The following is a 121,896-nucleotide window of genomic DNA, read 5'->3' as shown; positions in this document are numbered from 1 at the left end:
GATTTACCAAATATATTTAAATGAGTCCCAAGTATTTATCAACCACTGTAAAAGTAAAGCAGATCAGTCAACGAAACTGAAGAAAAGCATACTTTCTCTGTGCATTGCTTTAGTTCAAGGAAAAGCCTTCGCGCTTTTTTCTAGCTCAAATGGAACTTCTTTCATTTACTTGTACCTGCCTTACTGGTTTCCCCTCCCACACCTCTATGTGAGAAATCTCTGCAATTCATTATCCCAGTCCACGGTCCTAGTGGTGGTGTATCAGACCTTCCAGAAAGTGATCTTCCTCTTGGAGTTTATATAGATACAGCTACGCCTGTCTCCGGTCAACAACATCCAGCCTTCAAGTACCCTTGGGAAGGGGATAAAATTTGACATGCTGTTGGCTCTGTTGACACATTCACCCATTTTTAATCTACCCAAGAGTAGCACTTCCTCATACCTCTGTCAGGCTTTCTAGATGAACAAAAATTACTTGCAGTAAAACAGAGGTAAAATCTGCATTAGAACTGCTCATCTTCAATTATATATAAAAATATTCCAGGATCCTTTTATGAAGTAAAAAGTTACAGTATTAAAATAAATTACTTTGACATCAGTTTCCACCACTGCCACACGTGCTCTTAATTTGCATTACTGAAAGAGGAAAAAGATTGGGGGGGGGGAAGAGTAAGTTCATAAACATTGTTAGTTCTTTAAAAAGAATCACTAAGCACTGATGTTTAACACTAGAAGCTGGAGGGTAGGTTACATGACAGACAGTTGATTTAGTTAACTTTCTCTTATTTCCTTCTGCACAGAAAAGGAGTCAGGCACAGAGGTGCAGGGAATTTTCCACGGATATGCAGAAAATCATTGTCTAATCAGGAGTGTTAAAGGCTTTCCTGCCTCCCAGCTCTGTCTCCTCCTGAGGAAAGGCTGTAGGTCCCCAAGCCTAGGCTCCTGCGAACGCCACATGACACACACATTAGAGGAGAAGCTGTGATTTGTTCATAAACAATTTATTTTATTTCAAATATGTGCCCTTGTTGATTCAACAATGATGTCTGGAGAATCATGTCCTCCACCAACCAAAGAGAGAACTGATTTGGAAATCTTCCACCTGACTTATTTGCTGATGATACCTTGACACCGCCTCCTTCCTCCTCCTTGGCAGCTGAAAGTATGGCTCAGAGCGAGCATAAACTTGCACCTTATTCCGAAATGGCTAGAAATACAGTGAACAAAGAATTAGTAAATCAAGCAGTCAAGGAGGCAGAGGGCTATGAATATATAGACAAATATAAAACATCTTATTGGGATTTTTACCATTTTTTTTTCCTGCAAGTATGATTAAAAAACATTTTGACTTTAGTGTCCTGCTGTTCCCTCCTCCTCATTTCCTCCTCATCCCCCAACAGAAATAAACAATTCCAAAAATGCTTGATGTTTTTTATAAACATTTAAAATCCTGTCCCTCTCCTTCCAAAAAAGCAGGTAATGTGGTATGGAGTGAACAAGGCTGGACAAAGCATGAGTTTCACACGGATGAATTGCTGATTATCTCTTACTATTTGGTACGGGTGTGTGCTTTGCGTTTCCATTGCCTTAGATTATAAGACATGAAGCAAGTTATTTTGGATGCTGATGCCAATCTGAGCATTAAGGAAAAACTAACAGTGCCTGGGTCCTGATACAGGTGGTCATGGACTCATGGAAGTTTCTTGGTTTAATATTTACATGGATGTTTTAAAATTATGGTCTGTGAAATATACTTTCCAAAGATGCTCCTATATTTGAGGAAAAAAAAAAAAGAACCCTCAATCCAAATCCCATCTCTTTTAAAAAGTCTTGTTAAAAATTTTGATTCATCAATTTATCTTAGCACACTTAAAAGCAGAATAGAGAGTAATGACATTTTTAAAAAAGGAGAAAGATGCTGATCTCTAAGGAGACCGTCGCTCTTTTTTCATAAGTAAATGACACTGGATGGTGCGGATTCGATTCTTTGCTGGGGCAAACTCCGGCTGAAGTTTTAGTGTTGACTCATACCATTTCATCGCCTTTTCAAACTCTTCCTGTAAAGAAAAAAAGAAGATTGCAAAGAGTTAGATTCTAAATACACTAAACACATTTTCTATGCCTTTCCTGTCCTAAGTAGTTGAGTAGTATGGTATGCACAAACGTAACTGAACCAATTGCTTGTGGTTTAGGATTTTTTTTTTTCCCCCCTATCCTCCAAATAACTCTGATATTTTCTTGGGCTAATGACCCAATTCTGCATAATCCATGGAAGGGAGTCAAATCACTGCTAGGCATTACTGACCACTGTTCTCGCCTTTTAATAGTAGATCTTAGCATTCTTGCCGTAAAAGTAACTTTAAAAAACAGATTTCACTCAGAATTTAAATAGATCAAAGCTTTACATCTTGGACAATGCAAAGACATCAACTTTGCTGAAAAAAAAAAAGGGCAACTTACTGAAAAGTTTTGCAAATAAAGGAAAGTTGGCCTCTATAATGCTATACTATTAATTAGCATGACATCTTCTACAACCTGTTGGTCAGAGTCAGCTCTCAAATACAGCAGGTTAACTGCGATGTAAATAAACTAATTGTCTTTATGTTCGTATAATTTGATCCAAAAGATAAATTTTGTCCTGTTGCTACAATTGTTTCTTATAATGAATATGGGGCTTCATTGAGAAATCTCTCAGATCCAGGGAGAATGAAGTTATCCTTAGGCACTGTGCTAACTTTAAAAAGACAATGGCAACTCAAACATCAGACTTCTACTTCATTTCTTTCAAACAACTGTCAGAAGTAATACCTTAATAGAACAAAGTCATGCCTTTCTTCGGTTTGTTTCCATTGCGTGTTTGACAGCACTGCACATTTCAACTCTTCTCAACCCTGATAGCCATAATACATGATTACCTGCTCAACCTGCCCTGTTATCTCCATGATCCCCCCCAACCACAGGAGCAAAACATTAAGGACAAATCTATGATAAGTGATGAAAACTGGCAGGGATACATAGTAACATGTGTAATCGAAAATACTTTTGACACAGACATATATATCAACTATGTCTCAGTTTAACAGTGCCTCTTTTACCCTTCAGATGTAGTGGCCCTGTTAAAGATAAGGATGAAACACACAAGAACAAATCCAGCATTAATAAAAGGAATGAACATTTTGTGTTCAGAGTAAGCACTCAAAGCTAAATTGCAGATTAGAGTATATAGATAGTATGAAGAAATTTGAGTTCAGTCTGTAAATTATTTTGGGTGTTGATAATCCAGATACTGAAATTAAACTTTCCTTGTGTTTGTTCACCACAACTGTGAACTGGGTTTTATTTATTATGTTAAGCTCAGCTCTTCAGGATAGAGACCCAATTTATCATTAATTTACCAGTATTATGAAAATACCCAGTGTTTAGACGGGCAGCCAACCCAAATTATCAATTGTTTGCTACTGTCTTAACAAAGCTTTGCAGACAGCGTTCTGAAGTCGGCTTATAAAAATGTTGGCCTTCAAGTACTACATGAGTAATAAGAGTAAAATGAGTAATAAGAGTTTTGGCATTCAAAAAATATTCCTTCTTGTTGATCCTACCCCAATTTCTTGAATGCTGCTCCTTCAAAATTATTTGTGAGAATAAGATTTTTATATACATACTGTATATGTGCCAAAGACAGACATAACTGGGTGACAGCATACTCACCATTGCTACGTAGACATTTGCCAGTGTGAAATGATTAACCACAAAGTGTGGTGCTATTTCCACTGCCATGGTGGCCACAATGATGGCATCATTCCAGAGTTTTGCGTTGTGGAAGATGTTTGCTAGGCTTATTAGTGGTACATCCTGGAAGAGAAAAGCAAGCAATAAACAGTGAGGTTCTTTCCATTGAAACTGTCTCAGGATCAGCAAGACAAACAGAAGACTCCACCACCTGGCCACTCTCACTTGGTTACTACCCACTTCACTATCTGGTGACTTTGAAAGTGATAAGCCAGACCTATTTTACTATAAAAGGGCATTTGGACCTGAGTTATAAACAAAAACCCCTCACATACACACATCTGCTCACAATAGTGACAAACACAGTGTTGCATAGACAAACAACTCAAAAATTAACTCACTTAAGTGTCCTAGTATGTACATTTGTTTTTCAGATGCTCTTGCACTAGTTTTCTCCCCAAAGATGAGATGCATTCTCAGAGACAAGAGAAGCTGTTTTGTTTGACCATCCTCCTTCAGCTCTTGCATAAAAGGGGAAGAAATATGAACAAAAGGGGACAGCAGGGAAGTGAAAAAAGGGTCTAACCATTACTACAACTGATGTACCATTTTTATCCTGCCTCTGCCACAGAATTCCTATACGATGCTGGATAACAGCTATAAATACAATTTCCTCAGCTAGTCACTGATGGTACATTTTTTATTTCCTGTATTTCCAGACTGTGACCTTGTTTGACTGACAAAACTGTTGAGCCCTGACAACCATAACAGACTCTCCGGGAGCTGAGCTTTACACCTTCAAAGGACAAAATACTGCTTGGTATTAAGTCTTAGGTGCCCTCAACAGGACAATAAAAAATTCTGGATGTATTTGATCCCTGCATCCTTGACCTCCACAAGGCAAGGAATACCTTTGGTGGATAAGTCATTCATGTTTGCAAAGCAGATATTATGGAAGTCAGAATCACAAAAGCAGCCCACAGGAAAATTAATTACCTTTTATTTACATGAGAAAAGGCAAGAGAAAATAGCCAGAGTGCATAAAGCCAAAGAGGAGGATAAAAAACAAAACCCACTAAGTAGCTGTTAATTCAGTGCCAACTCTCACTTAATTCAAGTTGCAGCTGTATCTTTACAACAGCTTTCTCCGGAGGTAGCTTCAGTACGGAGGACAAAAACAAGGCACAAATTTGGACAGTCAGCCAGTCTCAAGCAACTTTATATCACATATCTAGAAAACAGCATTACTACCCCATAATCTTGCCAAATTGTAGTTTCCAATCCATACTCTGACCCTTACAAGTCACACAGCTAAAGGCTCCATTTCTGAAGAACCATTCCCAGTTAGATAGAAAGACAGGAAAATAAACAAGAGCTTGTTATGTTAGATCTTGGTTCCAACCTTGTTTTAAAATGACAAATGCAAAGAGACAGAATTATAGGGGACATAGATATATAGGATGTGCAGTGGGGATGTGCATTTCTACTGATAATGGCTAAATCCTACTAATAATATCCCGAGAGTGTAAATTACTTTGTCTCACGATTTTCAGAGAAGGATTTAAGACCAAGATTCAAAAAGTAGTACACACAGCACAATGCTGCACAATTTGTTGCTCACGTCCCAAAGTGAAATCTGCAATGTTGAGTGAGGAGCCTATATTGCATTATGAGTTTGCAAGGGGGAGTTTGGTGTTTAAGAATAGACACTATAATGCTCAGCACACCATGTGGCAAGGTGAAGGGTATAAGGCACTTTAGTCAACTAAAACACAAAACAGAAGATTATGTCCAAAGTACTGCCTTTTTTTTTGAGAACTGCTGCACATAGTCAGGCACTAGTGTCCAGCTGAGATTCACAGCCCATACGCTTAAAATGTAAGCATTTAAATTATTCCTTTAGATATCACCTCCTCAGCTCTTTAAAAGCACAACCAGAAGATAAACTCCCCCTTTAAAAGCATAATCAGAAGATATACTCCCCACATCTTAGGTTAGAAGGCTTGTCCAGACAAAGGCTGATGAAGATTCAAAGTCCTATGTAACGGGAAAGTTCAAGCCTGCATTGCCCACAGAGGTGTCAAACACACTGAACTGCAGGAAATTCCACTCAATCTCTTTTGCAGTTGTCTTTTTTAAAAAAAAAAAAAATTTTTTTAAAAAGAGACAGTCCACACTAAACAGGTGGCCAAAGTCTTGAAGTTTCACCACAACTAGCTAATATCTAATACATTATAGACACTTGATACACTTGATGTTGGCCTTAATAGTCTGTGAAAGCTGTATTGTGACAAGCAAGACATTATTTCATCTGAGTAGCGGGCACATGAGTACACACCTTCATGTGATGGGGTGCATAATGCAATGCTTGCCGTAAGCAATCAATTGCCTTCTTTCCTTGGCCTTTCACTCGCCAGTAAAGAGCTGCCATGCTAGAGAGGACCCATGAAGTCTGATTCTGGCAAAAGAACAACATAAAAACCAGTCATGTAAACACCTGTAGTGAACAGTCTTCCTGTCTTTAACTCTTTAAATTTAATTTGATATATTGAGGTAGAGGGTGTTACTTACCCAGGTAAATGAGATTGCCAAATGAAACATGAATTCCAAATGCAACATAATTTTCTTAAGGAAGGAACAGCAGCTAAATAGCTTTAAACAGCAGAACCAGTTTCAGCAGCAGCAACAGCTTCTAACCTGCTGTCTGATGCTGAGACACATCTAGATGTATACACACATTACTCAACATAAAGCAAAAAAAATAGCGAAGTTAGCTGACTGGACTTGTAGGCGCTCTGTAGTCACTGGAAAGAGAAAGGATGCTCTGGGATGCAACTCAGAAGCCTGACAAGTCTAGCTAATTAAGTTTGGTGCCTCTAGCTGGCTGACTCACATGTCACGTGTTAGAAAGGAAAATACTATGTGCTTGAATTCTGTGGACTCAGATACAGTAAATGAATGTTTATGCTCACATATGCAATTAGATAAGTAGCCATCTTGATTTGTTTGATTAGCTCTTGTGAATACTGAATGAGACTGGTAGACAGAAGAACTGCATTTTATTTCCAATGCAGCTAGCTTTACTGAGATTTCTGTTTCTGGTCTCAGCACTAATTTTTGAGCTTATTTGGATAAAGCTTGCTGTCTGCAGGGGGAACTGCAACATGTAAGAGAAAAAGTTAGTATACATCTAAAGTGAAAAAAACCCCCAAGTCTTGTAAAATGAGCATAAGAGTAACATCTTTACTTTCTGGAAATGACAAAGCTATATTGGCTTTAGTTTCAAAGCACAGTAAGTTCCTCAGATGGCTAGGGGCACCAAACTGTTTTGGCTAGGCCCTCTTTTCTGTAGTAGTTTGGGATGTCCTCCCCATAAAACAACAATCCCTGCATCCTTACCTACCTTGCAAATCCTGGGAAAATTATGTCCCTAATCACCACCTGGTAAGACCCTCTGCTGAGGTCCTTAGCAGCCTTAATTTAGTTAGGAAGCTCGTTTTTCTCTGAGAACAGGGACTGCAGCCTTGCACATAGTGCTACGCCTCTGCCTGAACACATGTGACACTTCAGCCCAACACTGCGTAAGGTAAAAGGAAGTAGACAGAGAAGAGAGGAAGCCCCTGTCTGTCAGCTGTCTGACCGCTGCGTGCCAGGAATGCAACTGGAGACTTGAGCCATGGCTTAACTTTCCATAAGCTCCAAGTCAACGTAGCACAAAAATAAAGAGGAGTGCTGAGAACTGTTGAAATAATTTAATATATATCAACAACCAACAATACTGCTCACTACAGGGCTGGAAACATTGGGAAATTTGACAAGCTTAAGTTTCAGTAGAGAGATGTGCAAGAAGACTTGACAGCGTAAGCACAGGATATAGCTCAACAAAATACCTGTGAGGGCATTACAGATGCTGAATAGACACAAATCCCTAGTCCAAGTACTAATATGTTCCTTGACTGGGACTTCAGACAAACGGTTCGAGACCGGATTGACCACTATGTCAGTCATAAGTGGTAAGCCTAGGCTTCTCTTTTTTCTCATTTACACATACCTTTTCCAAAGCTTTGGCTATTCGAGTACCAACTTGTTCTAATGACTGTGGTGAGTACTGGTCTTTGCCAAGATTCTGTAGCACCTGTGGAAGAGGAAGAACAAGTGCTTAGATGCCGGAACCTGTTAAGAGATGTCCCTCAATTGTTGGTTGCTTTTTTCCCCAGCCTTTTACAAACACTGTAACCTGTTCCAATTCAAACATCACTGTCTATCTTGAGTTAATACTATCTGTATTGTCACAGTGTTATAACTTCATGGCTCTGAATACTAAGAATGCTACAAGTTTATGTATGGTCATTTGAACTTTTCTTTTACTAATTCATTCATCAAAAGCTATAAATACAAAGACACTAACGGTGTTTTAAGATTTGCCTCAGGCCAGATTGTAGATGGCTGGGAAAACATTCTGGTAAAATATCACTTTCAGCTTGCACTGTTCTTACAGTTTTATCCAGGCATTCACTCACTGAAGGCCATTGAGCTAAATGCACCTTGAATCTGCCATGGTATGGCCATTTTTGTGTGACAGCCTTCAACTCTGGCATACCTCTTTCAGTTGACTTTCCCCAGTGTAATGCAAGCTGGCTCGACTAGAGACACCTTGCAGGTGGTCCAAAGTATGCATACTGGCTGGTAGATTTGGGTTACAAAGGGGCTCCATGGCTGGTTCTTGCAGCTGCGTGGCAAAATCAATGTGTTCTGTAATGCTACAAAGGTTGGAAAACAAGTTGAATCAGTCAGGAGAAGAAAACAGAAGAGTTATTACAAAGTTCTCTAGTGAGTGTGAACTGCCCAGAACCTGTCAGAATCTCATCTGAGTAGCCCAAAAAGCAAGAGAAACTGGATCTTCCATCTGCACTTGCACTTTTCTTTGCAAGTCTATTGATGAAATACCACAAAATGCTTTCAAACTTCTGTGAAATCCTGGCGGTTCTTTAAGAATACTAAAATCTTCAGTTTATGCACACTGAAGGCAATGTAACTGTCGTCTTTTGTGCGAGTAACTTATTGAAGGTTCACATACAAAATACTTACTCAATGCTTTTAGCAGAAACAGCAAGCCATGTGCTGGCTACAGTTGTAAGCTCTACCCTACGGAGTTTCAGGCATTCATCAGGACTTGGCCAGCCAAGGCTACGATAGTCACGTCTTTTTCCTTGAGAAAGGAGGAAAAAAAAAATAGAAGAAACTCGAAGCAGAAAGATATCCTACTTCAGTACAATGATTTACAAAATACTTTATACCAGTGAACCTAAATGGACTGAATGGAACTTGTGGGATCCAAAGACAGAACTGGATCCTACACAGGACAGATTAGGAGGTGGAGTTTTAAAACCTGTTTCATTACACTTTCTCAATAGCTACAGATTAAGAACAATCGCCACTCTTGTGTACAGGCAATGTCTCTACTTAAATGTCCTTAAAGAAAGTTCATAAGTGAGTCACCATTTATGTTCTACAGCTACAGTAAAACCTAATAAAAGTTGATTGCTCCATCTTCTGACAATCCCAAGTGAAAAATACTGCTGTTTCTTTTCAATGAATATTGTTTAAGATAGACAGTGACTTTTACTGCATTCTCACACTCAAGATAGCAACATTTCTGAAACTATTAAGCAATTACACTTCATCCCTCCCATTTTGCAGAGAAGTTAACGGAGGCAGGGAAAGGTTAAATAACTTGCTTTATGTTAACAAAGGGATCACTGGGAAAAACAAGAACCCGATCTTCAAGTTTGAACCAAAGCCTACTGAAATCTTTCCCTTGCATTTCATGGATATTGTACCAAGTCCTAGGAACCCAGCTTGTGTTAACTGTTAGGAAACATTTTCCTCTCATATCATAAACATCTGAACTGTTTGGAACATAAGAAAAAAAATCATTGTAGCCGTAAATTTGCACAGTGGGAAGCCAAGTTTAACAATGTGCCAGTCTATTGCACCAGCTATGTTGGCAGTATTTCAGTATTTATCTCTAGTTACCTGAAATTTTGCCCATTTGGATGCAAATCCTATTTCCCATCCAAGGTATAGTAAACCACTTCACCACAATTTTGCAAAATAATGATGAAGTCTGCGATACCATGTCTTTTGTAAAGTATTCTGATTAAAGGAAAGTTAATTTCAAGAAACACTAGGAAACTGCAGAGGGGAATGATCAGTTCTCATCACCACCACTGTGAACTACCTGCTTGAGAGTTCTTATTTGCATGAATGGTGAAAGATAGCGAGAGGTATGGAAACACTACACAGAGTTCAGTAGTCAGAGAACGAGTCAAACACAGGACAGCTAGTGTCATTTCCCTGTTCTACCAGGAACTCCTCAGGTGACCTCCAATACGCTACTGAAACTTTTGATGATTTAGTCCTTGCAAAGAGGATGTCAGCAGACCCTGCCTCACAGAGTGTTAGGAATATAACTGCTTTACAATCAAAGGATGCTATGTAATAAAGCCACAAAAGTAGCTCAGGGGAGAGAAGATAAATCGAGAAAAGGACAGGTGTGTGCTGTCTGTTAGAACGATAGTCTGTTTTCATGTAATCCCTCCCTGCTATTTAAATATTTAATTCACTAACTTATATTGATCAGTTGCTAAAAAAGGATCTTGTTAAAGATTTAATGTAAAAGCCTTCAAAATATGAAATCACTTGCCAGGTCATCACATCGTCAAGGACTAAAACGCATTGGAGAACACATCTTTGCTTACGTATCAGCCCTACAACAAAGATTTTTAGCTCCGTTGAAATCAAGATAAGACCAAAAGTATGGAGGCCAATTACTTTGGTTCTCTTCTTAGTCATCATTACGTTCCAGCAGCTCTAAACTTCATCCCAAGCAATCACAGGCTCATCAGTTCTGTATAGCTGAATGCACCAGTGGAACTAGCTTGCACCATTTTAACAGACCACTCTCCAATTCATGTTAGTTAATGAGCAAAAACTCCACCTCTCTCTCCAAGCCTCCTCATCTATGTTGGTGCAAAACTCTACTCTTCTGTAGCTCCAGTCTTCCGGAAGACAGTCTCTAAGTTCTCTCTTACAATATCGCCAAACCAAATACAGCAGAACACTTAATTTTTTAAAAAAATTATTTCATTTTTATTAGACCATGCTTTCTGCTTTTTGTTTTTGAGTTGTGTGTCCTATGTTTAATCAGTAATCAATTCAAGCTCTCATCCTGTATTTGTCCCAGAAGGGGTGTGTCTCATCTGATTAACTTCTCTGCCCAGTTTTAAAGAAAAAGATCATTAAAACTCCCTCCCTCTTTTACTCACCGTATCTACCTCTTTCATTCTCTACTCTTACTACCTCATCCCCAAAAGTTCTGGGAATTAACTAGAAAGTTTTCATTCAGCAGAAAAAGTTATGCTGCAATTCATGAAGAAGGTGCAGATGGAAGAGATTTCCAATTTTTCCATGTACTCATCTAGAAGGTATATTTCACTACGTAGTCTTTGTGGTGCATAGTTATGGTAATAAACCAGTGTAATATAAAAGCTGCAAAGGAAATAAACCGTAGTAATACAAAAAGTTGCAAACGACTTGCTTTCTCTAGAAGCAGGTTACCTATTGGTCCAGGAGAAGGTATCTTTGGTCCACTGATCTCCAGGGCAGTTTGGTAAAAGTTTTCATTTTCTACATTAGTCCCTTCTTCTCCGTTTCTCCCAACTGGCTCCTGGAGATCCAAGCTTTCAGCTTTTGGTTTCTTTAAACGTTTGACCTGAAAAGTGATCTACCAAAAGAACAGTATTAGCAAGGTTAACAGTAAGAAACGCCATGAACTTTATCAGCTCTGATACACTATTTTAGCCCAAATATTCGATTTCAAAGGTGTTACAGATGAGATCTTTCCCTCTCTCTCTCTCCCCCTCCACATCTCAGTCCATTCTCTGAGCCTGCTCACTTTCACTGCATCACACCATGCAAACAATGTACACAACTTCAATTTCCAACACAGGAGAAAACCACTTTAAGTGCTGGGGAACTAAAAGGCATTTGTCATTATATATTTTGTTTGTAACATGATGACAACAGATATTTCATTGTTTTCACGCTAACAGGAACTTTTGGTCAGAAACTTTTCTCCTTTGTAACTGTGAGCAAGAAGTTTGAAGGCACTTGGCATCATTCAACACCTAAGCTCTTGCTGCTGCTAACTGACACATATCAGTTTTAGTGATGCAGAGGCCTTTCCTTTAGAAGATGGATTGAAACTACTTCAATTGTGTTCATTTCACAGAAGCCATGAATCAGCTCTTTTAGGCCCACAGGGGAAGTTCCTAGGTGTATTCCAGCGTTAAACCCCTGAACTGTTCTCATCTTTCCCTCCTCCACAATAGTAAGTTGGTACAAGACTGAAGTAAACTCATCCCAACTTACCCATTCAGCCTCATCATCATCACCGCAGTCCCCAAAACAGGAGCTAGCCAGTCCATCCTGAGATCCCTTCTTTAGGACCCGGATTCCCTGCAAGTCCATCCGACGACCTTTTACCTCCAGTGCCCCTTCAAAAGCTTCCTGAGGCCAAGAGTTTTCAAACTCATCCACCAAAGCCAGCATCTCTTCAGACATCTGTTCATCTTCTAAACCCTCCATTCCTTCTGAACCATTACTTTCTGCAGTGACTGTGTCTAAGAGGGAATACCATAAAAACTTCAAAGATTCTTTTCCTGGTGCTTCCACAAATCATACAAAAATGATCTTTTTCTGTGACCTGACTTTTCTACTTACACAAACCAAATATCACTGACTAGTCACTGCATGCTGCAAATGGAGAGGGGACTGGAGAATGCAGACTTCCCTGCTGCAAATAAGCATCAACTGTTGCTTCAAAAATCAACGCTTCTAGACCACTTTCATCAGTTTCCTTTCCAAACCAGAACTCTGCCTGTTGAGGGAGTAAGCAAGTGGTGTCTTTTCTCTACATACGTGCATTAAACACTGAATAAAGCTCTCTGTTCCTTAACCATAGACACTGTTTTTCTTCCCTTCTGTCTAGCACAGCTGATACAGAATTCACTGAGGTACAACGAACATGTGTTTGTAGACTCTTGCAAGAAACTACATCCTTTAGCTTGGAAAATGCCGAAACCTTGATCTCTTTTTTTTTTTTTATTGAACGCATTTTGATGTTATGCTTGGAGAAGAACAACAGTGAACAGAATGAAACCATTTTTAATGGTTACCTGTCACTTTACAGATAGAGGGAGAGGGAAACATAGCTTCTTGGAGGAAGACAGCTCTTCTGAAAAATCTAGAAACCAATTCGTTTGCCAGCATTAATTTTGTAAGGATTACTTACTTTCCAGCCTCAAGAAGGAGGGATCCCTTGCTGAACTCTGAGTAAGGACTTCTGCATGTTCTGTACCTCCCTCAGAGTCTCCTTCTGCCACAGCTGTAACTGACTCATGGTGGTCATCAAAGTATTTCTCCTTGTCGTGACTGCCGTCTGGATTTTTCTCATGACAGTGGCCTGAAAGAGAGAAATTTACTGCTACACCATGTAGGACCGCTCCTCCTGGATACACGTGCAGAACCTGTACTGCAGAAGCTACAGTCTTCTAGTTTTCTACCTACAGATTAACAGAATAATTCTACAAGGTACCAAAGACTTCATTAAGTGATTAAAAAGCTGATCTGCCTCTGGACAAGGCAGATCACCTAAAACAGTTACAGGAAACTATGTTATTAGGTATACATGGTGAACTACTAATGAAAGAAAAATCAGTTATCTTTTGAGGGAAGGTTGCACAGTAGGTAAGAAATGACTGTATGCTGGTAGCCACTCCAATGAGCATTCCCAAGACATATTTTTAGTGACAGTGCACCATATGTGGGGGTTGCCTGCCATATGAACTTCACTTAGACACCATAATGCTCACCGTGCTTATATGCAAGAGAAAAAGGGCCAAGGCAGACTGATATGGAATTGCTAGGCTCTGACCTTCTGTGCCAGCAACAGACAGCACATAGGTAAGACTAGCTCATTAAACAGACAGACAAAAGCTGCAAGTATTAGTCTGTGCCAAAAATCAGAAGTTTATTCAGCTGAAAATTTAGCATCTATAATTACGTGGTCAGGTTACAGACTCACATTCCACCAAATGCAAAGATCTAGAAATAACATTAGAAAAATCCAAATGTAGAGCCAGTAATTAGTAATGAACAGATTAAAAAAAGTGCAAACTTGCAACACTAGCCTTTGAGCATCCTTCAGCGAGACACTGTTAAGCTTTTAAAGGGTAGCCACCTGCAACTTTACAGCAATATTTTGGATCTCAAACACATTTTAACTGAAGATCCCAGATTTTCTAACAATAATTACTTGCTAGTCTTCCAGGGCATGAAGTGTTTAGAGAGCTGCTCCCTGGGCCAACCCCCCAGAGCCACACAGGTAGAGGCAGGATTCTTCATGTGTGTGAGAGGCTGGGAGCTGCCCCGAATCCAACTGCACGGCTACAGGACCGAGACACGGACCAGGGCACCTGCCTCTCGTCACCTGGGAAGCCTGTCACTACGGAGAAAAACATACTCCATGTACAAAGCTGCAGCTCTCAAACCCCTCCTTCCTTTATTTCAATCACTTGTGAGTGAAAATGGCATACATATACAAATGAATTAAGAAGCACATAGTGAATCAAAGGAAGCTTAAATGAAATGCAAGATTCTAAAGTACATTCCCAATTCTACCCTCATGAATGCGAATTGTATTGCTCTGTGCATATGGAAAGCATAATTTTTTTCAACTGGCTGCATAATATCAAGAATGTGAATAAAGTAGATCAGTGACCCCTTCTCCATGCAACGATCCTGTACTACAAAAGAATATTTTTAGGTCTCACTCTTATCAAGCCAGCAGGACAAGAGGATGGTTGTAACTCTCCTGTAAGAGGAACCTGTTCCACCACTTCTCAGCAAAGTGAAACTACAGCGTTTTGCTGTATGCTCTCAACTTTTGCATCTGTGAACACTCAGGTGGCATTTTTGGAGAAGAAACAGACCAGTATTTTCTGGAGGTGGTGTGTGTCACCAAAATCAAACAAATAACACTGTATTCATAAACCCTCTGTGAAAACTATTTCTTGCCCTACCTTTTCTGCTGTATATAAAACCAATGTTATTTTATGAATAAATATATACAACTTAAGCAGTTAACTTCATAAACTCTTCTAACATCTGCCATACAGTTATACTCTGCCTTTCCTGCTCTATCATTGATGCCTTCTTTAATCCCCTCCCCATGCTGTCAATAAAAAATTAATTGGCTTCATTAAAAAAATAAAAATTGAATCACTTCAATATATGGAGATCCTTGTGTTTAATTTATGAGAAATGGTGTGCACAGAACCTCCAAGCTGAAACTAGTCCCCTTGCCTGACACCAAACCAGCCTGATTTTGATGCAAGTCAGGTGCTTCTCAGTAATATGATGACCACAATTCACTTTGCTGAAGGTCAACTCATCATTAGTATAAAGGAAAGCAAAGAGGCAGAAAAACAGACAACTGTTTTTAATTGAAATAACAATGCAAAAAGAGAAAAAAGCTGGAAACAGCAAGCAGAAGAAAAAAAAATCATGAAGGCACTTAATTCTACTTAAGACCAACTCTGTTAATATTAATTTATACTGACAGCTAAAAACAGACTAGATGAGAGTACTGGCTTTATTGGGATCTGAGAGCTACTATATATAGAAACCTGAGTGGCCTAGTTTTTTTCAAATCGCTGCTTTCAGTTGTCTGACGTCACAGGAGAAAAAAAATGCCAGTTAAAAAACCAATGGAAGTTCAAGATCTCTGATGAGTGTGCCATGAAGCTGGTGGTACTGAAGGACTGCAAGTCAGAACTTTACAGCTTGTATCAGCTGGATGCCTAAAGACCAAGGAGGAAGACCACCAGGCAAGAGTGTGAAACTAGCAAGGGAACAACGTAGCCCCAAACGCCAGGCAAATTCACTGGCTGCAGAACATGAGTTGTATCATTGCAATACTTCCAGCACCTTAGCTGTGTGAAACACAGCAGCAACTGCCACCCTACAAATGCTCAGCTATGTATTATTTATTAACATTTCACATATATTCCAGTTGTCTAAAATACACACCTGTGAATTTTAGGTGTGAAGTCCTGACATAGCTACAAAACTTGGAAGTCTAAAACAACTTCATAGTACCTGATTAATTCAGCTTACTCCATCCTGAAAACTTACTAGAGAAGGATCACTTTCTTGCTCATTTATTTTCTGAGAGCAGTTGTTGCTACTTTCCCTACTGATTCTGCAGAGCTAAAAAGACACAGAGAAAAGTGGATCAGAGTCTGTCCTCCCTTGTGTATTATGAGACCTGGTTACTATGTTCCAGGCAGTGAAACAAAAATGCTATAGAGATGACACAAAATAAGCTTCTGGGCCTTTATTTAAGAGATGGAAATAATACAAATAAATAGTCTGATTGTGCCAGATTAATGTAGAAATTGGGAGGGGACAAAAAAAAGATAATAGTTCCTGAATTATAAAACAAATCCATTGGATAGAAAAAGCAAACACAAACTCTAAACTGAAGCATGGAGACCTTGGAGACTAAAAGCAGAACACATTATTATATATTAAAGCTCTCTTTCTCATATTGTTCTAGTTTGTAATTTTTTGGGGCCAATGTGAATGCACTTGTACAGCACTAGCACAATACACATTTTAAATATAGAAAAGATCTGCTCTATCATCCATCCTACCTAATGTTAATCTCCTTCTTGATTTTCAGGACCTCTCTTGAATGCCCACTGAAGCTGTGCTACCTACAACAGTCAGCAAGGCTAAAAACCCCAAAGTCAGACTCAAGTTCTTGTTTAGGAATTGTATGATACCAAACTCTTCAGTTGAAAACCACTTAGCATAAAGAGAGAAACACTCATCATGTTGACATCTGTAGCAAGAAAGGAGAAATAGTAGGATGGAGAAGTGATACAGTAACTGACATTGAAGACTTGTCCCACCTATAAAAGGATAATAAATATTTATTCTGAACCATAATTCATATCACCACATTTCTCAGAAAAGTCACACCTGGAAACAATTATGAACTTCCCTTATTACATATAAATTTTTGTGGTACTACCTGGGTTTTTTGTTTAAGAGCAAACTTCTGTCAATTTAGGTGACTCCAGACCCTCAGACTGAAAGCCTAAAGAGCAAAAAGAAAAACAACCCAAAACCAACCTAAAGAGTAAGGAAAGAAGTGTGAAAAGTATGGAAAAGAGGAAAGAAGAACAAATGGTGCCCTGGGGCCTATCACATGGAAGTGCTGCACCCTGAGGAAGGTCTTGAAAGTAATTAAAATTTACCATTAAAGAGGACACTGATTGTTTTAAAAATCTAAATTAACTGCCACTGGAGCTGTTTGCGTCTTGTGGTATATTTGGCAGAGAGAACAAGGCCTCACTAAATATTTTCACTGTATGATTCCTATATACCAATTTAAGATAGACTATGGGTGTCATCAACAGCTTTGGAAATGAAAAGTAAAATTATCTTTGGTCAGTACAGAGATTTACTGATTGTTTACTCTTTGTTTGATTGTCACTGTAGAGCTTGCAAAATATGGTGTTCCTAAACTCCACCATCTATGATTCAACAGACTAGGTTTAAAAAAATTATTGGCTCCTAACTTCATGTGATGAGACAAACTAATTTCCTTAGTTTTCTCGTACATATTTAGAAGTTACAATGGCAGAATAATGCTTCAAAACTAAAAGTAATTTAAAATTTTAGGTACTGATTTTTTTCCTACCACTTGGAATAAGCAGAGCTGGATTATCTCTTGAATGATTACAAGAGTCAAGTGACTACTGCTGCAGTCAGTGACTTGCATTAGGTTACACAAAAATGCAATTTATCTGGAGATAAGTCTCACTTAAATGATGTGCCTCTTTATGGTTAAACAGCGCAAAGAGAGAACTGTACTTAACACAGATGTAAGTCAGCCCAATACCTGAGTTGCCAGAGTACAGACCAAACTGAAAACAAGCTGCTAACAGGAATTATTAACTCCGTACTTACTTTTTGATGCATGCTCAAAACTAGCATTCCTCGCAGTGAAATTTAGTACAGGTAGTTCTCTTTTTTTATAGCAGGAATGACATAACATTGAGCTTAGTGGAAACTGGTTTTAATCCCTGCATGCGGATTAGCAGTCTCATCTACAGACATTTCAGGAACAGTGCATCAATAAGCAGCCACCTTTTTACTTTTGCTAGTCACTGCTTACACAGATGCAGAGACACAAGTCAAAGGGCATGGTGTGTTACCACTTTACACATGAAAATGTGTAACAATTAATGCTGATTTTAGGTCACGTGAAAACTTGTGGGGTGCTCACTGCTTGGGTGACACTGCATATTTAGACTAAAATATATCCATTATAGAAATTAAATGGAAAACCAGCATATTGCCATCCATCGCTTTTATAGAATAAGTCCCATTCAGTGCTTCATGTCGCAAGCAATAGAATTTACCGGAGTTCACAAAAATAATCTGGAATGAATGAACTCACCTACCAGAACCCTTCCATGCATCTAAAACTACTGAGATCTCAGACATCAAAATTTGGGCCAAACTAGCACCTAAAGAACTGTCTTTCTTTCTGCAGCATGGTGACTTCACCACAATATGAGATTAATAAGTCAGGGTAGTGTTACGGGAAGCGCTGTTTGAGAGACCATCCTTCAGACAACATATAAAACATGAGCTCTGACTTTCACAGCAATGTTAACACTGATGATTAACACACTGCATACCCAAATTACCTTGATGTTTCAAGGTGGACACGACCATTTCCTAAAGATCCATGCAACCATGTTATTCCAATCACATACAAACAGGTATTTGACTGCAAAACATTTGTTAAGAGAAAAAATCCATGCCAGTTATTGTGAGATGAGTTTTAAAAGCAATAGGATGAGCAGTAACTAGAGAAGAGACCTATCTTTAGCAGCTATTGCTGCTCTGCTCACCTTAATTATAAATTAACATGGTTCTATTGAGATTTTGCTCTAAAATTCATGCATTCCTTTTCTTACTGTTTTCCTGAAAAAAAATACATATTTACACTTCAAAACAAATCCCATGATTGAGCTTTGAAAGCAGAAACTGCAAACCACTTATGACTGAACAGGATTGTCATCAAAAACATTACAGAAAGGTCACAAGCCATAATTACTGAACTGCAAGACAGCACTGTGCTCCAGAAGCAATACCAAAGAAAATTTGGTGCTCTCCACACATACAAGTGTAAAAAACCAAAAAGGAAAAAAGGGGGAGAGGGGCGCAAAAAAAAAAAAAAAAGCAGAGAGTTCTCAGTTTACTTTTAGTGAAAAATGATCAAAGTGACAAATGGAACAGGGAAATAAAGGGAGAAGAAAAGTAGTTGTTCTTAATTATAATTACCTGGCTATGCAATACTGCCCTGTGAATGTCCGACAGGTCTATATTTAACTGAAGAGAAATACGCAAGTCCTACTACATACTCACTGGGCACTATTAGGACCCAGGAAAGATACAAAGCAGACGGGTAACCTTCCTCTGCAGAACCACACAATCGTTCAAAGCCTTGTTGCAGACTTAAAGAGCCAAACAGCCCTCCCAGCCGCCCGTCTTGCTCTCTCTGAACCCCACAGTATCACTGCTAGTTTCAAGAGTAATGAAATTATGTCTAGGCTCTGTAACAGTAACACAAGCATACCTCCAGTACCTTTTACAGTTGTGACATACTGTATACTTTGGTTTTAGGAATTTATCTACTACCCACATATCATCATAGGTACTATTCTGGAATAACGAAGGACAGATTGTAATCAGTTCCCTCTCTGGTGAAGTTTTTCAAGTTAAGTATCAATATGGGTACCAGCAGGGAATGATGTGTCCAAAATATAGACTACGCTTTTGGTGTGTTTTCTCCCCACACAGAAGCACTGTTCATTTTTAGCTTTTTCCTTTAATATAAACCCTCCTTTGCAAAACTGGAAGTTAGAGAACAAAAAAAACCCCAACATTTTCAAAGGACAGGACAGACTGCTAATTGAAAAATAAAAGCTAGTTCTAGAGGACAAGTAATGAAAAGCAGTATGAAGTTATTTTAAGATTCAATATTCATAAATTCCTACCTCTTCTCTAAATTCCTCCCATAGATAAGCGGTCAGTGGCCCTTTTTCAAAGATGATAAGAGGCACGCTCAAAATTGAGTAGTCAGAAGAGTGCCCTATATAACAAGCTTTGGTTTGATGCATAGCAAACAACAGGACGATGATTTACGTGGTCAAAATTTAGACTCAAGCACACAAAATGAAGCATACAAAAGTTCTTTTTCTTTTATTATTTATTCCAACAACAGGTTTTCAATTAAGAGGATTATATTGTAAAACAACTGCTCTCACTCGTACGGAAACAGTTTTAAAATCTGATTTGTAGCCAAAAGATGCCTCTAATTTGGCTTAGCTATAAAGATTATCTATTTGCCTCATTACAGCAGTTCTGATTAAACCTTTCAAAATATACAAATGCCAACAATACATAACCAGATTTCTCGTTCATATTGAGAGAAATACTTCATCACTGCGTAGCAGACCAGTCCCTGATGAACAGACACAGAAATTCTTATGAAATATGAAGAAATGATGAATAAATAATGCAAAAAATTCAAGAGGAAGATAAACCTATTTAAATTAGAACACATTGCAGTTTAATAAGGGACATGCATGCAAACCATCCTGAAGAACTCAGTAGGCTACTTTATAACAGAGTAGAAAATGTCAACCCTCCTCCCCAACCCCCAAACACCTCTTCCATAGTTAAAAATGAGGAGGGGAAAATAAGAGACACTGACTACCTAAAGCCTTCACTCTCCTCCTTCCTCACCGCCCACTAAAATAGGAGCTTGATTTTTTTTTTTTTTTTTATGATGCACATCTAGAAGCAATAACTCGCTCTATGATGCCTGGGAATAGGGCCCAAAACATAGAAACATCTAAACATCTAAATTTAAACTCTCCAATCCTGCTAGTGGATAAAAGAGACTACAAAATGTCTCTTTCAGGGGTACCTGGCCCTACATATAGAGTACGAATGGAGTACAGAGTAGCACTCCAGTCTGAATTTCAGTCTGTGCCTCAAGAATAGTTTGATTTTTTTTTTTGTGTGTTTGTTTTGGGGAAAGAAGAAAAGAAAGCAAGAGAAACAAGCACAGGTAAGTTCTGAAGACAAAAGGCTTGTCCTCAGTGATTTCTCCTATGTGCCAGATATTTGTTTTCACTGTCAGAAAAGTTACTTATTAATTCCTTAACAACAAACACTCACCCGTATTAGATCATATTATAATGTATGCTGTGAATATTGACTGACTAATATCTAGTTCCCTGCACACAACACACTTCTGAAATTTGTTTCTAATTAAGCCATGGAAATTCTTAGTTTAAGGATAACAAACATAAGCAAAGGCAACAGTGGCCTGCATTTGTTTTGCTATCTTTCTAATCTTTCCTCCAGCATAAGCCATATACATCGTCTTATGCTAAACATTAAATATTTTGTAGATCGTGTTAAATCCTATGGTACCACAAACTCAAGTTTAAAAGGGACTTTAAGTACAAGAGTAACCCACTCATGAGAAATGGCATCATGTAGTTGAACTCTACAACAGTTAACTAACCCCATTATGAGTTACTGTTAGCTTTCCATATCTCTCAACATACGGGGTTGACACTATAAAGCCAAGTAATGGCCTTATGTGTGTGTCTTTTGACTACCACTCTGTCTGTAAGGTTTGTACCATATATTGGAATTTAAACAGTATTCCACAGGAACCTGATTTCACATTTAAGAAAATATTTTTGATAGACTGTATTTATGTTTATCTGTGTATCACTTCACTAGGTTATATGGCTCAACAAGAGCAGATTACTAGTCAGACTTGATCCATGACAATTTATCGATTTCTTTGGGATAGATACCCATGCAATCTTCCTCCTAACTGGAGATCAAAGCAGAGACAGTGACACACTCAAACAGCAAAATAATGTGTTCACTGGTCAGGTAGGTATGCTCCTTATTAATCTAAGACAGGTTTTAAGTGCTTATCAGTTTGTCTGACAGGCCATGTTTTACACAATTCCATGAAAAAGCAGAGTTGTTGCTGTAAATAAGAAAAAAACCAACCAAACAAACCAATCCTGGTTTTGAGGATGAACAAGAATTGGATTAGTCTTCTCCTGAGTCCAGGTAAGGAAAAGCTGCAGAAGGTTAAGTTTGACAAGAATACTGCCAACCACCCTAGTTTAGGATTCAGCAGGAAAACACTCCTCACCCTGCAAGAATTGTACAAACCTACAGAACAGTGCCTGCAGAAAGACTAAGAATTTTTGGAAGAATGTCCCTTCTCCTCAAAATTGCTGCATTCAAGAAGCATCAATCTCTTCCTCTAGGGAAACTTCGAATTGTCCTAGTTTCAGTGACTAGTAGCCAGAACAGATGATAGATTTAAAGCTTTGAGGACAGTCAGAGCACAATACAAACTCACATGAACCAGGCAACCAACCTTAAAAGGAAAAAACAAATCAATAAAGTAGACAGATCAGGGGTAGTTAAGTGCCTGGCACTCCATGGCTCAGCATGCAGCACTCATTTTAATCTGAGCACATGGCATTGCATGCTGCTTTGAGACAATCTCAACATGACTCATTACAGACTGAGGCTACACATCACCACTTCACAAGTTCTCAGATTTAAGCCAAGTGAATACAGCCTTCAAGGTCTTGCTAAGTTGCTAATGACATTAAACTACATATTGTCAGTTCTCCCATACATGCTTTAACCAACTCACTAATTCAGCCTGTACAGCTTTACTATGAAGTTGTTTGTGCAACTACATCTTCCTGGAGATGTAAATGGGGAATTACTATTCCTCCTAAACAGGCTGTTGAACAGATGCACTTGTTGGACCATTTTAAAAAGGTCCAGCTCTAGGCAGCGCACAGTATTCAGGTTCAGTAAGATTTATTAGCAGCTATGTGCAAGAAACCACCACTGGCAAAAGTAGCCTCCTAAAAAGAGATGAGGACACAGACAATAGCAAATACGTCTCATTTTCTCTACATTCCTATCACAAAAGGGCACCAAAAACATGGCAGAGAAATGTTCATATTGTCTGATAACTGAAGGTATTAGGTTTTGAAAAATTTAGTTGGAAAGAAAACCTTTTCCCTTACACTCTAACTCCTACTACATAAGCATGCAGTTATGCTGAAGTACCTGAAGGATCCAGATAACGTATCATGAAGAATCATTTGCACTATAAAGGCAGATAAAAATGGGAACTGTCATATTATATTTAGTTTAATACTGTACTACTTTTCCTTCATGTATTAATAGTTTTGCATCAGTAAACTCTCACTGAACTCTCCTAAAATTCTAAATTCCCTTCCACCATGCTATCCCCATTTCCTCAGTTACTCCTGCAGCTGAGGCCATAACTTTCTTCTCCCTCCTCTGCCAGCCTGTGATCTTGGGAAAAGACAGAATGAATGCAGAACACTAAATATTGCAGGAATACCATTCTTAACAGAGCACCATGCAAAGTGAGACTGATTACTGTTGAAAGAAGTTGTTACGTACACTGTCATGCTGTAAATAAACAGACTAAGTACGTAAGCTAGCAAGACAGACTTTATATGACATGAAGAAATCACCTTACGTTAGCATAAAAAGAAGCTGCAGACCAAATTAACCCATTAGCATTTTTAACGAACGCAAAAGAGAATGACATTTGAGCAATGGAGATATACTTAAGACAAGATGCTTTGTTTGCTGGTTACAGAAACCTTTATGCATAACGGCTTTCCAGCAAGCAGCAGCTTTGTAGTAATGTCACGAGCAGTGGGTATACAGCCTTTGAATACTGGTGTAGCTAAAAATGCCATGTTTAACACAGTACCACATTCTTTGATTCTTTAATTTAGGAATCTCAAGCTATACATCTCTGCATAGTTTGGAGAAGAAAAATACATGGAGCTTGGAAAGACAGGTTTCAAAGTGCCCTTGGCATGGCACTATCAGGACGAGGTCCTTCACTTTCAACTTACTTCAGCCGCTCCAGAGACACTAGACAAAGACTTTTCAGGGAAAGATTGGATTTATGCAGCAGGCACCAAATCAAATGGTAAAAAGTATCAAAAAGCCTGTATCTGGTCAACTATCTTCCAGATCACAGCACAAAAACTCTAGGAATGCCGTGATTACTGCAGCAAAGGTGGATGGTAGGAACTGCTTCTTCCCTTGCTAGGCTAGTGGTGCAGAGACAGTAGCACAAAACTGAAAGAGTAATTGAGTCATATTATTCCCACAGAGCACGTTCTCATATAAAATTTCTCCAGGATCTCCCAGTCAGAGGCACGTCTGACATCGCCTGATGCCCCAAACCCCTAGTGACGTCTGCTTCCAACAGGACAAAAAGCAGTCCTCATGCTCTGTATTCTCCCACCTCACTGCATTCAGTAAGATGTTTTCATTCTACACAAGCACGATTTAACGCCCTCTTACTATTTTAGCACTGCAGAGCCCAGATACGGTGACCTAGTTTCACTTGTGCAGCACTAACAGATCTGTCAGATGGACTGACACTGAATGATCTCCATTGCCAGAGATGCTTGAGGAAGAAAGAATCCAGCTTGATTTTCAGATCCCAGGTGGAACTTGCAGGGTAAACAGTAGGCACACGGGTGCACGCATATGCGTATAGGGAGTAGAAATAAGCAACAAAGTATTTCACTTGAAACGATAACATTGATTTTAGAACTGCTACTCACAGACAGAACCCACTTTCTCTATGCTACTATTAAATGACAATACAAACATTTGCCATAACGTGTTTCTTATTGCTCCGAAAAGCTGTTCGTGTGCTTCATAGAATTCTGCTTGTTTAAAAACCCTACCGGGGCTGACTATTCTGTTTATACAGATGAACTTTCCTGTAAGGCAATGGAGAGAGAATAAAAGCAACAGAGAAATGAATGGTCACAGATCCCATCCCTTTCATTAATATAACCAGATGAATAGAAGTACTAATGCTGTAGTCTAAACAAGGCTCAGAAACACTCAAGAATTCTGCCTTTACATGATACGCAAGTCAAAAAGAAAAAGTTGAATTTTAAACATACAGTAGTGTTCAGTTCAGAATCCCATACAATTCGTACAGATTCTGGTTTTTTGCTTTAACTAAAACCAAAATTCAATTCTGAGCTAAGCTCAACACCCTTTGCCCCAAGAGTAAACACTCCCTCCCTCCACCTATTAACACTGTAAGTAATGAACATTCCTTGGAGGAACAAGATACAGCAGCTTGAGAAGGAGGAAACTAAAATGCTATTACGATAAAAAATGTCTAAAAGGCCCTCATGCTATAGCAAATGGAAACAAAATTTAGCAGCCCCTTGCTGGGACTATCAAGTCAGTCATAGCTTGTACAGGATCACTGAGTAAGTGAAAGGTGCATTTAAAAATGCAAAGTATTCCACGTCTCTATTTCAACACACTATTGTAAAGAAAATGTATGTGATGCTTTTGTTTAGTGTTTGTGCATCTGACTTCACTATAGGGAACTCGAAGTGATTACAGCTGTTAAGTTAGAGTCAGAGGCTTAAACTGTGATGTTGACTTAAGCAAGTTATTTAATCTGTCCAGAAGCTTATTATCAGAGTTTCAAGCAGAGATTCTCCTTTCAGGTTAACCTCCACTCTTCAAGTCAATTTGCTTAAAGGTCTAAATTTATTAACTTTGTAAGAACTTAAGTGCTGGGGAACAAAGGAAAATCCATACACTTAAAAAATCAAATATCTTTTCCCCATGTTTTAAGAGGAAGTAGATGAAATAAAACAAGACTTTTGATTTCATGTGGTATAGAGCATTCGTACCACGAGAGGGCACTAAAACCATACTTAAAGCAGAACATTTAAGCTATTGCTGTATACATTACAGAACTAAGTCATAAAGTAAGGAAGTATGCATTGCTTTCACAAACATACACACTCACTACATAAAAGCATTCGGATATCTCGATGGCATGCACGTACATTTGTAATGTACTCACACTGCCTCTACTTTCAATAGAGCAGCACAAAGCTTTTTGTACAAGCACTATCCTGCCAAATAATGAAAGACAGTGAGACTAAAGAAACTTGAAGCTTTAAACAAGTTGTGCTTCATGTTTTGAATCCATCAGTCTATTAATAAAGTTTAAGATTTTGAATTTTGATCTTGTCTAAAAGAATGTGAAGGCCATGAGCTCATAATGAAATGGAACTGTCAGTCAGAGGTAGATGCTTACAGTCATATAAAAATATTTTGGGTACAAATGACTTCTGCTTGTCCAAGCAGCAATTCTGTTTACACACATAAGGAAAAGTCCTATGCAACAGCAATTAACAAATCGGCACATTTTAACAGCCAGCTGACCAGTGCGCTAAAAATATGCTTCTAGTATATTGTAACCTTTTTAATAAGGCTTGACAACATCTGAACGTTAACATCAGTCAATGAATCAGCCACAGGAACAATCCCTTAGGCGTTAGTTGGATATTCCTCTACAGACCTTACTACATGATAAAAGCTACTTGCAATTTTTTAAGCATAAAGGTGCGCAAAACAAATCCTGGCAGTGCACCATTTTAATATCAGACAAAAATAATGCTGCCTTTCTTTACTGGCTTAATGAGCAGCATAAAGCCAAAGTATCTCATTTCTACAGCTCTAAGAGTTGACTATGTTTATCACATTAAGCTTTTTTATGCTTGTTATGCAAGTCTCTTGGTCCTGTTATTTGTTTGTCAGATGTGGCTGCTTAGGTATCTGTCAATCAACAAAGCTTCTGCTACTTAACATGCTTCAGGAACTGACGACAGTAATGTGATCATTGTTAATCATTCAGTAGCAACACCCTTAACACTGCCAAATCACCTCTGAAAGGACCACCACAGGATTCTCCCATAACAATGACGTCTTCTGACCATTTTCTCAGTTAATTTGGGAGTAAGGTAGTATGTGGGCTGTTGGTCCAAGTAATGGAGGCATATGTGGCACTGCAGCACTGTTACTGTATAGAATCCATGTTAGTTGCAACTAACTGAACTCCTGTAGTTGCCCAAAATACATGTCATACATGATACAGTTGTACCAGATTTTGGACACTTCACACACCCCCTCTATAAGAAAAAAACCAAAACAAACCAAACACCACCAAAAACTTTTGCAGATTTAGAAATCCTTTTACAATGAATAAACCCATTTACATACACTTCAATATAAGAGGCAGAAGTTAAATAGGTCTGAGGTTTTTAATTCCTCTTCTCACATGCATGAAGTGAGTTGGGTTTGAAATATAAACTTCTATCTAGAACTAAGGTAAGTTAGAAAAAAAAAAAAACTACCAGGCAGCAGTACAGACAGGAGCATATAAGCAAGCATCCAACAAGTCAGCATTAGTGTATCACACTTCCCAAGTCCTGTGCTAACAGCAAATGTCCCAACATGCTTGAGAAAATTCCAATTTCACCTACTTGAAATATACACCAGGCACATTCTGTAATCAAAAATCAGAGTTTTGATCCCATATTCCATCCCATGCTAGCATATAACTCCCACTGACCATTTGCTGGATTCTGCCGATGGCTCACGGCAGCAGAGCAAGGGACTTCGTGTCTCGCTAGTTAGTTCAGTTCTCGTGAATAGAGGCTTTTGACAGGCGAAGCAAAAACACAGCTATCACATGGGCCTACAACCCAAAGCACAGGCAGCCCTACTGCTGTTAATTTCAGAAATACTGAATAAATGCTTATCAAAACAAGATATTAAACCAGAGACAACATTTGACATTCCAATTTCTTGGTAAGTTTTTCAGCATAACATATCCATCTCAAAGGAGATGGACATAAATAGTTACGGTTATGATGTGCCATCAAGCGCATAATAACAAGACGACAAACCAAATTCAGTATCAGATGTCCCCAAGCAGCAACACATGATATGAAAGGCTGTGAAAATCTTCTGAAGTAACAATCCAGTAATACTGGGATTGTCAAGCATACATTTAATCCATCAATTTACAAATGTGCTGCATTAGCTCTATACCTAAAGTTCCATTCAGAAAGGTGTGTGAAAGTAGTGTTCAGTTTCCATCTTGTCATCAAAATGTGCCTTCCAGTCTATCACGGAGCCAAACAAGAGCAGATTATGTTGCTTTATGAATCTTTAAGTCTACATGATATTAACATTTTGACAAATGCTGTAAGTGCAACAGGTAATGTTAAATATTAGCATTTAAATACAGTTTGCATTTTTAAGGTTCTATGTAGTGGTTGAGTAATTGTATATACTATTGCATTACATATGTTAGGTCAAAATTCAAACTTACAATCTCTTTTCAATTGTTTTCTTTGGACTGAAGGATGAACAGAAGACTCCCAAAATTTCAGGATACTTGTAAGTGCGAAGTGTGATTTCTGGGCACGCATTCTTGAAATAATTCTGGTTTTGGAGACTTAACCTCACTTTCATACAGCCTGTTAAGATTCCAGTCAGTTGAAGTTTACAGTAGGGAAAAAGTATTTCCCCAAACCTTATGAAAATAAGATAGGCAAATCTACCTTTCCATTTTTGAATTCTGAGTTTTGACTTAAACCACAAATCATCAAGGTTGAATTAACCAGTAGGTTTATTTTACGCTCTGCACAAGAATGTACAAAGAACATTTACACTATTTCTCAGGTTCATACTTTCAGGTTTCTTGCACTCAGACAAAAGATGACCTAAAGGGTATTATAAATAGAAATGAAAAAGAAAGAATTATTAAGACAGAAAGAGTCCCAGAAAAGGCAAAAATATAAATATAGAGTAAAATACTTAAATACTGGAATACTGAAATGTAATGAGCAAATTAACTTGCTAAGACATATTCAGTGCTCTCTTGATTTAGCAACTTCAAAGATTCCTTAACAAACAAAACTAACTTAAATGTACCAGGTGAATATATCCATGGTCACTTTGCTAACCTGTAGCCAAGCTAGCAAAAAATGAAAGATAACACTTCTCATAAGCACTTTTGATACGGGTTTCTCCTCACATTTAAGAAACACAAACTTCCTAAACAGCATATGTAGTAATAGTCGACCTCAAAATGAAGATCCTGGATAAGGAATCAATGCAATCATCAGTCAAGAATTAGCCAAACTAGAGGAGTATATTTAAGTATTACAACAAGTTTAAGGAAGAAAAGCAAACAAACGAAAAGAAGGATGTAAAATATCACTTTGGGAGTTCAAACACAGTCATTGCTCCTTACCATCTCGGCTCTGTGAATATATTTTTAAATTACTTTCTGCTTAATTTCAAAATAGAGTGGCTATCGTTAAGGTTTGACTGGAACAACTTTAACCTTGTGAGTTACAACCATTTTTAAAGAAGATCTTAATAAAAAGTAAACATTTTTTTTTTCCCCCCAAACCAGTAAGTGTCTCTTGTGATGAAATATGCAAGTCTCACTACTGCTTAATGTATCTGCAGGGATTTTTAAGAGAAGAGCAATCTGATGTTAAGAGATTCAATGAAAGGCACTAGTGTAAGAGTTGACATTACGGGAGTCAGTAAAAGACCCATCAGTTGGGCCATAATACCACTTACTACTCTGCATTTAGCCAAACAGCATTAATTTCTCTGCACAACTGATGTGCTGTCAATCAAAGCAAAAATGCATAAGGCCATAAAAGATAGTATTATTCTAATGGCCTAGTGCTGGAATTTCACCTACAATGGCATCATCCATACTGTACCAGGAGACATAATGGCCTCTAGTCTATGTTTAGACAGCATAATTCCAGACGCTAAATCAGAGGTTTCTCCATGTCTTTCCACTGGAGAGGGAATTAAAAAAAAAAATTCAGAAAAAGTCCTAGCAACACTAAAAATCAAAACCACTTCTCTCGTGAGATTTTCGATGGAAAGATACCTTAGTAACAATTTGAGAGAAAGGATTACAAAATATATTCATAAAGGTTCTTCAAGATTGCTCATGAGCAGCATATTAGCTATATGCAAGTATAGATAAAATACTTTAAATATTCCAATGGGATTCACTGAAATGAAAGAATCCATCTCCAAAAGCTATTACTGGGTTTTTTCTCTCTCTTTTTTTTTTTTTTAATACAAGTAGTCACTAAGGACAACAAAGCATTCTATCTCCATTTTTTAAAATACATTTTGGGGAGAGATTGGGTTCATTCTTCTTACAGTTTTTGGCGGGTTAAGAGCAGTGACCACAGACCCATATAAACAAAATAATGTTGACACAACATAGTCTATTCTGTAAAGACTGAACACTAGAAAATGACTTCCAAAGTACTTAACACACTGAAAGGATATGAATTAAAACTAAACTGCTCTTCACCAAATTCTTCAGCTTTCAGAAAACATATGCATATCTGACTGTAAAATTTGAAGGGATATACAAAGGGGCTTTTGAGTAGCCTAGCAGTAGTAGCTGTGCACTTCCACAAATACTGAATCCAGCATTCCTCATTTACCAGTAAGAGATATCTGTGAGGCTGTTAAGGTATTTCTGACACACTCGGGAAGTAATTTGCACTCAGTGGCAGCCCTCTGGATATTTAAGAAGTCATGCTCAAGCACTTCTTAATGGACTGTAACTTTTCCATTAAAAGCAGTGCCTCAACCTTGGAACTTACAGGGAGAAAGCACTATAAAGCAAAAGGGAGGATCCTTGGAAAAAAAAAGTAATCATGAATTTCAGGTGCAATACCCAAGGCAAATAGACACTATTTCATCACTTGTGGTCCATCTTTCAGCAGTTGCTTACCACTGCACACAGAAGAGGTGATGTTGTACAGAAAAGGATAAAACTGCAAACAGCGGATCATCTTCAGGCTGCTTTCACACTCCAAGCACTTGGTCGTCAAATCCAGTGCATGTCTGAAGGCTTGCAGGGCTCCACTAATGTTGTTCAGAGCCAGATACGCGTTTCCTAGGCTCAAAAACGTCAGGGGCTGCAAAGAGAAAAGCAACATATCCCAGCATAAGTACGTTCACTGTTTAAAATTGAAGCCAACTAGGAAAATCCCCTGTCAATTCACACTCTCCCAAATTTGACTGGAAAGAATTTAGAAAACTTCTGAAATAGGGACTGCCTATTCTTAGGATGGCGAGCTAACAGCTTGATGCACTGGTGCTAAACGAAAGCTGTTTTGACATAAGGTTTTGTTCAGGATCCCATCTTCCTGCGATGAAAAACAGCTGTTAAATACACACAAACTGAAATAAAGCATTAAATACTTATTTATAACCCATCATAAACATTATGTTTACTGCACAGAGTAGCAAAGAACTAAACTGAAATGCTTGAAGACATTTTAGAATGATTAAAAATCAGCAAAACCGTAAAAAATATTATTAGAGTTCTAGCAGGACAGACGCATTTTATTTGTCAAGAGTGTTCAGGATTTACTCGAGCAGAACTAGGTTACTCAAAACACCAGTGTCACACTAGCTTAGGGGGTACACGTTTATGTTTAGTTTACATTCTTTATAAAACTTAGTATTTTTGTCCACTGCTTTTGGCTAGTGTCTCTAAAATATATATTTACTTTTTTTTTTTAAGTAGAAATTATAAACACCTTTTTCACTGATTACAACTTAATTCATACTTTAATACAGGCACATAGTAAAGCATTAAATCATTTTGTTTGTTGACTGAAAAGTCTTTCACTTACACAAAGTAATTTATAGCAATTAACAGCATAATACTAGCATAATGACTATAATATTGTAACTTTTGTCCACTGAAATAATTTTACACTTATTACTCAAAAACATGGCAACTGGATCAGTAGCTTAAGATTTTTCAATCTCATCTTGTCTTGAATTATTAAACACCATTCAGTGCAAGCTGAGCAATAGGATTTTTTTTTTAAGCTTTTGCTAATATAGGACATCCTTCACTCCCTGTAGCTGTAATTCATTTTAATTTGTGTTTACTTTCCATTATATTCCAGGAAATACTATTTGAGTAAAAGTTCTCCTGCCAGATTTTTGATACGATAGGTACTACAGGATTGAGAATGCCTGGAAAAAAAAAAAAAGAAGCAGGCATTATTGTAATGAGGTAGGGCTTGCCAATATTTTTGAAGAAAAGCGCTGCTCTCACACCACGGTCCTAAGAATCCCTAGGCTCCTCCTCTCTGAGGCTGTGCTTTCAAGCATTCTTCTTAAGGCACGCCATTCAAGCATAGTTTGTCTAGTTCCTTTCTGCACTTTTACCTGCCACCCAAATGGGCTGGACTTATTTCCAATGATTACAAAATTGTTCCTGGATGCTATACTGAAAAAGCTTATTCTGGTTTTAGCTTTTTTACGTGCTAGATGACTGATGGCCTGGTAGGTTGAAGCTCTTTGTTTTACTACAGAGGCAGAAGCACCTGAAAAAAAGTCACTTGAACTTCTGACTGAAGCTGAATGTAAGACCACATTTAATTGCCAGAAAAAAGGTGTCCCCTGCCATGCCTCCCCCACCCCTGCTTCCTCTTCATGATCATTCCCCCCCAGTCCAGTAGTTTAAACAGTTTATACAGCAACTTTTTACGTGACATAGGTGACAACCTACAAAGTGCTTATAACGTTGCCATTCAGAAATACAAAAAACTGTTTTGAATCTACGGTTGGAAGCAAAGTCATCAGAACAACTAGAACATAGTTTTTCCTCTAGGTATATAGATGAAATCTAGGGACAAATAAAACAGTATAGGTAAGAAGAGGCACAGTCAAAGATCTTGGTGACATACACGCTACTTTAAGGGTTTTAAAAAAAAAAAATCAAGATACAATGCTGACAGCATTGCGGATCTCTGTTATAGATGAAAATGTTGCCAAAACACAAGGATTAGATTCCTTGGAGCCACTGCTGATAATACAGGTTTTGGGAGGCAAAAAGCCTGTCATCTATTTTAGAAGAACTTCTGCTCTAGATGTTTATGTTGTCAGCAACCAACATCACCCCCACTGTGATCAAGAATTTAAATGAAAATTAACATCTGTTGCAAATCGCAAGCTGCAAGCTAAACTGCATGCACAGGTAAGTAAGCACAAGTAAGTAACATGCATTTAGAAAACAACAAAGGAGAAGACATTCACTGCTTAACAAACACATCATCATCTTACCTCAGAGGCATTGATGGCCAAAGCCTTCAGCAGGAGCCTGCTGGCATCCAAATGAAGACCATAATGAATCAAGAGGTTAGCAAGATTGACTAGAGGGATGTCCTGATACTCATGTGGAGCCAAATTAAATGCTTTTTGCAAACAGGTGATAGCAAAGGTGCCATTTCCAACTGCACGCCAGTACAATCCAGCTTCATTAAGCACAAGCCATAGAGGATCTTCTGGCTGTAGGAGAGACAGGGAAAAGGATGAAAACACCCACAAAGAGGTGTCTCAGGAAGACAGAATTACCTGCTCTTTCGTAAGAAACAAACAGAACTCACCCTTGCATACTACCTTATTAACTAGACACAAATTACACTTTGCTGTGACTACTAGCAGATTATTCAATCTGCTCTACCTTACTCAAATTGACCCAATTTACAGTCTGAACTGTAATTCAGTAGCAGCTGCTGCACACTCTACTCATGTGACTGCCCTATATCATGACCACAAAATCCCTTAAAACATACAAGTGATAATGCTTAGCTCGCTTTACGAAACATTTCTGAGCCACTTCAGAGTCTTAAAATTACACTAATACAGATCTATGTAGAAATGTTACAATTGAAGGTCAGGCAGCTTTTAAATTGTAGTTAGATGTGCTTCCAGGTCCTATAGCCAACATCAAGATTTCCTGTCAATTTAAGGTTTCAGAATTGTTTTTTTTCTTTAGATTTAGTTATCTATTTGTCTTATGAAAGTTGGTAACACACATCAGATACTGTTTAAAGATTATAAAATGGCAAGCAACAAGTGAACACAGGTGGAAGAACGGAGGAAGTGTCAAATACACCTTGAACATTCCTCCCTCCTCTTTCACCTGTAACAGAAAAAACAAACACTCATCCTACAGTAGAAATAACAAAACTTTAAAATACTGACAGGTGGACAGAGCTATGTAAAACATCCACTTTCAGATGGAGCCATTTGAAATGGTTTAGACACACATTCTAGTTTTTAATATTTTCAGCATTCCATGTTACCCAATTCTACAAAGAGTTTAAAGTATAAAAACAACAACTGAAATTGATGTCCAATCCAGCCTACACATCTGAAGCCCAAATGCACGCATGAGTAGGAAACATGCAGCTAGGATTAAGGTAGTGAAAGAGGTAAAGATCTTTACAGTAGTACTGTATTAACGCAATGCAGCTGGCATTACAGTAATACTGTGTTGAAAAACTTAATCAGTACAAAGATGTTTTTAAAATCTGGAAGAAAAATCTCATACAGGAGGGTTCTAGCTGTGGTTCAAGATGAACTGGAAGATATCAATAGGATATACTACCTCTTTGGTCAGAGTACCTTACGTAATCTATAAATTGTAAGAATATTTATCACCCCTATTTTGCAATGCACATCCATATCATTACATGCATGTTATTCATGCCAAACTCTTCACTGAATTACACTCCAATACACAGGTCTCAATGACCTTTAACTAAATCCTCAGCAAGTTATTAGTACTTTGTCTTTCCCAATACAAAAATACCAACTGTGGCACTCCTGCTCTAGAAAGTTCATCATTAGCAGAACAGGCATGACAACAGTGCTCTTATATCAGCATCTAAGTGACTGAGTTCAGACCTTTAGCATGAAGGCAACAGAATACTACAGTTAGAAACAAAATATCTATGACCTGCAACAGTAAGATGTTAGACATGCAGAGGACTGTTCTGAACAGCATAACAACAGGAATCAACTACTGCTAATTCTTCTTCTAAGACAGATCACATAGTAAATGGTACTCATTTTAGACTAAAAACAATACATACATACGCTGCCTTGACACAACTTGTACAAGAGAGTTAATTTGAGAAATATCAGCTTGACACGTGAAAAAGTCAACCTCTATCTCAATGCTTCCTGTCATTCGACTTGTGATGACTCTAAAAGGCCCCACGCAAGACGGAGGTGGCATTCCACAAGGTGTTATACAGATGTACATTCTTTGCCCCGGAGTGCTAATTAATTCTGACAGATGATTGACAGAGGGTTGGTTTCTTTGGAGGGAGGGTGGGGGTGAAGGCAGGGTAGTGGGGAGGAGGAGGAGGAAAAGCAGGAGGCAGGCATGTAGTACAGGGGTGAAAGATGGAGCAGTAGTTCCAAGCTATTTTTCTCTGTTAAGCAAATGGCTGCCAGGACCAGCAATGTATCAGCTAATCCACGTCCTGCAGCCAGAACAAGAACAAATAACTACAGGGCTGTTCAGTCCCCACCAAGCTTAATTAAATGGATACTTCTCTATACCTTTGTGCTTTACGTGTAAACATGGATTTTTAAGTTAGTTTCATCTCAGTTATAGGCAGCAAATAAGCTTATTTCTTGCACATCACCGACTGACTTCTTTAGCAGTATAGAAACAAGTGTCAAAGAATTCTGAATTTATCTCATGCTACAGCTTTTGACATACCTTTTTCATGGCGTGATCTAGAAATGCTCCTATCTTCGCCTGTGTAATAATTTGATTGTTGATACGAGAATACAAGACCTGGACAACAAAGATTTTAATTTTTTTTAAACAATTGAAGAAATTTTACAGTATACATCTACATGGGTGCTTCAAGTCGCACCTACCTAAGTCCTCCCTTTAGTAAAGGGGAAAAAAATGAAATTGTTCTAAACAGATTATATGAACATGTAATGATTAAAGCAGTCAATCTCCAGAAAGCAATACGACAGACTACTCTCAGGCTAAAGTTACTGACTTGGTAGTATACAGTAGTTTTTGGAAACCCCAAAATGATGAATCGTGTTGAGTGACTGTTAGAAGTTTTAAAAGAAAGCAGTAATTTTAAATACTGAATTAAATTTCCTATTCTGTGTGCTTTCGGTCAGCATTTGAAAGAAGTCAGACAACGAGTCTTATGCTGAGTGGTAAGTTCTCCCCTTCTCCAGCCCTATTATAAAGCAATTGCTCCCCTTTTATGGAAGTACTGATTGGCTTGTGATATCAAGTTATCTTTTAAATATCAGAACCTTTTAAATACTCAGAACCTTTCACATTCTGAGTAAGATTGTTAAGGCAATAAAGAGGAGAACTTTAAAACAGAAAAGAACCAACGAGAAAATATCCCTTACTTGTCTTGCTTGATCATCTGGCATCTTGAATTTCAAATCTAGATTACTGTCTAGTTCCTTGACCAGTATATTTAGAGATTCGTTGTTACGAGCATCAGTAATGGAAGAACAGTCTGGGGCCTGGGTTTCTCCATGCCCGACAGCATCTCTTGGGATACTCAGGATTGGCTGGACTCTAGCAATAAGGAGAACCAAGACAAATTAATAGCATTTGCTGCATGTCACTGATATATAAACATAAGAACCAGCTACATATCAACTGACAAGTCTCCTACTGCAGACTGCCATGAGACATGAGCTGCACACCAGGAGAGTTCAAGGACCACCGTTTCCTTGAAAAATCATCAATAAATAAGGTCTTTACTTTCCATTTTTAAGCACAGAATACCCGTAAATTACGGACAACGCAGTAGAGAAATCACAGAAGGTTCTCATATTATGCTAGTAAGGATTGTATGAAGTTTAGGACTAAACAGATCAGTAAAAAAGAAAATGCTGAAGTTTTTTACACTTAAGTTTGATTTCAAAAACATCAAGAGTTAGCTAAATTTTTTGGGAAGAACATCTAAGTTCAACATTATTTTTTTTCAAAGGAAGCTTCAGGACACGTGTGCATGGGAATCTTTGCCTTAACACATGCTCAATACTAGAATTATACCAGCTAGGAGAATAAAGCTTATAATGTTAAGTGAGTAGGATATTACAAAATTACATTGATCTATGTAAGTTAGCTATTGCAGCAGAGACACATTTTATCCTATGTAATAACAAGCATTACTGACTATTCTACAACTAAGCTGGTTTTCTACTTCACAAGCCAGGGCTTTCCACTCCTAATCCTTTTTTAGTATTTTCTGGTCTTTGCAATTTTCTGTTATCATAACTACAGCTAAGAGTATGTATGCAGTGTACAACAGTTAGCTGTTGTTATTAAACAGATACTCACCACATTCTCTCAAGGACTTTTTTTTTTTTAACATATATTCTAGAAGACATTCAGACTTGTGCTTAAATCTTCATTCTTTTAGTAATACTGAAGATATTTACCTTGTACTAACAGTCAGGGGAGAATCACCATTGAATTGGATATGACTGTTACAGATACAGCAAAGATGACAAAGGGAAACACCCTCCTTCTGTGGAACGGCCAGAGAAAGAGGACCGAACACATCTCTGCTGTTGATTACTAATTGCATCCATCCGCTCCAAAAAGAAAATGCTCATTAAGACATTAGTGTGAAAGTTTACAAATATAATTTTAAAAAAATCAACACTTGCCTGAATCCCCTGTTTTCTGGAGGCAGAAAATAAGTTGGCAGTTGTTCTGGATCAGGAATTTTGGGGAAAGATTTCATGCACTCTGATCGCTGAGGCCAAAGAATATGCTGTTTGTCCTAAGGAGGAAAGGAATTATTTTTTATTATTTTCTCAACATTTTTAATATTCTAATTAACAAGGTAATAAGAACATAAGGAATAGTCTGGAGGAAAAAAAAAAACAGGTATCTTTAAAAATACTGTTTTTGCATCTTTTCTGGAATAGCAGCAGTTCAGTTTTCTATCTTAACTCAGCTGCACTGCTTTATTTGCAGATGTTTGCAAACGTAGAGAAGAACATCCCCCTCTGTGCTGCACTAGAGTTTCAAATGATAGGACACTGGTACAGAGAAACTACGGAGATGCTTATATGTTGAAGAAATTCAGAATGATACATTCTCCAGTGCCGCCACAGATTAAAACTGTTGCCCAAATGCTAAGAAGTTTCACACAAACAAGGACAAGATTCACTCTTTCACAACTCCTCTCTGAAAGGGCAAAGCTTATCCTCTTCACTCACTCTGTTGGGTTCTACACTCCACACTGAGACGACAGAACGAGCAACAGGGGAAGACTGCAAGGATTGACTGTGGTCGCTTTGGTTTGCATGAAGATCCAAATTCACAGATGTCATACTAGAAGTTGAAGAGTCTTCACCAAACTAGAAACAACAGAAAAAAAATATTTAATAAGGAAAAGAGATAGTACATTACTAGCTGAATTCCTGCATGTTATTTTTCCCCCCACCATTTAGTTAAGCCTCACTGATGAGCTGAAATTCAGGTAGCAGAAAAAAAAAAAAAAAAAAAAGGAAATTTAAGCCTCTTGATCCACTCACACCATGGAAAAGTAATATTCATGTCATAAATAAGTCAACAATGAAAACACCAGTGCAAATCACCAAAAAAAATGCTAAAAGGTACCAAACAAACATTTCTAATAGACCACAAACAAAATCTACATATCTAGACTGCATAGCTCTAGTTCAAGTCAATTACTAAGACTCACAGCTTGCAAAATTATCTCGATAATCTGAATTTATAATTACTATAACAGGAAGAACATCCAAGAAGAAAACATAGCATAACTACAAATAATTATTCCTGTTTCTTAAACTAGTTGATAGGAAACTCCAGAACACATTCCACATTGCAGAATAAATGAAACCATAATCTTTATCTGTAGTTCTAACACAAGGATGGTGTTGCTTGGATGGCCTTCGTTTCAGGTTTTCAGTATTAGTATACACTCTGCTTCCAAAACTTCTCAATATTGCTGTATCAGATTTCCTTGGTGCACTAATTCAAGACATACAATCAGCAAACACTCACAAAACTGGGCTAGCACCTTATTTTTGGGCTGTAAAAGCGCTCACTAGATTCGACACCATTGAGCTCTTCCATTTTTTTAATTGCTTATGGCAGTTTTGTGCTCCTTCTGGTAGGAAAAAAGATTAAATTGGAAGGAGCATGCAAAAATTGTGTAGCTTGAGTCATACAACAGTGTAATAAGCAAAAGAAATTGGATGGGGCTTCGAGCAACCTGGTCTACCAGAGCACTTCCCTGCCCATGGCAGGGGGGTTGGAACTAGATGATTTTTAGGTCACTTCCAACCCAAACCATTCTATGATTCTATGATCCATTTTAAGGTTGTAGAGATAAATGATTGATAAAATATTATTTTAAACAAACTTTTAAGCTGTTATATTGGAAGATTCTTTCCAATAAAGAATAATTCTTGTTCCATGTACCACATGTACATTAGAAAACTAACTCCTTAGAAAACCTTTGCCTCTTCATTAAAATTAGCTGCCTGATGGTTTTTCCTGTCCTCTTTGAAGAAAACTAAATTGGAAAATTAAACATGCTATGCTCCTACTAGCATGCCTGAAATGTAGTATATTTACTTAAGTGAAAGCTGTAATTCCTCAAGTGAGGATTCTTGTTCTTCCTAGAAAGAAATACTTGACTGTTCTATGCAGATTGAAAAAGTCAATATAGAAGTGGCTGGTATCTCATAAGAAACTAAAACTTTGGAATAAAATTAAGTTTTTCAATTCAAATAATTCTGATGGTTATCTTTTCTAAGTAAAACAAAGCCTTATACAATAAACCCTCTAAATTTCTATAATCCACAACTGATCTCAGCTTCTATTACTAGCAAAAGAAACTAGTATTAAATATTTAGTCTCTTTTCCAGAGTGTAAAGTGATTTCTCACTATAATTACCACATCCAAAATATACCCCTTTGTCAAGCCTCAAAAAAAAAGGAACTATTTTGCTAATAAGGCAAATAGGATGCAACTTAAAGCAGTGGTATCAATTCAGAGACAAACCTGAACATATTCCACATTTTCAAAAATGTCTCCACGGTGATAACGAACAGGCTGGTCCCACTGGCAGTGTAAGCTATGCTGCTGATTGCCCAGTCTACAAATCTGATGGTTCCCTGCAGAGCACAAAACATTTTTTTCTACTATATAAGTGAGGTTTCTGAGGAGACAAAGACAGCATACAGTCAGCCCCTCTGCCCCCAATCTGGTCAATCCTTTTTATTTATGTAATCAGCACAGAGGAAGCTCTGTCTTTCAAAGACTGGAAAAACACCTGTTCAAGAACATATTGCAATCCCTTGTTCTAATAAGGAAAACACAACAGCCACTCAGGGCCATCTGACATTAACCTGAATATGTGCAATTCTTCATTTCTATAATGAGCATGAATTCTAAAAAGTCATACCTAATTGAGCTTCTTTTGCCATCTGTGTCTCATGAATGATGTTCCTCAAGATTTGTTCCTCCTGGATGAGCTTGTACTTGTCTAACACATCTTGTTGCCTAAGGTAATGGTCATGCTGCTTCTGATATTCCTTCAATTCATTTAATGTTCGCTGAAGTGATCTTGAAAATTCAACAGTAGAAAATATTTACTTTAAATGCTTTTTAAAATATCAGCTTTTCCTACAGTGTTGCACATTTTCAACTTCGGGTTTCTTAAAATATTCTTATGAATAATTCATTGCATAGTCAAAGAAATATAGAAATTTCAAAACCATTATTCTATTTGAAATGTAAATAATTTCTGCAACAGAACAATAAAAGCAAGATTGTATGAATCGCCACTAGGATGCTTTTTTAGTTACCTATGCTGGGCTTCCAATTTTTGCTCAAGTTTTTGCTGACATAGGACAGCATGCTTCCTTTTTACGGCTTGCTCAAACCCTGGTTTTGCCTGTAGAGCATGATCATAACACAGGACTGAGTGGTTGTACTCTCCAAGCATCTGAAGAATGACCAAGAGAGAGAATTAGCCATTGTTCGGTAATATTGAATAAAATAATATTCCATTTTTTAAGAAGTCATTAACTCAGATTTTAATTTGTGGTAACAAGCAGCCTGTTGTTTCTGAAACTCAAGCCACTGTGCTAAAAAGAGGCTGCAGAAGGACTTCCCTGGGATTTATTTTCAAATGCAGGTAAAAATCTTTGCTGAAACACAGAATTTTGGATGAAAACATCTTGACAGAATCTTAAGCATTAAGTGTGAAATACATGTGGAACAGAAGACTTATTGTAAAAAAGTAAAGCATTGCAAGTCAAGCCAGAAAGATTAAATAATACTTGGTTTTCTATAAGTCTTGGAAAATAAAGATAGTATTTACTGCGTATATATTTCCCAAAGTGTAATAGCTGGTAAAGAAGTCACTGTAATCCAGAGCTGCATGGACCACAATAGCTGCATCTGCAGAGAAGTGAGCTCGGTGCAGAATATTTGCCAAATTTACCAGTGCAATATCTTTATTTTGCCTAAAAGAAGAAAATAAAATGATAAAACAAAGACATTAAAAGAAGGTCAGACTGTGTAAGAATCATGCAAAAGGATACATTCATTCTTAAGTCACATATATTAAATATGTAATTTGACAGGAAAATGTCTAAATTATATATATGCCTAGTATATAACATGAAGACTAATAACAAGTAACATGGATTATTCCTTAGGATACAGTCTTAGAAACTAAAACCTGTTTATTAATTAGGATAACTAGAAAAGCAATCTGAAAAGAAATCTTTATTAGCAATTCTCACCTTGAAGAAAAATGAAGGGCACGCATGGCACATTCTACTACTTGGTATGGCTCATTCTTTATTCGCCAGTAAAAGGAAGCCATGTTATAGAGTACCCAGGAAGACGAGTTCTGCAGTAAAGAGAAACACATGAACCGTACTAACTACTAAGACGTGAACTAAAAGGTTAATCAGGGATTTAATTACTATGGGATAGAAAGCTGAGCACCAAACCTGCTCTAAGTTATCTTCTTCCTCTGGAAAGCTGCCATTTGGTAATAGTTGTAAACGTTCAGGAAGAATGAACTAGCATGTAAATGTATTAAAGAAACAGAACTTCTGCCTTTCAGACAGGTAAAAATTCAAAGTGAGACTCAATGAGTGGTGACAATAGTTTAAGCATCAGCCGGAGTTCAATGAGAGTTCCTGTATTTTGCAGGAAGGCATTTAATACATACATACACATTTCAGTACTATTGTTTCTTCTTTAAGTACCTGCATTTTTGTTTAAAAGCTCTTATTACCTTGACAGAGTAATCAATGTGGCTTGCCAGACCACACAAATACATGAGCCATTAATGATGATAGTAAATATCTATTTACTGGCTTTGCTGATGCCTTCTCCTACCTCTGCTTGCCTGGCAGAAAATGTTTTTAGTCTGCCTTTTGTAACCGAAACATAAACCAAAAACATATGTGCAAAACTAGTACTGGATCGGATTGCATGTACCAGGCACATCTACTCTTGTGAGATCCTTCTAGCACTCTTTATGTGTGTGCAGTAAGATTACCTTCATTAGTTTCATACCTTCATTAGCCCGTCATAAATACGATGACCTATTTCCTCTATACTTCTTCCCAGCCTCCGTGATAAGTATGTGAAGATTGGATCTTCTTTAGGTAACAAGGGTGCGGAAAGATTAACTCTTTCTTGGACACCCTAAAATAAAAATTGAATATAGGTATTTGCTGACACTAACTAAAAGTAGAGAAATATACACAAGAGCATGACTCCCAGGAAAATTTACAGCTTGGTTATTTTACATTCCTATTGTCTTTTCATATCACGATTTTAGGGACTTGGTGGGACAATGTCACCTTTGACAGATGAATAATATATATTATTATAGATAGGCAAACACTAGAAGCAGCCAAAAGCAGCCTCTGCTTGTGAATGCTATAGGAGAAATGTTCATTTCTGGCAGCACTGTATATCTGGTAGCTATTGATTTCACTAATGACTACCGAAGCACTTGTGTTTGTCAGATTACATGCACGTGATGAAAGTATCCCTACATCTCTTCTTCTCTTTCTTCCTTCTGCAACAACAAATGTACTCATTTCAAAAGTACATCCAGACCCAGGAACAGAGTTAGAAAACTTCAGTTCTTGCTTTGTTCGTAAGAAAATCCTTATTTGTAGATGAAAAGTGATTTTGAAGACTTGCAATAAAATATCAAGATATAAGCACTAAAGCTGCATCTGCATTTGAAAATTTGCATATAAACAGTATTATATGTACTGTTAACAAAAACAATTTTTGCAGCACACTTCCACTGCAACCCTTGTAAAGCTAGTAAAGAACAATTATCTCATCCTCTGGGTTAGGGCTTGACATTCAGATACCAAAGAGACAGTAGAGTATGTCAGGAGCTACCAACAAGCCTGCTAACAATTTTCTGACCCTGAATCTTCATACAGTTTAATGACCCTGTTGACCACTCTCCAATTTTCAACTGAAACAATTCACAAGTTAAGAGCATTTTCAATGAAAACTACCATTTTACTAATGAAACGTGTTATGAAAACAAAATACTCCATTTTCCTAAAACTGCTCTCTAAAATAAGGCAGACAATGACAAAAGAGAAACAGGATCTGTGTAACTGATGGAACTGTCCTCCTATAAGCAGATACTTTAGTCAGGGCACAACTGTGGTTCAAAAAAAGTCTGAAATAGTCTTGAAAGATTACAATACCTTTCCACCTTGACTGAGAACTGCCAGTAAGAGTTTTCTATGGCTCTTCCTGATGGGGAAAAAAACATACTTGCATTTGCTTGCTTACCCGTAAGTGCTGAAAAGCATGAATGCTGTATGGAAGATCTAGAACTTTTGTACAGTCTGGCTGCTGCAGGTCTGGAGGCACTGGCGACTTTGTGTCTATATAATCTTCAGGGCTGAGGACATAACAATATGACACAGCAGACTCCAGATTAAAATACTGCTAAAGTTCGTAAGAGACAGTATTGTAGTTGACACAATATTCTGATTTGACCAGTACTAAAATCCTGTGTTTGAGCACTCTAGAACATTTCTGATGTCTTCCCAGATTTCAGTTGCATCAGGATGTCATCGCTGTAGGATAAAGTAAATAAATTTCTGTCTGCTTTAGAGAAAACATCAACAATTGGATAGCCTCCAAAAATGTATCAGCATCAGCCTAGCGTATCACTGCTATGGTTAATGATCTATCTGCCAAGTAAATGACAATGCATGCAGATTAGAAGACTCTTCAACTGAAACAAACAAACAAATCCCAAGTATTAGCAAGAAACCCAAATGAAGGTATCTGAGGATAAAATTAATCTTTTCGCACTTCAAGTACTCATGTGATTATGTTAAAAAAAATAAAACTAGAAAAACAAAACAGTCAGCCCTGAAGAGAAATTACCAATGAAGCTGAATGTCAAGCAGACTGTCCACGCATCCTTTATTTGCTAAACACAGCAATATGTGTATGACCAGAAGGTTCAACAGCTTGGTAATCAACAGAATTTCATTCAAATTTAAGTCAAGACAGTTTCCACTACAAGAAGAGTATCTAGCTCGAAACACCCAGAGCACCCTCAAGCAAATTCAACCCCGTTCTACATGACGCGCTACATTTTAATTCACATGTCTGGTCATATCAGTACAGAACTGACTGGGACCGTGGGAACAGAATGGAGAAGCTTCAGGGTAGGGCTAACATGGACAGTTTGGGGGAGGCAGCATTTCTTTTCTAATTAGTGGCAGAGGTTTTTTCAATTTTCTTTCACACTAACACAAAATAAAACAACTGTCATATAAAGAACAGTCTGATAGTATTTTTCTTTTTAATTGCATTTAGAGTTTTTGTTGATTTTTTTCATTCAGTAGAAATCTTAAAATATAAAGCATCTAATTACCGGATATCTTTGCTCTCTAAGGTGATGTATGTGCCGTCGTATAGATCTAGGTCCCCCAAGGGCACCTTTGCTTTAATGCAGTCCGGATCCTCTTTATTATGCCTTTGTTCCAGCCCTGTGTCTCTGTCCTCATTTTCCTCTATATGAATCTTTTGAGCAACTAACTGTTTCTGTAGGAAAAAAAAAAAAAGGAAACAGAAGAATGTATACTGATGAAAGTAAACTCTATAGTTGCTAGGAGTTCAACAGTCCAACTTTTTCCTTAAAACAAAGTCCATTATGAAGAAAATCTAAAACACTCTCTCCAAATTTTGGGAGTATTTCCCTACATTTTATAACATCTGTGAGACATTTTTTGATTTAGATGGAATATACTTTCATTAGAGGTAATATGACTTGAACAGGCCCTTATTTCTCCTGCTGTACCTAAAAAGAGGGCCAATAGCATTCCAAATTCATAGTAGGCCATTCAGAAAAAGAAATACTTGTTAACAGTATGTCAAATTTATCATATTTGGGCCCTTTACCTCCATTGTAAGATCTCATGGAAATAGTATCAGAGATTGCAAACAAAATGATCTTCTTAAGCATTCAGTGTGCTAAGTACAACTGAGATGGCAGGCTAATGCAAGAATGGAGACTAATTTCTCTAGATCAACTTACGATGTGCCTTAAAAGCTACCTTTCACCCTATAAAGCTCATAGGTATTGATTGCTATGAGCAGTCCATGGACTAATGATCTATCCCAGCACAGTAAGCTGTATTTAATTCTCACCTACATCTGCAAATTGAAAACGTATTAAATATCATAAGGATTTATATATGTGAAGTGAGAAGAAAATTTGCATTTTTAATTAGTCATACACATTTGATAACACACTACTATGCAATACTAGAGATATATACAGTAGTAGCAACTTGTACAAGATCTTACAATAGATAACTTCTGCTGAAAGTTTTTCTGCGTCACAAATTGTACATTAGTTCCAAACTCACAATTCGTGTCCTGAAAAGCTTACAGCTGTTGTTCCATCCATAGCTAAAATGTCCATTACCACAAAAACAAGCATATCTCAATGAGAAAGACTAGTTGAATACAGTTACATAAGGGGCAGTCCTGGGTTTTTTTTTTTTCCTCCCTTCTACTTCTCCCACTCACCTAAAGCTACCTTTAGTGCTCATCTAACTTCCCAGTTAGCTAGTTATGCTAATCTGACAAAACTAAAGCTGGCACAAGACAAAGTGCATGGCCAGAAGAAAGGCTGCGAGCTGTTACTTTGCTCAGCCCATATCATATTTAAACTTTAGTTTATCATTAAAACCCTTTTCAGAAGGGTGTTTTCAGTCCCTTTGTCAATGGGTTTGAAGAAAAACAGGTGACCTGCTTTCTGATGTGTTCTAGAAAGACCAATGGAAAGACCGGCCCAACAAACCCAGAAAGGAGCACAGGGAAATTCATGGCCTACAGGCTGTACTCTAAATAGCAGCTGTAACAAATCTAAGACAACACTTCTACAAATAGCTCTGGAATATAGCAGTCAGCTACAGAATCCCGTACCTAAATGACTTTACTTAAAAAATGTTAGGATTTATGGATAACATCAGGGAATAATGCAGCTGGGGACAAACCAGTTGAGCAAACTTGAGGCACAAAATTCTCGAGATCTGAAGAATTCCTCATCCTGTCACTGAAGCACAATTATGCCAACGACGACTTCAGTTCCCCATCTAAATCTATCACTAAAACGCTTGTAAAAAAATTCTGTATTTTCAGAAACTGGTTAGTACTTAATGTTATGCTTTACCTCCAGTTCTTTGAGGTAGTTAACTGTTGTTTCTTGTCTCATTAGTATTACCAAATCATGTGGGTTCCTCAAGTTCATTGGTGAATCCACCTGCAAGAAATTTCAACAGTCCATAAGGCAAGACATTCTCCTAATTAGAGCAATTTTAAAAGGTAAGCAGATATCTTCATTCAACTACAGTTTGTTCAGAGGTTTTCTGTCCATTCCGCATTCAGAATATGTCCATATTTTAAATCTGTACTTCAAACAACATTGTGATTTGAGACTCCAGTTCAAACCATGCTTTAATTTTAAACCTATTTCAGTCTATTCAGGCACACAAATTCTAAGCATGAGGCAAGTAAACTTCTCACAAAAAAAATTACTAAGAGTACCTACTGCTGAAATACTAGATACTTTAAATTGCAAGTGCAAAAACCTATTTTCTTTTATAGCTTTAAAATTCCTCCATCGTGTCCCTCAATAGGCATAAAATACTTCAGCTTCAAGTCAACTCCTCCATGCAACCAATTTTACGCACCGGCCTAGCACTGAGATCTGTTGCCTTCAGGATTAAGTAAATGAAAAAAATCAAGAGGTAAGCAGATGAAAACTGAAAACTCTGTTACAGACAGCTGTGCTACAGCTTCCATAGCTACGCACAGGAGTTGGCAGCTCAGTGAAGAGTGATGTTATGGGTGAGTCACAGACAAGGTTACATGCCAGACCTTTACTGGTCTCCAAGTGGGCTAAGTAAGCCACACTCCACAGGTGAAATACCCCAGCCTTGCCCTCAGGGCAAATCAAGTCTGCTGCTGGACTGCGTAGGGTGAAGTAACTACAGTTGAGAAGGTAGTGTATGAGCAGCTGAGCACCCAAAGGCTCACCACAGCAGAAAGGCTCACCTCCAGGCTTCCAGTCCTGCTTCCTCCACTCCAGTTAGTATGATACCAGTTAGTCCTGCATGCCAGCTCTGGTGCCCACCAAGCTCTCTTTGTGAGCTACCCCAAACTCAATAGTTGAGCAGGACACAATCCCTTATCAGTTGCTTTTTCTGAACTAGTAAATTAAATTAGCTCACGGAAGATTCAATGACTAAGAACAGAAGCAAGGAAATGGACAAGAGTATGTGATGACAGAATGAGAGGAAGAAGGGTTGCAAGGATAGCAAGATCTCTGATTTTTAACATAATGATTGTTACGGTACACGATCTACACCACGATGTTCCTGGATCTGCTCAGCTTCCCTTCAAGCTTTCAGGATACTGAACTAACTACTGCATAAAGATGTAAGCAGTACCTCTGTGCTAGTGCTGATACCTCTATGTGGGCTGTCTACCCCATGAAATCTGTCCAAACTTGGCGACCGAATAACTTCATGGAAAAGTTTGCCATATATACATATGCAGAAGAACCTCCTGAGCTCCAGTTCTTCATTTTTTGTCAACTTCCCAAGCAACTTGGACATGTTTCCAGGACTCTCTCTTATGTCAGAGAACTGCATCTCCAGTAGGACAACAGCAAATTTCCTGGTCATTTTAATGTATCCTGTAACAGATTAAGCATTGGGCCATGTTCTCTTGGCTGCGAGTCAGATAAGAAGCTCAAATCTACTTTCTTTGGACTACTGACTGTGAAGTCTACATTCCTTGCAAGCCTCCCTACTGAGTAAGGATACTATCCTCTAAGATTAAAACATTTGTTCCTTTTATCTCCCCCACCTCAAAAGAAAAAAAAACCCTAAGGGTGGCTTTGGATGAGTATTCCTTTCCAAATCGAAAGTTGAACTGCTACTTTTAGTATGGAGCCATTTTGGCAGATGGCTACCTACAGAGTCCAGATACTTAAGCATAATTCATTTTCTGCCTTAGCAAATGAATTCTCTTATATCACCAGATGAATAGAAAATAATAGGTGCTACCAACACCAGTTAATTTTTACACTATGAATTTGGAGATTATGAATTTAACTGTTGCCAATAAAGGGTGACCAAGTATCCGCAACGATCCAGAGGACCACAGAAAACACCATATCAAAAAAACTAATGATGTTGTTAGTTGAAGTATTAAAGTCTACAGCTTTTTACTTGGTCATATTTCTTATTTCCTCCTATGGGCCCCACCTCACTTTGAACCAGCTGCACACAAAACAAGAGTTACATACTGAATGTACCACTTGTTCATGCCTCATTTGCTAACGAAGCTACTGTGGTATGTGCAAGTGAATGAGAGATGAATTTGCAAAGAAAATAAGGGAAAATTTTACTTAATCACCCATTCCAAAATAGCACTGTTCCTCTGACAACTAAAGGCTGCTTGTGTGACACTGCACAGTCACTGAGAGCAAAGTCAACCATCAGCTCCACTTCCAACGACAAACTGCATCTGGGGAGTGATTTTTTTGCAGTCAGTTCTGCAGGCACCACCATCTAGAAAGCCTTATTCTGAAAGATGAAGGATTTTGGCTTACCATTCATTCAGAAACAGAATGATATTCAGGAACAGCTTCTGGTTTTAATTTTCAATAAAAGTGTCTCCTCAGAGTTAGGTCTGAATTCAGTTTTTGGGAATTTGAGGCAGTACGTTACCAATCCAGCATGCATGGGTTGACAGAAAAGCAATGCAAGTACCACCAAGTTCCTATCAACTATTACCTGGCAGCAGAAATCAAAGTGACAACTACAATCAAATAGCAACGTCGCTCAATTAATTCATAAAGTTATGTTAATCCACCACGAAATCATCTCAAGTTAAGCAGCATGCATGATATTTTTCTCTAGTCTTCAGATTTTCACTTCCAGATCTGACCTCAGTTTGTCACCAGGAAATGAGCACTTTCTGCTAGGTTGAGGGGTTTTGCTATTATTAGAAAGTTAATATTATTTAATAACCTTAGGAGTAATTATCTCTAAGACCAATGCAGTACATAAACAAAAAGCTCTAAACCCAAAACTTTAGTAGTAAATCCAACCTTACATTTATTTACATTTGATCATTTCTGACTCTGAAAGTTCAAGACTTCCATTGCAAGAAATTATCAAAGGCTTTTATTAGCTCCTAAAAATAAAAATCCAATTTAGGTGCAATAATTTCTGAAAAAGAATTTGAATGGAAAAATTAAGCAGCTACACTGGACAATCATGCGAGATTTGCAGAGGAAATGAGCAAGCACATCCAATGCACTCAGAGTACTTTTGGCAGCCTGTAAAAGTGAGCCAAATACACGGTATCAGTTCTTATACTCTTCAATTTATACATTTACAGTATGAAGGCATTAGAAAATAACTGATGAAAGAAAAAAAATAATCATTCAGATCTACAAAAAAATGCTATATGACGCAAAGGAAAACAGATTCTTAATTGAAAACCACAGGAGATCTTATGATATCATACCTGCAAATGAGGAAAATAATGCCAACTTGGCCTTCAATAGGCATCAGTTTGGAGGATGATGGTGCTCAAACTTAAGAATTTCATAGAATTTAAAGTGCAATTTCCTGATCTGCTTAGATTGATGCAAAAAATTGCCCTGCTGCCAAGTAGGAGAATCCTCCCTTTTCTTACTACCTGTAATTTTACAGCTCCACTGAGAAACAGGCCAGCCAATTCAGCTGAAAAATAACTCAAAAGATTAAACAATTAGTTTTCAGCAGGCTAGTCTGAATTGGCCTCAGGTGAGCATTTCATCATCCCCCTCTCCATAGGGACAGCCACGTGGCTCTTGAACTGCAATCTGTTCCTCTCAGATCCAGCTAGCAATACTGTCAAGACTTCTGGTTCGTCATCCACCTTTTTACAACATCCCTCCCCAGATCAAACACATTTTCTTTTACAGTGCCAGCAGTTTCTACAGCTGGAAAAAGACAAAGCTGACCTACTCAGATGTGAAGAGCATCAGTACTGCATTTGCCATCGAGGGCAGTAATGCCACCTGATGAGGAATTTAGCACAGTGAGCAGGCAGCAAACAAAGATATAATATCCACAATATCTGAGGTAACAGTAGTGGTAAAGATATGTGGGCAGCAGCGCGCGTTGAAATCAAGAACACATGCTTGGAGCCCCACAGGGCTCGCCATCTGGGCACTCACATTTCGCCCCATCCTTGCTGCTGGTGCTGCCTGTGCTTGAGTGCCACCTACCATCTTCAAGCTTTCCAGTGCAGCCATATCCCAAAACCTCCAAAATTCTATCCTGAATAAAGACATGGCTGAACTTTCCTGTGGGCTGCTGCTTGAAAAATTCAAAGAGATGACAACACATCCCGAAGATTTGGAAAAGCCCTCAGAGCTTCACTCATTTCTCAAATTAGTCAGAAATACAATAGACCAAATAAAACATATTTAATGGATACCTTGAGACTGTTCTGGATGACACTCCTTCCTTGCCACAAGAAAAAAACTCTAAAGAGTCTAGGTAGATTTCAGAAGATACTGGTTTCATTCAGTCTCATGTCATGCTTGTGCTCTTACAGACACTTGCTGCCTCTAATGGTCACCCAGAGACTGATCTGGTTGTGGAAGTGCCTCCAGTTTCAATAAAGTATCTAAAACAAAACAAGAAGCAGCTGGTTCCACCAAAGCAGTGCTGCATAAAATATCAACTTATTTTTCTTTATGTCTGTGGCCTTTGCACAAGTTGAACTACATCTTCATGGCATCCATTAGAAAAAAATATTTCTTCAGACAGAAAACAGTAAGCAACATGAATGGTACTGGATCAGTTTGAGGAAAGAGCACATTCTATCCACAGTGGCACTTGATCTTATGGTACAAACGGTATGTATTTGCTAGCTCATAGCCATAGCTCCCCTCATTTTATGAGAGCTCACGTATTTGCAAATAATTGTGTACTGAAAGCCTCCTGCTCTGAAATAAAGGGTGTACGTGGCCCCTGTCTGACTAAGCTTCACCAGACTTGCTGACAATACAGTCCTGGGATCACTGGAATGAATAAAAGTTTGTATTTGCTCTGAGCACTGCTGAAGGTGTGCACGACACAGTGTTTGCATTTAACATCAGTTTTTAAACAATGAACTAGTAAGGAAAACAGAACAAAACTTTGCTCTGGAAACTAGCACAGGTCTTTCTTCAACAGTTAAAATCTGATTAGAGGGCAGGTATTATTCCAAAAGCTGTCATGCTTTATTTCAAAACTCTAACAGCTGCAATCCAATACCCAGGTGTTCTCAGATGCTTCTTTTTACCTTAGGATTGAATCTACTGCCAGGCAGGACTTGGTCTCACTTTAGCATGTTACACTCTCTCCCCTACCACACAGAAAGTTGCAGGTATCCCTGCCCCGCCTTCACATTTGATGCTTCCTGTCATATGTAAGACAGGAGCTGAGGAATTTACCATAAATTCAAGTTGCATTAGAAATGGTAGCTTTGCTTTTATGCAATGTAGGACAGTGGCCTGCTAATACTACAGATCCTTCACCCCTTCATGTGAAGTCTGTTGTGCCTCATCATCTGATTAGGGGAGTCAGAAGAGCAAAAAACAAACAGATATTGTGATTTAGCTCATCTTTTGCAAAATGTAAGCAATTCCCCACAAGACTCTGCCAGGACGAAAGAGAACAGACGTCAATCTGCAAAGCACCTACAGCCTCGTGGTGAGGAGAGTGGAGACTCCTGTGCCAGAACAGATGCTTGATCCAACTTACTCATTTTTAACTCAAAGCATTAGGCTTATGGCAGAGCACCACATTCATTTACTCTTCCTCCAAAGTGCTGAAACTGTGACACTCAAGATGAAGTGCTTGAAATGCAAGAATCTGACTGCAATTCAAACACAGTAAACAAGAAAAAATAGCACTGAAAAGCTTTCCTTGAAACTCTGGTGGCTACTATAGCTACACAGCAGAAAGCCTGCCAGTAAACCACTTTTAGAATAAAAGTGTTCTCTGTTCAACTTTGCCCAAAGGTGAAAGTTTCTTTGTAAAGCACAGTCCAAATTTATTCACTGTCACAAAGTACACCAAGAACCTGATTCAGCAAGAAACACACAGAATTTGTGTAACAAAAAAAAAAGACATCAGAGTTGAATCAAACCCTGAAGTTTTAGAGCGTCTCCAGTGTTACCTGCATATATCAAAGTCTCTGAATAATTAGACTGGTAAGTTTTGCCAAACCTTCCAGTGTATTTTTTTCCTCATGATCCAGTTATATTGCACCAGGAAGTAAATTTTTTAAGATGAGGGTCAATGAATGCCTCAGTCAACTATTTTTAGTAAGGTTTTTTTTAAAGTAATGTGGAAATCCCACTGTTAACTGAGGCACAAGAGCACCAAAATCAAAGCAGCTGTTAGTGCCTCTCCATGTCCTAAAAGCTTTCTACTACATGCAGAAGGCAGATTATGACAGAAAGAAGCTGGAAAAGATACTACATCAAATGATGGTGTACAGCAAAATGGACTCCTCATACTTGTTTTATAGATTGTGGATCTTTTGTCACTGTACTTGCAAAATGAAGGCAATTCCTACTCATACAGGCTGGAACTCCTCGCAGTCTCAAGTGGGAGCAAAGGATCTAAAAACTCATGCTCACCTTTTGGTATATTCTTGCTGTCTTGAGATACCCTACACTCCAATGTGATGCTACCATGGCAGTTCTGAAAAAGCCGCAAAAAAATCTGTATAGGTTTCAGTGCAAGACAAGCTATGAAACTGGAAAATATATGCTTTGGCTTATAGAAACGATGAGCTGGGAGCATCAGAAGATACTTGTTCCAAGGGATGTCACTAAAAAATTCACACAGAAAAATGACGTTGAGTTTTTATAATAACTACTAAGCCATTTAAAAGCTTACAGCTGCAGAATCTGTTAACAAACAGCATTAGGTGTTTGGATATTATTAAGAGTCGCTGCACTACAGGGAAAACAGAAATTTTAATCACTTGTACCACTTCAAACATAAAACCTAACAAAGTTTCAGTATTACTGAATAGGTCTGCTCAACTGAGATCACTTCCAGAGAGCACACTGGCTATGAATATTGTAGATAGCAGATCTAAATACATCAAAGGAAAACAAGACTTTATTTGTAACACCACTTGTCTGCAATGTGCTGTTGGTCATAATTAAGGGTACAAAACAAATTTCCAATGCGTATATTCTAGCTAAGGTTTATTTTCTACAGCAGCAAAACAGATGCCAGCCATACACTCCGTTGAATCAAAACAAGAGATTGAGAGATCATTCATATACATCTATAATAAACAAGTATTTGTTTTCATAAAGGCAGACTGGTTCCTGCTGCCTTCTCACTGCCAAATCCTAAAAATATTAAGTGTTCTAATATTGAAACTACAGAAAAGGAAAAATACTAATTAGTCTCACAAAATACCTAAAAAAGGTTAACACTGAGCAGTAATTTCTTCAGCAAATGAACAGCAGACAACTCATTAGTTTTTTCTGGTTAAATTTTAAGGGAAATTACTTTATCCAATGATGTATTTTTAGGGCAGGCGCTTTATACCATGGTTCTCATTTCCTAATCGGTTAGTAACAGGTAAGGATTCAGCTTGAAACGTAAAAAAACCCCAAACTGACCAAACAAAACCCCCAACAAGTTCAGCTACATGAAATAACAGTGGATTTCGGAGTCTTGCTGACTTGGTTCTTTTGGGCTTTGATAGGGCCTTCACGCAAACATGTGCTTGGGTGACTTACAGGCTACCCTTTTGCTGTGAAGCTCACAGTATGGGGAAGGCATGCCACGCACCAAGCACGGCTTTCATCACAGAATAAGCAGTTTTGAACAGTTGATTCGTATCATCTTCGTCAGGTTGTCCTATCCTTATTTTAAAAATGACAGAAAACAGGACGAGAGGCCAGGAAATTGAAGCGTGAGGATGCTAAGAGAAACGGGACCTGGGAGCCACACTGTGCCCCAAGGACAAAGGCTGTATGGAAACACCAGGTGTGGAGGAGCGAGCAGGACGCGGTGCCTACACATGGTCAGAGCCACTGCTGGGGCCTTCTGGAATACAGACTGAACCACCTCAGTGTATATTACTATGCTGGCCTAAATCCAGACATTTTTGTATTAAAGCTTTTCTGTTAGCAGTCAAAACCTGGCATAAGGTTACCTGCTAGACTGTTGCAGGCGTGAGGGGCATGGGCACCAACAGCTGTATTTCAGCAGCCCTTCGGATCTGCCTCTTATCTCCTCCACCTCAAATGCAAATTTTTCACTGTGAAATTGAGAATAGTGAAAGCTACTTCTCCTTTACCACTGCCCCAAAGAACAAAAAAATTTGCATTTCTGACTGCACTCCACATACAGGCTACCGCAAGGCCTATTTTTATCAAATTCGGATCTAGCCATGATCTTCACAGCGATACAGAAAGACAAGGCTGTGCTCCCCTGTGAACGGGCAATGCTGGTGAAGTGCGGTTCTAGGTCAGCAGCACACCATCGGGACAAGGACGTTAGGCGTCTCAGCCATTCACTAAAGCATTCAGATTCAAACTTGCCTTGCTGCAACTTGAGGCATGCTCACATATAAATCTGCAACCAAACAAAACAACTGTTAAGCCTCCTCTCTTTACTTGTACTAAGCCAGAATTAAGCGCACCACAGCACTGCATGAAATTCAGATGTCACGTTTATTGAGGGGCTAGTCTTCTTTAGCCCCGAACTGGCTAACCAGCATTGCTTGTTCACTCTTTTCTCCAGATGATCTCTAACAAACTTCTAAACACACTACGGTGCATTAAAAACAAAACAACTTTTTGCCAAGTCAGATTCCTTGCCAGAGGCTCTCTGCTCCTGGCAATACTTCCCCAGTCCTGCCTTGCACCATCTGGCTGGGAGGCTTCTTTGCTTCTTTTAGTTTAGTTACTCAGAACAAATTTTTTCAACATTTATACTAGTCCACATAAAGGCAGTCCTTTGAGTCCCTGACAGCTTGCTCTGCTTTCATCGCCTCCATCTAGGGATCTTTAGAAAGACCCCACTTCAGCTCTGATATGTCAGGTCTCAGAGATGACAGCATCTGGTCCTCACCAGTAAAGTCATGAATGACTGCTGAAACTGCTTTCTGTACTCCATTTAATCTCTGTCACTTGTTTGTCGTCTTTGTATGCCAAGTTTCTCTCTTCTCTTGAGGTACACTAGTATTTCTGTAGAGTGGCTAGTTTCCCTACTGGCAGACAAGCACCATCTAAAATCATTTATATATTAGCCTGAACTTTATACCGTGAGTTGTGAAATGAGAAGGCTTATAAACGTGTGCACTGAGCAGATATAATCTCATTAACGAGAGACGATTACTCAGTCCCTGGCTTTGCAGGAACACACATTTGAAGGTGGACTCAGACCAAAAGAAGAATATGAACTGATGCAGAGAATGATGTATTTGACCTGAAAACAGGCTACCAGAGCAACAGATCCAGCTTGATGGCTTTTCTCTTGATGGTGTACTGAGACAATGAAATGTTACATGCACTGCTGGGAATTAATTTATTTCATCATTCAGAAATGCTCACTGGAAACGGGAACAGCAGGGCCTGCTTAGCAAGCACTCCCATTTACTAGATGAGATCTTGCTGATATATGGAAAATTGTTCAGTTTGCCTTAATTTTGCCAACCCTGCCAGGTTGTTATACCACTAAGAACTCCAGCACAACTCTCAGTCAGGGTACTTATAGCTGTCTTATGCCACAGGAAAATCAATCTCACGTGAATGTAATCTCAGAGTAAAGGCTTACACCCTTGCTGCACTATAAGAAGAAACAGCAACTGGAGATTTTAGGGCAATCATATAAAATACTCTTACCCTTCTTCCCTCAAACAGATTACAACTATTATATTTTGTATATGAGCCAGGATCTGTAACTTCTGCTTTCAGCTCCTCATCCATAGTGCATGTTGGTAACAAGAAAGACAAGGTTCACATTAGCAAACTAAAAGCTGCAGGGCAGTCACTTGTCACTGGTGCTTATCTGGACACCCACAGCTAGTAGCTCATTTAGCAGGGTAAATGTCTGGGTCTTACTATCCCTTAAGTTTTGCCCACATCTTAATTATTATTGATTCATTCAGATAAACTGAGGTAGTCCATGTGAAGTTTAAGCCTGTAAAAAAAAACTCTGTAAGAAGGTGACAATCTTTAAGAACGTGTTTCAGACTGAGAATGCTAATATTTCTAAAATTAAGTAACATAAATGCTAATTAATAGCACTACTCTTAGCCACCAGACAGTATTAGCCACTTCCAGTGGCTAAGTTCCAGTTAGTGACTGCTGTGCTGGAAGGGGTGCGATCAGCAGTGCAAAGTCCAACAGTGGCTGGTCACCAGCAGCATCCCTTGGGGATCAATACCAGAGCCAGCACTGTTTAATGTCTTCAGTAAGAACAAGGGAAAAAAAAAAAAACAACAAAAAACCCGAACCTCAACAAGCTTTGTGCCCTCTGCAAACAGGAGGCAGGGGTGGCCATGGTGGAGGGCAGGGTTGCGATTAGAGATCTGGAGAAACAGGCTGACAGAGGCCTCGTGAAGCCAACAATGGCAGCCGCAAACCCAGCTGGGGCTGAACAGAAACCAGCTTTGCAGAAAAGGATGTTTGGGCTCTGGTGGGGAAAAGCTGGTGATGAGCCAGCAGCGTGCCCTTGCAGCTGAGGCCACCAACTGCACCCTGGGCTGCAGCTGCAAGGCTGGAGCCAGCAGGATGAGGGGAGTGATTATCCCCCTCGGCCAGGTACCCGTGAAAATGCACCTGCTTCAGCCTTCAATCACCAGTTTCGAGGCCAGCAAAGCCCATTTGAGGTGGTGAGGGGCCCGGAGCACATAACCCACAGAGCAGCTGAGAGAAGCAGGCTGGCTCAGCTGCAGGGGGACATCACTGCTGTTTTCAGCTTCCTAAAGGCAGGGTACAGAGAAGACTGAGCCAGACTCTTCTTGAGGTGTGACAGTGAGATGCATCTGTTGCTACATGAGAAATTCTGATTAGAGAAGATGAAAAAAAATTCATACTGAAAGCAGTTGACCACTAGACCAGGTGCCCAGCAAGGTCAAATCCCCAGCCCTGGATGCACAACTTAGCCAGGCAGGCCCCTCAGCAACTGGATCTAGTTGGCCCTGCTTTGAGCTGTAGGGCAGGCAGCATTACTCTGTGACCCTATTCAGGTTATTGCGTCCGAACCAGCAGCAGCTGAAGCTTATTTGAGCCTTGACTTACACAGCTGTCTTCTAGTAGGTAAGGTGCTTCCAAATTCAAACTCAGGCTGCTCTGCAAGCAGCAAGAACTAGCACAATGGATCGATACTTGGACATTCAAAAGGAGGAGTCTAGAGTACTATGGAAAAACCTGATGTGACAATATTTTTCTACAGAACAAGATCAATTAGAACCAGCAGAGAAGCTGGTAAGATGACAGGCAATGCTCTACATACACTGAGAAGCTGAAATGCCAGACACTGCAGAGAAACACAAGAAACTGCACAGCCAAAGAGTTTACGAGACCAACATGGACAGGAGCACCACTGAAAATGCACAAAATAAAAATAGCTGGGCAGAAAGTGTACTGGCAAAAGTACAAGTTCTCATGATAAATATCAACTTAATGAAGAATATTCTGAAAAATTAAAGCAAAGAGATGCTGTGCAGCGAAATTTTAGGCTAATAAGTACTTGGGTCTTGGTATTAGGAGACTGATAGCTCAAATATTTTGGAATATTGTGGTTCTACCAATGAACTGATAAATCAATTCTAAAGCATCCCATTGCCAATAAATCATAGAATATCTCAAGCTGGAAGGGACCCATAAGGATCATAAAGTCCAACTCTCTGCCTCTCCCAGGACTAGCTAAAACTAAACCATATGACCAAGAGTGTCATCTCGATGCTGCTTGAACTCTGAGAGGCCTGGACCATGGCCACTTCCCTGGGAGCCTGTTCCAGCATCTGACCACGCTCTCAGTGAAGAGCCTTTTCCTAATGTCTATTCTGAACTTCTCCTGATGCAGCTTCATTTCATTCCCTCGTGCCCTATCGCTGGTCACCAGAGAGAGGAAATGAGCACCTCCCCCTCTGCTGCCTCCCTTGAGGAAGGTGTAGCCTGCAATGAGGTCACCCCTCAGCCTCCTCTTCCCCAAGCTGAACAAGCCAAGTGACCTTAGTTGCTCCTCATAAGTCTTGCCCTCGAGAGCTTTCAACATCTTGGTCGCCCTCCTCTGGACACACTCTAATAGTTTGATGTCCTTCTCATACTGAGGTGCCCACAACTGCACACAGTACTTGAGGTGGGGCTGCACCAGTGTGGCATGGAGCAGGACAATGACAATTCCTTCCTATTGCTGGACAATGGAGATTATCTGTTAGTTTTGAACCACAATTACATTTTGGCATTTAAAACTACATTCAAGTTCACTCTAGAAAATGCCCACTCTTCTCATTCCCCAAAATACAAATAAGTGGAAAAAATGAAATTCAGAGGTGCTCTGCAGGGATGGCAATTGCAATAACCACAAATTTAAGTATCATTTTCTCAAGAGCCAGGGAAACGACAGTAACAGCTGCTGAAATACACCTTACTACAAAAAACTCACTGGACAAGTAGCAGCACTACATCCCAGCTATGAAGAATTCAGCTCCTCATATTCCAGGTAATACCATATTTATAATTTGAGTTTCCTTGCTGGAAACAGATGGATTAATTTTGACTGTACAGGTAAGATAAGTTATTCCACAGATACTATTTTATCACCTCTGCTACAGACCTTGAGTACTTTATACATGGAACATGGGAACGCCCCTGCTTAGAAAGCATTGGCAACTATAATGGAATACCTCACTGCATAGCAATGGTACAGTGAAAGTTTCTACCTGTACCATCAGTTAACTGACATCATAAAAATCCATTTCTTAACATCAGTGCTGAATTTAGCTAATCAAATTTTCAAGCCATTTTAGCTCATTAGATTTTTTCAAGTCATAGCTGCTTTTCATGCAATAATCAACACTTCACCCAAATTTGATAATATACAATTAATCTACACACAGAGATGCTTTCAGACCATTATCATATACTCTCACCACTTCCTCGTTATACAAAGTAAGGAATAGGAGGTGAGATAGCACTGGAAGTGTTGTCATTCATTAATTTATGATTAACCAGGGTGAGAGAGTGCCTGGATCCTCACAGACAGCTGAAGTGCCTGAGAACCATAAAGACAGCAGGGCTTCCTGCAGAGAAAGCCAGTTCCACCTGTCTGAGGAACCTAATGCTTTCTGACAGGAGACCCCACAAAAAATTCTCACAAAAGGAAGGTGATGTTAACAGACACTTTTATGGGGGAAAAGCCACACTGCTTGCTACAGAGATTAACTCTTTCACTCCAGAAGGAAACCGATCTGGCAGTTCTGCTTAAAAGCAAAGCACATCTGACATGAAAGTGGGTTTCTGGCGCTGTTCCTCTTGCAACAAAGAGGGAACAAAGTAAAAGCGCAAACATGAAATACATATCGACTCTTTCAGCCGCTTAGTGAACGTGAGGCACAGCCTGGTATCAAAATAAAACGCTTTGACTAAAGCCACAAACCCCGCAGGACAGGGCAGGTGCGTGCTTCCGCACCAAGCGGCCACCCCGCCGTTTATCTTTCTTACTTCCCGAAGGAACGGAAAGCAGCCGGGGCGGGGGCGGCGGGGATGGGGAAAAATCGCAAACTCATTCATAACTCGGGCTGCGCCAGCCACGGCTAAGGAGCCCGCGGGGCGCTCCGGGACGGCATCAGCCGCACGGCGAAGGGCAGCGCGGCCACCGCCGGCGCTGGGAGCCCCTAACGCCGCGGGAAGGTCACGGCGAGCGTTGCGGGCGAGGGTCGGTCCTGCTGCTTTCACGACCCAAGCAGGACCCCGAGTTCGTGCTTACTCAGCAGCACGGCCTAAGGCTGCAGGTAAGCACGAACCACCGCTGCTCGAGGCACGTTTCCCGTTAAAATCTGCCCTCGGCTCGCTTGGACCCACCGATCGTTCCTCCCCGCCCCCTGACCCCGCGGCTCCGGCAACTTCAAGCCACGTTTGGCGAGCAACGTCTGCTCGCTGCGGGAGACCCCCATGCCGGGACCGTCCGCCACCGCCGCCGGGCTGGCTAGCTGTAGCGGGTTTCGGACAGGCAGGGCTTCGCACCGAGCCAACAGACCCCCGCTTCAGCTCGGGGCAGGCCGGGGCAGGCAGGTGAACGGCGACGCGGGCAGGGCCTCCCCCTGCCGCTGCAGCGGGCCGCGACCGCCGGGGCAGGCGGCGGTAGGCAGCTACGCGCGCCCGCCGGGCGCCTCACCTGCTGCTGGATCTTCCCATCCTCGGTGACCACCCAGTGGGTGGTGGCAGCGGCGGGCCGCGTCCCCGAGGCCAGCAGGGAGCACAGGCCCAGGGCCCAGCCAGAGAAGACCCACGCCCGACCCAGCCCGCCCCGCCCGGACGCTCCTGCCGCCGCCATCTTCCTCAATCCCGGCCTGCCCGCACCACCCGGAACCGGAACCGCCCCCGCCGCCATTTTGGGAGGGGGAAGACCGAGCGGGCGGTGCGTCCCACTGCGGGGCGGTGCCGCCCCTCCGGAGGGCCGGGGGCAGGAGCAAGGCCTGGCGCAGCCTCGGTTTCCCCGCCGGCAAACCGGGTAGCCCCGGGTCGCTACCTCAGACGGCGCCGGGAGCGTACCGGCCGGAGCTGCGCACCCGCCCCCCCTGCAGTAGCCGTCAAGGCAGCTGCAAGGCAAAGGAGGTCGGATCGTGGCGGCACCGCCCGCGCCAAGAGCCGAGGTGCGGGTAGGGGCTCCGTGCTGCAGCCGCGCGTATCCACTGCTCCGCACGCGTCCAGCCCGGCCGGGAAAGCCGAGTCCGGTTAACTGAGCCTTTCTGCACTTCAGGCAGCCACCGGGAACGGCAAAGCCGCTGTCCGGAGCTCGTGACTGACTTTTAAATGCCGACGAGCGGTGTGCGGCACCGCGCTGAAGGCGGTTGGCTTTTTTTTTTTCGTTTTGGTTTTTTTTTTAATTCTGTCTTGCGCATGCTGAAACGTTTGCCGTGACTGCTCGGGGAGAGGGGCTTCTGCCCCCATCAAACCGAACTGTACCTGCAGCTACCCACAGTTAATGCCACTTCACTGAAGAGCCGGCTGAAGGTAGCTCTGAACAACACATCACTCTCTTTTGCTTCTAATGCTTTTCAGTTATACAGAAAAAATGTAAACTTTTCCTTTCCTGTTCCATTAACGGTAAATACCAACCCAGCAGTGGCTGCCTGTTCCTCAGTCCTGAGGGAGATCTAAAAGCTGCCACATTCAAACTTTGGTCTGTTTGACTCTTTAATTTTGCAAGCTGCAAACATTCTGTGTCTTGGGGACTCCAGACTTCCCAGAGCCGTTAGACACTAACATCTGCCACTAACTCAAACCCATTAAACAGAAAACAAGAAAAAAATTTACAAATGGTGTGACAGTGGTTAAACTAATGCAGGGGATATAGTTTCTCTCAGGATACAGAACATATTCCCACAAGTGTTATAGTTCCTTACCACCGCCAGTTTTCATGTGGGGCCTGTTAGAGACTTCACCAAAAAACCTAGGCTGCTACACCAAGCCACTCTTGCTCTATCATAGATACTAACAAATTTTATTGCACTGTCAACATCGAGGAGGTTGAATAAGACAATGAATGACTCCTTTTCACACAGTAATTCCCAAATAAGGTGTATGACATGCAGCTTTTGCTGAATATTTAAATTCCTATCCAAAACTTTACATTTAAAAGTTGAATTACTTAACAGTTAGCAAGACTGCATGAGCTGTTTCAAGATACATTCCTCAGTGGCAAACAGCTCAATACATCTATAGCCATCTAAAGAGTAAGTCACTAAAATAAAAAGGTACCACAGTCCCTTTTACTAAGCCAACACAAAATGTTGCAGAGTAACTGTGAAACAATGAGCCAAACAAAATTACAAAATGAATTTATTCCAAAAGCATAAGGGAACATTTACAATTCAACAAGATGGTAAACAGGTGTCTCCACAAGAACTCACTGCATTAAAATTAAATATGAAACTGGGGGGAGAGGGAGATAATCTAACTACTACTGAGGCCACAAGAACTTTGCACATCACCTCTGAAAAACAGGAGTCCTGTAAAGACAACTCACTCAAAATTTAGTGAGAAAATAAGCTGCTAGTACCTAGTTACTAGTCTAAATCCAAGCTATGTTTAGGCTTTGAGATTACATTTTTAAATCTCCTCAAAACACAAATTATAGCCACAAGTGCAAAATGTCTATTTTTTTTCCCAATGGAAGCTTATTACCCATCTAGCGCCTATTTTCAGAGTGACATTTTGATCTCACAAATTTGTCCTTGAAAGCTCTTTGCCAAGTTTGTTGGTTTTAATGACAAATCTGAGTTTAGCAGCTGGCGTGTAATCAGAAATACAAAGACAGCTCACATGTCCTGGAATGTCCGAAGTTTGCTGCCTGCTGCTCCAGAGTTAAGCAAAAATAGACTTATAATTTAGCATCAACAATGTCCCTAACTTTGACATAGTTTCGTATTCTGGCCTTCTGATGATAGTGATAAGTATCAAAGAGTGTTAATGAATACACCTGAGTCAGATTCACAAGCAAATACAAATGGAACTAGGTGGGGAAATCACTGTCAGGCATTTGTCTGTGTTTGTGGATATCAAATGGCTGGACAAAAAAAGGAGGATAAGAAATAATCTTCATTCTTCTAAAGTCTAAGCTATTTTACATGAACACGCCCCAGAACACTTATTAAAATTCTTTTCCTCTGTCACAACTTCTTTTTACTATATGCTAATTCCTTTACAATGTTGAATGACCTGAGAAGTAAAAATTTTGAGTGATGAGAATAAAAAAAAAAAAAAGCATTGTGCTCTTACATTGTATTTCCTTGGTGTACACCAGTAAATAAGAATCCCAAGTTGCTATGGCAAAAAATAGCATGGAATTGTTAACTTTTCCACCTGAATTGGACTACATAGCCGGAATTTTTCAATGTTACCCAAAATACAATTTTATTTATATATTTTTAAATGCAACTGTATTGGTAAAAAAAAAACCCAAAACAAACCAAACCAACAAAAAAACCCAACCCACAAAACAAAAAAAAAAAAAAACCCCAAACAACCAACCCTCAAGTGCCAACTAACCCAGAAATCTGCAAAACATAGAAAAGAGCCAGGCACTGCTACCGTCTGGCTCCAGCCTATGAAGCTTAATCACTGCATCAGTCTTCACCCATTCCTGGAAGAATTCTAGTCATTTATTGTTTTGTTTTTCCTGTTCATTTACTGAAATTTCACGGCGTAACTATATGCACATATTCATATTAAACATTAAAAATTCATTTGCAACACATCACTTTTGCATTACAATGCACGGAGAAGAGTAAGATGTGCAAACCAAAAACCACCACATTCTCCACATCTCTAAGTAAAAGGACTGCTTCATGCTACAAGCAAAATAAATTTTCATCCATGTTGCAAACTTTAAAAAACCAGCATGTACCTCATTCAATTCCATTCAAAAAAGTAAATCAAAGCGAATTTAACAATGGTACTCTTCTCCACATATTGCAAAATATAGTTACAGATGAGGAAAGGATTACTTCAGCTGCTAAGCTTATCTGACGTGTATCTGTTGTCATGCCTTTCCTGCCCATTACTTAATACATAAACTCAATTATATAATTTCAGTTATGCAGTAGCTGATTTTTAGGTTAATATACAAACTGTTGAGATGTAGCTTTTGATAAAACATCTATGCTCTTTTCCAATTTTGAATAAATCCTGAAGACACTTCAAAAATAAGAACCCAAAACTGCCGACTGTAAGCATCCAAAAATACAGTTGTAGTTTCACTATGGACAAGTTGTAGTCCGTTAGAAAAGTAGATCATACATACAAAGGTATAAAGAACATTTAAGTCAGTCTTAGTGGAAGGCAGTCCTTGAAGGAAACGATACTCCAAGCAAACTTGCTGAGTAGCACTTTCACTGTAGCCCTTCAGGGCTATGGAAGATTTAGCAGTCTACTCAGTAGATTCTTCCTCGGCTACGATTGCCACGTCCTCCCCAGCCTCTTCCTCGTCCACCCCGGAAACCACCTCTTTGCTCTGAAATAAAAGTCGAAACTTTGAATACAGGTTTTATGCTGCATATAGATTACAACTAAATACCAATAACTGGAGGTCCTGAGGGCTGACTTAAGTCTCTGAATTATGCTTTGATCGACAATGGACCTCACTAATTGTAAAAGGAGGATCAGGAGAACTAGCTGCTCTGAACTAAACTTAAGTCTTTCTGCATACTATGCTATCTAACGGTCCCATTATTTTAGAACTATATTTGGGCCAATCCATTATCACAGAATTGAAAACTGGTCTGTAAACGACTTCATGAGGCTACCGAGCTCATCCTTCTGTCCAATGACACCCTGTCAATCTTGAGGTGTTTGTCTGACCTGCTCCTAGTGATTTTATAAAATGATGGAAACCCACAACTTTGTCCGTCTATCTGTCCTTTTCTATCCTTATCACCAGCATACTTCAGTTTTTTTGCTGGGCTGGTACATTAAGTATATCCAATTAAAAATCTTAGACATAGATGGATACCGCACAAACTATTTGTGCACTGTAGAAAATTTTTCCCTTTGTTAAGAACAAATCTGATCACAGCAAAAAACCTCACAAAATATTTTGTTAAAGTTTCTTTGGATTTGTTTGAAAATATATCAAACTCTCATTCCCCTTCCATGCTTTCTCTTCATGTCCAGTCTTAAAATACAGGTCGTATTAATCTACAAAGAGAACTGTGAGCTTATTTTAAAGAGTACAGAAATCAAAAGCTGATCAGAGGCCTAAGCATCTCACTAACAAGAAACAGCAGCAAGCAATAAAACATTTTTGGTTGAAAACTTCCTAATTTTTAGAACTGTAGGACTACAAGCTTATCTTAAAAGACACAGGTGCATCACCTGAAGTCTGCAATAAGAAATTTCCATAAGATTTTATCTTTTCTCTTTATTTTATACATAAAGACAGTGCTTTATATCAGTTTTTCAACCTATGGGCATGGGCAATAATTTGTCATAGCTGGCTGTTTACTTGACAGAGGTAGGACCAACAGGCCTACAGGGAGGATAACAAGAACGGGTTGCTGCTGTTGCTGGGCCTATTCATCCAGTCTGCAACTGCTCTCACATTTTACCCAAAAATATGACTTGCAGAGTGACAGAATCACTCTACGAGCATGAGGACATAGCTGTATGTATGCACAGTGAACCTGGCAATTCCCAGAAGTTCTGGATCAGGTCTGCAACATCAGCAGTGGCTGTAATAGGAATTCAGCACAGGTCCAGTCGTATGACAGGAGGTTGTCCAGCTCTGCCGCGTGCAGAAACTGGTCTGTCCAATGGGAAATTTGGGGTGCAAGTGCTGTGTGCCATAATAGAGAACACAACAGTCCAATTACTAACTCTATCTATTGAAACACTACTAAAACTAACTTGTAAATGACATATAGTTTATAGGCTGGTAACACTTGAACACTGTAATAGACCAACGGCTAGAAAGAAATGCACAAAAACTGGGGACAGTACAATTTGATCTTCCAAGAATGTCATGGTAAGTTGGCTTAATTTGTTTGTCCCCCTTGCCCCAAAGCACGACTGTCACTAGAAAAAGTTTTTCCAAGCTGCCTAACTTACCGTAAGAAAAGCTACCCAGGTTACTGCTGTATTTTCCACTGGGAGGATTATATATTTGCCTGGCATCCCTTTTTGGTCCTGCTGAAGCTTTCTTTGGGGGTGAACTTGAGGTTGTATCTTCACTTGCTCTTTTTTGACTGACAGAAGAAAACAAAAACAGATCATTACACCCCTGTGGTGACAAGTACAGGAATAGCAGTTCAGCCTCAAAGATTAACTGCTGGAAGCTAGCAGCAGCTAATGAAGATGCCCTGTACAATACTTCAAAAGAGGAAGTAAGCTATTCTTCAGTTGATTCGTTCTATCGTATCCCTAAAGCAAGGCTAAGCTTATCACTCCACAGCCTGAATTACTACCAGGATGGGTGTTACTTTTGATTGTGAAACTTTCAGCTCATGTGCTGTGTATATTATGTATACATTGCTGGGGATGTTTATTTTGTAAACAGCAAAAATTAACAGCGTTTTATTTTTTTTTATGAAAAACTCTTACCTTGCATCTGCCTTCTGTACTGGTTTCCAGGACAGTGTAACTGTACTTTTATAAGAAGGAGGAATGTGGAAGAGATCCTGTGGAGGCAAAATTGGACAGTTTATTCTACAGTTAAATTCATGCTGATTGCACTTCAAAATTTTAGCTACCTGCTCAGACTCTAGAATAACAGTTACTTTCTAACAATTTTAAAACCTTTTTGAAGTCCCATGGCAGAGACAGAAGGTGGAGGTAGCTAACTGCCTTATCTGGCTGCCTTTGCCCATACACTTTATTAGGAAATTCAAATGACGTTTGTAACAGAACAGTGTCTTACACTGACATAAAATGCTTTCTCTCTTCCTAAGCACATTAAGCATCTTATAATGAACTACAGTGGCTCCTGCAGGCAGACAGCTGATGTCCCTGCTATGATGATAAAAGATAGGCTTCTCAATACTGTGGGCAAAATTTTTGGTTTATCATAGTGATTGAGGGTGAGAATGGAAGCGAGGGAGGAGAAGAAAAGGTGGTTAGAAGAAATCAGAATGGTTTCAAGGGCTCTGGGTGGAAGTCTCTTTCTGCAGCCCATCTCTCCTAGACTCTCTGGAGAAAAAGGTTCTGTATAGCAGCTTGCTTTGCCTCCTCCCTCCTTAACGCCTCCTTGTGCCTCTTCAAACTATTCCTTATCCCTCCCTGTCACTGCAGGAAAGGGAAACGACAAGGAAAAAGGCTTGGCCAGAATCAAGATCCCTAAAGCAAGGTCTTCTGCTCCTGCGAGCAACTAGTGCTGCAAAAAAAGGGCCTCAACTCCCTATCCTAACAGCAGAAGCAGCAAAGGCTAAGCAGCTTGCATAAATGGCAGATCCATGTCTATTCAGAAACAGTAAAGTGGGCAGCAACCCTGCGCTGGCTACAACTAACTTAATAACACAATACAACTTAGTTCAAATCTATTCCTTTTTTCTGCATAGGTTATTCTACTATATGAATTTACTTCTTCATAATGTGAGGACTTACCTTGATTAAAACATTAATGTTATTGGTTATTTTCAAGGCAACCACTTTAATCTTGTTCTGTAAAAAAAAAAGAAACACCACTGAACACCTATTCTAGTAGCTTTAAATTATGCCAACCACATTTGATGAAGTCGTAACATTAAACTGACTGCTTTTTCTAGTGAATTGGTCTATCAATAGTAATACTGAAAGATGCGTACACTTCTGAGTTTTCATTACAACTATTTTTAGGCTTCTTGCAGTTTTATACTAACTAGTTGCTTCCAGTGTACTTCCCGCTATAACATTTTTCCCCCGATATATGAAAATTTTCGCTTCAAAACAAAATGCAGAGCACAGTTAAGCCAAATACACGTGGATGCAGAGAGTAGCTAACAGTAGAAACTAAAAGATCATCCTGGCTTGCAAAATGCAGCATCAGGTAAGATACAGTTGCAATAGATGTTAGCAGTATTATTCCCTTAATCTATTTGCATGCTTACAACAGACTGCAGCCCATTAACGTGTACCAATGGTTATTTCGGCAGGCTCAATTAGAAAAATAGGAATTCCTGACAAATACTTACCTCTTCTGTTTTCAAGGCTTCTCCTGTTTTCCCTTGAAGGGCTAGACGAAGTTGTCGAATGTACACCTGCAACCCTCGAGCAAAATACTGTAGCCTAAGAAATTTAAAAGCAATCTATTAATAAATTTTACATATTCCCATGAAATAAAAGCATAAACAACAGGAAGCTGTAATCTGGTTTTTTACCCCCTTTAGGAAAAATGCTCAAAATAAGTCTTCTATCAATCTGATTTGTGCTTCTTTAGCATCCAGGCTATAATACTTCACACTTTCTCACAGAACTCTAATACTTGCCTCTAAATGATTACCTGATTTTAAAGTCTTTCAATTTCTCTGCATTCAGCTTGGCTGTGAGGAAGTCTGGAAGTTTACGACCCAGCTGATGGAAGCTATACAATAAACACTCCACATAACTGAACTGCAACTTAGGCTCTTCACTGCCAGCATTTTCCCCGTTCTCTGCTTCTTCTGGAGGAAGGGGCATATACTCCTAAGGAACAGAAAGGAAAAACAAATGCATAAGACCCATTTACACAGGTTGACTGTTCTTTTGCAGTGTTTGAACTAGAAGGTTTATTTATGCTGACAACTTAAGAAGTATCCCCCATCCCTATACTAACGTGATGAACCACTGCATGAAGTCCTGCTGCAGGTGGTTTGCCTACACTTATATGTCACTTGACACCTCTGACTCAGAGGAAATATTATTGTAGCACTGCTACCATAGGAAGCAACAATGTACTGCACCCAATGCTTCTGAAACAGCGCTGAATTTGCTTAAAATTGTCAGTGCCGATACAGCCTTTAATGAGATCAACATGAGTCTCTCCTGTAAAAAGAATAAACCCACCAGTTTACTGGATTAAAAGCATTATGCAGGTAACAGCGCTCTGTATCTACAAAGACTTTGAATTGCAAAATTGACCTTACATGATGGACAGAGCTATCTTTGAAATAGCTACTTTAGAAAAAGCATAAACAGATTAATAGATAAAAATAACTTGTTTTGATACAAACTTTTTTAAAAAACGTGTTTTACATGAGTAAAAGTTGAATTAGCCTTACCAGTAATTTATCAAACAGTTTCTTCAAATTTGATTCAAGTTTTTCCATATCGCCACAAAACGAACTCATTTCAGCAAGAAGCTTCAAAACCTACACATAAGGATAGCCAGGTTTTTGTGTGTTAACTGAAAAGTACAAAGGCTTAACTTTCAACCTAAAAGTGATTATCACATCATTTTGGCTGGCACAGTAGAGGCCAGCTATTACAATTAAACCTCTCCCAAATATTGGGAAAGAAAACAGGGAGGAACACATTTAGTCTGTTTTTCACGTCCTCAAACAGAAAAACACAGCTTTGTGAGTCTAATCCCAACAAGCATCGTTAGCCAACAAGTACACAAACTTTTGCCTCCCGCCTCTGCTGCACAGCTCACCTTCAATGTGAGATTCACAGAGATCTAACTGAAGCTGCATCACTGATTAACGTAAGGAAAATTACAGACATTAAGCCACTCCCTTAGGAGGCTAAATTAGCACAAGCCATGCAACAATCATTTCAGTAAATGCTATGTGCTTAAAAAAATTTGACAGTAATACAAAAATGATTACACCGATCTACTTATTCTAGCCTTGCTTCAAAAGCTCAAGACAAATGACACATGCTTTAAAAGGCATTGCTCAGTCATGCTCAATACAGCAAATATATTTTTTTCTAGCGTAGCTAGTTTTCCGCCAAGCCAAGAACTGAAAACCATTGAAGAAAAGAGTTTGCAACTTTTAAAATAGCTGTCTTCATCTAAGGTGCTTATTTTTTACAATTTGAAAGACATTTTAGCTTTGGCTTACCTCTAACTGGATATCAAGACCCTCCACTGGAGTAGTCAAAGAACTGAGGTTTGGCAGAACATGCTCACAGAAGTAAGTAACGAATTTTGTGGAATGAACATTTTTCTGCAAAAAACACCACACATTACTCGGGCTACTCTGAGTTTGAAACAGTGAAATGTTTCTACCCCATCATTCCACCACCGTTATAAATGCCCACCACACAGCTACACCTTAAAGCTTTATTAAACTTCCCTCTAACTCCTAAAACACAGAGACCCTTCCCAGGTAGCTTAAACTCAGAGGCTGCCTGCAACAAGGGCTGAAAAGATTGCCTGTAACCCAAGAATAGGCCTTCAGGTGCTGCAATTGCCTGGCAGTAGACTTGAAATAATCAAACTCCTACATGTATGAGCCTAATGTGAGAATCTTGTCAATCTGTAACATCTTAAATTTGGAAGAAAATGTCAAAAAGCAGAGATTAACACAGAAGCTCTTTGTATTCAGAGGCTTTAAGGATGTTTTCCAACATTTTAATACATTAGAAGCTGAAGGTGGAAAAGTATTGATATGCTGTCATTCTAACATAATCGAGAACAGCAAAGAGAAGCTACAGCCGTTAACTTTCCACAATATTCCTCATACAAAGCAAATAAATACATACTGAGAAGAGTGGCACTGCCTGGCGAGTACACTGTAGAAGTCTGTCCACACAATCTGGATCAGATGGATTGAATGTTTGTTCCAGGTCAGCTTGTTCGGCTACCAGCTCTACTAGTTGTTGCCTCCCACTTACTGTCTGTAAGCTTTTTAATCCAGACAATATTTTCATGAATAGAACAAATTCCTCGCCCGTCACATCTTCCAGTACCTTAGGAGAACACCAGAAAACGTATTTCTATGGTGGTAATTTGCAAACCTCCCAGTCAAACCTACTTGATTTGAAAAAGTAAAATGTGCAAATATTTAGCATTTAAATTTAGCTTCCAGTTATTTAAAAACATAAGTTTAAAGGAACACATGAAAACGTGCAGTATAATTGTACGCACCTCCAAATTAAAGTAACTGCCAACAAATTGCACATAGGCAACATTATTTTTCTTGAACTCTAACCTTAAGAACAAATTTCTTATCTAACACAATCGTATGCTTAAGGCAGAATAAACATTAAATGAGTATCTACTCATTACTGATTGTTTTAATACTTTTTGTACCTTTCTCAGCTTGGGGAATGCACAGGAATCTCACAAAATTCAACAAAGACAAATGCAAAGTCCTGCACCTGGGATGAACCAACTTCCCTGCATCAGCACATGTTGGGGACTGACTTGCTGGGGAACTGCTCTGCTGAAAAGACCTTGATGGTTCTGGGGGACAGCAGGCTAAACATAAATGTCAGCAGCATTCCTTGGGTGATGAACAGTGTCCTGGGCTGTGACAACAGCATAGTCAGAAGACTGAGGGAAGCAAAGGGATGGAGGCTTCTCCTTTGCTATGCCTTCATTAGAGCAAATCTGGAATACTGTACCCAGTGTTGGGCCCTCCTGTATGAGGAAGTTGTTTATAAGCTTTAGAAAGCACAGCCAAAAAGGTGATCAGTGTCTAGAGCACATGACCTGTGAGGTGAACATAAGGACACTGGGCTTTTTCAGCCTAAAGGAAAAAAAGTCATAAGGGGGTGAGATGACCTAACACTAATCTTCTAATACTTAAGAGCAAGTCACCAAGACTAAAAGTCAGGTTCTTTACTGAGGTGGACAGGGTGAGAATGAGACAATGACACAAAACTGAACTGGGAGGTTCCAACTGGACAAATAATAAAAAAAATCATGTTGAGGACAATTAACCATTGGAGCTGGTTGCCCAGACAGTGTAAGAAATCTCCATCCTTAGAGGTTTTCAAAACCCAACTGCACAAAGCACAGAGAAATCTCATCTGAATTCAACTGAGCATGATTCACTGAGGTCATTGATCTCCCAAAGTCCCTTTCCAACATGAACGATTCTATGATTCAAATAAAAGTCACCCTTACAAAATGAAAAGAGCCTAGCGTTAATTTTAACATTCCCACAAAAAAAAAGCTGCAAAGTTTGGATTGTAGCAGAATAGGATATCTAGAAGATCACATTTGTACAATGCTGAACTATACACGTGGTTTAAACAGACCTCCAAAGCAATGCCAGTGATAAGGGATGGTTTAATGCTACTTAAGTTTGTACTGAAGTAAGACACTCACCTTCTTTGATTCAGTCAGTATGAACTCTTCTACCTCCTTTGTCATCACCTCCTCAGGCAGGGTTTTCAGTTTCGTAGACAGGAACTTGATGGCTCGCTCTCTCACAATATCCTCTCCCTGAAGAATTTGACTGAATAAGCCTCCCAAAGTCCCTGAATGGAGAACAAATCAGGTAACACAAATTATTTCTGAAGGTAAGAGCTGAACCCTCTACGCAGAAGAAAGAAGTTTCCTCTTGTAAGACTCCATGACACATTTTAAAATAACTGCTACATTAACTTTTAAATCCCCACAATTTTCATGTAGCTTGACATAAGAATCCACATTCTTTTATTGGTCTGTATAATTTAGATCCATGATTATTGAAAACTTCAGTATCGTTTGTAAAATTATACTATGAGTGTCTCTCTCTAACTTTTGCATTCTACTAAGAAGATACAAAATTGAGTCCTGTTCTCATCTTACTAGAGACTGGGAGGTATTGACAAAAAGCATTTATAGAAACACGTGCCCTTTACCTTTAGCATCCATCTTAAATATACTGAGCAAAGCATTGTTCACCAAATTGAATTCTGCAGAATCATCTGAAGAGAGAAAAAAATCTGATATGCTTATCCTTGAAATACGAACATAAGAGCAGAAAAAAAAAAGATTTCTGATATCACACAAGAAGCATTCTATCTTCAGCATCTAATTATAAACAACATAACTTGTATTTTTAAGGACTACTAGACTGAGGAAGCAGAAAGCCCCTATTATGAAAGCTGGAAGCAAAGCAAAAAACTTTTTGCCACTTCAGCCTCCCTGCCAAAACTTTTAACATTACAAACTCAATAGGACTGAACACTTGAAGGGAAGTTATTAATCAATATATTTAGTCATTTTAGGGAACAGCTGAATAAACAAGGTGACCTTTACTAAATTCAAGTAAAGCAAATAGTTATTTCTTTTTAAACTCTTAAGTAATGTACAGTATTTCTAGGTGGGAGAAACAATTTTCCTCTTGAACTAAATGGAGCAATGTATAAATCTCAAAGAAGAAAAAGTCTCTTCTGAGAAGCCTAGAGACTTAATCATGCATTTTTACTACAAATTTGAACATCTAATATTTAGCACTCTATAACTGAGATTAAAAAAATACATATTGTATATCAAATTATAATTAAATATTTTGTACCAAAAATGCACTGTATGGAAGAAAATGCCTTCAGGATTTTTAAATTTCCTGAGTACCTGGATTAGAAATCCAGTAACTCTTTTTCAGAAGACAATTTGCTGCAGTCCGTAAGTGGAGGGGGTTTTGTTTTGCTTTTTTTACCCCTTGTTTTTCTACGGATGCTTTCAGAGAATTTGAATGAAAAAAAAGTTATATTTAAATGAAAGATTTTCAATTTAAATTAGGGTAATTAGCGACCTTTCAACAGCATTAGCAGCATAACTGTACAGGAAATATAAAGGTGGGGGCGGGGAAGAGCAGAAGCAGGACGTGAATGGCACGGGGACAGACTGCTTTGTAACAACTTATCAATCAGTATAAAATGTTTTATAGAACAAAGTTGTGTACATTTTTAGGTGTGCCACAAGGCATTCAGCCAGGAAACTACCAATATCTCCTACCTGACTGTAGAAGCTGGGTCAGTATGTCTGCTACCCGAGGAAGATTATCTCCAGTGGCAAACTGAGGCAATTCCTTGATTGCTTGTCGCCGGATCTGTCAAAATTGTCAGTATTGTGGAAATAGAAAATTTTAAAAATTAAAGTAATTACCGAAAAACCCCAGGCAATTCAACTACCAAAGTTTGGCAGAAAAATCAGCCAAATTTGAGAAAATAACCACATATTCTTTTAACATGAGTATCATATTCAGAAAGTGATATTCAAGTTTCAGACTTTTATGGCAGTCCAAACATCTTATTTGCTGTGAAACTACTATGATGTATTTATGAAGAAAATAGTGTATTTTTCTTAGATCTAAGCAGCACTGGAGAAAAAACAAATTCAAACAGTACCTCTATTCACAAAATAGATTATTGTATTGTAGGAATAGAACTAAGTATTCTTAAGTTTTCCAAAAACCAAAGACCAACCCTCCCCTCTCGAAGACAGTCTATAAGAAAAAAAAAAAAAAAGGATTAAGAAATTCAACATATCAACTTGCTACAAGGTTCTTATTCTTACAGAAACGTCTTCATCCTCACAGAGGTCCAACTGGGCATTGATAGCCGAGTCAGCTAGCTCAGGAAAATGCTTGAAGAACTTAGGAATAAACTGGGCTGCAAGTCTTTTCTCCTTGGCACCTCCTTTTACACCATCCAAGATAGCCTGGTACGCATCCTTATGCTGAAAGAGGAAAAACAGAATACATAAACAGAAAAATCTTGAGGTATTCTCAAGACAAAGAAAGGATTTTTTCTCTCCCATTCACTTCAGCTATTTAAATGAACTATATTATACAAATTTATTTCTTTGTATGAAGCTTTTCTCTTAGACCAATATAACCATGCCAATTTAGTAAAATTTACCTCTATTGACTGTTTTTTACTGTTATTCTCGTTCCTCTGTCTGTTCAAGTGCTTACTGTTCAAACTGCCAGCCCTAAGGCTAACAGCTCTTGCACACCACTTCTGATTATATTAGTGCAGACTCAAAGAATTACATGATCACCTTCACTGAACTTGGGCAGTTTTTCAAGGAGTTTCTGCCTTCTGTCTGCTTGTTTATTGTCTCTCAAGTAGAGGTTACCTCTCCCAGCAACTGTGCCACTGGAATGGATCACCAGTGCATCTTTGGCACCTATTAAAGCAGCTAACTTAATCTGAGATAAAAAATAGTTCTTAAAAGATCTGTTAACAGAGACTAGGTGCAAAAGAAAAAAAAAAGAAATCACCAGTTCAAATATAGAAATAAACACTTCAGCAACAGAGTAGAAAATTTTCTAGCTGCTCCAATTAGAATCACACAGGTGTTTCTGATTTTGTGCCTGCAGGACTGAAACTTTACAATAAATTGAAGTCTTTGTTGTGGTTAACCATGTGTTTGCAAAATAAAAGTCAGCATTATTAGGATGCTAGCAGAAATCAGAACTTTCTATGATTTTCCTCATGATTGTAAAAAGAGTGCTTTAGACAACTTATCCTACTCTGAACAGCAACATCAGCAGCATAGGACACTGCTTTATTTACATTAAATTTCCCAGAGCCACATATATCATCACCCCTACTCCACATAAAAATTCACTCATAGCAAATAGAGATTCTAATTTACAAAGCGGTACACTGCATTAATTCCCTCTAAAGTAAGCTGTATTTTAACATTCAGTACCAATGCTCCTTAAAGACTCCCTATACCTTGTTGACAGCTCTCTGTGTTGCCAGATTCTGAACTGGATTGGGACACTGATCTGGCAGAAAAATAACCAAGGACAAAAAATGGTTGCTTTTCAGCTGATGCACATCCCCATCCGGTTTGCTCTGTAGCTGTGCCAACACAGTGCACTCAACAGCAAAGGCAGGAATGAGCCAGCACAAACAAGGAAATACACATTATTATAGTCACAGGTTCTCAGGCTGCGCATCAAGAACAACTTTTTTTTGGTGGAACAAATTACTTAAACTTAATACATATTAAAAAAGCATTCATACAGCAATGAAACAGAGTAGCCTGCGTTCCATGAATTTGTATTACTGCATGCTAACTACTCCTATCAATTAGGTAAAATATGGTTCAGGCAGAAGTTTGTTTTACCCTGTACCTGGCAGCACTGAATGCTCAAGAAAAAAAGTAGGCAACTGCAGAAGCAGTGTGATCCTTCAGTTTTGCACATTTCCTCTCAATCTGTAACACAGGAATGTCCTAAGCCAGAGACAGTGTCCGGACTTTTATTTTTAATAACTGTTAATTAATCAATCAATCATCCATTAATTTCTCTAGATTAGTTCTTGAATCAATTCATACTCTATAATGTCCTGTGACAAGTTTCACGATGTGCTAAGAAGAAAAGTTTGTCTTCCTCTTTATTTTAAACCTGCTTCCTAATAGGTTTTTTTCAAGTTCTCAATTTCATTCTAGTCATGAGGTAGAATCATCATACCTAAGCCCCTTACTCAACTGAAACACTCTTTTACAAGCTTAATACTTCTGGTCTTTTAAATTGCTCCTCTTAATGTCATACTTCTGGTTGTCCCTTTGCTCTTGTCCTCACATTCAAAGTTTCTTTTCTGAGACGAGATGACTATGACATTTTGTAGTGAGAGATCACATTCATAAGGTTGTTAAGAGATAATAAAGTAATAAGTGGGATAAAAGTGATGAGTAAGGAACTCATGGTTTCTAATAATGCAAAAATTTGAGACATCAAGTAAGATTACGAAATGACAAATTCAAAGGATAGAACTCCTTCACAAAGTTTAATGAAGTAATGGAACATTTTGCCACAGAACATTTGTATACCAGAAATAAAATTTGTTAAAAAAAAGCATTAGAAAAGTTCTCTGAAGAACAATCTAACAATATATACTAATTACAAAGACTCTATCTCTGGCTCTGGAAGCCCACAAGCTGTAGAGAGGCAAAGGTGATAGAGTATATCAGGAATCATCACTCTATACTTACCCTCAGAGGTTCTTACACATCTGCTATTGATCCCTGTCACAGGCTGCATTTCTTAACTGCCATTTGTTCTACCTAAGATGGCCATTCCTATCTTACAAAAGCTACCCACAACAGTCAAAATTATGATGGACTACTTATTTGTAAAATGGCACAGTAATAGCATGTTTTATTCTGCATGTCTCCCTGTAGTTCCCAACATTTTAGCTGCATTTTTTGGTTGGCTCTGAGATGATGTTTCTGTTGGACTGTCTGCAAGGATGCTTTGTTTCACTAGGGCATAATTACACAAGCAAAGTGAACAGATTTAAAAAGAAATACAACTTTTTTTTTTAAAAACCCCACACAAACAATTATTTGTTCTCTTAAAGAACTTTCCAAATGACCTTGCATACTAGTACCTAGTTTAAAATCCACTACTAGGTATGTACAAAGCTACTTTCCTAGTTACGTACAAAAAAAAAAAAGTATCTGCTAATTTTTCAGGTAGCCATTCAGTAACACGACAGCCTAATGCAATTCAAAAGCTAGTTTTAACTAACCACGATATTTTGTATTTGTAATATACTAAGTCATCCTCCTTTTTTTAAAAAAAAAAAATTAACTAATGGTATAAACAAACAGCAGATCTTGCCAAGATTTTACCGGTAAAAATCTCCTTTAGCTGTGAGGATCGACCTTCCATTCTTGCTTTAAGAAAACAACCTAAAAAAACGCTATAGGCAGTTATCGAACCATAAAAGACTTCACTTTTCTCCAAGAGAGCCTGCCAGAAGCTCTCTGGAACTGCAAGCGCGCTGGATCAGATCTGGATGACTACCGGTGTCTTCAAGGCCTGAATTCGCCAGGCAAAACTCCCCGCCCCCATGCATAAAAACAGTCTGACTCTAGCTAGTAACTAGTTAAAATCCGCGACGCCACACTTAAAAGGAGAACTGCCGACAAGACGGAAGAAGGATGTTGCAAAAGCGACGAGAGCTGCTCCCGTCCCTGCAGAACCGCATGAGCGAAGCTCATCTCTACCCACCCCCCGGTCCCCGGTCCGGGTCGTGAGGAAACCTACACCAAGAACAGCCCCGGAAGCTAGCCGGTTGTCCGGCGTGGCGAGCAGCCCCTCTGGCGGCGTCCCGTTCTGCTCGCCCACCGCCCGCCCCGTCTCAGCCCGCCTAGCCCGGAACTCCCCGCGGAGGCTCCGCCGCGCTACTCAAGCCCGAGGCCTAGCGAGGCCTTGCAGGCCGCAGCCACGCCGCACCTGGCCCGCCGTCTCGGTGGCGTCCGCCAGGATCCCGTAGTTGCGGTAGAGCTCCTCCACGGTGGGCATGGTGCGGCGGGAAAGGGGCAGAAGCCGCCGCTGCAACCGAGACCACCACTAACACCGCCGCCGCTCAGGCCGCCGCTACCGCTCAGGCCGCCGCCGTCAGCGCCAACGAGGCGGAAGTCCCAGAGCGGTCGTGTGCCGGCGCCGGCGCAGCGCCCCCAGCCGGCTGGCGGTCGAGCTCCCCCCGTGCTGTGTTGCAGGCCCGTGGAGCTGAGGTGACGGCAAACAGCAGTTCAGTGTCACCGGGAGCGCTGGCTCCTGCGTGGCACCGCGCATCTGGTTTTTCGTAATCGTAGCGCAAAACGCAACGCACCCTCACAACTGCCTGGTGTTAAAAATATTTCAAAACTAGGTGGTTTTTATCCGCCTGGCCCTCAACCTCCAGCCTTTTCCTGCAGCGGCTTTTCCTGCAGTCAGAGAAGTGTTATGGGATGTGTGCGTGCTCAGGGACGTGCCGTGTCCTTTACGTTTTGCAGCCTTGCTTTTTTTTCCCTGGGCTTTTCTTCACACCCCTCCTACTTTCCCTGATGGCTGTCTTCCCCCAGCTAGCCGTTTCTGTATCCCTTTTTGTCTCTCATACGCAAATGCTATAAAAGACGCATGGGAAGTGCCTTCGTACACTGAGCTCCTGGTGCAAGAAACAGACGGGTTTCCCGTGATTTGGTGACTTTTGTCTTTTCTTACAGAAGAAAATACCCCCTGCTTCCAGCATATAAGAAAATGGAGTACCTGCAACTAATGTCAATGGAGGCAGGACGCATTAGGCTCAAATGACCTAAATATAAATTGTGGCAAAAGTTAAAAGGCTGTAGCAGCGTCTTCCCCTCATCTCAAGATGCTTTAGCATCCTGCTGATTTCACAGGCACTTAAAATGAAAGAGGATTCCCCTCATGTCAGCCTGAGGCCGAGCTAAGCAAAACACCGGACCTTTCTTTCATATCCTTTCCAGCAAGACGAAGGGCGCTTTCAGAGGTGTTCGAAGCCCCGGTCTCTCTCCAGAGCTCTGCAGGCAGCCTGCACGCAGCAGGGATGTACAGTGGCATCAATCATTTACTTTCCTTTCCTTGTTGCTCTGCTCTCGCAGTGCTTCAGCAAGTGACAGCGGTGACCGCATCGGTCACCCTTCTCCCGCTCTTTGAATGGAGGCCTGCTGCCTTTGCCTGCCCACAGGTGGGTGTGCTCTGACGGGTCTAAGGGTGCGGAAGCTTGCGGCTGCTGTCAGATCCAGGAGAGAACTAACCACGGCCCGACCCTTGGTGTGCTTGTGACCATTGCATTTACCCAAAGTCATCTTCTTAAAAGAATATGCTGGTTAATCTTAGTAATGGGAACAAAATGTAACACTAGAGAAAAAATATTTTTAATGCATTGAAAGAGCTACACACATGACTTGCTTACCTGAACCTTTCATTTTCTAGGAAGGGGCAGCTTCCTCAGGCAGCCTGGCGGATATTAAGAGATGTCAATCTCTTGCCCTCCAGCATCTTCCAGGCAGCATCGCATCTGAATGCAGATTTTAAAACTCTTTATAATCATCTTTATCAGCACTGCCATGGCAAGCTTTTACAACTTGGCCAGAAAGGAGAAAAGATGAACCTCCCATCTAATTGCTTTTTAACCCCCTTGAAATGTTTACATAGATGGAGATGCCTCACTATCTCCTTTTCTTGCTTGTTTCCTCAACGGCACACTATTAAAGTGTGATTACATTCTATAGCAAACACTGATAATCAGATAAATATGTAGCATTTATACATTACTGTATGTAGAGAGCCGAGGAGAAAAAAGTGGAGAGAAAAAAAAAAAAGAGAAATAGGCATGAATGAAAATGGGTGTGAGACAGGTTGTGTGCCTTCCGGGAAAGACTGGTGCTCCGTGGTGGAGCAGAACAGGCCCTTGAGGTACTGGTGAACTCGACTGTTGGACTTTGGCTGCACTACAGGGAGATTAATGGGTGGAGTGGGATGGTAAGCAATTTCAAAATACCGTAATAACATTACAGATTTTGTTATATCTAAGTATATATGTGTTAATCACATTTATATATGTTGTATCATAACATGTATTATATGCCTTGGAATTATACTTTTTTACCTTCTCTGGCAATGATACATTGAGCTGTGCTCATGATTTTTCTAACAGAGAACACACAAAATGAAAAGGGGTATTCAGAGCCATATCAAGAAAATGTTTTCTCTGAGGTTCATTCTATTTCTGTCCTTTGATCTTCCATGCATCTGTCATCTTTTGTTTTTTTCCTTACCTACTTCCTTTAAATAATTCTTTTTGTTTTTTCTCTTCTTACAATTTCCATTTTCCAGTCTCTAGTTTTCACTTATATGAAATATATATGAAAATATATGAAATATTTTTTATAATGAACCAGTGTAAAATTAATCACCTGTAGTCTTTAGCATTAATATGGAGGGAACATGAATGAAGACCTGATGGTGTTACAAGTTTAGGAGACATTGTTTGAAATAATTTTTCAAAGTTAGTCAGGAATCTCTTGGTTTGTTAAAGTTGGGATATTTTGGGAACTGTGTATTTAGAAACTCAAAAGCTTGAAATGCACATTTGAGAATGACACAGCTTTTTCAAACACTGCAGCGCAAGCATCCTAGTTTCATGAAATATGATTAATCTGGCCATCACTCAGGATTTTCCTGTCTTCTTTTGTCTCAATCTCCTCACACCAATGCATATGGAGATAACCCTGTGGTAAGTTACAGAATCATTTGATAACAAAGTGTTATTATACATTTGACTTCCATTCCTCACACTGCCCACTAATCCATGTACACTGGAATCATTATAGATATCCGCACAATTTTCAGCAGGTTGTCCAGAGGAAAAATAATTTCCTTGTGAAATCAATGAAATTTGCTTTCTTCCTCAGAGGAAAAGAAAATTACTATTCTTGTCCCACAGCTGCCCTGGTCTTCAGACGAAGCTGTAGACAGGGGCAATAATAGACTTCCATTAGGACCATGACAGAAGAAGACACGCTTAATGAAAATTTCACACTGGAACAGTGGTTTAATCACATGAATCCTCAGGTACCCAACCTGGAAGGTTTCTCTGTGCCAGATACCCAGTGGATAATAAAGTGTCTGAAATCGAGTCCATTTGTTGGTTTATGCCAGATGAGCAATTGACTCTGAATTCTGGTAATTTTCTGTTTCTCACTCTGTAGAACTGGGCTTGAATCACTAATAGAGTTTAGTTTTACAAATGAAAGGATATGGGAATTATCCCCCACCCATCTTAAAAACTTCTTAGTGTTTTTCAGAAAAAGGTGTCTAGATATCATGGGGGAATGCAGTGAATGCATAAAAATATTCAAAGATGTAAAGCCTTTTATTGGCATACATTAAAGGTATCTTGCATGGCTGTAAGGATCTAGTGCTCTAACCTGCTGTCTTCAGCCATGCACAGATTTCTCCCAGATTCCTTCCTGTGTCACCTAATTTTCTTGCAAAAGTTCCTCCCTGGCAAGGCTGCCTGCTGTTTTTTCCCTAGAGGAACGGCAGTCCCTGTGCTCTAGTGTGTGGACGAGTGGCGCAGGCCCCCCCGCAGCCCAGGCCCCGCAGCCTGCTGTGCAGCCCCGGCCCCGCAGCCTGCTGTGCAGCCCAGGCCCCGCAGAGCAGCCCAGGCCCCAGTGCCCAGGCCCCGCAGCGCAGCCCAGCCCCCACAGCCCAGGCCCCGCAGCGCAACCCAGGCGTCGGTGCCCGGGCCCGCAGCCGCAGCGGCAGCAGGCGGCGCTCTGTCCCCGCAGATGCAGCCGGGCACCCCCACCGCGGCTCCCGCCGGCGTTGCCAGCGTCCCGCTCTGAAAAGAGGAGACGGTGTCTAATCAAGTGATATCTGCTCCCATAAACAGAACAATACCGAGCCTTTATTAAATGATTTCCATGCAGTATTGAGAACCATGCTGCATGGCTGTCTGAAAAAACGTTGCACCTAGGCTGTTCCAAGTGATATCTCCAAATTCAGCCAGAAAATGAGGTTAGAAAAATAAAGTTGGGGTTTTTTCCTAATTTTTTCAGGTTGCTGCCTTTGTACGTGTAATAGCAGTTTGATTGTACCTGTCTTACTGTTTACCCTGCTACGGTGTGTAGGAATTTTAAAGTATCCTTTAAAATGATTTGTGAACCTGTTAGCAGTGCTCACCCAGTTCTATAGTTCAGAAGCTACGATAGCCCTGACAAAGCATTTGTGCCTTGCATGTTAACTATAGTTAATTGGCACTATTATTTGGAGCCCAGAATGCCGTATGCCTTTCCACACAGGCAAGGTTGTGTAAAGATTGAAAACTCAGCCCTTGCCAGGGTCAATTTCAATCTCTTGTTTGTGTGGACCATTCACGCAGCAAAAATAGAGAGGAAAAATCTCGAAGGGTAGAAAAATGTGACTGTGAAATATATTATTTGGCAAGAAGACTTAAAAAACGCACGTAGCATCTACAAATTGCTCAGCTCAAAAAGCATGTATGGAAGGGGACAGATGACTGGTTTATACTGAGTTTATTCTATTTTTGTTGAAAAGTTCCGCTTGTATACAATGCTGGTTAGGGCAAATTAATGGGACAGATAATAAGTACTCCATCCTCCTTTTGAAAAGATGTAAAATGATTGTGTTGTTCATTTTCTGCAGGCTGAAGTTCAGATGCATTGTGCCTCTCTGCTAGCATGGTCATCATTGACTTGCCATGCCATGATGCCTTCTGCCTCCCGGGACATTTAAACATGAGTCCACTGCTTCTCTGGGCTCACTCAGGGCAAGTTTAATCTCTGAATTCTGGCTGCAAGCATTTGTATTTCCATGCTGCCAGTTCATGGTCACTGTAGTGGAGCAGGACAGCAGTAGCCCAGCTGCACCCACTGTTTACTTTCGGCCAGTTTCTAGGCTCCTGGCAAGGAAGACGTTCAGAGGCCCTTGGGAAGGCAGACTGGGATGAGGATTTTTAGGAAGTTGTAACAAAATGGGCAAGGGGAGGTTGAATAATAAGGATATGAAAATTGCAACAGTTTATAGGACCCCCCTGGAAGGGCAATGGAATACCAGCAGCTCTAGGACTGACTGTCATACCGACAAGGAAGAAGTCTTGGTCTTCCAGGTACAAGAGCTAGAGATGAAGTGGTAGTGTGCTTGCAATGCTGAAGTTCTCCCTTACGAGCACTGGGGAGGCAACCCCTTTCTGTACCTGTTTGTCTTTTAATCATTGCTATTCATGTGATTATACATCAGTGCTATTAACTGCTGTGATTCACTATGGGATTTTCTGTCCCGTCATTCTAGCCTGTATATCACTAAAGGAATGGCTGGGTTTGCTTTTCGTACTTGTTGAAAAACCCTTTCACTTCTACACAATCATTAAAAATGGAAGTTACTGTTTTTGAAAATGTTTTGAATTAAACATGAGCATAATTGAAAAGTGGTAGTAATATTTTCAGGAAACTTTCAAAAGGAAAACCATAAAACATACTTTCCAAACATTGGAATGTGGCTAGACATGAAACTTTTAATGCAATTTCATATGAATATTCATGGCATATTTCATGAAATATTCCCTGCCATTCCTGTGAAGTATTTCCACAACTTGAAAAAAGATATATCTCTGGAATCACACAAATCAGACCATACAAAATACCCATCTAATGTTTTGTGAAATATTTCAAATAACTACATAAAATATTTGTGCTACCATCCCCAAAGTATTTGCTCTCAATACCTTGTTAAAGTCTTGAAATTCATAGCAATATTCATGGAATGTTACACAAAGAAAGCAACACAGCCACAAGTTTAATCAAACATAAGTATAAAATCACCAAAAGCAGGAACATAAGGCACCCTCGAGTACATGTCCCAGGCAACTGTCACTTTGGAGAAGGAATTGTGCACTGCGACCTCCCAGCACTCATGGCGTATTTCCACCTTGTTCTCACGAGCATTGGGCAAAACTCAGTGCTTCGAACAATAGCAGGTAGCGCTCCACGGCATTTCCTCTTACTATGAGGCAGCACATTTCCCCTTTCGACACTTGGATGCTTTCTAATGTTATCCTTTACCTACAAATAATTAAACAACTTCTTTCTAGCATGCATGTTATCAAGTAAAAGATTTAATCACACATAAAGGATGAGCAGTCTCTCCAGAGTTACAGGGAGAATAGCAACAACACTTATGTCTGTTACGGTGATAGGAACAAATCAGCAGTTTTGCTGAATATGAGTTTGAGAGTCCCTGGCATTATCAGAGTCAGGACTGTTTCTAGACCATCTGCATTCATATTAGTGAGTTTGCCATTGTGCCCATCCAGGTATTGCAGCCCTAGGCAATAGTACCCATCTACTAACAACCTCTGACACCTCATGGAGGAGAAAGAGAGAATAGACGTCCAACATTTCTTTTTTTCAGACTCCCAACCATGTATGTACAAAGCCCTCAACAAGCTCTGAACATTGGCCAACCTTGTAACATCTGCTGATACTACCTTTTTAGTGCTACTGCCCACCTCCAGCACAGAAGTCTGATCTGTCTGCACCACCTGAGAAGGGGTAAACAAGGATGGCATGCTTACCCGCAGGAACTCTGGTGCTTGGGCAGATGGCAGTGACTTTGAGCTGAACCCTGCACAGACATCCAAAAATTTGGTCTGTCTTACCCGGAAACTCAGTAGATGCTGATGGTTGTCCCATGACCTTCCCTACCACTTGCCTCTTGCTTGATAAATTCAGAACCAGCATTTCAGCCATGGATGCTGACCCAGCTCCCATGCAGAGCAGCCTGATGTCCTGTGCCTTCCAGGGCTCCTGAGGCTGCTGCTGGTGAGACAGCTGTTGCCACCGCTTCGAAAACCATGTGAGAGCTGCTCCGCAGCACAGTGGCAGATTGGCAGTGCTAAAGTCGCAAGGCAGCAAGCTGTGAAAACTTCTCCACAGCTTCTGTGTATTTGCAATGGCATTTGCAATGGCATGGAGCACTGTTTTCATCTATGCTGGCTGATAAGAGTGTGAAAATGACACGGGCTATGCAGAAGGAGCTAGACAGTGACAAAAGAGAGAGAAGAATTGTGAAGATCTGAGGATGTTTTTTAGCTGGTTTTGGCAATGTTCTCCAGAAGTACTTCAGAAAAATCCCGTCAATGGGAATGGAATAGCTGGAATACTTGGAATATATGTTCAAAATAGCACTTAATAATAAAAGGTCCCTGCCATCTGGATGAAATACTATGGGATGTAGCAGGCTGTCTAAACATGGCTATGGAAACCACAGGCTGCAGCACTTACTGTGCCCCAAATCATAGTTTGATATAGGATCTCAAAGTAGCTGGTCCCGTTCTGCTGGGAACTCGACTAGATTTGAATTAAATAGTATCCTTCTAACATGCTGAGCCACTCTAATGAGCAAAATCATCCTAAGTAGATTCAGGCCTTTAGTACATTGGAAAAAGTTTGATGGTAATGTCTGTCTCCAATTACCCTAAAAAAGAAACAAAATATTCTTTTTCCTTCTCCCATTTCTTGAACTAGAGAAATTAGACTGCCAAAGAGTTTTTTTTTTTTCTGGCATAGCTCTAAGACTTTTGTTGTCATGGGGATGTCAATTAATGGGGTAGTTTGTTATGTTCTTAACCTAGCTGTGCCAGCTAAACTTTTGCATGTAGACCAGGTCTTACGCCAATCTGAAAACTCATAAAAATAGGAGCTGGGCTTTCTGTTTAATAAATTGTCTTCTGAAGACTTCATTGTACTCCTTAATGTTTTGCTCCTCGATACCATACTGTATTAAGCAAACAAACATACAGGCACGTATTGCATACATACAGATTGAAAGATGTAGTAAGCCACACCGGTTTTGTTAAGGTATAAGCAATCTGAACTTTATTGGCAGAGCTGGCTGCGTGCAGATCCTGCAGGGGCATGTTGTAAGCTGCAGGCTGTTCTTGCGCCTTGTGTGATCTGCAAAGATGCTCATGTATAACGTAATGCACACATATGTGCATATAGAATGTGTCTGGCATCATGCATGTGCCAAATATATAGGCATGTGTGTAATGCATGCCTGAGTGCATGAATACATATTCTGTTGGGTAAATACAAAATGTTTTGTATTTTGTATACTCATTTGTCATAAATGTGCAGTAGTGTATAGCATTCCATGAAAAGAGTTTAGAGTATGCAATGTGATTACGTACATGCAACTAAAAGCCCAGAAAGTATCTTTGTGAGCACGTCTAACTATACTGCATCAGTAATTCTACCTTTCCTATTAAAAATATTTTTTAATTATTTAAATACTCAATAGAGTTCTCCTGTGCCTACCAGGGAATTTAGGATTGCTAGAGGACTGCAAAAAACCTGGAGAGGAATAGATATTACAGCATTTTCCTACATGTTTTACACTGGAGCTCTGCAGCTGTCTCCTTTACCCCAAGAATCCATGTTCCTTGGAGCACATGAATATTCTGTGCTGAGTAGAAACCCTTGCTGTCAGCCAACAAAATGTTGACAGTGCCCTTTGTTGGCTTCCCTGGGGAGTTCATGCAAATCACTTTGAAATACAACAAACCATAGGATCCCTAAATGCTTCTAAACAAGACCAAATTAGAAAAAGGCTTCACATTGAAAACATAATTTTCAATTAGCATCTATTCATTGGGAATGGGAATGGGGCGGGGGAGAGCTGGCATGTGAGATAAGCTGGATTTGTTAACATGCTTTGACAATGCTTGCTGGCTAGCATGCCTTTTTTCCCTTGCAGATGCTCACCTTGCTGTAATTTGGTGACATTTCCACAGTTGCAATATGCTCTGCTCTTGTACTTCAGATAGAAATGAACTCTGCCCAGCAGGAGGTAGACTTGGGACAACTGTCAGCAGACTGCAGTTGTGTGTTACGTACACAGGTGAGCATTGCTGCATAGGCTGAAAGCTGGGAAAGAAACGAGTCATTTCTCTCAGTCCATCCCTATTAGTAACAACCAGTGCATTTATGAGAGTGCTGAATAGGGAAGCTGATGACTGAATGGCCGGAGACCACAGTGACATCTCATTCCCTCCCGAACAGTACAGTGTGTCTTTGGTATAACTGATGTGGGAGGTGGTTTTTCCATGGATAGACTGTGCTAGTCTGCATGAAAGGCACTGGGGACTGTTCACTGCCTGAGTGCATTTTGTCAGTATTCCTCTCTCCTGACAGAGGAAGAGGAGCAAGTTATTCAAGTTATTTGCTGCTGCAGCTGTAACTACTAGGAGAGGCACGAAGTTGTGGTGGGTTGACCCTGGCTGGAGGCCAGGTGCCCACCAGAGCCGCTCTCTCACTCCCCTCATTCACTAAACAGGGGAGAAAAGGCATAACGAAACGCTTGTGGGTCGAGATAAGGACAGGGAGAGATCACTCACTAATTGTTGTCACGAGCAAAACAGACCGAACTTAGAGAGGGAATTCATCTAATTTATTACTAGGTAAAACAGAGTAGAGGAATGAGAAAATAAAATCAACCCTTAAAACACTTCCCCCCACCCCTCCCATCTTCCCGGGCTCAACTTCACTCCCGGCTTCAACCTTCCCCCCCCTCAGCGGCACAGGGGGACGGGGAATGGGGGTTACGGTCAGTTCAGCACACATTGTCTCTGCTGCTCTTTCCCCCTCAGGGGGAGGACTCCTCTCATTGTTCCCCTGCTCCAGCATGGAGTCCCTCTCACGGGGTGCAGACCTTCAGGAGCAAACTGCTCCAGTGTGGGGTCCCCCACGGGGTCACAAGTCCTGCCAGCAAACCTGCCCTGGCGTGGGCTCCCCTCTCCATGGGTCCACCGGTCCGGCCTGGAACTTGCTCCAGTGTGGGCTTCCCATGGGCTGCAGCCTCCTTCAGGTGCCTCCACCTGCTCCGGCGTGGGGTCCTCCACGGGCTGCAGGTGGAATCTCTACACCCCCTCATCCTTCCTCCATGGGCTGCAGGGGGACAGCCTGCTTCACCATGGTCTTCACCAGGGGCTGCAGGGGGATCTCTGCTCCAGCACCTGGAGCACCTCCTCCCCCTCCATCTGCACTGACCTTGGTGTCTGCAGAGTTTCTCACATCTTCTCACTCCTCTCTCCGGCTGCAAAAGCTCTCTCTCTAACTGTTTTTCTTCTTCTTAAATATGTTATCACAGAGGCGCTGATTGGCTTGGCCTTGGCCAGCAGCGGGTCTGTCTTGGAGCCGGCTGGCATTGGCTCTATCAGACACAGGGGGAGCTTCTAGCAGCTTCTCACAGAAGCCACCCCTGTAGCCCCCCCGCCACCAAAACCTTGCCACGCAAACCCAACACAGAAGTACATCATAATTAGCCGCTGTTTCTTTTACCCCTCATTCTTTTATTCTCTCTACTCTCCAACATGTGGCAGTATTGAGCATTTTCCGTAGTTTTATAAATAAGAGTCCTTTTCTCCCTGCGTTGGTTTGCTTACTTACGTTGCTTTGGCTTGGACCTCCTTTAGAAGACCTCCTTGCCTTATCTCATCTTCTCTTTCCCTTCTCACCTTGTTTGGCTTTGTTACTTGTTGCTCTTCTTAGAAATTATCCCTTCCCTGCTCTTAAGCTCAAGAAATATCAGCCTTGCAACCTCTTGGCAGGGCTGTGCCATGGTATTTGCTCAGTGTATGGAGCGGCCCATCCCTGCGTCCATTTGTATGTGCTCTGTGGGTTATCTGCCCTCTCTCTAGCATGTTAAAGCACTATGCTTGAGACGCTCTTTCGCATCTGTCTGTGTGTCCCTGGGACCACAGCAACTCATCGGACCGGTGCCTCTCAGCTCATCAGCTGGCCAGCTGCTCAGTCCCTGCTCACCTCACCACAGCCTGCCCCTGAGACAAGGGGTGCTGCCTGAGGTCCATAGCACTTATTTCCTCACCTTCATATTCTGTTCTGGCATCAGAGAGTGAGACATAGATGGTATTTGTAATGATCAAGAGAATCAGCACAGCACTTACTGGAACAAGCAATCTAAAAATTCCTTTATCAAAGTGAAAGCCAGGTAGCATCTGGTATTTCCAGGGTTTTTCTGTCAAGACACAGAAGTTATAGGACACTCACTTACTACTTACACCCACTGTGGTGAAAGTGTGAAGATTTTGTGGCATTGTTATGAACACTGTACATGGTTGAGTTTCCTTGCTTTTTCGAAGGGAAAGAACTAATTAAAATACGGACCTCAGCAAGTGACAGGGAAGTGTAGGGAATATACATATAATGTGTATCAGGGAGTGAAAGGATTTTTGTGGGATATGTGATGAATACACTTCAGTGCAGAAAAGGGGATGCCTTTATTAGTAGTGGAAGTGAGAACAAAAGAATCTTACAGCAAAAGGCTTTTAAGAAAGTACTTTTAACTTTTTAAAACTTTTTAAAACTTTTGAAGGACAGAAAGACATATTTTAAGGATTTCTTAAAGAAATGTGAGTATTTAATAGGCTTGCCTGCTGACAAAGCCTTTCCAAAGTTTGCCATGCGCATTTGCACTCAGGTATTCTTTCTGCAGTCAGTTTGGCAAAAACCAGGTTATTTTGCTTTAGAAATACTTGCCTGTGCGCTCTTCACCTCTAAATTTCCTGACCTCCCTTAAAAGCATACACTCTGTGCATGACTGGTTTGCGTCAATTTTGTGTGGGCCATGGAAACATGCAGGGGAACTGTTACCTATCTGTCCAGTTTAACACTAAAATTTAACTTTCAGAAGTAGACAGGAGCATTGCGGAAAGTTTAGTCTAGTGAGTATAAATATCAAGAAATTATTGCCATACATATACACAGAAATATCAACATTTTTTGAGCAAAGTAAGTATAAAAGGAATTTCCTGGTAAGCCAGGCCATTTCTGGAACACTCCAGATAAATTTAGCACTAAACTTCACTTTTCTTCCTTCTTTTATTCCCCTAGATTTTCAGTTCCATCATTTCCTTTGGCATATCTGCCCTGTAAAAGCTGCTGAAACCAGGCTAGAAGTTGTTCACTTACCATTTTCTGCCAATACATTGACTCTTAATTTACCTCTCACATTCCTTCTTTGTTTCTCTCATCTCTTTTCCAATGCTCAGAGGCTAGAGGAGCTCATTATATACACCCTCTTGTTATCTTTAACACCTCTGACAGAATGGTACCTCAAATCTATAAACTGACCATTTTCCTCTCTCCCCAACATCTTGCCTGTAACACATTCCAAATGAGCACCAGCTCCTTGATGTAGTGCCTCTTTTGTCTCTGCATCCTTTAGAGAATCCCAAGCAACCAGTTCTCTAGTATAATTATATCCTTTCATAATGGGAATCTGCAATTACAATATAATTTTACACATACAATGGAAAACTGAGTACAATACACAGTGAAAGTGCAATATTAACTTTAGAACAGTGTTACAGGCATCATGTTATGTCACAACAATTTGGGAGAGGCACAGTGGCTGGGCCTCAATTCCCACTTTGTTTTTTTCAAAAAGTGAAGGTATTTGAGGGTGAGCAAAGTGTGTGGCAAAGTTCGCGGACTGGCTAAACTTTTTCCTCCTTCCACTCTGTGTTTGTGACTACAAGGAGCCACTGAAACACCTTCTCAGCTTTTACCTAATGCAGACCAAAACAGCCATTTCCCAGCCCAGACTGAACAAGCGTGATAAGAAGATCCTCTGCAGCTGTGCATCGCTTCCTCATTTGTTCCATGCGGCACTGAGAATTGCTCCTGTAGGGAACAAGCAGGGAGCAGCCCTCTAGCTTAGGAAACAGTTGGGGCTTCTGCTCCTGGCATGGGTTCAAATGTCTTGATAATTTACACTTATAGTTTGGCTAATAATACAGTCTGGAGCATGAAGAGCTCTCAAAGAGAGACCTATGCTTCTCCTATTAAGATACAGACAGAAATATCAGCCACCGGCAAGGAAACAGCAAAAGGTTAAACTGCTTGACATGCACTCTATAGAAGTTCACAATACAGACTGTTTCCTCATTAGTCTTATCGGTCCCAGTGAACCATTCCAGCTAATCCTTTTCTCTTGCCATTGAATTTGGCCCTTCCGGCAGCCAACTCAACTAGCAATGGGTTATTTATATGTAACTTGCAAAGGAGCAAGACAAAATTAAATATCTGAATCACAAATTGAACAGAGACTTCCAAGTTTCCGGGAAACACCTGTGGTTTTCTCAGAACTCTCCATGTCATAGATGAATGCCTCTGATATCCTGTGCAAAACAGAAATTAAGCTGATCTGTTCTCTCTCCTGGATTTGCTTAGCCTTTCCTGGAGCCAACAGGCAACCTAGTCAAATGTCATCTTGAATATACCTCAAGTGATATATAAAGGGGAATTTTCAACCAGTCTTGATTATTCAAGATCCCTGGGCACTTTGTGATGATGCTGGTGCTCAAATCAAATCTCAGTTCTCATAGTCCTTCTTTATATCTGAAGGAGGAACATGAATCTTTTGTATCAGATATTCTCACGTAACCCTTTCCCACCTGGATGCCAGAGAAGTGTGGAGTCAGAGATGAACTAAACCAAAGTTTTGGGTTCATCCCTATTAAAAGTTTATATAACTTCAATTGCATTTTTAATTGTAAACAGGCTGTGGGTTTTTCTGCACTCTTCTGAACAGCTGCAGTGCTCTCCGCTGTGTTCACTGCATTTCATTGGCAAGTCAAAGGATTTATGAAAGGGATTATATGACATTGTTGCCTGCGATAGCAGAGGACTGGACTCAATGACCTAGGCAGTCCCTGCCAAGCCTATGTCCCTGTTTTCCTGTGATTCCTGTAGAGTATGTAAATTATATCAGGATTGCTGGCATGAAAGCCACAATGCTAATCTTTTTTATTATTACTTTATCCATTTTGAGCTGGCATATCCATATCACAGCCCTTCATTTTCTGTTGTCTTGCCGCTTATGCTGTCATTTAAACTAACCCACAAAGGGTGTCAGAACTCAACTGAATCAGAATGGAAAAGCTTGAAGTTCATTTTGCACACATGTAAAATGATTACCTAGGCAGAGGGAGATCAGTCCCCCATGTATATTTTGATGCACCAAAGCTCCAAAGCCATTTTTGGGCTGTTGGTCTGTGAAGTGTCCTCTTTCAACAATTTAACACTTCAAAGTATAGACACCCCTGTGCAAACAGAGGATTAGGATGTTCCAGGCAGAGGATTATGAATGCAGGGGAACTTTCACGCAATGACGAGCTTCTTTGCAGGAGAATTACCATCGTAAATAAACATGTAGTTCTGAGAGCGAATGAACTAATGAAGTCTGGTTTCCCATGGTTTTGTGTATTGTGGTTGGATTTTCTAGTATCTGGTAACGTACAAACTGCAAATGTGGCATTTCATAGAATCATAGAATATCCTGAGCTGGAAGGGACCCATAAGGATCATCAAGTCCAACTCCTGGCTCCACACAGGACCAGCCGAATCAGAGCGTTATCCAGATGCTTCTTGAACTCAGTCAAGCTCAGTGCTGTGACCATTTCCCTGGGGAACCTGTTCCAGTGCCCGACCACCCTCTCGGTGAAGAACCTTTTCCTAATATCCAACCTAAACCTCCCTTGTCGCAGCTTCATTCTGTTCCCTCAGGTTCTATCACTGGTCACCAGAGGGAGGAGATCAGCGCCTGCCCCCTCGCTCCCCCTCGTGAGGAAGTTGTAGGCCGTGATGAGGTCTCCCCTCAGTCTCCTCTTCTCTAGGCTGAACAAACCAAGGGACTTTAGCCTCTCCTCATACATCTTCCTCTCTAGATCCTTCACCATCTTCGTTGCCCTCCTTTGGACACTCTCCAATAGTTTTATTTCAGACAGCTTTCTTCATGTGTACCATCTAATGTAGAGTGAGGGTCATCATATCTCAGAAATCCTTATTTTCTCAGATAGGAAAAATACCAGGTAAGAGAAAAATTTACTTTTCAGCATTGCCACTGGGGCATACTACCCATGAGAAAGAAGCTGTAGCCTTTCCTCCCATCTGTCCGTTTATATGGCCTGGTACAGTGCAGTACCATTTGATTCAGGAAGAAATGTGCTGCTCTGTGGCCCATCTGTATCACGGGCCACAAACAGTTCTGCAGCTGTTTAGCTGGGAGAAACTAATAATTTAGAGACAGGACTGCACATACTTTCTACGAGATGTTGGCTGCTCTTACAAGTGCTTTTATAAGCATGCTCTGACTGCTTTCTGTCACCCTGGAACTCATCACAGAATAAGCATTTTTTTTTGTAATGATGTGGGTGTAATAAAGCACCCGTGACCCACTCAAACACGTGAATCTTCAGCGTGTCTCTAAATAACTCTTCAGCTCTTTCATTATATTAAGGCCCCAAAGTGAGGCCTTTTGTTGGCCTCTGTGGAATAGGGAAAATTAGATTGCTTTACACTGCATGGCTATTTTATTATAATAAATGCATTGAAGATTGAGGTCTTTAATTAATATCTGGAAAAGAAAGGGAAGGATCTACTGTTGAACCCCTTGGGCCATTTCAAGGAGACAGCGAGAGTTAGAATGAGCCAGAGAAAAAGAAATAAAGCATCTCTCTGAAAGACTTCCTCCTTAATACTCATTTTATGTCCAAACACCATGGGAAGCAGGATGTTGTTTCGATGGAGGACACATCCCAGGACCATCACAGAGAGAAAATGATGGTATCATTGGGATCAGCATCACCTTTTGTCTTTCCTGAATCACTTTCTCTGACGGTTCCCAGAGCAACTGAACAATGACATTTTGGCCTTCTGCCATCTGGAAATCTATGTGTAAATGTTGTGGTTTCCTTTCTCTACCTGGCAAAGTGAAGCACTGCAAGGTGACAGAGCAAGGTGAAAGCAAGGAGGTCAACAGCCTCTGAAAACAACATTCCTGCACCCTCTCTGCTTCCATCTGTGGTATGAATGCAGCTTGCCAGTTATTTGTATTTGCAAATTTAGAAAAAATCTACTCTGTTTTTGCTGGAGAACCAGAACGGTGGACTGGGAACTTTCACAGTTTCAAACAGAGAGGATGGGAGGTGTTACACTTGTGACACGTATAACCTTTCTCCCAGGCTGGGTGGCCAGTGCCAGTGTAGGGGATGCGCCCGGGCTAGTTCACCTTGAGCTCAGAGGAAGAATGCTGTCTGGCTTTTATGAGGAGATATTTTGGTGTCACCAACGTGTGGTCTCTTGCTGGTCTCACCACCGGGGCCCTAAAGCTGCCCGCCATTTCATTACCACCTCTAGTCTTGGAGCTGTTACCATGTAGGCCATCTCTACCCACCGTTTGTCTTGCTGTGCTGTGTGTCAGTTGCACGAGCATCTAGCCAGCTCTTGCACATCATGGTCCTAAGGTGGTGGTGGGTTATATCCCCCTGTTGCTGCTACTGCTACTTCAGTATTAATGAATCCAGCTATTATTGGTTCACTGAACTGGAGGAATCCATTTCCTCATCACTGACTCTAGAAGTGTCTCCACAGCAGTTCAAGAGATATTTCACTCACCCTTATTCACAGTGGTTTCAGCTCCAGTGACTCTTAGATGGTACTGTGAAAAGTGGTGGTGGGGATGAGGTTATGATGGGCTTTTAACTTTTGTATATTTTTGTATATCTTTCCTTTTTAACTTGGGCCAATTAGAACAGCTTCTGGTTTTGGTGTCTGCTGTGAGAGCATTAGTGGTGGTCAATGCACAAAACAGCACTGGACAGTGCAGACAGAATTCAGTCATTCTCATTCCTCACATCCATGGGGTCTGAAGGATCTGTTTCAGCTTGGCTACATTTAAGGCAGAATCAAACAAAAATGTTCATGCTACCAGGTTGGGTGAAGTTTAAAAGGGCTATGGTCCAGACCCACAAACTTAAGTCAGATGAGCTATTCCAAGGACTCACTCACCCTTGGGAAAGTAATCTTGCAGCTCTGACATGGACAGTGCAGTAAAATGGCACAACAGCTGCTACTTGTCTTTTTTCCAAACATGTTCCAGAGAGGCTTGAGGAAGGGCAGGATACTGTGGGCTGAATTGAAGTAGCATCCTTTGGTAATTAAGATCTGACTGGCTGAACGACTCTGATGAATTTCTGAAGCACTGAACTGAAGGACCAGGAGCAGATTCTCTTTTGGCATGCTAATACAAGCCTGTGCTGTGAGTGGCTCCAAAGAGCCATGTAAATGCAAATGAAGCCAGAAGATGAGTTTATGGAACAAATACCAAGTTTGTCTCTCATTCTCTCTGCTTTGATTTCTGCTACCAATTAAAAGATAAAAAACTTTTACAGCACATATAAGTCCAATTAGATCTTGTAATGAAAACCTGAAGTGCTACCGAGGTGGAACTTGCAATAATTAGTTTAGATACATAAATAAAATTTCCAGATGTAATTTGTTTTTTTTAAGCTCACGTTCCTCTTTCAGTTCTTAGTGTTTTATTATTTCACTGATGTGTGAGAAGTAGCTTCCAATGTTTCTGTTCCCTTGGTTCTTACAGCCTCTGTGGTAATGCATTAAAAAGAACTAGAATTAACGACAAATCTAATTAGTTATTTTAGTGGCAATGCTATGAACTGGGGTTCTAACTTTAAGAACAGGTGAAAAATATTCATAGCTCCTTAGTTCCACACCTTCATCCACCCAGGGAAGGGCAAAGAAACTACTGATCATCAAGGCACTGAAGGCATGACATAGATTTTGCAAGTGAACAGTCAGGAGCTGTCAGGGTTCAACCCGGTGGGCAGCTAATCCAACCCCACAGCCGTTTGCTCACTCCCGCCACCCAGTGGAATGGGGGAGAAAATCGGAAAAAACCCCAAACACGTTGGTTGAGACAAAAACAGTTTAATAGGAAACTGTGTTGGGTTTGCGTGGCAAGGTTTTGGTAGCGGGGGAGCTACAGGGGTGGCTTCTGTGAGAAGCTGCTAGAAGCTCCCCCTGTGTCTGATAGAGCCAATGCCAGCCGGCTCCAAGACAGGCCTGCCGCTGGCCAAGGCCAAGCCAATCAGCGCCTCTGTGATAACATATTTAAGAAGTAGAAAAACAAGTTAGAGGGAGCTTTTGCAGCCGGAGAGAGGAGTGAGAAGATGTAAGAAACTCTGCAGACACCAAGGTCAGTGCAGAAGGAGGGGGAGGAGGTGCTCCAGGCGCCGGAGCAGAGATCCCCCTGCAGCCCCTGGTGAAGACCATGGTGAAGCAGGCTGTCCCCCTGCAGCCCATGGAGGAAGGATGAGGGGGTGTAGAGATTCCACCTGCAGCCCGTGGAGGACCCCACGCCGGAGCAGGTGGAGGCACCTGAAGGAGGCTGTGGCCTGTGGGAAGCCCACGCTGGAGCAAGTTCCTGGCCAGACCGGTGGACCCGTGAAGAGGGGAGCCCACGCCAGGGCAGGTTTGCTGGCAGGACTTGTGACCCCGTGGGGGACCCCACGCTGGAGCAGTTTGCTCCTGAAGGTCTGCACCCCGTGAGAGGGACTCCATGCTGGAGCAGGGGAACGATGAGAGGAGTCCTTCCCCTGAGGATGAAGAGGTGGCAGAAACACCGTGTGCTGAACTGACTGTAACCCCCATTCCCCGTCCCCCTGTGCCGCTGAGGGGGGGGAAGGTTGAAGCCGGGAGTGAAGTTGAGCCCGGGAAGATGGGAGGGGTGGGGGGAAGTGTTTTAAGGGTTGATTTTATTTTCTCATTCCTCTACTCTGTTTTACCTAGTAATAAATTAGATGAATTCCCTCTCTAAGTTCGGTCTGTTTTGCTCGTGACAACAATTAGTGAGTGATCTCTCCCTGTCCTTATCTCGACCCACAAGCGTTTCGTTATGCCTTTTCTCCCCTGTTTAGTGAATGAGGGGAGTGAGAGAGCGGCTCTGGTGGGCACCTGGCCTCCAGCCGGGGTCAACCCACCACAGAAACAAAAGGAAGATGATGATGATGGTGATGATGATGAAGAAGATGATGATGATGATAAAAGAATATACAAAACAAGTGATGCACAGCACAATTGCTCACCACCTGCTGACTGATGCCCAGCTAGTTCCTGAACCCTAACCTTCCCGGGCCAACTTCCCCCAGCTTATATACTGAGCATGACATCATACCATATGGTATGGAATATCCCTTTGGCCAGTTTGGGTCAGCTGTCTTGTCTGTGCCCCCTCCCAGATTCTTGTGCACCTCTTGCAGAAGGCTCATGCCTCCTCGCTGGGAAGCTGAAAAGTCCTTGACTTAATTGTAAACACTGCTTAGCAACAACTAAAACATTAGTACGTTATCAACGTTATCTTCATAGTAAATCCCAAACACAGCACTATGCCAGCTACTAGGAAGAAAATTAACTCTATTCCAGCTGAAACCAGGACAGAAGCCATGGCTGGCTATGATGCTGTGCCTGGAGTTGATGATGAGGGTTGTGAGCAGCTAACAATTTCACAGGCTATAGTAAGGACTCGTGCTTGGTGAAGTTATTTGTATAAAACCCCAAATATCTGTCCCACATCCTCCTTTTTTGAAAATATTTAGTGAAGTTATGCAGGTAGAACTTAAACCACACATATTAAGCAGAACTTTTTCACTTGCTACTTCACTAAACTCTTTTAAACAAGCGAGATACAGTCTCACAGTTTAGGCTGGAACAACAGTACACATAAAAGACGGTCTTTTGGCTTAGAAATAGCACGAGAACTTAAGATTATGCAAACCCCATTTTCCATACTGCATGCATTTCTGATCTGATGTAGAGCATCACTTAGGGTGAGATTTTGGTGCGTTAGCCTGTCCCTTCAGAGGAGTAATACTTTGTGCTGTCAGTTTATGTCATTTAGGTGCTTAAATCCCTGTTTTGGAGGAGTAATAAGGGAGTTAGACATCTATGTGATCTAAACTGCAGGCATAAAATTGCATCTCCTGAAATGCTCCTTATTCACAACATGGTAGTAATAATACTTCTGTACCTTATAGCTGTGTTGTGAAACTAAATACATGAATATTTATAAGAAACATATGGAAATCCAGATAAAAGTTGATTTAGTCATTCTTAAACAGTAATGTTTTAGGTTGTATGTGCCATGGTACTGGGAACTGAGTGACTGCATACAAAAGATAGGGAAATGCTAATTACCATTGCTCGTGTCCTGCTTATCTTCAACAGCCATAGACATTCAAAAGGCAGGGGCTCTCAGAGTATTGCAGGATTCAAGGCAGAGCATTGCAGGTGCTACCAGGGCTGCCTCTTCTAAAAAGCTCTATGCCCAGGCTGCTGCATTTCCACCTCAAAAGACACTTCTCTGGACTCCAGTCTTGGCTGCCTTATCAGGGTACTTCTCATGCTGTCTTCTTGCTTTCTCCTGACTGACACTCTGGGCAAGTAATCTTAGCTCTGTCAAAATAATTTAATGCTACATCCTTGCTGCATGTCTCAGGTTTTATCTTTGCTGCCATAAAGGGAAACTCAGGTAAGGTTTGGGCATATACATTTCAGACCTAAGTCACTGCAGACAACAGAATAGGGAAAGGCCAGGCTTATCACCCCACAACACAGCCTATGGCCACGAGGAACCTTTCTGAGAAGCAATCCGTCAACCTGCAAGGGGCTGGGAGTGGTGGAGATGATACAACAATGTGGCTTATACTCCATGATAGCCTGTGCTGATTAAAACACCTTCCTGCCCCAAACACCACAGAAGTCCATATAAAGGACTGCTCACCTGTTTTGTTCTCTAAATATGTTTAAAGTTAACACAGGAGGGCCAAGCCACCTCTGAACCAGAGAGAATGTTTGTGCCAATGGGAATATTTTCTGCATCCCAAATTATGGATCCAGCCCAATGTATGCTGCCCACTTTAGCAATCTTGCTAAAAATTGCACAGTCTTAATCTCTCTGACCACATCAGGATTGCACCAATTTCCACAGCTCGCCGTGGAGGTGCACACAACTGGCTTCATTCCATCTAGTCTGAGATGTTGAAGTACTTCCACTGGGGATCAAGACATACCAAGATATCTATCATCAAGGGAAAGAAAGAGAGGCACCTCCAGATGATAACTCAGATTTAGCTAGTGAGAGGCTGTTTCGTAGGAACATCCCTTAGATTAACAGAACATGACCGCTAACTGAAGTAACACCTGTAGTCCAGACGCCATATAGATGCATTAACATAGCTTTGTATCCCAAATTTAAAAAAAAAACACGTCTCTGAAATGTGTGGCGGGTTTGAATGATATCCACTGTTTATGCACTCCTTCCAAAGTACAGCTGGAGCCAAGCCAATTTACAATGTTGTTTTGGTACCTTGCAAATAACTGTCAGTGAATTCCCAGCTCAGAATACAGCTAATAGCAACATGGTTACACAAGTCTGCTTTTCTCACAGCCAGCAGACAACAGGCATTTTTCATCCCAGGATTGTTTAGGCAGTGAAGATATTGGCCATTCAATAGGATGCTCCTTAGTGTAATTTGCAATAAATTAGTGAAAACAAAAGAAAAAACTTGCTTGTTATCACTCTCAGCAATCATAATAATAGCAACAATAATAAAAGGCCATTTATAAAAAGAATCAGTCAAAATCTTATTTCTGAGAGGACAAAAGAAATATCCAAGTACTAAAGATACTGAATCCCATTAAAAAAATGTGATGAGGACATGTTACAGGCTACCATTTATAGGATAAGCAAGTTTAGTTATCTTAAGAATTGCAGGGAATCTGACTATTCACTGCATGTCATCCTCAGTGAGTCATTTTCATTCAGCAAAAAAAGGTGAAATGTCCTTTTCAAAACCACTGTCCAGAGCCAGGCTCTCTTCAGCAGCACAGCAATCCAAGGTGTCTGGTCTCAGTGCTCATTAGAAAATCTGTAAAAACCAAACAGCATGTGCCTGAAGCCCCAGTGCTCAGAAGCAGCCCGGCAGTCCCTGCTTAGCCCCCATGCACAGCCCCGGCAGCCAGCAGGGACACGAGGGGGGATTGTGACCCCAGATCTGCCAAACCAAAGCAGGGCATTGCTCAGCTTGGAAGAGGAGCTACACAAACAGTGGGCATTTCCAGTGTTCTCAAGGAGAAAAAGGGAACTGGATGATAATGTCCCAGAGCAGAAATTATCTTTTTCTTTTTTTCACTTTTTCAAAACGCTCAGACCCGTAGTGACACACAGCTTCCCTGAGTTCATCCCTCCCTAGCCAGGCCCTTAGAGAATGATAAGATGGGTGACAGAAGGCATCAAGAACAACAGCGCGTTCAGTCCTTGTGTGACGATGGCACCCAGTCTCAATCGGCAATGGCAAAACTCCCAGCTCACGCTCGATTTCCCCATGTCCTTGGCAGGGTGGTGCGGACACTGTGCTGGAAAGGAGCTGGGTATCACACTTCCAGCCAACAGCAGTGTGCTGTGGTGCCTTATCCCCTTGGTCAGGTAATGACAAAATTAAAACAAGAGCAGAGGTGCTAATAGACAAACAAAATATGACTTTCTTCTTTACACATGCAGAGCTCTTCCTTCTCCCTCATCACAGAGATTTGCTCAAACCTGAAAACATGCTTTTAATTGAAGAATCTAAACCATCAATCATATAAAAGAGCTTGCCACATTCTGCACTGCCTACCACCTGCTTATGAGGAAAAAATAGAAAGTACCAAAGGAGCATATGAATTGAATTGTATTGAAAATTTACTCAGTCAATCTTTTGGGACCAATTCTTGTCTCAGAACTGATTTCACTGCACTATTTGTCTTGGTAATATAACCAGAAGTGCTTTCTTCCTTCTGGGAATTGAAACGCCTCTTGCTGTAACCTCTCCTGCACAGCACCTGAAAACACAGGGGCTGTATTACCTCCTGGGCAAATTCTCAGCCGTTAAAACCTTTCTATTCTCCATCACCGCCCACTTTAAGGTACCCTCTGTTCTTAACACAAAAGACAGCTGTCAGGCCCATTAAACCATTCCTTCAGAGGTGCTCAATCCAGTGTATGCCAGAACTAACATGCCCTGCTGTCCTGCAGTGGAAAGAAATAAGATTGTAACGAGCCATGTAATAGCAGCCTTTGCACAGAGTTTTATCACCAGAGCCAGTTAAATGTTGTTGATGTCTTACTTTGTTCCTGAAGAAAAACTGATTTACTTGTAGCCAAAGCCTCCAGTAAGAAACATAGTTCTGAAACTTCAGAGTTTTGGTTGCTGTTAGCACAGAACCAGGAGCATGATGGGATCTTCTGACTTGCTGTCAAATTTCAGTGTGATGCCTCAGCCAGACTGAACTCCGCTCTGTGGACTCAGACAGCTGTAATCTGAAGATTACATTCCTATATCTAAGGGCCTCCTGCATCTGGGGGCCACGCTCATGGGCTCTTGTAAATTATACTTGTAGCAACTGCTTTGCCAGTTCAAGAGTGCAGAAGGGAGGCTGGATCAGCTTATAGCACTCAGGAATTTTCCTGTGTGAGAAGAATCACTTTTTACTGATGAATACAGCCCCGGTGTGGCAAAGAGAGATTCGGTGGAGAGGAGAAAGGGGCAAGAGTGAGGCAGTCAGATCAAAGAAGCAATATAGAGAAATACGGCCTGTGTGGACCGGAGGATGCAGGTGTTAGAGACACAAGCGAGAATAAGGCATTAAGACAAGGAGGGCCTGGTGTGCAGGCAGGTAACACTTTTCGGTTAGCTCTCAGCTACCAGTATTTTCGCAAAGACATATCTTCTAACATATTTGTATTGATCTTTGAAGCACAAGAAAAGCCTTATGACAAGAACCAGACTTTCTTCCTGTCTCAAATATTACCCCCAAAGGGTCTGTTCCCAAACATCCATGGTGTCAGCTCTTGCCTTTTCCTGATACTCCTTTTGAGTCTTATTCTAGAAGATTGATTTGTCTGTAGTGTGCATGGGAAATCCTCACATGTCCACTCTGCACAAGCCTCTAGTCCAAGCAATTTCTCACCTGCTACTACTGTGATCTATGGGAACAATATATATTGATTAGTGGCTGGACATGAAACTGTGCAAGGCTGAAGGACGCTTCTTTTATTGAGAACCAGTTCCCTGCTTGCTCCATTTTCCTGTTATGAGCTCCAGAAGCAAAGATTAATGACAGCCGTTCCACTTGTTTAAACAGCTGATGTCTCAGGCCTAGATCCCACCTGGGGCTCCCTTCTGGACAATAACAACAGACCATTACTGAGCTAAGCAAAAAACCACCATAAAAAATAGCAAAAAGTTTTAGCTTCCAAGTTGGCAAAGAAAATAATTTTTTTCAGGAGCAGAAAACGCGTTGAAGGACAGAAAATGAGAACCACTATGGGTAGCAACAGAATATTTGCTATAGTCCATTACTATTGTATTTTCATAGATGCAGATTGCAAAATGCAGACATTGCTGGGGTGAGATGCAGCTGTTGGATAAGAAGAGACACAATTGCCATAACTGTATGATGGATGTGTTCACAGTGAATAAAATGTAGAAAATGACAGGGTCAATTATAATAGATGTGTAGATACAGAAGAAGATGCTGGAAGAATGTAACAACCAAGAAGAATAGGAAAAAAGGCATATGGAGCTATTTTGGGCACCTACGGCAAGTGTTTTTGACACAGAATAAAGGGGACATACAACAGGCCAGCAGAGCTGAACCATGGATTAAAACCAGTGCATTAAAGAGAGGTAACCTAGGAGCAAACCTGGTTTTTCTTGCTCCACACCCAAAGACCTGGATGAAGATATATATGGCCCAAAGAAAGGATACAGGTTGCTTTGCTGCTTCTTTGGCACCAAGAGAAAGAAGGTGGCAATAATAATGAAAGATGGAGAGACTGTATTGCTGCTGCATGTGCTACAGTTATTCTTTGGTTAGCGGATTTTAGGTTCCAAGATTCTTGCTCTGTTTTTTTTTTACCAGTACAAAATTTATTTATTGGAAAAAGTGGTCAAGAATAAAATCTAATTAAAAGGACCACTTGAAATACTCCTACAAGTGAGTACTAAGAGTTCATTGCTTTCTGCTTCTTTAAAAGCTCCACAGTCAGGTTTATTGGGTTGTTACTATGACATAACATTTTTTAATGCAAAATTTCACACTTAACTCTCAGGTACAATCAGAGAAATAAGAAATAGGCATCATACAGCCACCCAGCCTTCCGATTACATTGTCTTGCCTCATTCCACATGAAAAATACCAGCTGAGCCTTCAGTTACATTGCAAACCATTGAACTAATGAAAGTTACATCTTGTAGCCACCACTAACTTGCAGAGATGGGGGAGTTTGGAGGGTGTTATTTGGCTGCCATTTGTTTGACTAAGGAACAAAAAAGGAAAGGAAATACAGCACCCTCCACCCCTGTCATCACCACTTTGTCTCTCTCCATCTGTCATCCACGTAGGCTCTGAGTGATGAAATTTATAAGCACTTTCAGGCACATTGAGTGAGTACTGCTGAATCAGGAGAATCACAGTCTGGTCTCAGCAACGAGTTAATCTCTTAAGCCTCATGTTAGTTAAAAGGCTTTTACAGGTCCTTGGTAAAAACCCAGCTGTTACTTTCAGAGAATTTGTGTGCACCAGAGCAGAGGACCTAGGTCTTACATCCTGGTTCCTGCACTCTGGGCCTTTGGGAAGGAGGGATGAAGCACACGTGACTCCTCAGCAGTGACCTGGTTTGCCTCCTTTTCCTTGCTTTGGGCCAAGGAAAGCTGCCGAACCTCACCAATGAGGTGAGGAGGCTGGGCTGGTTTGGCATAACCCCTCTGACGTGTTCAAAAGGACAAGCAGAAGAGTCTGGAGGGGGCTTATTCTGCAAGGTGCTTGGGCCTCAGCGAGGTGCAGAGCAGCCTGGCAGAGCTGCCCCTGCCATGGCCGAACTAGGTGCTCTTGTCTGCTGACCTGATTGCACCACCCTTCAGTCACAGTCCAAAATGGCAGAGTGTTGTCCCCAGTATTGGTGATTTGATGAAGGCTGCCATTGCTTGGACTGCTTGGGAGACAAAGATGGGAACTTCTCCCTGCAAATTTTTTAGTTTTTATTTATATGTCAAAGAAAACCCTGGCTTTTGTGCTTACTTAATACTGTTGCTTTGAGCTTTTTGCAACTATCAGGCTTCTTTGTGTACCCTGATGCATCAAAGAGGTCATCTTGTAAAAGTCAAATAGTGCATCCTCAAAGGTTGATATTTTGAGACATCAGCTAAAGGGTTTTAAGGAGAGAAGATGGTGGCAAGTTGCATAAAATACACACGTATTCTGCTCAGAAACAGCTCGAGAGCAACTTCAGGTAAAGCAATCCTGCTCCTCAAGTTGGGACTATATGAAATAAAGCTCCATTGATCCCTCCTGAACCGCCTCGCTAAATCTAGTCTGACTCTTCAAATAGCACTCTTCAAATAGCTCCTGACAAAAAGGAGACTCAGCCTCCAATTTAAGTCTTTTACCCACCCTTTTCCTTCTGCAAACAACACATAAATGTCAGAGTGGTTTTACTGACCTCAATAAATGCTTGCGGGCAGGCAAGGATGATCCCAGACACTGCCAACAGGAGGCCATTAAGATTCATGTTATGTTTCCACAGCCCCTGTCAGCTGGGAGGACCTCTAAGATTTTTGTCTATAGGTAAGTTTTTCTGGTGGTGTTCAGGCAAGTGACTGGGGCTGGGGGAAGCGTGTGGGGGGAAGGATAGGAGATTGCCTTCCTGTTTTATGGATCTGGGAAGGACTAAGCAGCACTCCACAGGCAGCTCTCATACGGTCACGTGGGACAGTGATTGGAAAATAGCAAGGTGAGAGGGAGGAGACGCAGAGATATTGTTCTGCTTCCTACTCTGTACCAGCTAGCAGAGCTTGCTAGTTGCGTGGGTGAGAAGAATACGCTCTACCCCAGGAAGGATTTTAGGAGCAGGTGCAATTCCTTGCATGCCAGAATGCTTTGACTGCTTACTTTTGAGTCCTGAGGGGCAAATTTATCTCTAACATGAATCAATGGATTTTCATGAGAGCTGAATAAGCTCCACCCTCTTTTATAAGAGGAATAAGAATGTTTTTCAGCAGCTAGGCAAAAAAAAAAAAAAAAAAGGTAAATCTTATGCTAGCTCTGAAATCAAGCAAGCACCTGGTAATTTGTTTCTGAGCGGCAGATACAGATGTTTTTCCCCTGCTCTCTCCAACAACTTCCTACCCAGAGGATGCTCCAGGTATGCATCTCCCATATGTTACAGAAGTCCCCTCGTGGTAGACAACGGGGTAGCAGAGCAGCATGTACACACTGACAGAGCAAGGGCTGTGCTATGGGACATCTGGCTAGGGAGCAACATGGCCACTGTGCAACTCCAAGTTCTCTCAGGCATTTTAGAGTGAATCTAGCTCTGGAGTGAGGTATGCCGTGCATCCTGGCCATGTTCCTTCCCTTCTCTGCTCGAGACAGAACCTTGTAGCATTTATAACTTGCCCAGTTTCCTGGTGCTTTCTCTTAAAGCCTCCACAGGAGAACTTTGCTTTGTTAGTCTGTTTTTAGCATTGCCCTCTCATTTTGGGTTTCCTACTGTACTTTACACAGATTACCAGAAGAGAGGTTGCGCAGAAGGTGAGAAAACAGGTTGCTGGCTCACATTTATTTGTGAAAGAGGAAGTCTGACCTCAGCTGGAGAGCAAGACTCCCGTAGAGGGATAGCATATGAACACTGATGCTTCAGAAACCTCAGATAATATTTAGTTTTCTGTCCCAAGAACAGGAATCCCATGGTGCAGGCAGACACTCTGTCTGAAGATGCTGGACCACCCAGAATTGTCACACACATTTACAATAAAGAAAATGTGACCAGTGCTAAATAAAGCTGGATTCTGCTCTCAGTTACAGCAGCAAAAACTGGAATAGGCATTCTGAAGCCAATGGCATAATTTTGGATTTGTTCCTGAACACTGAGCCAGTCTCTGGCCCTCAGTCCTTCCTTCTTTATGTTCACAGGAACCTACTGAGAATATGCATTAGTTTGTATCTCTTCTCACGTTCCTTTCAGCATGTAAAATACCAGCTTCAAAGTAGAACTTAGATGTAGCAGTCAAGAGGCAGATGGATCCAAAGGAGATACAGAACTCAAAGGCTGATTTTATCTATACAAATCTCAGCATGCAAATGCTACCTAACTTAGGGAATGTCCTTTCCAAGTTTATTTCCAAGGCTCCCAGTACTCTGTGGAAAGCTGGCTTTGGCCATCTCTTCCTTCTTACATTTTCTTCCCTTGCTATACTTTGAAATCCTTCACTTTCACAGGAGCTTTTCTCAGTCTAAGACATTGTCTTCGCATTTTTGAACAGAGCATGGACAAGGTAGAAACAATTGCCACTTCTTTCAGAATCAGAATGAAACTTGCTTTCCAAGCAACTGCACTTTGCTAGCCAGGCTGTGGGTTTGACAGTCCTGAGGAGTGGAGTTTCCTGGGGAGCGGAGTTCTGTGTTAAAAAGCAGTCTTCAGAACTGTTCAGAAACCTGGAAAGAAAGCTTTCCCAGAGAGGCTTTCTCTTGCTGCTTCTCATCTTTCGGGGAACTCCAGCTATTTTATGTTTTATTCTTTCTCAATTTTTTTTTTTAATTTTTTTTAATTTTATTTCAGCTTTGGAGGAAGCACCTGCTTCTTCCTGTTTTAATCTAGTCAAGTCCCTGATCACAACACACTGATGATACCATGTGTGGTGTATGCTCATTTCAGATTGTTTTCAAAGTCTTCCAATTTGAACCTCAGCATCTCTGGCCCTATTTAAATGACTTTAATAAAGCCATTTGTATATGGAAATGTGCTAAACAATTTATCTCAGTTGCATTATGCAGCTGCAGCAGTTCCTCCCTTCCCTCAGACAGAGTTCCCAGCCAACAACCCCAAGAGGGCTACAGACAGCCCAGATCCTGGGGAATGTGAATGGATGGAATTTTATGAGCATGTTCCTCATGGGGAATGTTGTTGAGACTTTGGGATCTATCTGTATTTTAATTAATATAGTTGTCCTACATTCTCTTCTGGGAGAAGGGCAAAAGAAAGCAATTTTAATGAGATCCCATAGGTTTTTGCCAGGTAAGTGATAATATCCAAAGAAAAAATTCAATGAATTAAGTCAAGGGAATCATAAGAAAATGTCTGGTTAATGGATCTGGTTTTGTGTAACAAGAAGCGCAGTTGTAGCTGATATATTTGGAGTAGCTGTGGTAGAGCCCTAAAACTAGAAAATTGCTTTTCGTCTGGATTGAAAGGCACTCTGTGAGTAGTGGGAAACAGGAAAGAGGTATCCATATGAGATTAGGAGATGCATGTGAATGGAAAGGTAAGAGAGTTTTCAACGATGAGGCCAAGAAGATAGGAAGTCATGGAAGGAGAATGGTGATGCATCTTGTACGAACTTGCACTAAGCTCTGAAGATGAGGAAAACAGGAGTGAAGTTGATGTAAAGAAGGAGAATTGAGGTCAATCAAAAGCACCATCTGTTTTTTCGTATATCAGTTTATTTGAAACATATTTTCACACAGTTTTTGGTTTATGTTTTCCTCTGATTTTCTAAGGTAAAATATTTTTTCAACAGAAATTGGAACAGAATAATATTCTTTAAAAAATGTACTCCTCTTTAGCTGAAAAAAAGAGAACTTTTAGGTAAACATTGTCACTGAAAACAATATGGACATAATTTCCCAATGGAGAAAAAGTGTTTTAGATCCAGAAATAATTAAACCTTCTCAAGGAATGAAGAAGAGTGCCTTAGCTATACAAGGGAAGAGGGGAATTGCAGCACTAGGAATGGGACTTTGGACTGGATATTGAGCATGTGTATATGGTCCCCTTGCTGACTAGAATCAGGCATTCAAAAGTCCTTGTTCTTCAGTGGCAAGAGGACAGAGATGATTTTGTTGCAGTGCTAATAAATGGAGACTTATTCTGTAGTTCACTTTGGAGAAACTTTTGATTTTGAACCAAATGTCTGTCTGTGCATGCATCAGTTACCGAAGGGGTTAACCTGCCTGACCAACAGGATTGGTACACCTAAAGACAGGCCACAGCACTTGCAGTTTGCAATGTCAAGTTCAAAACTGGCATGCATAAAGTATTATTACCAAGCAGCTGCTTGCTGATGTGGCTAATTGTTTGATTTATTGAGTTCTTGTAGTCTAACAGCAAAGCACGGAAATCAGAAGTAGAAGATGTGAGGATCCCTGTGGCAAAGCAATAAACCTTCCAAATCAGTCAGTTGGGTCTATGTGAAGAATCAAGATCATAATTCACATATTAATTTGTTGGGACTCCTTCAAAAACTGTCCTATTTTAATACATAAGTTTCTGTGTAAAATATGTGATAGATTTTGGAGTCAGCTTTGCTATACTTTTTACTGCTGTTTATTACATCTGAACAAAGCCAAAAATGTCCATGAATGATTCTACTTCAGTGAAAATCTCAGATGTGTTAGTCTAAACAAAGAAAATTAGCTTAAACGCAGGAGTGAGACTTGACAGAGTTGTGACTGGAAAACAAGGTGTTAACATTTTCCAGCTGCTGAGAAGCTCTTGCAATAGGTGCAAAATACATTTTCCCTTAGTCCTCTCAGTTTTGTATAACCTTACTGCATCTGGAGTGTCTCTATTCACTTTAAAAATGGAAAGGCAATGGCTGCAAAATGCAAGGTGTTCAGAGCCTTGGGAGTGAAGCTGAGGGTCTGCTGTTCTAGAGACCAACTCAGGAACATGGAGGTCTCCATCAGCATCTTCTTCCCTTTCCCTTTCCCTCCTTTCCTAATGTTTAACCAGAGTCAGGATTTAAAAAAAATTAAATGGTCAAGCACAATGTTTCTGAAGCAAACTGTGATTGACTAGAAGATGCACAGTGTCACCAATTCAAGCCCATAATATATGATTTGGATTCTTATGAAGCTTTTTCCACAAATGACTCAAAGCATTTGAAAGGTCAAAATCTTCAGATCTTAAATGTTGTTGTTCATTCCCTGCTTTGCTTGTGATTAGACTGATTTCATTATTTTCCCTTTCTGACCTTCATTCCTTCATCTGCTTCTATAATTTTTACAGCTGTTGTGATTTGTTTTATAAAGTGCCTCTGTCTGGGCTGCTTCTGTCCTGAGTGCATTTTGTTTGGGGCTGATGTGTTGCCTAAACCATTCCCTGTTCTTTGATGATATTAACAAATCGAGTTGCCTCACTGGATTGACTTTTCCCCTCATTTATTTCAGAGAGCCTTTTGGATTGAAATCTCCAAACCCATCACAACTGCCACTGTAAATCAAACTGACAGTCAATTACAAGATGGACTATGTATTTGAACAAGCCCAGCTTTGAAAGCCCAGCCATTTCTAATATACTTACAGACCTGCAAATGCTCTTTGTTTGCAGGACACAGGGGTGCCCACTGCATGTGAACACCTGGTGCTGGGATGTGGTGTAAAAAATCAGCAGAACTGTAACAGAACTCAGAGGACTTTGGTCAATATGATAAGAAAAGCATTATCTGCCTGCTAAGGAATAAGCCTTAGCAGGTGGGGGTGCTATTTTTCATGAAACTTTATTGTATCTGACGCATTAACACTTTCACTGCTGACAGATAGTGGCCAGGTTCTGATGTACCAACATGCATTTCAAAAGCAGCAGGGCACATATAACCAATACAAAGGCGTAGGAGTACACAGGAAGCTTGTAATCTATGAAGAAATGCACAATAATGCATCTTGCACCATTTTTAGTTTTAGTGGAAAAATATTGCAGTGAGATAGTTTGTGATATGGGCGTATGTGTCTGTGAGTAAACTCCAGATAGCACTTGGCACAGTAAAATTCCTCTCCATTTGGCAAATCATCTGGTGTTCTTCCTTCTGTTGCATATCCCAGAATAAAATAGGAGATGCTGTCTTCAAGTGTACAAAAAGAGTGAGCTTAGGCTGCGTAACAACCATGCTTCTAATGCATCAGAATCGAAGGTAGTTCTGTTTGATTTACCATTCTGTTAGTGTCATCAAAAATCTGCAGAGACGTGGAAACAGCATCAGCTGGGTAATTGCTGCAGAAAGCATGCCATGGTATTCAGTATGGGCTTTCCTCATGAGAGCTGCTCCAACGGGACGGTGTGTGTAACTGTGTATAACCTTGCACTGAAAAAGGTCTGACAAAAGCAAGAAAAACAGCTCTTACTTCTGGGAGGATGCTGTCAGTCCAGCCCAGGCACGGTGGAACATATGAAATGCATCCTCTGCGCGAGTCTCTCTGTCAGTCTTCCAGTTTATGGTGCCAGTAAATCGGCTGCCTTGATTTGAACAATAATAAGAATAATATAGAAATCTAAAGAGAGACTGAAGATGCGAGCTGCTGGAAGAAACAGAAGATTTATTTTTTAAAAATGTGACTGTTGAAGCAGCTGAGGAATATCTTCTTGCTTTGAGAATTAACACATATTCTATGACGCAGGGACCTGGGCTAGAAATAAAGACAAAAGTCACAGCTTACATGCTGTGCTTGTATTACAAGCCATCCTCTCTCCCTTGCCTGCAGGAATTTTAACAGCACAAGGCAAAGCACAGGAAATGATGTTGTAAAGAGCGTATCAGGACTAGCGAGGAACAGGCCTGTCCCCATCTGCTTCTCTGGCCCCTGCTGCTTTGCAGGAACACCCTGTCTCTGCATTGGTTTAGTCTGGGGTGGAACAAAAAGGAAAGAAAACCACAATGTTGAAACTTGATTAACTGCAATAGCCGTGGATAGTGAAATGGCCAAGTTACCTCTCTTGTTTCTGCATTAGTGTTGCAACATTATGTTCAATCGATCAGTTTGAGTATGTAATGTTACGTGGTGGTGGATTTAAGAGTGCTCAGTTGTACTTTCTCATTCTATTTAATCTCTCCTGTTTTACTCTTCATGCTCTGTCTTGCTCCTGACCCATCGCTTTCCTCCTGATCTTTCATTAAGTTGGTAAGTGGCCTCCTTCACGGGCCAGAATAATGTGACATTTCATGGGGTATGTAGCTCCTTTCCTACATGAATCTTGTTTCATGTGGCAGCCAAACCCACTCTGTCTTCAATTACATCCTTAAGAGAAACTTAGAGAATGTCTTCTGTTACTTGATTGTTTTAAGGGGACCTAATTTTTAACTGTGCCAGGGCTAGACAAAGACAGCAAAGGAATGAGCTGAGAATTGCCCGTGTGCAACGTGTACGCATTTGTTCCTGCATACTTCAACTGTTTCTTCTCCTAGTGAGCATGAGGCTGGGAAACAGAGTGCTTCTCCTGCCTCCGCCTTCTCGGCAGCTGGCTGCTAGTCTGTTGAGATCAGACTGAAGTGAGAATGACCTGTTTGCTGCTGCTGCAGTCACAAGAGGCACGATAACAAACTGTCCCTGCCAGGTAGTCAGTGTAACTATCATGTGTAGTGCCTTCTCTTTCACTCAGCTGTGACTTGGATTTAGGACTTAGGTACTGCTGTGTGAGTGAAAGGAAGACTTCTTGGACCGACTGTGGTTATTTCAAACTTGCCATGGGTAGAAGCTGTACATCACACGTTTCATTCTGACAAGGTTGAGCCGGGCGTTATTGCAGGCCGTGCAGTCTGGCTATCAGTGTCTATCCTTAGGATGGGTGTCTGCTCTGTACTTTGATCCTGTCAGCAGCTCACCTAAAACCTCACAGTGATTTGTGGCAGGGCTAGGGAGAGCACCCATAAATCCTCCCATCGCAGGAGCCAAAGTCTCCTGCTACTGCTATTGGAGCAAATGCTGCAAAGAGCAGGACCGGTCCTAGGTCTGTCTCTGGTGTTGAAATATTTCTAGTGGAGAAATGCCTGTCACTCCAGAGGCTATGCAACAGGCTTTAAGCAGCTTCAAGGACCTATTGACTCTTCTCTTAACACCTTTTTAAAAAAGAAACATCAGACCTGCAACCAAAGCCCTCTGCCCCACGTGCTGTAAACTGCTTACGTGCTTGTTATGAGACTCAGACAACTAACAGCAACTATCCAAGGAGATCAGAAGGCACAATTTTTGAAGAGGGTGCGAACAGAAGGAACTCTGGAAATATTTCTTTCACTGTTTGACATCCCAGAAAGAGAGGATGCTGATAAACTAGAATGAGGCCAGATGATAAAGGGATGGAGAAAATGACTTATGAAGAAGGAGGTAAATATATACAGAGTAATTCTGAATTTTTTCTGCAGTGGTATGTTATCGTAATTAAAAATGAGGAATTTAAGAAATACACATGCCTTTATGTGGAGTTCATGATGGTTGGACCTGTTGCCTCATATTTTTGCTTGCCCCATATAGGTTTTAGGTAAAACTCATGAATTTCACTTTTTTCCTTATCTGAGCATTTTATGGCTCCAGCACTGTTCTCCACCTTCACTTTAAGTGATTTTTTTCTTCCTTTTTTTTGCTCATTTGCATAAAATCACAGATGTGGTGTTCCATAGCAATTAATGCACACCAGTCCTTCAACCCTCGTTCTGACATTTTTTCCTGCTGCTTTCATATACCCGCATTTCCATTCATATGTCATTCATACCAATATTTATATTTCCAGTATTAATATTTCTATTAAAGATTCCTCAGATGAATGGTAAAATCAGCCACTGTAAACTATACAGAACCAGAGTGAAATTTATTCTTTTGCAGACCACCACTGCAAGTTTTAGGTACCACTCAAGTTGCAATGGACACAGCCGAAGAATTAGCTGAGACTTAAGCAGAGAGAAAAGCGAACTTCATCCAATAGCCTTTTTTTTTTGGGCTGTCAGATCTCAGCCCGCAGGAGCGAGAGCTACACAGTAACTGTAAGCACGGCTAAGAATTGAGAAAGAAAAGAGCCGTCGCATTTAGCTGACACCACTCCTGGTGCTGCAGTGTGGCTGTCTCAAGACGGCTGCCAACGGCACTGACAGGTGGGATACAAAGATGGCCCATTCGTGCTTTACACCAGCTTCTGAGCTATTTGAGTCCTCCTTTTGAACTACCTCTGTATTATTCCCTTTACTCAAACTGCATCACTGGTTTTAATGAATATCCCTTAGTATCATGCCGGAGAGGGGTAGTCCATGAAAACAGTGCTATGTTTGCAAATTTGATCTAAGGTTTCAGTCAGTTTATAACACGGACCATCTGACATGTATGCTAGGGGATTACCTTATGTGCTTGTGATTTATAGACCTCTCAGGTGTCTAAATATTGTGTTAGTTAAGCTCCCTTAAACACAAGGGGACATTTACGGATATCTGGAGCATAAAATAATCCAGTGCACAACAGCACCCTATACTGGCATTTAATTTCTTGGAAGTCCAAATTGTCTACACATCTAGTGTTTTTAAAGACCTTTTTAAAATGAATAGTGAAGTTACATGCTCAGACTTCTCCTTTCCCTGTTCTGGGTCATTTTCTCTACATCCCACCATCTTTTCCACACTAGTAATAATAATAAAAAAGAGAAAATCAGTATCCTTTCATAAATCATTATATTTTTGAGCAATCCTCATGCAACAGTGACCCCAAATTCATACTAAATTCTATTTCCTCCATCTATTTATGTGCAGCACCTTGTTTGGAAGGAGAAGCGTGTCTGGTGGGTAAAGCACTGGTGCTGCCCATGATGCTGGGGTGGGGGAGCAGGTGGTAAATCCCATGGTGAGGAGGAGGTGGACTCAGACGTCTGTCCCCTTCACTCGTTTCCACCTGTAAGGGAATACATCTTTTGGAGGGAAGATGAGATGTAGACCTTCTCCCATAATCCTTTGATCTTTACCTGTTCTTGAAGAGATATTCCAATACTGCTGCCGCTATTTTGCAGTAGGCATTTTTGTTTCCACACTCGGCAAGTAGAAATGGATTGTGACTCCTGATAGTGTGCCTACTATTCCCCCACTGTCTTTCAAGAATATCAGACTCAGAAGCTGGTAAGAAGTACTTTCAAAACTACAATTGAATGTTATATTGATTTTTAATCCCTTAATCTTCACCAATGTCATCTGAATTTGCCATAAGCATAATGGATCATTTGATTTTAGACAAGGCTCATTACTTAGTATGAACAGCTGTACACTTGGCCGGCTCAAGGCCTCTACACCATTTTAATACTCTTTGTATGACTTAAGCAATACAAAGATGTTGAGCTCAATTTCTGAACAAGAATCCCACTCTAAATAATTGCACACAAGTTGTGAACTATGTATCCCGCAGTCTATTCCACTCATTTTCACCTAGGGAACCCCATATCCATTTATTGATGAGGCTTTTTCTGGCTAGTAGGTGCATTTTCATCACTGTTAACTTTATCTGAAACACCAGAAGGAATGTATAGAGAAGGAAGGGGGAAAAAAGGAAAAACAAAAATCATATTCCAACTGAAAATTGATGGACAATTTCTTGATGAAGTTGTTCTGCTTCTGTGTAGTTATTCCATTTCAGAGGTATGGGAGGATCAAAAATTTCTGTTGTAGTCTTCAGCTTTCATGCTTAATAGAAGTAAGGCCTGTGTTTCTTTTATACTTTGTACAGAGCCGTTTCAGCTGAAAGAAGTGAGATATGCTATGCTTTGATATTAAGTATCCCTTGAAGGACTTGGCTGCTCTAAAGATCAGGAAGTTAATGGTATTTTGTCTTGCAGCAGGGTGACTTTTTAATGTATAGTTTAGATAATACAGCAGTTCAGTGATAATATTGTAAATTATTGCATTTCCTTCCTGAGGCTTTATATTAAATGGGTAAATGTTTCTAGGCAAGCAAAGCGTTTTTCAGTTTCAAAGTTTTTTTTTCTCCTTGTCCTTTATGGCTATATATTTCTATTAGAAGAGCTTTTGTGATTGTGTTTTTTCTCATGGCTTTTGTTGGGAATGATTCTTCCCTGTGGAGATAGCTAGCATAAAACCTCTGTGCTCCATACTGGAAAATGAAGTAAGACATAGACCTTGAGCTCTGCATATGGAGCCATGGGAGCATGAACTCGGTCTCTCATTCACCAGGACAGCAATGTCTCCACTTCATCAACTGAGTCAAACAGCCTCTTAAGCCTGAACATGATAGCTGTTTGTAGTTTTATACCAGTGTGCATCCATTATTTAATATGCACTTTCTTCCCTATGGATTTGGAAGGTCATGTCCCAAAGGATGGACACACAATATTCCTGTTTTGAACCCAGTTCATCTTTTCTGTAACACCACTTTTAAGATTCAGCCACTTACAGTGACAAGCAACTAGGGCAGTAGTTGTACTGTGTATAAACTAGTAAAGTCTGAACATGAAGTGACGGATGAGCTTCATCTGGAGGAGCAAAAGAGAGATGCAGTAAAAACAGTCTGTGCTTCCAGAGTTCACTTTGGACAAAAGCAGTGACTCACTTGCCATGCTTACAAATGCTTTTCATTGGGGTCATAAGCAACACAAAGCTCATCTACACTGCAATGGCACACTGGACCGAGGTCTCTGCATGACCACTAAGTAGGTTGGTATGTATAGGTAGGGCAGTAGCTCTGCTGGGAGATACTAGTTTTTGTCCTGAAAGCAGCATGATCAGCTTAGCAAGAAGCTCTGTATGAGTTGTAGCTAATTCTCTCTGGACCTGTGCTGGGCTGTACTGCCTGGGTAGCTCTTTGCATGTGTGCACTCTAATGTATGGTGCAATACAGTCATGATGACAAGCTGTTGTATAAATGAATAAAATCTCCCTGTGCTCAGAGATAATTTGATCTTTAAAACAGTCTCCTTGTGAAATTCTTGATCATTCTTTCTGAACTTCCAAAGTGTTGCGCTGGACATCTTATTCATGGACATGACAGAGAAGTTAGGTGCTATCTAGTGTTTAGAGATCAAAGCTCCTGATGAGCAAGAGATGGGGATCCTGTGCTGTCATCTTGGGTCCTGAACCTGTACACAACCTGGCATACCTCCAACCCCTGTGCAGATAGGGAACTGAGGAGAAACGAGGGTGCTCTCACTGTATTACAAACCTGGCACACTTCCTCACAAAAGACCACAGAAATTATCCTCTGCTTTGAAAGGATACATGCTGACAGTCTGCACTAAAGCAAATGATTTACCTATCTGAGCAGATAACAGTAAATGCCTGGCACAGAGCCGTACAGCTCCAGGTCTAAAGATACTGCAGCTGTAATAGAGGGATGAAAATGCATGAGGTATGTTAATTGAGCAATAACTGAAATGTATGATTAAATGAAGAGGCAACCTTTCTAAGGTAGTCCCTCTTAATACAAGTGACTTTTTGCATTATGCCTTTGGGCTTTTCTACACTAGAAAAATGAGCAGAAATGAGGTCACGATGGGTTCAATTCACTCTGACCTAAAGATGACTGCTTTGCTAGTATAGTTGTGCTGCAACGTTTTTTACCTCAAATGAGCAGGTCAAGAGGTAGCTTTGACTCCCTGCAGACTCACAGTGATCACAGCAACAGTGTTTTCTACCACCTGTGCTTCTGCCTTTTACCCACTGCCTGCACGTACCATGACAGCCTGTCAGATTGCGATGGGCGTCAGGCGCTTGGGTGAAGTATGTGACTGTGAGCAGGAACAGCAGGTGGTTAATTCACACTGGATTCCTCCCACGAGAACTGGGGCATGGCTAGGAAATGTGTAAGGAAATCCCTAGCCTGTTTCACCCTACTGAAGGTCAGAAAAAGTTTGTGAAAATTATCAACTATAATATAGAATATACATTACTGAAGAACAGGAGGTTAACTAAGAATTTTCTTTCCATTCTTGAGGATGGTCTGATGTTACAGGTATCATGAGGGTGTGGGTTTTTTGGCAGTTATCCCATGGCTTTCTGAGTCCACCTTGTATTGCTTTTATTGCTTTCTGGCTCTGTAGTGGAATTTTTGCCATTTGCTCTTCAGGCTTAATTAGGGTAGTGCAATGCCCTTACATGGGCCACTGACAGCATGTGCTGTTCTCCCTAGTTTGGAAAGGATTTGTCGTCTTTCTGCTGGTGAGTTTCTCTCTAGCTCTTTGGATCTTGTGTGCTTCCCTGTGCCTGAATGCGTAACTGCTGGGATCCCTTGAATATTGCTGGAATAGAACAGAATATTAATGGAATGGAATGGAATGGAATGGAATGGAATCGAATCGAATCGAATAGAATAGAATATTTAAGTTGGAAGGGATCATCTAATCCAACTGCCTGACTACTTCAGGGCTGAGCAAATGTTAAAGCATGTTGTTAAGGGCATTGTCCAAATACCTCTTAAACACTGACAGGCTTGGGGCATCAACCACCTCTCTAGGAAGCCTGTTCCAGTGTTTGACCACCCTCTTGGTAAAGAAGTGCTTCCTGATGTCCAGTCTAAACCTCCCCTGGTGCAGCTTTGAAGCATTCCCACACGTCCTATCGCTGGATCCCAGGGAAACGAGATCAGCATCCCCCTCTCCACTTCGCCTCCTCAGGAAGCTGCAGAGAGCAATAAGGTCACCCCTCAGCCTCCTCTTCTTCAAACTAGACAAGCCCAAAGTCCTTAGGTGCTCCTCACAGGACATTCCATAAGTTCAGGCTACCCTGCTCTTCTCTGATCAGCTATCTACAGGTACTGTTGTACCTGTTCCCATTAAGGGTCTGCCACTGGGCTTTGTGTATGAGTAATTCTGACTTCCAGCTGTTTCCTTACCCACTTTTGGCCACTGTAGCTCATCTTATGTCTGGCACTTCTGGTTCTTCCTAAGTGTCTGTGCTGACATGCTATATAGGTGTTCCATGGTAAGACTGAGGAGAATTAAGGTAATTCAGTCTGCAAATCCAGTTGTGATGCTGAGGAGGAGCCAAGCCAGATAAGCACAGCAGTGTCTCCATTGTTCCTTGACATGAGGCATGCACCCTTTTGTAGTACATTTAAAAAGACACTGGCTGTGCTGAGGTGACAGGGCCACTGTTTCCTGCAGATAAATACTCATGTCTTGCAACTGTATGAGGGCTGGTATGTGGTCTCTCTGCTTCACGAATCACAGTTGCATTCACCCTGCCTTGCCTTTGCTATGTTACGTACACAGGTATGCTCTTTGCCTTGCCAGGTGTGGACCCACTTGGTAGGAGTAGGTAGCCTAGGGGAGCTCAGAGCACCACGAATGTGGTGAATGCTGGTGTGGCTGGTCATGTGGACCTCACTGACTCTTGCTGACTGCTGTGCCTCTGATTTATGCTGCACCAAGGTCAGACAGGGTGGCTCAGCTGGACAGTGAGGGAGATCAGACTGAAGGAAGTAAAAATTATTTGAGAGCTCTCCTTTGAGTATATGTAAGGACTTTAATTTACAGCCAGTAAGTGGAGCTAAAGCTCCACGAGAGGTTATTTCTTTAGAAAACATATAGTTAAAAATTGCTGATGGAACTTTTTTTTCCCCATTTCCTTGTATTTATTTAGTCCTTTTGTTGCACATAAACAGTCACGCTGCTGGGAGCTCATGGTGTGAGCTCTTAACTTTTCTATTTCATTCCTTGAGTCATAGACAGAACGCAGGATCTTTGCCGCATTGACTGTGCAGTTAGCGCTTTCCCATGCTATTTGTTTTACAATAGTTCTTCTCCTTGCTAATTTCACACACAAATTTCTCCTGTCAGTTAAACACAAAATAATTGCATTTGTGTGTATGTGAGCAGTTCTGTTTGCAAAGGGGACTTTCATATTCTTATTAATCTAATTCAATTAATTTCCTCAGCAGCAATATTGTGTCCAAGCGTTTGGGGAAAGCTATCCTTTTGCTGCATTGTTACTCAGTATTGCAATTCATGTACAACATCTAATGTCTATCTCTAGAGCTTTGTCTTGCATCCCTTTAGTCTCTTTCTACTTTATCCTTTAATTGGAAACACTTTGCAATTGCATTCACTAGTCTCCATTTTTGCCTGGTCTGGATCACTTTCTGCTTTTATTCAGCTTGTCTCCTGTTTATAAATATTAGCTCTTCATTTGAAGGATTTAGGCAGGAAAGTACTTAGACATGTGTCTACCTTTAAGCATTTGAGCTGTGCAATAGATTCCAGTTATAATACCAAAGTTAGGGATGTGATTGAGTGCTTTCTTGGATGAAGATCATTAATACTTCACCTTGACTTATATGGCTAAGAACCCAGCTCAACAGTGAGAGGCTCAGGCAATCTTTGACAATGTTTATTTTTTCAAAATCCACTAGCAATAATACAACTACAAGTCCTTTGCTGAATAAATGTGGACTTTTTTTTCTAAACTGGGCTATTGCTTGGAACCATTAAATGTATATTATTGAGCTCAGCTCATAAGTGTGGCACCTTCTCTATTAATTTTGACAAAATCTTATTTCACTACTGCCATGGCTGGTCATTTAACTTGAGTTCTTGGCCTGTGGTCTGGGAAAACAAAGATCACAGAACAGCCCAGATCTAGCATGTCCTTTCGGAGCAATTCGTGTCTGGCACTAGCAGACCCATAGCCCATTGAATCTGGCCTTTAATTTAACGAATCTGTAAAATGAGCAGCTGCTATTCTGCAAAGGTTCTGTATGATCCATTAAGCACATTTTGCTGACATGGGATGGGAAGGAGAGATCTGTGGAGTGTTAAAGAGGAGAATTTCTGGCAGGTATTTTTTTCTTTAAAGGTGAGTAATTCACCGGTTCTTGCAGACATTCTGGATCCTTTTTTATATATATATATATGATATACCAAAAACCATTGCATGCGTGCGCACACAAACACACACTTGCTTGTATCCTTAAAATCTCTGTGATATGAGCAAACATTTTGGCATTAGAGTAACACTGGAGAGAGCACCACAGCTGTTTGAGATGCAGGGGGATGGAAGGGAGGATTGACATTGCAGGGTGAGGTTCTGCCAAAGACATTTATACACTGGGATATTTTTCTGCCCAGCAAAATGCAGTATTAAATCAAGTCAGAACATGCCCATCCCTGCTGCTGTATGCTCCATCCACAGCTGTGCCTATAGCAGCATAGCTCTTCCCTCAGACAGATAAAGGATGCGTGTGGGCATCTGTTCCTTTGCCATACTCTCGAGAGGACCCCACAGTGACAACTGGATGAGCTCGGTGGAGATGGCAGCAGTTCCAGGAACACCTTGCCAGAGTCAACAGAAGAACCGAAATAGTTTTAGAAGGCCCTGGTTTGATGAGATTATCTCAAGAAATAGCCTTTGGGGATAATCAAGTCAAATTATGGGTTGTTCTAGAAAAATTAAAATGGTAGTACCCAGAACATTAGGGTCTGAAAGTTTTGTAAGCTGATTAGAAAGCATCATTTTATTTTGAGAATTAAAATTCTTTCTCACCCATTTCTGGAGACTGGGATAACGAACATGATTTAGGGGTTAGATTTCATGAAAAGATGGAATTATATCAGGTGTGAAACTCTTCAAATGTTTGTTTTATTCTTCCAACAGAGGTTTAAACTCATGTCTATGCATTTAATGCCTTCCACTTTCCCGATATGCTTCATTTTTCCCCTAGAGATTTCTAATACAAGCACTGGTTACGAACAATTTCTTTAAAATATGTTTTGGCTTTTTCAGTACCCTCCTCAAGTTCTCAAACAAAACCTTTTTCCCTAGAATAGATTTATCTCCTAGAGAATGACTGTGCATTTAAGCTTTTTCCAATGAGAAAAGATGACTGGGGCACCATCTGATTGTCACTTCCATCACGCAGTCGTGTGCACTCAAAGCGCTCAAAACACTCTGCCAGCTCCGGATTGGCAGTTCTTTTGCCTCTAATGGCTGTTTGGGCAGACATCAAAACCACTTCTTAAGCTGCTGCTCCCACACCACGAACCTTTGTCCCTTTCAGACCATTTCACCTGAATCCAAGCAAAGGGTTGATTGTTACAAAGCATGAGACAAGCGCAACACATACTTGTAACAAGTGAGCATCTGTACACAGTGGCAGGCAAAATGTCACTAGCCTCCAATGACTGGGGTTTAATCTGCCAAGACATGCCACTTACAGCCAAAGTTCCTTGCTATGTTACAAGCAAAGGTTGTGCTTTTGCGAGCGCTGGGCATACACTGGATCGTTTGCTCTCAGCCTGACACTGGACTAGAACAGCACCCTTGCACTCATCCAGTGAGGAAATAGTACGCACTAGCGGAGTGAAGAAGCTGCGAGGATCTGGCAAAGCCTGCTCAGAACAGCTGGCCATAACATGAAAGGTTCTGAGGATGAGGCCCAGGGCACGAGGATCGCTATCTCTCACCAGCAGCAAGCTGAAAGGCGGCTCAACACCCAGGCCCACACTGCTGGACGGAAAGATGAAACACTCTGATTTTGTACAAACGGCCTCTCCTAAATATTTTTAATGTGCTGTCACTATAACACAAAACTCTTTACATGGCCAGGGAAAGTACTACCTTTTTCCTCTATGGATAATTGCCCTTGGACTCAGTTGCCCCAGTGAGTGCAGAGACATAATTATTACCTGCTATTTCTGTGGTAAGAATTTGTAGATCCCCAAGGCCCTACGCCATTTTCTGCTCTCTGCTCTATGAACGCACTGACATACCCCAGAGAAGGTGCAAAGGAAACTGTAGGGGATGGAAGACGGGAGAAGCAGGAGCCTCTGATCCTGCCCACCAGCAGCACGCAGAGTTTGTATGCCTCAAAGATAATTTTTAAACAACTTAAACAGGGTTTTTACAGCTCTCTATCCTGTGCAAAGTGATGCTTGAAGAGGTACCTCTTCAAGTAGGAGAAGA

At 40.6% G+C, this 121,896-nt stretch overlaps 2 protein-coding genes across 7 annotated transcripts; both read right to left on the bottom strand.

Moving 5' to 3' along the window:
- Positions 1-985: 985 nt before the first annotated feature.
- TTC17 (tetratricopeptide repeat domain 17) lies at positions 986-61,018 on the bottom strand. Of its 5 annotated transcripts, XM_054828888.1 has the most exons (26): positions 60,782-60,949; positions 46,516-46,605; positions 44,710-44,879; positions 43,608-43,719; positions 42,351-42,482; positions 41,564-41,673; positions 41,137-41,281; positions 40,619-40,758; positions 40,216-40,376; positions 39,813-39,925; positions 37,996-38,136; positions 37,438-37,553; positions 36,160-36,334; positions 35,492-35,569; positions 33,037-33,261; positions 30,683-30,869; positions 29,640-29,720; positions 13,085-13,255; positions 12,163-12,413; positions 11,350-11,515; positions 8,818-8,938; positions 8,330-8,489; positions 7,781-7,864; positions 6,068-6,187; positions 3,709-3,852; positions 989-2,057 (listed from the first exon to the last, which is right to left on the bottom strand). In XM_054828888.1, the coding sequence occupies exons 1-26, from the start codon at positions 60,938-60,940 to the stop codon at positions 1,926-1,928; spliced, it is 3,684 nt and encodes a 1,227-aa protein (XP_054684863.1). In that variant the 5' UTR covers positions 60,941-60,949; the 3' UTR covers positions 989-1,925. The 5 variants fall into 5 exon arrangements, 3 of the variants coding, with proteins under 3 accessions (XP_054684862.1, XP_054684861.1, XP_054684863.1); XM_054828887.1 differs by lacking the exon at positions 29,640-29,720 and having other exon boundaries at positions 986-2,057; positions 60,782-61,018; XR_008577498.1 differs by lacking the exons at positions 989-2,057; positions 29,640-29,720 and adding an exon at positions 4,131-5,859 and having other exon boundaries at positions 3,717-3,852.
- Positions 61,019-62,430: 1,412 nt separating this feature from the next.
- On the bottom strand, positions 62,431-78,395 carry API5 (apoptosis inhibitor 5). Of its 2 annotated transcripts, none has more exons than XM_054828890.1 (14): positions 78,198-78,393; positions 74,516-74,677; positions 73,955-74,048; positions 72,856-72,921; positions 72,338-72,489; positions 70,765-70,971; positions 70,122-70,226; positions 69,336-69,425; positions 68,579-68,760; positions 68,271-68,364; positions 67,705-67,761; positions 66,706-66,782; positions 66,214-66,350; positions 62,431-64,621 (listed from the first exon to the last, which is right to left on the bottom strand). In XM_054828890.1, the coding sequence occupies exons 1-14, from the start codon at positions 78,264-78,266 to the stop codon at positions 64,542-64,544; spliced, it is 1,572 nt and encodes a 523-aa protein (XP_054684865.1). In that variant the 5' UTR covers positions 78,267-78,393; the 3' UTR covers positions 62,431-64,541. The 2 variants fall into 2 exon arrangements, with proteins under 2 accessions (XP_054684865.1, XP_054684864.1); XM_054828889.1 differs by lacking the exon at positions 62,431-64,621 and adding an exon at positions 64,642-65,941 and having other exon boundaries at positions 78,198-78,395.
- Between the last annotated feature and the right edge of the window lie 43,501 nt (positions 78,396-121,896).

Source organism: Grus americana, chromosome 5 (genome assembly GCF_028858705.1).
Source record: "Grus americana isolate bGruAme1 chromosome 5, bGruAme1.mat, whole genome shotgun sequence".
Classification (NCBI taxonomy): domain Eukaryota; kingdom Metazoa; phylum Chordata; class Aves; order Gruiformes; family Gruidae; genus Grus; species Grus americana.
Note: the sequence above shows the minus strand (reverse complement) of the source record. Positions and strands in the feature narration are given on the sequence as shown.

Coding starts and splice junctions, on each gene's coding strand:
- TTC17 (XM_054828888.1), bottom strand. CDS start 60,940: ATGGCGGCGGCAGGAGCGTCCGGGCGGGGCGGGCTGGGTCGGGCGTGG. Junction 44,880..46,515: donor ACTACCTCAAAGAACTGGAG/GTAAAGCATAAC, acceptor TTTTTCCTACAG/AAACAGTTAGTTGCTCAAAA. Junction 2,058..3,708: donor CAAATGTCTACGTAGCAATG/GTGAGTATGCTG, acceptor TTTTCTTTACAG/GAAGAGTTTGAAAAGGCGAT.
- API5 (XM_054828889.1), bottom strand. CDS start 78,266: ATGCCCACCGTGGAGGAGCTCTACCGCAACTACGGGATCCTGGCGGAC. Junction 74,678..78,197: donor CCACCGAGACGGCGGGCCAG/GTGCGGCGTGGC, acceptor TTCCTCTTTCAG/CATAAGGATGCGTACCAGGC. Junction 69,426..70,121: donor GTCTTGATATCCAGTTAGAG/GTAAGCCAAAGC, acceptor CCTTATGTGTAG/GTTTTGAAGCTTCTTGCTGA.